Raw genomic sequence first — 117,805 nt, 5'->3', positions numbered from 1 at the left:
TTTTACTATTCTATATTTTTGGGCCCTTTTTTTATTTTTTTTTTGTCCTTTTTTTTCTGCAGTATTGACTGATAATCCATTCTGTAAAACCCATCAAGATCCTCCTGTGATGTTTACGTTTATAATGCATGTAGTCCTACACAGGACAATATAATGGTTATGCTATTAACATATCTAATGTGACGGTACCCAAATTGCACCTATTATGACAGTTTTTTCACCTACGTTTTTTTATGATAAAGACAAAAATTTCATTCTGTGTTTATTTTGTAGCCGTATCCTTCTTTATTATATAGGTACACCAATTTGATTTTTAATCCATATGGAATTATAGAAAAATTGGTCTAAACTGACCTCCAAACCATCAATGATTCTGAAATGAGGAGTACCCAAATTGCATCCATGCTTAAATTCGCACTGTCAAAATTCTAATAACAGAGCTTTTGTTTAATTTCTTCAAATATTTTGAACAATTGGATATTAGTCCATGCTTTCCCTCTTTAATTTTTTTAAATGGATACTTGTAACATATTGTATTTGATCATTTTAAAAAGATGACGTTTTGATGACGTCGCCATGCGACGTTTCAGTACATTTTGCTTTTTCAGTAAACACTTCTCCTGTTGATAAATACTGTGAACGTTTTGTGCATATCTAAATAGTTTTACCTATGTTGAAAGATGTGCATAGTATCAAATCATAAAAATACAAATTGTTTACGGTCTCTAGGAAATCTTGTAAGATTATTTTTACTATTTTGGCTTAATAGGTGCAATTTAGGTACTCGGTGCAATTTGGGTACCGTTACGTTAGCCATTTTTACAAAGTCAATTGGTCATTTTTATCTATTTATCTGTTGTGCATAACGGAGGTCTGAAAATTAGATAGACCTATTAGTCATCAATATCGAAGTCATGGAACAAGGAACAACGCAAAATGAAAATTCATTTTCTTTTTTGAAATCAAAACACTTAAATGTATAACGAAGGCTTATATTCCAGCAAAATATTTGTTTCACGTTCTTTACCCCCCAAAACATAGTTAAAACAATAAAGAGAATTGTGGCATTTAGCTTTTGACACTGATCGTGCTGCTCATTAATTCTAAAAACAATTATCATTTTAAAATGAAAAAAAAAAATCAAAAATCTCATAGGGTTCTATAGTTCACCCCTCCCTTTTGTTCCTCAACGTATCCCTTTATAAACTTCATTGCACAAACAAAATATAATTGAGAATGGAAAACCCTGATTGTACCGCTAGACATGTTAGTCTAGCCTATTGTGGAATTCTTACTACATCTGACTAGAACGGATGAGGACAAATTCAAATTTAAAAGGCGGAAGAAACCCAAACTTTGTTTGGCAGACTTAATAAAACATATTTCAACAAATTGAAAAGTAAAACAACTAGAGGCTCTAAAGAGCCTGTGTCGCTCACCTTGGTCTATGTGAATATTAAACAAAGGAAGCAGATGGATTCATGACAAAATTGTGTTTTGGTGATGGTGATGTGTTTGTACGTCTTACCTTACTGAACATTCTTGCTGCTTACAGTTATCTCTATCTATAATGAACTTGGCCCAGTTGTTTCAGTGGAAAATGTTAGTAAAAATTTACAAATTTTATAAAAATTGTTAAAAATTGACTATAAAGGACAATAACTCCTTAGGGGGTCAATTGACCATTTCAGTCATGTTGACTTATTTGTAAATCTTACTTTGCTGTACATTATTGCTGCTTAAAGTTTATCTCTATCCATAATAATATTCAAGATAATAACCAAAAACAGTAAAATTTCCTTAAAATTACCAATTCAGGGGCAGCAACCCAACAACGGGTTGTCCGATTCATCTGAAAATTTCAGGGCAGATACATTTTGACCTGATAAACAATTTTACTCGGGCAGATAGATCTTGACCAGATAAACAATTTTACCACATCAGATTTGCTCTAAATGCTTTGGTTGTTGAGTTATAAGCCAAAAACTGCATTTGACCCCTATGTTCTATTTTTAGCCATGGCGGCCATCTTGGTTGGTAAGCCAGGTCTCGCCACACATTTTTTAAACTAAATACCCCAAAGATGATTGTGGCCAAGTTTGGATTAATTTGGCCCAGTAGTTTCAGAGGAGAAGATTTTTGTAAAAGATAACTAATCTTTACGAAAAATGGTTAAAAATTGACTATAAAGGTCAATAACTCCTAAAGGGGTCAACTGACCATTTCGGTCATGTTGACTTATTTATAAATCTAACTTTGCTAACCATTATTGCTGTCAACAGTTTATCTCTATCTATAATAATATTCAAGACATTAACCAAAAACAGTAAAATTTCCTTAAAATTACCAATTCAGGAGCAGCAACCCAACAACGGGTTGTCTGATTCATCGGAAAATTTCAGGGCAGATAGATCTTGACCTAATAGACACCTTTACCCCCGTGTCAGATTTGCTCTAAATGCTTTGGTTTTTGAGTTATAAGCCAAAAACTGCATTTTACCCCTATGTTCTATTTTTAGCCATGGCGGCCATCTTGGTTGGTTGGCCAGGTCACGCCACACGTTTTTTAAACGAAATACCCCAAAGATGATTGTGGCCAAGTTTAGATTAATTTGGCCCAGTAGTTTCAGAGGTGAAGATTTTTGTAAAAGATTACTAATCTTTACGAAAAATGGTTAAAAATTGACTATAAAGGTCAATAACTCCTAAAGGGGTCAACTGACCATTTTGGTCATGTTGACTTCTTTGTAAATCTTACTTTACTGAACATTATTGCTGTTTACAGTTTATCTCTTTCTATAATAATATTCAAGATAATAACCAAAAACAGCAAAAATTCCCTAAAATTACCAATGCAAGGGCAGCAACCCAACAACGGGTTGTCTGATTCATCTGAAAATTTTAGGGCAGATAGATCTTGACCTGATTAACAATTTTACCACGTCAGATTTGCTCTAAATGCTTTGGTTTTTGAGTTATAAGGCAAAAACTGCAGTTGACTCCTATGTTCTATTTTTAGCCATGGCGGCCATGTTGGTTGGTTGGCCAGGTCTCGCCACACATTTTTTAGACTTAATACCCCAAAGAAGATTGTGGCCAAGTTTGGATTAATTTGGCCCAGTAGTTTCAGAGGAGAAGATTTTTGTAAAAGTTATAACGACGACGACGGACGACGGACGACGGACGACGGACGACAAGTGATGAGAAAAGCCAGGTGAGCTAAAAAGGAAAATCTTTTTTAAAAATCTTAATTTGTACATAGATCGCAATACAAAACCAAAAGGTTTAATCAAATTGACACCTGAAACACCGGGTGTAAAGTCCAACAGGTTTATTAAATGGTGGGATGATATCTTATTCAGTTACAGAAAAATCGAATTCTTTTTTATTTCCAGGATTACAAAACGCTAACAGTCACCCTGAAATCCTTCGTTATTGAGTTCTGAAAATAAATAAAATCGACCGCCTACTCAAGTTTCATCTTTCATTATTCAATTCTAAGAGGACATACTACCTTTTTTTGCTGATTTGATTTGCTGGATCACATGTTTACTCTTTTTTAAATATGGTATTAGAGAGCTGACGCTTTCATTCTTTGATATAGGCAGACTTTTTCATCACAACAACGGCTCTTTCTTAATTTCTTGTTTGGTAACAATGTCGTCATGGTCTTAGCGATTACCTAATGTTTTAGAAACGTTTCACTTATTTCACTATTGATTTGTCTGTAACTGTCGATAGTAAAGGAGAGTTAAAGTTGAAAAAATCCGAAAGAACAATTGAATAAGATACCATTCCACCATTTAATAAACCTGTTGGACTTTACACCCGGTGTTTCAGGTGTCAATTTGATGAAACCTTTTGGTTTTGTATTGCGATCTATGTACAATTTAAGATTTGAAAAAAAAATTTCCTTTTTGTTTAACTTTTCAATTTGTTGAAATATGTTTTATTAAGTCTGCCAAACAAATTTTGGGTTTCTTCCGCCTTTTAAATTTGAATTCGTTGATTACCACATTAGACCACATGTAACACAGCTGCCATTTCACATTCAAGCTACAACTGAAGAAGAAAAATGAATAACAAGTTAGGTTTCGATTAATGTGTGTTCTTTATACGCTAGTATTCAGACAAAATGAAGGATTTCACATGTGAAAAAGTTATCAACACTCGAAAGGATAACCATCCTCCAACTCACTGTCTAGTTAAGTCACATATGCTAGTTATTGAAATTAACAGTTTTATTTTCAAAGACCAGCACATTTTACAGATTGACGGAGAAAAAAGTAAAATAACACATATACCGAACTTCGAGGAAAATTCAAATCGAAAAGTACCTAAACAGATTGCAAAATCAAGAGCTCAAACACATCGAGCTGATCTGTCATGTTTAGTATAGGCTTTTTCTTATGTAGAAAACGGTGGATTAAACTTAATTGGTGTTAAAGCTAGCTAGACCTCTCACTTGTATGGCAGTCGAATCAAACTCCAATATATTGCGAACGATGTGTGAACAAAACAAACAGAAAAACTGTCAGTTATAAATCACAGTTTATGGCCAAACTCAGTGAAGGACAGTCTGTCAAAATTCCAGTTAATTGACAAGTTCAACAACACTTACCGTTCTATTGATGATATTTTTTCCCGGACATGGACGGGTACTTATATACATGTACATTATTAGCAACAAAACAAGACACTAGGTACATATCTTAGAGTACTGACATATAGTTCATAACCAATGACAATTAATAAAAAATATCATGTATCTAAGACTTTAACTAGTTTTGACCTATTATTTTTTATAAATACTTTCAAAAAATAAGCTCAGCGTTTATCTGTAACTGGTGCTTGAATTATTTTGACTGCATTAATTCAACAAACGTTTATTGTATCACTTTAATGTTACATGTATACAATTGTTAATCTAAATAATATTATGGCGATGAAACGACAAACAAATGTGTGGTTTTCTGTAGAACGTTTATTGTAAATGCATAAACAAACAGACATGTTAAAAATCATAACAGTTTTCATTTTACGCTTCCTGGTGGTACTATGGATTGATGGTACATACATGTTAGTAAGTCAATCATTATTGATGGAAATGAACGAATAAAATAATCGTTTTTAAATGTAGAAAAAGTAGATATAGTAGTTGTTCATCAAATTTCAAGGTCAATGTAATTTAAATTTTCTAGACCATTGGAATGATGGTATTTGATTAATAGAGACAAAGAAAATGTCCTTGAAAATAGCGATAAACAATATTTTTTTCATTTCTTAGACACAAAATTTCTTCTACATGTACATGATGTTTATCACCAAAAGTACATTTTCACCAAATAGTTATGCGTTCTCACAACAAATATGTCTTCATGCATTTATATATTATGTACTTCTTTAGCTTTGACTGTAATACAAGTGAGCGGTTACACTAGCTATAAAACCAGGTTTAATCCGATATTTCCTAAATAAGACAATGCCAGTACCAAGAAAAAATGACAGTTGTTATCCATTCGTTTGATGTGTTTGAGCTTTTAATTTTGCCATTTGACTCAGGACTTTCCCTTTTGCATATTCCTTTGAGTTCGGACATCAAGTTGTTATATTACTTTCTATATCCAATTCATCAAACCTGAACTCAGACAACCTAAGAGAGATCTTACAGTCACACGTGTTTTGGGTATTTAAATACCATTGGCTTTCAAATTTTAAAAAGTTTTCAAAAGTTTGCGTGTTCCTGATGGAAGTAAATCAAGCACCTAGAAAATATCACAATTATAGTGTTATTTTCCATTTTCAAAATAAAGATTAACCATAACCCATGTACTATAAAGTTCACTTCACACCATAATCGTTTTTATATTTCTTTATATTTTTCACATCTTGTTTATTTTGTGAACGAATTTTATAATGCAAAACAAAGTCACCAACTACAACTACTCATACATCATCGATACAATTTACTGCCATTTTCAACATAGAAAAACACACTTTAGAATAGCAATTGAAATGACTTAAATCAATCAAACGACATATAAACAAACATAGAATATACACTATAAAACGTAATTAAGTTGAGAAACAACGTCAGTACCAAAACTCTATACTTCAGGACCATCTGATATAATTTGTAAAGTTGATACGAAATATCTATTTACAGGATCTTGGATCTGCCGATTAACTTTTTTTAGAGACGTTCTTTGAAAATAAGTTGGTTTACAGTAACACTGGTTCACCCAACTTTCTGCTCAGACACTGGTGACATTTTACAAAGTCTGAGGAGCAGCTAAAAGCTCTCAAATACCGAATGCGTTTGGAAATGTGTATCCAATATGTAGGTGAAGTTGATATGTGGTTATTAATGTGAGGGAAATTGATAATTTTAAAATTAAAATAGTATCATTTGAGCAGCTGTATTCTGGTACTGAGATGACCGCAAATTTCAGGATATATTAATGGAATCCAATCAGAAAAGTTTGGATTGTTAATCAAGAGAACATCATCCATATATCTGAATTTTAAATCTGGCTGCTGTCATAACTATTGTTTTTGGATGAAAGTGTCAGAAGGAACTCTGATGCAAAGTCAATGAACCGTGATGAGGGGTTGTAGTCATATCATCTTAAAGAAAATGAGAATTGCAAATGCCAATCGTTTGCTTACCTAATATCATTGACTTTTCATAAGTGGTTCATCTCAAATTGGGCTTATCACAACTATAAGATGTTAATTATGCATACATTTAAAGTCAATAGATCGTGACTGAAGGGCAGACCAAATAATCTCCATACATCTGCATACATGAATATGATTGACATTATATTGAGGTTTTCCCTTAAACTTACCTAATCACAAACTTAAACTCATACACGAAAACTAAGAAGTTTCAAAGTCTACAGACCTTGACTGAGGGATAAGGACTAATGTTCTCCATGAAAGTGAAAAGTACTTATGCTTATACAACTCATTGGCCTACCAAATATGGTTCCCCCAAAGCTTACCTAATAATAATCTTACAGATTGTTGCCTTCACGACGAAAATCATGCCTATGTAAAAAACGTACTTTAAATTAAAAAATAGGAAGTAATCATTATCATATTATGCAATACTAATTTTATTGATGTACCACTAAGTTAACAAAAGAAAACAAGCAAAGATCCGTCAATCATATATACATGAAATCAATTTTAAATTTAGTGTAGGTGAACTGCCTTTTACAATATCAGTGGGTTCCCCAAAAAGAAAAACAAACTAATATCATTTCGTTATTACGTTATACGATTTTCTAATGTTTTTTGTTTTTGTGATGTTAAAACTATATCATATCATTGGGGCTTATATTTCATTGACTTCTATATGTTTAAAACAAAATGTACTATTGCAATATGATACAAATATCCCTGTTGGTAATACACGATCATTACCAAAATACTACAATCTAATGAAAGGAATTGAGTTAAAGAGATAGACTATTGGATATTCTTATTCATTGAAAAGCCACCACGAGCAGGTAAATAAAACTGAATTAGATAAACTAAATGAAACAATTAATACGATATTCCCAATTGATACGATATTCCCGTGCTTGCATTTCCTATCATGATTTTCTTGATAGAGGTTTGCTGCTCACAAGGAAGCTATTAAACCAAGAGTTCCAAATGGTGAAGTTGAAATCATCCCTTCGTAAATTTTACGGACGACATCACGAGTTGGTTGACCGTTATGGAATAACCGTTTCACAAATGATATCGGATATGTTCCTTACGTCGTAACTACAATCCCCTTCCCTTTCATGAATATGACCTACCGAATTAGACTATTTACCGGATTTGTAATCACTTAAGCAACACGACGGGTGCCACATGTGGAGCAGGATCTGCTTACCCTTCCGGAGCACCTGAGATCACCCCTAGTTTTTGGTGGGGTTCGTGTTGTTTATTCTTTAGTTTTCTATGTTGTGTCGTGTGTACTATTGTTTTTCTGTTTGTCTTTTTTTATTTTTAGCCATGGCGTTGTCAGTTTGTTTTAGATTTATGAGTTTGACTGTCCCTTTGGTATCTTTCGTCCCTCTTTTATAATTTAACCCGACCTCATGGCAACTAAAAAAACGATAGAGTGCACACGCATTCCCAATTTGGAACTTTCCATTTATATGTAGCAACATTTTAGCAGCGCCCACATACGGAGTATGTATTTACAAATTGATTTGATATTCCCTGGCTCATATTTCCTATTATAGTTTCCTTGATAGAGGGTAACTGCTCAAAAGGAAACAAAAGTTCCAAATGGTGAAGTTGAAATCTCCCTTCGTAAATTTTACGGACGCCATCACTAGTTGGTTGGCCGTTAGTGATTATCCGTTTCACAGATGATATCGGTTGGGTTCCTTAAGTTATGTCGTAACTACAATTCCGTTCCCTTTTCACAAATGTGACCTACCGAATTAGACAATTTACCGTGTTTGTAATAACATGACCAACACGACGGGTACCACATGTGGAGCAGGATCTGCTTACACTTCCGGAGCACCTGATATCACCCCAAGTTTTTGGGTGGGGTTCGTGTTTCTTAGTCTTTAATTTTCTATGTTGTGTCTTCTGTACTATTATTTGTCTGTTTGTCTTTTCATTTTTTAGCCATGGCGTTGTCAGTTTATTATCTATCTATGAGTTTGACTCTTCCTCTGGTATCTTTCGTCCCTCTTTCATCGAAGCAAAGTAATTCATCCAATGACAAAAACACGAGGTTTAAGCCTTATGAGATATTATTAAAAACTGTTCAATGAATCTGATTTAGTAAGATTGCGAACCAGTCACTATTTGGGCAAAGTAATTAGTCATTCGAAAAAAATGAGATTTTTGAAGAGTGCAAATTTGTTCAAATAGCACAGACATTATGTTATGGACTCCATGTAAGGAGAGCACCTAGACTGAAAGGTCAATCAGGAACTTAGAGAAATGAATACACTTGCAACAGCGAGGCATAACATGACAAAGGGATAATGAAACAGACAATGAAATGGCAAAAACAATTAAAAAAAACACCAAAAATCAAAAGGACAAACACAAAATTGAGATACACGAATCCAAAAAAAATCTGGGGTGATCGTATTTGCTCGGGAAAGTACACAAATCGTGCTACATATGCACAAATAGGCCTTATTTCATATAATAAACCGCCACAAACCCGATGAATGCAACTCCCGAAAAGGGTAATTTTTGTGTTATTTTCAGTTCCTATCACAGGGCCGTTACCACTGATAGTGGACTCTTGGTCCCAAGGGTGCCATCCGCTCAATATTCTGTGCTTCGGAACTGGCATGATTCATAACCTACTTTTACTCAATTTCCTTTTAATATATTTCATATTATTAAGAAACAAAGGTTCAAACTTCCTCATGGTAAAGATGACTTTAAATGAATTTGGCTGTTCTGATTTTGTCACTATTATTCATATAGCTCCCAACGTTCCTATGTTTAAGTACATCCATGGCTTTCAAATGTTTGCAAAAACTGTCAGCAAAACTTTAAAAAAGACAATCTGATGGGTATCATCTTTGCTAACTAATTCAAATTAGTCGCTGGACCGTGACACAGGAGACAGAGCCTCGGAAAAAGTCTTTCTAACTATCATGTTAAGATAGTAATGCAACTTTAAACAAAATACATTCATCGTTCACACGTAGTTCTTATCAAACTGACTAAATTTGAAAACATAAAACTGAAAAATTCATATTAAATCAATGTAAAAAGTAAATTAACAAAACTACTGAACTCCGTGGAAAATTCAAAACGGAAATTTCGTACTAGACCATGGCATAAAAAACAAAGCCTCGAAATAGACATCAAACTGATGTGGTCTTATCAGACCAGTAGTGGTATCGGTTTGAAATTTTGTGGTGTAAACATTTTGTGTTTTTTAAAGGATAAAAACTAGAAGAGGGACGAAAGATACCAGAGGGACAGTCAAACTCATAGATTGAAAATAAACTACCAACGCCATGGCTAAAAATAATAGGACAAACAGACGAATAATAGTATAGAAGACACAACATAGAAAACTACAAACTAAGACCAAACTTGGGGTGATCTCAGGTGCTCTGGAAGGGTAAGCAGATCCTGCTCCACATTATGGTTATCGTAGCATCGTGTTACGAAAAGAGATTTGTTTTTCTTTTTGGGTGTTGTTATTTGCTAGAATAATAAAAATGATGAACAAATCCTGCATCAAGTAATCAAAGACTATTCATCAGTAGAATTATTGCAAACAATTCATATTTTCTACATGCTATAAGTGAAATTGTAAGTTGGAATCGTTTTAAGGATGATCATAATCACTATGAAGCAACTTTCAGAAAGTAAGATAGTGTCACATACTAGTTTTTAGGGATAATTGTTATGTTTGTGTCTGCTGAACTGTTTTATCATGCTCAGCTGGAGCAAACAATTAGAATGAACTGAACTAGTGATCACAAACACCCAGTCTGCATATAACTCAACGGTAAATGACAGAACCAAAATTGAAAGAGAATGTTTTGTATGTTTCACGTCATTCCAAAAAAGATTTTGTAAAAACAATACTTTCGTTATCACTTGTTAACGAAGGAAATCAAAGTTTCAACATAACTAATAAAGGCAACAGAAGTATACCGCTGTTTAATAGTGCAAACTTGAACCAAGGTACACATCAACTATATTAAGCTTTAAACGGTATACGACAGAACAAACAACAGAAACACTGAACTACAATTAAAATAAACGCCAACAAACATAGAAAGGGATTATTTGGTATCAGCTTCCATATTCCTGACTTGGTATAGCTGTTTTCAATTAATGATCCAGTCACTAAAAACTTGTTTTAGTTAACTAAGGACATAATCCGGGAACAGTAATTTTCAAAGTGTTAAAGTAAACTTGATCTGTGATTTATGGTCTATTACAATGTGGTCAAGTTTGAAATCATTTGATTCCTTAGAATTATCATTATCAATCAAAAACCGAAGAATAAATAACACTTTTGAGGTAAGTATGGGTCATAAGTCTTGATCAGTGTTCAGTAAATGCCAAAACCATCAAAATAGAACATGGCTCGTCCATGACAATGTTCTTCTAATTATATAGTTCTACAAAGCTGACAGGAGAACGGAATGACATGATTGTGCATAAATATGTACCCTCCCTCTTTGGTGTGAGTTATAATGAAGTAAGTATTGCACGTTTCCGGGTGCGGAAGTCACTTTTGGCTACATTGAAGACCCACTGGTGGCCTTCATCTGTTGTCTGCTCTTTGGTCAGTATGTTGTCTATTTGACACATTCCCAATTTCCATTCTCAATTTTATTACTGATACCTCTTAATATGTTAGTATAAATTGTGTTAGGAAATACTGTTTCTACTTTTGGACCTAAGATTTACATCATTCATTGATGCACCATTGTAAATAACGGGTGCATGAAATAAAATCCATGTATATATGTATTATGAGATAAGAAGAACTTAAAATGATTCTGTATGGCTCTTTTAAAACATCACTACTTCGTGCTTATCAAAACATTTCTATCAGTCGTTAAAGACAGAAAATTTCTACAGTGAAATAAAAATAAAGTGTTCTTCACTTAATGTAAAACTGGTTACTAGTTTCCCATATTCACCAAGAAACATGGAGACTTGTAGCAAGACAAGCTTTATTCAAGTGCATTAACCATGATTCACCATGTACACTGATTTCTTTTCGTGTTTATGCAGACAGGGTAAAACATATCTTAAATCTACATTCAATATATTGGTGTAAATATAAAATGCACATGATATATAAAGTATGATGTAATGTTATCTAAAGCTTTAAATCATGTAGCCTATTTCCCTTTATACCTAACTGTCAGCATTTGATATGTACCTTAATATAACATTTATCATTCTGCATGTGCCTGTCTCGTCAGGAGCCTGTAATTCGGTGATGTAGTTTGTATATTAAATTTGTATTCCCTTCATTGTTTTTTTACATTATCAGGATTTAGTTTTCTTCCTTGAACTGTTTCACACCTGTCATTTTCTGGCCTATTATCTGTTATAGCTTTATTGATTTTGTTAATTTATTGTTGAAGGCTGTACCGTGACTATAGCTTTTAACTTCGATGTAATTTGGTGTCTGGAGGAAATTTTTCTCATTGGCAATTTTACCACTTCTTCTTATTTTTTAAGTTGCTTGGACATGGTATTCTTCATAACTAGATACAGTTGAATCATTTTACATCAACTAGTATATGAAAATAAAGAGATTTGAAATGATTGCCAATGACACCAACTATCCATCAAAGCTCAAATGAAATTGATATCAGCAATTATAGGCCAACATAGGGATTCAACATTGAGAAATACAAATACTGCATAGTCGGCAGGAAAAGGCCCTGACATGGAAAAGATAATACAATTCAATTTAGAAAACTATGGGCCTAATTTATACAAAAAAAAATTACCAATAAAATGCTTCCTTAAGTGCAGCCTGATAGGAACACAGAGGTCAACCCTGAACAGTTGGGAAAATTTTGGACACAATTTTCAAGCTTGAGACTGTCCGACTTTGGATGATCAAATTTTTTACAAAACATAGGTTTCTGTCACAAAATAAATGTAGTCATATATGTTACAAATCTATTGCGCAATACTGTACAATTAAAGATTTCTTCGTGAAACATAACAAGAATTCGAAATTTGAAAAAAAAAATTAAAAAAAATAGAGGATCTTAAGAGCCTGTGTCGCTCACCTTGGTCTATGTGCATATTAAACAAAGGACACAGATGGATTCATGACAAAATTGTGTTTTGGTGATAGTGATGTGTTTGTAGATCTTACTTTACTGAAGATTCTTGCTTCTTACAATTATCTCAATTTATAATGAACTTGGCCCATTCGTTACAGAGGAAAATATTTTGTTAAAATTAGCAAAAATTTACAAAATTTACAAAATTATTAAAAATTTACTATAAAAGGGCAATAACTCCTTAAGGAATCAACTGACCTTTTTGGTCCTGTTGACTTATTTGTGGATCTTACTTTGCTGAACATTATTGCTGTTTACAGTTTATCTCTATCTATAATAATATTCAAGATAATAACAAAAAAAACAGCAAAATTTCCTAAAATTTTTTTAATTCAGAGGCAGCAACCCAATAACCAGTTGTCAGATTCATCTGAAAATTTCAGGGCAGATAGATCTTGACTTGCAAAACAATTTAACCCCCATGTCTGAATTGCTCTTAATGCTTTGGTTTCAGAGTTATAAGCCAAAATCTACATTTTACCCATATGTTCTATTTTTAGCCATGGTGGCCATCTTGGTTGGTTGGCAGGGTCACTGCACAAATTTTTAAAACTATATACCTCAATGATGATTAAGGCCAAGTATGGTTAAATTTGGACCAGTAGTTTTAGAAGAGAAGATTTTTGTAAAAGATAAGAAAAACTTACGAAAAATTGGTAAAAAATGACTACAAAGGGCAATAACTCCTTAAGGGGTCAACTGACCATTTCAGTCATATTAACTTATTTGTAGATCTTACTTTGCTGAACATTATTGCTGTTTACAGTTTATCTCTTTCTATAATAACCAGTTGTCTGATTTGTCTGAAAATTTCAGGGCATATAGATATTTACCTGATAAACAATTTTACCCTGTGTCAGATTTGCTCTAAATGCTTGGGTTTCAGAGTTATAAGCCAAAATCTTCATTTTACCCCTGTGTTCTATTTTTAGCCATGGCAGCCATCTTGGTTGGTTGGCAGGGTCATGCCACACATTTTTTAAACTAGATACCCCAATGATGATTGTGGCCAAGTTCGGTTTAATTTGGCCCAGCAGTAGTTTTAAAGGAGAAGATTTTTTGTAAAAGCTAACAACGGAAAACAGGACAGACAACGACGGACGCAAAGTGATGAGTAAAGCTCACTTGGCCCTTCGGGTCAGGTGAGCTAAACATATGAATCCCTTAAAAAAAATATTTGGAAAAAAAACCCACCCCCAACTTTTTGAAACCCCCTTGGAGCAATAACCCCAAAACTCAAACCCAGCCTTTCCTTTGTAGTGTGCAACCTTGTAGAAAAAAAATTCAAAGAGATCTGTACACTTAAATCAAGTAATTGTCTGGAAACTAGAAAAATGCTTGTTTTTGGTCCTTTTTTGGCCCCCAATTCCCATGTGTTTAACCCCAAACTCAATCCCAACCTTCCCTTTTTTATATGGAATTTTGTGGTACAATGTCAGACAGATCCATACACTTACAAGTTATTATTTGGAAACTAGAACCAGATGCTCCGTAGGGCACAGCTTTATACGACCACAGAGGTCAAACCCTGAACAGTTGTGGCTAGGATGGACACAACATTCAAACTGGATACAGCTCTGAATTTGGATTGTGATTAAATAGTTGACACAGCATAGTTGGTTTCTGACACAGAACGAATGTGGTTTAATGAACTTAAAATGCTTTTTTTGCTTTGAGCAATTCAATCAATTCACTATGCTGTTGAATATCAATCCTTTGATATTTGAAGAAATTTCCTTTTTCATTTCTGAAATCTGAAATAAGAAAAATTGAACCCCACCAATTTGTTTTCACCTCTCCCTTTCCCTTAATCCAAAAATGATCTCAATTCAAATTTCTAATGGAGTTTTCAAGAATAACTTAACTCATTTAAATACATCATAAAATATAAAATGTCATACAGTCATGATTGAAGTTGATTTGACGACTATTCTGGACAAAGAAAGATAAGTCCAATGCAACATTTTATATTGGCAAATTTCCAATGAAGTTCATTAAACTAAAGTTTTGGGAAAATTCCAATGGAATTTATTAATAAAAATTTTTGCAAATTTCCAATATACATTAAAGAGCAGTTTAGGTGAGCTATTAAATGAGTTTCAATTAACAACCTTACACTGCTTTTAAATTATGTTTTGTACTCAAGGAGGCTCGCGGGTAAAAGATTTTCAGAAAAAAATTAAGCATTAATTTTTCATTACAAATTTTATTTATTACATTTAGTAGTTGTTACTTTATCATATGGTACAAAAATCATTCCAAAAAATCAACTCATGTTGGCCCTAGGTGACTTTAAAAATGTTGATATCATTGAAAAAGCCCCAAATTATCTCCCTTTGGTGCAAAAATGGCATTTTTTGGCATTAAAATTGAAATATCTTTTTTAACTCATTGGTGACCTATATTTTTTATTGTTGTTTAGAATAAGCTGTACATAAACTAAATAATTGTAAAATTTAAGCGATTTCTGTAATTTAGTTCTTTTTTTATTTCGATATAACCGCTATTTCTCCTATTAGTTCAACAGAAAAAAAAGACATTAACAAAAATGTATGCTTCTTTGGAAGGCAGATTGTGAGCGTAAATGAAGAGTGACCCCATTTTTTTATTTCATTTTTCAATAAAGTATAAGATAAAGTTCATTTATAGAAAAATTTAGAGAAATCATTTGATTCAGACCCGCGAGCCCCCTTAAGTAATTGTCCATTAACCTGGAAACCTTTTCCCCCGCTTTTTTGCACCTTATTCCTTAACGGTTTGAGCCATAACTCCCAAAGACAATTTTTAACATCCCTTTGTGGTATTTTAATATCCAAAATCTAAATACATGGTTAGATTCATCATATCAAAGAACCCCAAGAATTCAATTTTTGATGAAATCAAATAAAGTTCAATTTCAGACCCTTTAGACCTCAATGTGGACCAATTTGATTACCGGTCCTAAATATTAAAAATCTAAATACATGGTTAGATTCAGCATATTGAAGAACCCCATATATTCAATTTTTGTTGAAATCAAACAAAGTTTAATTTTGGACCCCAATTTGGACCAACTTAAAACTTTTACTAAAGTTAGAGTATGAAAACCAAATGTCTTCAGGCCCCCTTTTCCTAAACCGTTGGGACCATTATCCCCAAAATCAATCCCAACCAACCTTTTGTGGAATTAAAACCTTTTAAAAAAAATTCATAGAGATCCATTCACTTAAACTAAAGTTATTGTCCAGAAACCAATATATCTTTGGACGACAACGCAGACAAGGAGGACATTATACCATCATACGATCCAAAAAATTTAATTTTTTTTTCGGTTGTATAAAAACAAATATGACAGACATGAACCAAACAACAATATGGCTTGGTTAAACATGTTTGGAGCAGTCAACTTGGTTAAACTGGGACAGTGTTGAAACAGCAAAATAAAAAAACAACCTATGCATGAGAAACAGCAACAAAAAACAACCACTAAATTACAGGTTCCTGGCTTAGGACAGGCACACATTAAATCATCATGCCATTTTGATGAAGTTACAATAATTATATGCCTAGGAGAAAAGGTATCATGATCTTATGTTCTACATATAAAGAATGCCCTACCAGTAAAGACATAGTGTTAAGACAAATTTAATTGATTGGAATATATATTATCTTCTTTCGTGCCAAACAAAATGACTGAACATACAACAAAACACAGAGACAACAATGAACATATAATATATCTCAATTACAAATGAAAGTGAACCAACGCCTGGTGAGTCTGTAGTACGGTAGAGTCCATAAAGTGGATACCCGAGGGTATGCAGGGTCGTTATGATAAAACACATAAAATATAGAGAGTCTTATAACAACAACACTTTAGGGACTGCTGCAGAAATTTATTGATCAACATGTTTCGGTGCCTAGGGTACCGTCATCAGGATAAAAACAATACATAAAATCATGTTGAAGTACAAAATTGGGTGGTTAAAATTTAAATGTCACAATGTTACAATGGTAAGTATCGTTATTAATAGCAACGTACTATAATATATTTGTACTAATTTTAAAAATTAATTCTGAGACAGATGCACCATACACTTAACTTCATTACAAATATAAAATCTATTTGATTGTCTATTTATGCATGTTCTACTGATCTATATATACATACATGTAATTATAAATTAATATAGATTATGTGTATGAATAAATTTACACAAAAAAACAAAGAAATAAATCAAAAACAAGGTTCTTGTATATGTTAAATATTTTCTTATTATTTTTATACATTTGTATTGGATAAATCAGTATTGAATTTCTGAGAAAGACTAGGAACAAGCAGACATGCAGAATTATTCCTATACACTAAATATGTAAATCTTGAAACAAAGGATGAAAAATATGTCAGTTGAAAAACATTGTATATACTACATGGACAAAGAGATCCAAAAATGCTAATTACAATCATGTTTTCTTATTTTTTTAAGTCTAGATATGTTGGGTAAAAGTTTGAGTTCAAATGTTACATATAAAAATATTTGATGCAAAATGGATACCATGTACCATAATAATTATTTGATTGATGTATTTCATATTTTGATTTCGATGCATTTATAACAAAGCATTCTACATCAATTTTGATAAATAAAATAAACAAATAACATACCAGCTAAATAAAAATATTACAGTATAAGTGTCAGTTTAATAACTAATGCCAGAGAGATAACAGATCTTAATTCATAGTGATATTATTTAGTAGGTATTTCAATATGATTTTGATTTTTGAATAAAACAGAATATTCACGTAAAGAAATATGATACTCAGCATCATATGATTTTACATGTATTATTATCATGGTCATAGCTCTCATGTACAATTTGTTTTGGTAAGTAGTAGTCACTTTGATGATGTAATATTTGTTTTTAAAGCTGAGCATTCAGTATGGGTTTTTCTCATTGTTGAAAGCCTAACGGTTGCCTAAAGTTGCTTACATCTACTTGATTTGAACTTTGGTGACTAGTTCTCTCATTGAAAATCATTCCACATCTCCTGATTTTTATATTGGATAATTTCTCCCTCTCTCTCTCTCTCTCTCTCTTCTCTCCGAATATTAAATAAATACAATTAGTCTTTTGTTACGGTAAATTTGAGGTGTTGTTTTTATATAACTATAAAAATTCTCAATTCTCATAGCGAAAAAAGTAGGGAATCATCTTTGATAAAATGTGAAATTCACACAGCATCCATGGCTTGCTTAAAATCACACTAGTGCATAAAATGAAGGATTATAAAGTGTGCTTTCAAGTGAGATACTATTCTGTCAAAAATGCACATAATAAGTGTCTGTTTAAATGAACCTTATTTGATTTTAATAAACAAACTGAAAATAAAAGAGTCAAATTTTCCTTTATGTCAAAAGATGTGTTGAAATGACAGAATAATAAATGTATGTTTTTTAATTTGTAAAAATAGATATTGTAAAAATAACAGATTACATAATTGTATGATTTATAATAAATATACAAAAAACTAAATCATTACTCATATATGCAATAGATATGCTAAAAAAAAATCTTAATGGTTTCATACATTTGTTTATAATTAATCAATATTTAATTTCTGAGACATACAATTGACAAGCACACATAGGTTTTCCTATATATATATATATATACTACATTGTGCTATAATTCTGTAAAGGTCAATCTTCAAACAGAGATTTAAAAATGAAAACTATGGCAGCTGCATAGCAGAAAACATTTTATACATTAGAGGGACAGATACAAATGTTAAATGCTTCATTCCAATTTTATTTTTTTTATTTCTAAGTCTAGTTATGAAACACATACAGATCTCAAAATATTACAATACTTTCTTTTTTGGTAAAATGGTTTTCTGAACAAAACAAACTAGTCAAATTTTCCTCACTTCTCTCTCAACTATAAGAGGCAATAAAATGACATCACACAAGAAAAAACTTTAGTCAAGAGTAGCTAATTTGTTTGTCATTAACCTAAAAAAAATGTGTTGAAATGATGAAAGGATAAATATTCATGTTTAAATTACATGTAAATAACAAAAATTACAGGTACAATTTTAAAATAAATAAACAAAAACAAACTAAATCATCAATCAAATACAAGGAACCAATTTCTTACATTTGTATAAATCAGTAATAAAATTAATGAGATCAGTCCAAAGTGTACATACATTTTTTTAAAGTAAGGCAATTTATAAAGATTTAAGTGTTTTGGTGATAATTTTGAATTAAAGTACATAGTTAACCAAAACAAAGTTATTTATGAATATATATGAAGACAATAATGAGCATTATTTGCAACAGAATTTTGCTTTAGATTAAGAATATATATTTTTTTACTAGAAAATACTTCAATCTTTTTTTTAAATACCCCAAATAAGTCAAAATACGTCCAAATTGAGTTGCAGTTTTTAGCCATCTTTTATTTTCCTATGTAGGTAAATGTTAAAAGTACTCACAAGATATTGAGAATTTTATTTATACGTGAAATTGACAGGTTTTTCATAATGGCTGTGGTTTAAAAGAAATAAATGTGGAAAGTTATCTCTAATATTAAGGGAGACAATTATTTTCAAAATATGTAAAATTTGTTTGATCTAACAAATCTAAAGGAAGAAAATGTACAAGGATCATTTTATGCTTCTCAAAATTTTAAAAACAAAGAATGTGTCCAAAGTACATGCATGTCCCACTCGCACTATCATTTTCGATGTTCAATGGATGGTGAAATTGGGTAAAAAATCATATCATAGGGAACATGTGTACTAAGTGTCAAGTTGATTGGACTTCTACTTCATCAAAAATTACCATGACCAAAAACTTTAACCTGAAACTCCCACTTTCATTTTCTATGTTCAGTGGACGGTGAAATTGGGGTCAAACGTCTACTTTGGCTGTAAAATTAGAAAGATCATGTCATAAGCAACAAGTGTACTAAGTTTCAAGTTGATCGGACTTCAGCTTCATCAAAAACTACCTTGACCAAAAACTTTAACCCAAAGCGTGACAGACAAATGGACGCACGAACGGACGAACAGACAAACGAACGGATGGACACACAGACCAGAAAACATAATGCCCCTCTAATATTGTAGGTGGGGCATAAATGCCATAATATTCAAGTTAATCTAATTTTTAAATGATTGTCCTCTCTACATTATAATACAATTTATTTTGATTTAAATTTTTGGCAAAAGCTTAGGTCAAAAGTGTTTCACTTACATGTATCATAAACTCCCCTATTATGTCAAATAGGTGAAACTCTTCTGACAAATCTGAACTCTAATATCCTTTAGTTAAGGTAAACAAAAAATACAAAACAAAATTATCTTTTTTCTAATTTCTCAAACTGTAAAACTGGCAAAAAAAAATTCAAATTCAGATTTCATTGGTTGAGAACTTCAATAATTAAAATATTATCACAACAGTTTACAAATCTATTAATATCTATATTAAATTTGTCATACACAATATATATCTTTATGTATAGTAATACTATAATCAAAGGAACAATAAATTAGTGCAGTATTTACATTGATGTAAGAATTTGATTAATCACTTAAAATATGTTAAGTTATAAACCTGGAATTTTGATTAATTATACGAATGTAACAAGTCTAAACAAAAGTTGTGTTTTTATTTTTTTCTCAAACCTAAAAAGATATCAACAATTTTTCTAGTCAATTCAAGATAATATGAAGGCCCTTGTGAGCCATAATCTAAGTAGTACAGATCTTCTTCAACTTTTTTCTTCTTAGCTGGTTCAATCTGAGTCCCTTCGTGCCATTCATTGAAAGATGTTATGGATAAAAACTCTGGATATAAGTCACAAGCAAATTTTGCCGCAGACATATAATATGAACCATTATCTCTATTTCGAATATTTTTGGCATTCCATGGTCTTATCCTTGTGTCAATATACCCTGGCCCAATGCTTGGTGTAAAGATTTTATTTCTTTCTTTGGCATATTTCATGATTTCTCTCCAATGGCCCCATGTACTACCATAAGAGAATCTGTCTGTTGCAAAATAGGAATAAAATCCATCAAAGCCTGCTTTTATGAGATCAGATTTGTGTTGTCGTTCAACAAAAAGTCCTATAAATATCCCATCCAAATCTGTATTTCGTACAGTTATAGCACCATTAGATTGGAATATTTGTGCCCAGTTGCCAGGTGGAATGTTATAAGAATCGTAGATATAATATACAGGTAAATGTTTCTTTTTCATTTTGTCATAATGTCTATAGAATGACTCATGGTCTCCATATTTGTCGAGAATATACTTAATATTGTCTCTCCATGTCTCTGGTGACCTGCCTTTATATGGCTCTATATGGAATGCAATCTGTAAAGAAAGGATGATGAGATATTTCACAAATATAACTTTTTACTATGAAAATGCTGTGCAATGACCACACAATTAACCTATTCATCATGAAGAACATTTTTTCTTAACCCTTTCTTCCATGGAAATATTTTTTTTTACATACTTGATTTGCATAGGATTTTTTCAATACAAAAAAATCATCAGGTTTAAAGTATTAATGCATTGCTAAATCAAATATTTCATGAGTGAAATTCCAAAAGGTGCCCCTTTGCTCCATAATAATGGGGAAAAACAAGAGAATTGACATACAATATAATTTGATGGTTGAGGCAACCACAATATCAACATCAATTATAATTTTTCAGCATGAATAAACTTCAGTTCAATATTTTTGTTAATCTTTTTTCCACCATTATAATTTGGCCAGCAAAGTAACCAAACTTAATCAGTTAATACTACATGTACCATATTTGAATGCTAGTGTACGACTAGTTGTACGAGTATAGTTTAAGTATATTTCCACCTGTAACAAAGTTAGAACAAATGGATAAGGGGAGATAAATCCTGTGAATAGCATCACTAATTCTTTAATTAACAAAGCTAAAAATTTTTGATTCTGAAACACCTGAATCATACTAAACAAAAATATGTCCATAGTACATGGATGCCCAATCCGCACTATCATTTTCTATGGTCAATGCACTGTGAAAATGGGTGAAAATCTCTAATTTGACATTAAAATAAGAAAGATTATATCATAAGGACAATTTGAACTAAGTTTCAAGTTGATTGGACTTCAACTTCATCAAAAACTACCTCGACCAAACATTTTAACCTAAAGCGGGACAGACAGATCAACAGACAGACGAGTGAATGCAGGAATGGATGCACATACCAGACAACATAATGCCCATAAATGGGGCATAAAAAAAATATCTTGCTAAGTAGAGAGATAGAAAGAGAGACGTAGAGAATTCCTCATACCATACCTTAATTCTATAAAGAGCTAGAAAGAGAGACATAGAGCGTTCCTCATACCATACCTTAATTCTATAAAGAGCTGAAATATCCAATAATTCTGGTATTAATGAATCTGGTTCCTTGCCCTCATTGTCTGCTTGTGCACTTGGATACCATGATACAACACATACACCTGTTATTATAAGAAGACAATATCACCAGAATGTCAAAACTGCTTATGGTATGGATTAAGGCAACTTTGCAGTAAATCATAATTAACAATTATACTGTCATGTATGGACTTCCCCTTTATTTCAATTTATCTTAATAGTTATTTTTTTTGTTAATACTTTCATTTAATGTTATCATTATCAAAATCCCACACGCAATCAAATCAAATCAACAGGTAACTTCTGAGGTATATAAACACATGAAGTCTCAGTGAAATAACTTGTAACATTGAAAATACATCCGTCACAGTATATCTGTATAAGAAAGACCTACCAACTCCTGCCTTCTGCATCTGAGCCATATGTTTATGAATGACATTAGGATCACTGGAGCTGTATGGTCCTAGTTGAGGGTAGAAATTAGCTCCTATATCATCAGGAGGCACATGTGTTCCTGTCTGGTATTTTTTGGCCTCATCTTTATTCCAGTGTGGTAGATATGGGTGATTCCAGTGATAATATTTCCCATCATGATCTGGATTTCCATACCATGGATAGTAAAATATATGCACATTATAACTCAGTTTGGATTCTACACGAATAATTAAGTTATTATCATTTATATGATTTTCTGTAAAATCTTCTTCCACATTTTGAAAGTTAGAGAGTTTTGAATTGTCTTGTGGTGTTTCATTTATGAGCTGTTTTGACTTTGCATTAATACCAAGAGAATCTGCATATCTGAAACTTAATGAATTCTGAGTTGACTCCTCCCTTGGAAATTTAGAAACTATAAATAGACCAATCAGAATGTACAATACACATGCCAATAGTAAGAAAACAAGAAACTGTTTCCTCCATCTACATGTTAATATTTTCATTGCTTTTGTTGATTTTCAACTAATTCTATCTTCTCTAGGTTGTGTCTTCCAAACATCTGAAAAATAATACAAAATATGAAGTCAAGGTCATAAAATGGTTTAAATAAAGAGGTACATCATAAAGACATGTTACTATACAGATCTGAAGACTTATAGTACAAATTATGAAGATCATGTTACAAAAAATGTATGTTGTCTCTTCACAAAATTATATATCAGGCAACCTCATCAGATGATTATCATTGATAATGTAAATATTTCAGAGTTATTATTTTATCATTTTTCCACCATTTTACTTCAATATTCTTCCTTTTCAGTATCATTGCTCATATTGTGCTAAACATGCTAAACTTGCATGTTCTTTTAACACAGCTAAAAAAAATCATACAATTAATCGATATTTATCCTAAATCTTCTTACTATATAGCAAATGATGGTGAAATGCAGCAAATGTCACATTCTTTCCTTACAAGTTCTGCTATATTTACCAGTCTGTTCTTCATGACATATCTGGGATAAATACTCCAACATCATCTGTAAAAGAAATTCAATTGTAATTATCTTTTCATTTTTTTTTGTTTATTTATTCTTTTCCCGTCCAAACAATTATATAACTAATTTATGTGTTGTTCAGCGTTACAATAATTAAACTTTAGATACGTCTTCTGGATTCTCAACACCTTCTGATACTGCTATTGGATGTCAAGAAAAAAAGGGACCAGTTACCATGATAGTCTTACAGGAAAAAGAAATACATTTTAGTAATGAGGAAAACAATGAGGAAAACAATGCTATTTTTAAACAGCTCCTATTTGTTACAATCAATGGAGTGGTAGAATCTGTTAAGTAAAAAAAAACAGAACAAAATATAAGCATTTCTGAAGATCTTATAGTTTCACATAATTCCATATAATGGTTCGCTGAGCACAGCTTGATATGACCGCAGAGGGCGACACCTTCTGATACTGCTATTGGATGTCAAGAAAAAAGGGACAAGTTACCATGATAGTCTTACAGGGAAAAAAAATACATTTTAGTAATGAGGAAAACAATGCTATTTTTAAACAGCTCCTATTTGTTACAATCAATGGAGTGGTAGAATCTGTAAAGTAAAAAAAAAAACAGAACAAAATACAAAATGAAATATAAGCATTTCTGAAGAAATTATAGTTTCACATTATTCCATATAATGGTTCGCTGAGCACAGCTTGATATGACCGCAGAGGGCGACACCTTCTGATACTGCTATTGGATGTCAAGAAAAAAGGGACAAGTTACCATGATAGTCTTACAGGGAAAAAAACCACATTTTAGTTACGAGGAAAACAATGCTATTTTTAAACAGCTCCTATTTGTTACAATCAATGGAGTGGTAGAATCGGTAAATTCTGAAGAAATTATAGTTTCACAATATTCCATATAAAAGACAATAAAATGGTTCACTGAGTGCAGCCTGATACAACCGCAGAGGGTGAACCCTGACCAGTTGGGGCTTATTTGGACACAATATTCAAGCTAGATACTGTCTGAATTTGGATAATGATAAAATTTTTGACATAATATAGGTTTCTGACACATAAATATGAGGTAAAAAATCTTACATCTTTGTCGTATGGAACCTTATACAAATGTAGTTCAATTTCAGAGAGATCCATAAACTTTAATACAAGTTATGGTCTGGAAACTAGATAAATTATTCTTTTTGACCCTTTTTTGGCCCCTGATTCCTACACTTTTGGGGCAATTAATCCCAAACCTCAATCCAAGCCTTCCCTTTGTTATATAGAACAGTGTGGTACAATGTCAGAGAGATCCATACACTTAAACACAAGTGATTGTCTGGAAACTAGAAAAATGCTTGTTTTTTAATCCCTTTTAGGCCCTTAATTCCTAAACTGTTTGACCCATAACCCCTAAAATGAATCACAACCTTCTACTTGTGGTATTAAACATAGTGATTCAGTTTCAGAGTAATCGAAATACTTGTACACAAGTTTATATCTTGAAACTAGAAAAATGCTTGTTTTGGGCCTCTTTTGAGCCCTTTAATTCCTAAACAGTTTGGACCATCATCACCATAATCACTCCCAACCTTTCTTTTGTGGTATTAATCTTCTTAAAAAATTCCATAGAGATCCATCCAATTAAACTTAAGCTATTGTCCGGACACCAATGTATCTTCGGACGACAATGGCGCAGACGACGACAATAACATCATACCATTATACCATCCCAAAATTGTGGCCGTATAAAAACATATGGCGAGGTTATGGGCATTCTTCAACCACTACTAATCCTCTGAAGTTTTAGAAAGTGTTGCCTTATACGTTACCTTAATCCATTTTTTAGTTACATAAAATTGAGAATGGAAATGGGGAATGTGTCAAAGAGACAACAACCCGACCAAATAAAAAACAACAGCAGAGGGTCACCAACAGGTCTTCAATGTAGCGAGAAATTCCCGCACCCGGAGGCATCCTTCAGCTGGACCCTAAACAAATATATACTAGTCCAGTGATAATGAACGCCATACTAATTTCCAAATTGTACACAAGAAACTAAAATTAAAATAATACAAGACTAACAAAGGCCAGAGGCTCCTGACTTGGGACAGGCGCAAAAATGCGGCGGGGTTAAACATGTTTGTGAGATCTCAACCCTCCCCCTATACCTCTAACCAATGTAGTAAAGTAAACGCATAACAATACGCACATTAAAATTCAGTTCAAGAGAAATCTGAGTCTGATGTCAGAAGATGTAACCAAAGAAAATAAACAAAATGACAATAATACATAAATAACAACAGACTACTAGCAGTTAACTGACATGCCAGCTCCAGACTTCAATTAAACTGACTGAAAGATTATGATTTCATCATATGAACATCAGGCACAATCCTTCCCGTTAGGGGTTTAGTATCATACCATCATAACATATATGAGAAGAACATAACCTGTGTCATGCCAACAACTGTTTTTAGAATAAATGTGTTTAGTTCCGATGCAAAGACCTTATCAGTGACTCAATATTAACGCCAAAATATGCAATCTTTAATGACTTGATAACAGTATCGTAATTATATCCCTTCTTAATAAGCCTATTCAAAGGTTTTGTAAGTTTCTGAGGTGAATACTGACACCTTTGTGCTTTATATATGTATACAAAACTTCTAAACATGTTTCCTATTTTATAAAAATCTTTAAGGTTGCATAACATCAAATCAATATCAAATAAGTCATTGTATAGTAGATCAACTTTTAAACTGAAAATTTAGTAATTACTGTTTATTCAGAAGGTTTTTGCAATGTTTTTATCTTTATTGTGAAAAGGCAAAAGAATAAGTTTTTCAAAAATAAAACTTGCCTTTTGAATATTGATTACATTAATATATATATAACTATATGCAACATTTCCTGAAACTTCAATAATTAATCTGGAATTTCTGGACATTTAACAATCACAGTATTAAACGAGCCAAACAAATTCTAAATTTATAATTTTTGTTGATTTATCATCCTCTACATACTCTAGCAAAGTTAAGTTATTTTATTTCAAAAATCTGTACATATTGTTAAGCATGTTAAATCAGATACCAGTTGACCATAAATTTACATTGTTTTTATTCAATGTCCAGTGGCACATATTTCAACAACATTTTTTAATATTAAACATGATAAAAACAACTTATAAATATATATGTCTCCATGATCACCTGATCACACAAGGAGTGAATGATCATGATGATATTTCATTTATAATTGTGGTTTCTTTTTCATATTTTTTTTATTAAAATAGACCCAAAATATTCTGTTACTTGCAGAATATTTGTGCACACATACACTGATACGTTTAAATGACCCATGTTGGTAACTTCAAAGAAGTAATCTTTGTTAAAATCAGTTCCCTTGTTCCATATATCTATTATTACAGGTATTAGATTCCTATCAGAAGTTCACTAAGTGCCATTCTATATGATTATGTTTTTCTTTCAAAATAAACATGCTTCCAACACCATCTTTTTTGGACACATCATGATTACATTTGCATCATACATGTACATGTAGGTGTTTTAGAGTCAAAAATGTTCCAATCGACTAGTATGCTTTCAAGATTGTGTATGTAAGTTCTATATACACAATTTAAGTATGCATACCAGTCCATTGGTGCATATTTCTGATAAAAAATCATCTATGATATGAGTCACTGTGTCCAAAATGAATTATCATTTATTTAAAGACTTCTTTTCATGTAAATACTACGGTCACTCTAAATCACATCAAATCAAAGTTTTATTTATTGTCGATACACAGTAAACAAAGTAACACAAGCTCTAGTGTCAGCTTTTAAAATCGACATTAAAATAAATTACACACAAGCAAGTAACATGTAAACAAAAAACACATATTAAGACAAACATAAATACAATACAACATGATATTAAAAGCACATACATGACATAAGCAAATAAAATAATACTGTTCCTGCAGATAAAATATAAAATCATAACTAGCTAATTTTAGTATTTATGAAAAAAGGGGATAAAAGCAAAGCTAAGCTCAAATCCCAAAGCACTAATGGCATGAGCTGCCATTCCAGGTCTGTATTAGATTGGAAAATTGAGTAAGAGAATTTTCCTGTCTCATGTGGTTTGGCAGCTCATTCCATAACTGTGCAGCACTGAAAAGAAATGATTTTAACCCATTTTTTGTAGTTTTAACTCTGCTTATTTTATAGTTATTACTCTACTTTAATTGTTGTCAGTTCATTGTTTCAATTGTTCTATACTGAATGTCATAATCTAATGTAAATGTAATATAATATCTATGGCTGTGCATAGCATATTATTCATGATTCACCAATAGTATTTGGACCATGTCATATAGGTTTTTCATAATGTAAACACATTCTATACTATTTATTTAGTTTATACTTGGGCTTTGAAATTTAATTGCAGTGTGCTATATAGACTCTATAATCAAGTGGTGACTGGTGTGGGCCTTTGTTTCTTTGATTTAAACATCTGCTAAATCAATATAGCAAAAAAATGTATAGAATATAATATATATGTCTACTTTTCATCTTATCTCGTCTCCGTTTTATTCATATAAATTGAAGGCAACATTTTTAGGAAAAAAATATCTCATCACATGCCACTTCCTGTGACTGAAAAATAGAAGGCTTATTTTGATTGGCTTCGATATGAAAATAGCCCAATCAAATTAGAGCTTTTAAACTGTAATTGGGAATAAGCTCCTGCGTGTCCGCCATGTTGGAACAAACACGCTAACGTCCTTCTCTGTTTTTGGGCCTATTTCAGCAAAAGAAGAATACCTAGGACAAGAATAAGAAATTTCTAATGACTATGGAGGCTGTCCGTGCTTTTAACAATGAGGTATTATACATAACCTGCAGGATTTTGTTTGACTCATTGTCATTGAATCACCACGTTTTTTCCGTGGTATTAGTGTAAATATATTAGCAAAATTAGCAAAATAATTGTGAATTATTGCTGAATGTTTTGTGGCATTTCGTTGGTGTCGAAAAATCATTGCAATCTATATTTGTTGATTGTCAGGGTTTTGTAGCAAGGTAACAAGACATTTCGGCACACAAGTCCGAAGACACTTCTGCATCCGTTTTGGACAATAGGGCTCTTCACGGTTAGTTCGGCCATATTGGATAGGGGGCAGATTTTCATAATAGAGGTAAAAATGGTGTGGAAAATACGGGAAAACATCATTAAAACAGAGCTGTTGCTTGGAAACACACATAGGATTTCCCACACTTTCATACCATTTCCACCTCCTTCCAAAAAATCTGCCCCCTATCCAATATGGCCGAACTAACCGTGAAGAGCCCTATTCGGGACCAGACATTTCCGACCTCATTTATTTTGTTCAAGAAAATTAAAAGAAATGTTACAGTAATTCTATGATCTGTAGTCAAAATATGCACTACAAGACCTGCATACAAAGGAACAGAAAATTTGACATCAACTGTTGTTGTGTCTTTATGTCCAGTCCCCAAAAAGATATAGAGGAGTAGCATAACAGTGACAGTGTCAACACCAGAGTCTGCACCCGAGGAACTTGTACCTTTTAATCTTTTGGTTACAGAACTGTAAAAGGAATCCTCCAACATTCCGTTACATAGTTAAGATGGTTTCTGAAATTCAAGCTTCAAAGGTACCAAGTTGACAGACCCAGGGCCGTCTTTTTGAAGTACAAGCCACGTATTGTAACAACAGCATACAGGGATCAGGAAGGATGTGCACCTATAGCGCATATTGACAAGAAATGGTGCATACAGTGACAAATGTAAGCACACACGTCACGTGGCGCACGATATTTTTCACTTCGTTTAGATATATCGTCAAATGAATTTCCGATCGTGTTCCGTGCCGCCATGTGTGTATACACAACTGTGTAATGTTCCTCCAATAATAGGAGCACCTATATATTTTTGGGACGTCTCGGGTGTTTCCCTATGATAATAGAACCATCAATTTAACGTCTCGGTGTTTTCCTATTGTAATAATAGAACCATGCGGTCTAACTGATAACCCCGAAAAACGTAATTAACCATCATTCATGATATATATTTTTTATAAACAACTGTAAATTTGTGAAATTTATCTCTGATAATAATCTCATTTAGTTTATTTTTGTAAATTTTCTTCATCAGCCATTAAAATATTTGTACAAAGTACGGATAGGAGTTGGAATTTATCAGAAACGCACCAGCTATGAATGAAGTCATGAAATTAAAATTTATACATCTTTTTGTGAGAAGAATAATATATTTGACGTAAATTGTGCATCTAGAATTGATAAACTTTAACCAATTGAATTTGAACTGTTTCTTTAATGTAGACTCTGGTATGAATTGAACAATATTAAAAAAAAGTAAGATACATAAATGTATCGAATTAATTTAATAATAATAAGAGTGAACACACTGAAATGTCTCGCCTTCTTTACTAATCATTGATATTATGTTGATAGTCCTAAATATAAAGTTTATTACAACTGTCACATAAACTTAAACCAAGAAAACTAAACATTGTAAAATGAACCATGAAAAGGAGGTGAAGGTCAGATGAACCATGCCAGGCAGGCATGTACAGCTAACAATTCTCCCATACAACAAATATAGTTGACCTATAGCTTATAGTTTGAAAAAAACAGACCAAAACACAAAAACTTAACAGTGAGCAATGAACGGTTAAAATGAGGTCAAGGTCAAATAAAACCTGCACCACTGACATATAGATCATGAAATATTTCCATACACCAAATATAGTTAACCTATAGCATTTAGTTTTAGAAAAAAAGACCCAAACTCAAAAAACTTAAATTTGACCACTGAACCATAAAAATGAGGTCACGGTCAGATGACACCTGACAGCTAGACATGTACACCTTTCGATCATTCCATACACCAAATATAGTAGTCCTATTGCATACAGTATAAGAAAAACAGACAAAACACAAAAAAATAACTATAACCACTGAACCATGAAAATGAGGTCAAGGTCAGATGACACCTGCCAGTTGGACATGTACACCTTATTTACAGTCCTTCCATACACCGAATATGCTAGACCTATTGCTTAAAGTATCTGAGATATGGATTTGACCACCAAAACTTAACTTGTTCACTGATCCATGAAATGAAGTCGCGGTCAAGTGAAAAATGTCTGAAGGACATGAGGACCTTGCAAGGTACACACATACCAAATATAGTTATTCTATTATTAACAATCTTAACTTTTTTTCAAGTAGTCACTTAACCATGAAAATGAGGTCAAGGACATTGGACATGTGACTGACGGAAACTTCGTAACATGAGGGATCCATATACAAAGTATGAAGCATGCAGGCCTTCTACCTTCTTAAATATAAGTCTTTTAAGAAGTAAACTAACACTGCTGCTGCCAGCTTAGGATCACTCTCCCTATGTCAAGCTTTCTGCAACAAAAGTTTCAGGCTTGACAAAAACAAAACTTTGTAGTGTCAAAAGCAAACAAACACTTCTCATGTCAAATCTCATTCACTTCATCCATTCAGTTTCAAAAAGGTAAGTCACTTCTCCGCATGGAAAAAGAAATATGCATAGAAGTAGACTAAAAGATGTAAAACATAATTATTTTCTTCTTTTTCAGTTGTCATCTTTGTACGAGACCAGGCCCCCTATATCTAGGGCCAAGATGGCTGCCGTGACAAAGGGTGCAATCAAGGCCATAAAATTTTACAAGCATGTGGTACAGAGTGTGGAGAAATTTGTACAGAAATGTAAACCAGAGTACAAAGTACCTGGACTTTATGTCATTGATTCTATAGTCCGTCAATCAAGGCACCAGTTTGGGTCAGAAAAAGATGTCTTTGCACCAAGATTTACCAAGAATATTTTGCTGACATTCCAAAACTTGCTAAAATGTCCCACAGAAGAAAAGGTATATATGTTTTAATCTTATGAAGACATTGTTAATGGCTTTTGTCAAACAGAATAAAGCAAAATATCAAAAGTAAAATAACAAAATAATCAGAACTGTGTGCTTTAGATGTAATAATTCAACGTAGAACTTTAAATGTAAATGTGGTAAAAGTCTTCTGGGTTTTACAATTATGCAAAACAATGATTGAGTCAGCTATACCGTGTGATAATTTTTTAGGTTCATCATTAGACAACTTTCTGTTATCCAAACACTTAACATTTGACACTTAAAATTATCCAGTTGCTGTGGGGTATTATCAGTGAGCATTAACACACAGTTTCACTTGTTGTGCATTCTTTTACAAGAACCTTGTACCTGTAAATGGTCATGCAAAAAGAAGTATTTTAATTTTTCCTGCACTTGTTGTTGAAGAAGGAATTGCATGATTCCTTTTAATTGTTCATAAATTTTCAAAAATGAATATGAATTGTTTGTTCACATTACAGTTACCGGGTACCCATGTAAAAATCTGCATGCTACATGTTGATATTGTATGATTCTCAATTTCAGAGTAAAATTGTACGTGTATTAAATCTTTGGCAAAAGAATAATGTGTTTATGAGTGAAGTTATACAACCATTGTTAGATTTAACAGCTGATCCAAACAATCCTGAAATGGCCGCCCAGGGTAAGGTTATATAAAAATATGTATGACATTTATTGACACTGTAGGTGCCTAGTTGGTCAAGTGGTCTAAGTGGTTCTTCCATTGTAATAATTAGCCAGTCAACACTGAGGCAGTGGTCTCCCCAGGATTTTTTTAAGGCGCAAAATTCAAGGGCGCGTAACTCTTTTTTTAGAGTGAACTTTTGTGATCTGAAGCAATCAGTCATTAATCCATGACATGCAATATGAATTATAATGCTTTGTATTATGTGTTTGATAATGCAGAGTATTTAATAATGAATTACAAGAATATATATATATATATATGAAATAAATTGATTTTAAACACAAAAGTTATTTATAAGTCAAAATATAAATATTCATCTCTGTACTCTCTGCTCCTTCTAGGGATAATGTTTCAAGATAGTGTTATTTTGTTGGACAGTCTGTTCCTCAATTTTGTCTTTATCCTCTTTAGGGTTGAAAACTCCCTCTCACAATAACTTTTGCTTATACCCCCTTTAACATTTGTAAGCCATGAAAACTCAGTCAGCCACTTGACATTGAAACCAGAAACATGGTGCTTGCTGTTATCACTTGCTAAAACTTAAGCTAGGTTGGGATTAGGAGAAGCAATGACATCTGCTTATACTGACAGTGAAGAGGAAGGTGTATTCCCCTTTTCATTAGAAATCATTAGGCTGAAGAAAAAAACTTCTACTTCCATCATATGCCTTTTGCTCAGAAGTCACCCTTTTGTTATTTGCAGAGAACATGTTCATTCAGAATTAATAAAATCGAATATGGTAAAGATATTTGATCATATTTGGTATACAACTTTTTAAAACAAAAATATGTTAATGAACAGCTGACAAGTTTCCGTAGTTTTACATTACACTTCCGTGTGTATTATTGTTAAAACCTATCTCTGGCAGGTAGATATAAACGAAACTTTGCAAGTTTTTTAAAGTTAAGACCATTGAAATTATCAACTAGTGACATTATATAGAAGCTGCAGCAATTCCGTACCCGTGTTGATTGTCACATATTTCCCGACGAACAGAATTTTACGATCGATGTTCAATGATCATTTTATTTCTAAAAACACGACAGTTTGAGACAATTTACCTTGCAAGTAACATTTTTTCACTTCATATTAAAATAAATCACTTCTCTTTATCTTTAATCAAAGTTTATTTTATTTTTTTCAATTACAAATACTCTCATTCATAATTTTCATCGTAAATATCTTTAGCAATGTGTATTCAAATTTATCACGTGTATTCATCACGTTCATTGGTCGTGTTAAAATAGATTCTTTTTTTCGACCAATGAAAAAATTCGTTATTTAAATGGTCAAGTGATCACACACACAATGCGTAAATACAATGTATTTGCGATCTATTTCTTCAATTTCTGCACTGAAGTTTTTATTTTTTTTAATTTTCTTCTACAAATATCTATCTTCTTGATGATCATGTACGCTATTACATGATAACATAGTCCGATAAGGCTGAGATAAGCGTGGCTCAGGTAAAACTAATTATCAGTTATTGCGCAACACTGACCGACCTCTCAGCGGTGATCAGCAAGTTGACAATTTTAACCTACATTTATAATGAAAATGTGAAAATAACACGCTGCGGGATCAAGTATTAAGGGACAGCGGACAATTAAGACGCTGCGGGATCTTTGAAAATATTATGAAGGCGCTGCGGCACCGCAGCGTCATATCGGCCTGGGGAGAACACTGTCAGAGGTTGTGAGTAAGAAACTAGAGCAGGTGCACTCGACTCCTCCAATAAAAACTGGCCGCTATGAAAATTCTGTAATATAAACGGTATACTTAATGATGTTATTTCCCTGTATTCTTTTTATTCAGGACTTCTTAAGATAATAGTAAATCATGTAAATGATGATGCATTTTCAGATGTACAAAAAAAATATTTTTGGTATATTTTATCTTTTTAGTACAAAGAGCAGCCGAGTATATCGTTAATAAAACTGGAGCAACAACTAAAGCTGCTGGTGCTTCTAACTTAGATACATCAACATCGTCAGAACCTCCATCAGAACAGGAGACAGCTCAAAATATAATGGACACAGCCAATGCACAGTCAACACAGATAGATATGCTGGCCACAGTTAATCAATTACTGCAGCAAACACAGACGGTAATACATAAGTTTGAAAAACATAAGTGTCTGTTCTCGAAAAAAAACATAGATGGTATCTATTCTGGTCATCCAAAACTCCTATAGATAACTTTCAACATATTCTCATTACAAGTATATTCAGGTATCTAGCAAAAAAAGAATAACCCTTCACAACATTGAAAACCTGATTTATGGTAGTTTGGGGGTTCAAACACAGTTCAGTGGGACATAACTTGTTTTCAAGTTACATGCTTTGAAATATTAACACATTATATAGATGATACACGAGAAAAGTATCATGTGAATAGAATGAAAACTAAATGACAGATAATTTAGAATATAATATGAGTTGATTATTCTTTTAATATATATTGATATTGTTACTACATGTACTATAATATAGGGTTATTGCATGAATACTGGGGAATATTGTCCCGAGTAGAATTTTATATTGCACGAGCTTGCGAGTTCTTCACCATTTGGAACTCTTGGTTTAATAGCTTCCTTGTGAGCAGCAACCCTCTATCTAGAAAATCATGATAGGAAATGCAAGCACTGGAATATCGTATCAATTGTGAGATATATACCCCATATGCAGGTGCTGCTGGAATGTTGCTACTTAGAAATGGAAATTTCACAATTGGAAGGCTGAAATCATCTCTTTTGTCGTAAAGTTTTGTTTTCAACCGACCCTAATTTTCAATTTCTAGATGTAAGTCAAGATATGAGGCCGACTTAACTGTATCTGTAGTATCCTTTATCTCTAGCTTGATGGGATAGATGCGTTCCACAGTCACCAAATTTTGAATTATTTAGTGAAAGAACACATATAGAGCAGAAAGTAGAGTTCAAGGATATTGTTAACTTCTTATCTTTCTAAGAAGTTCCTGCATGAAGTCAGACTCATAATAATAAAGAAACAAGTCTGCAAGTAGAGGGGCACAGTTTGTTCCCATTGGAATGCCGACAGCAATAGTATTTGTTAAAAACAGACAATGATTATATTAAATGACTATTTTTTACGTAAATGAAATAAGATTAAAAATTGCAATTGAATTGTGTGTGTTCCTGTCTCAAAAATTTCCTAGTTCATTAGAATTTTAAAACGATTGTTTTCTGCAATTAACAATCCAAGATGGCAAAATATCATGCACATTTTCAGAATAAATCATCTGCCTGTAAAGATAAAACCTTTATTTAGTATGAGATTTTTTTAACTGTGCTGTTCCATTTGAATATACATGGTACCCAAGAAGGCACTTTGAAAATTGGTAACTAGCATTAAAACAATTTAAGAATGATTATTCTCTTACCTTTTCCCTGAACAAAATGGTCTTTTAATCCCAACTCGTGACAAAGATTTCAAAGTGCCTTCCCAGGGTCCCATGTGTGTTTTCTTGGAACAGCCCTTACATACAAACTACTATATTCACACATGTTAATTGGTTGGAGGAAATCTTATACAAGGGAATTTTCCAACTTTTATGCTTTGATGTTCTTAAGACATGGTCTTGGTCTTGTTTTAGGGTAGTACAAGTTTAAGTGCACAACAACAGCAGTTGCAACAGTTACAGTTACTTCAACAACAGTTGATACAACAAACTCAGTTGATGCAGCAGTCAACAGGACAACAACCAGTTATAGATAGCAACCTGTTATCCCACATACAGACCCTTACTAGTCAACTTCTCAACAAGAAACCTCCAGAACCGGGATTTAATAAGGTTGACAAACAGTTTTTACCCCCAAAAAAGATTTTATTGTATATACCAATAGGCATGATAGGAGACATACTTTTTATAAGGCTGTTCTGTTAATACACACATGGTACCCAGGGTTGGCACTTTGAAAATAGAATAACCATCTGTAGAAGTAGTTCTAAGAAATTTTCTTTACAAAGTGGTCATTTACATGATTTACACCACCCTTCAGTAGGGATATGGAACTGCCTTGTATGTTTTTATGGAACCATCATGGGGAGGGGGTTGAAAACAGATGTTCTTTTTGTACTTATGGTATTTTTTTAAGTTAAATGTTTATCAGAACTGAAATCTTAAAAATGAAAAACTACATCATCTTATCATTTGTTTAATGGATCAAAATTAATTATTATTATTGGACTTTTTGTAATTAAAAAAAAAAGATTAAAAAAAAGATATATGATAACATTGTAGATATTATATTGTAGAAGTTACTAGATTTTGACTATGGTGAAAGTGATGAAGAAGATGGACAAGGGTACGTAAACATTTTTTTTATATCAATACATTTGGTGGTAAAGGAATCAAATCTTAAACATGTACTAAATTGATCTTCCTCAACTCTATACAAATACATGTACCTTAGAATCTGAAGAAAAAGGATTAAAGAATTGATTGAACAAAGTCAGAGTTTCAAGATATTTTTGAGATGTGTTTGTCAGTTTGATTGTAAAGTTGTAGTCATATTTATTTAAAGGTGGACTACTGACATACATCTTATTTTCTCCAAATATAACAAGAATATCGACAAACCTTTCCCACCTTCTGTATAACCATTTGAATCTAAACTATGAACAAACTCCAAAAGTAAGAAATTGCTAGTATTATCAGGTCTGACCTCTAGTTAGACTGTTTACAGCAATATTCATGCAACTTCAACACAGACAATGACCAATAGAAAAACAGAATGAGAAAGCAGTTTTCCTCTTTTAGTGATGTTATTTGAGTTATTGATCTTACATCATGTACATTTGAGTTATTCTCTTAACCCTTTCGCCGATGAGTCCCGGTTTACCGGGATTCACGCTTCAGACAGCTGACGATGAGTCCCGTTTTACCGGGATCGGAATACCTCTTTTATATTTCCCGCTTAAAACAGTGCAAACATGAGTTATCTTTCTTTGATGAATACCCGGATGAAACTGTAAACATAGCCCTTCCGTTTGCTGAAAACCGTGTCAAAATCAGACGAAATTTACGGAATTTACGAGAATTTGAAATGAGGGAACATTTTTTTTGAAAGAATATGGAAGAATTGAAGCCAAACTAGTATACTTTTTTGACATAAAATGTCGTTTTATGTACAAAACACTTGGAATGGACATCGTTCAGTGCGAGAAATTTGTACAGCCTCATCAAATTTTTCAAAATTTTGCCGTTTTGGGTTAAAAAATTACGATTTGGGGTTTTAAGGCAGAATTTTTAGAATTTCACCTAGATAATGCCGAAAATGTGAAAATTTGAATATTTTATGAAGAATAAATTATCAAAACATGAACAAAACTGTGAACATGGTGTTAGTGAATGAAATAAATACACAAATAACTACAAACAAGTTTTTATTGACATTTATTATGAAGATCTCCCACTTGAGTAATAGTAGCCAGGGAAGCCATCGTCTCAGAGTAGCCTCTGTCTGGGCAGCAATCGGTGAAAGGGTTAATAAATGAGTACCAAAGACAAAGAAAATGAAACAGTAGTCGATTGCTTTGAAGTGGTTAGATTTAATTTGACATCCCAGTGACAAGTTGTTGTTGATAGTTTCCTACAAATGGTATCCCTGACTTGTATCCACTTGACCAATAATTGAAGCAAGCTTAGAAGCAGTTTTCAACTTTCAGCTATTATTCATTACCAACTACTGTGGATTCATATATTTTAAATGGGTTCCAATTTTCATGGAATTAGGAAACTTGGGATTTCATGGATATTTATTTCGGGTATTGCCAAAGTAGGAATTTACGTCTAGAACAATATGTAATAAGTTGAACATTTATATTTGTGGTTACCTGGAAATTGTATGAAAATTGGTTACCCATAAATAATTATGAATCCAAATTAATACTTTTAACAAAATCCATTATCAAATATCTATGCCCAAGTAATAGAAACTTAACCCAGTTTTAAATCCTGACAAGTGGGAAAAGCAGAGCGCTGAGAAAATAGCTTGGGTATGCACATAGTGGTGAAAAGAATGTCAACGCATTTAAAATATTGTTAATTGTTAAAAGTCATAATTGTGACTAAGAAGATCAACATTTTGATTCCTGTGAAAAGACAAGAGTTGCAGCTTATAAACAGTGATAAAAAGATGGGTTTGTTTTTGATTTTTTTTGGCTTTCTGTGTATCATCTGTCTTTGTGTAGTATCCATTTTGTGGTGACCCTGGTTATGGACTGCCTTTAATGTCTTCCAAATGTCTTACATCTAATTTATTATGCCAAATTCCTAAGTATTGGTTTTCGAATGTTTCAGAGAGCAAAAATGCAAATCACATCATGTACTTAATGATTTATTCCAATTATCAGTTTGTTGATTGTCATTTGTTTGGAAAAAAAACTTTGGCTTCGGAATGAATTAAAAACCTGTTTGTATACAAGGTAGAATGCAACATAATAAATATATACATTCCAATGTTACCAATTACTATAGGTGATACTGCCTTGATATTTACTACTTGAAAAAAAGACTATTATAAAATGGATACTCACAAAGTACATTTGACCACAGAACAATTGTTTATATTGACCAGAAATGACTGTTCCACAGTGAAGTAAACAATGCATCATAAAGCAATTCGCAAATTTAAAAGTGATTTTAACAAACAATTCTTTCCATTCCTTGATAGCATCATTTAGTTGTGCAAACAGTCATTTCTGGTGAAACTGATGATTTTGAAATATGCTATGCAAGTGTTAGTTCAGTCAAGACATATAAAGTGCTGACAATGTAAGGGAAAGTGTCAAACATAGAAAGTGCTGACAATGTGAGGGGTAGTGTCACAACATATAAAGTGCTGACAATATGAGGGAAAAATATCTGGTGACAAGGTTTCTACTCTGATTTAATTTTTATAGCCCACAGAATGTGTTGGACCAAAACCTAATGCATCAGATCCAACAGATGTCCCAAACCATACAGAAAAATGAACTGCTAAATAAGGAAATGAACATGCAGAAACTACTGCAACAACAGGCAGAGTTTGATCAGCAGATTGCTGCATCACAGGTAATACATTTGTTATGTAGATCATGTATAAGGCAAATATTTGAAAAGAAGGATAGGTTATTGGGTAATTTATGAAAGAAATGCAGTGGATTCATTTTATTTGTAATATTTTTCATATTATCAAATCAATTATTCTTATAAGAGTAACTAAAAAACAACTTTTGACATCTATCAAGTCTGTTTTTGACGTGTCACTGTTACCTGGAATGTCAAACTTTAAAGCTGGAATTTAGAAAAATAAATTATTTTTAAACTTTTGAATTATCAAACAATAAATGCCTCTTTTTCAAAACTATTTTTAATAATTTGGAACAAGTCGAAAACTCTTCAAATAATATTAATAAATTTGCATTACTATTATTTCAAAAATAAGCTGTAATTAAATTTTAAGTTGGTAGTCATTATAAGTGTTCAATACATTTTTGTATGTAGAATTTTTAATTAAAATCACTTCTCATCTTTTTAAGAGTTGAATGCCCTTACTTCAATGCATTACCATTAAAACTATCTCAATTCGGACAATTTGTGGAGTTATAGCCAAAATATTTTTTGTTTGTTATTTAAACTAGTTAACAAATAATGATGAATCCAATGCAGACAAATCTGAAATAACCACTGTAAATTCAGAAATAACTGCCATGTTTTTATTAATGCGAAAAAATGCATTATACAGGATTTTTCTGATTATCTCAAAAATAAAATTCCATTTTAGTTCAAATTGACAAAATGGCAATAATGCAAATGCACGCAACAATTTCTGAATTTACAGTAATATTTTTTTCAGTTATTACACTATATTTAAATAGTCATGATAGTTGCTATCTATTAGATTTTCAATACCTTATCAAACAGCTTTTTATGGTTTCTTGATATTTATAATCAGTTCTTACACTGTTAAGAAGAGATTTTTATTCTATTGTCACAGCAGTAATAAGACTGAATGGATTGCGTGCAAGATTTCTTTACTTCACCTGATGAAAGAATTTCCAAATATCAGTAAATATTAGATGATATCATTAATGATACTGTTAAAGGCTGTTTGATAACATTGAATTGGTATTGAGTACTGTGGATTCCTTATAATTCTTTGAATACCAATTTTCATGGATGTTTCTTTGATGAACCTCGAATTCGTGTTTTAAAAAAGTATGAAATAAATATAAAGCTGAAAAGCAAACTTTTACAATATAAAGTTAAGTTTTAACAAAATGACAATTTATCTTCAAGTCTTGAAAATTTGTACCCACAATAATAAATCCACAGTAAATGTATACTTTTTATAACTGAGTCTTTTTGACATTCACTGATATATTTTTAAATTAAATGTGTGAAATTTAACTTTCAATAGACATAGGAATCTAATTATTACATCTGCAAGATGTACATTATTCATACAGCGATTCATTATTTTCAACACATATTAATTTTGAGATAAAAAAAATAAATATGATAATGATCATTATAAAACTTTTGTAGTTCAAGCACACTTCGAAATGAAACAACAGTTCTATTTGAAGAAAAAAACTAAAAAATGAAAAGACTCAGTTATAAATCAAATTGTTATTTATATGATCATGACTTTGAAGTTTCTCTTACAGGTTTTAAAATATAAATTTTGTGGAAATATCAAACTGAAAATTTCTCAACAAATCTGTTAGGCCTGGGTTTTTTATGCCCCACCTACGATAGTAGATGGGCATTATGTTTTCTGGTCTGTGCCTCCGTTCGTTTTTCCGTCCGTGTGTCCGTTCGCTTCAGTTTAAAGTTTTTGGTCAAGGTAGTTTTTGATGAAGTTGAAGTCCAATCAACTTGAAACTTAGTACACATGTTCCCTATGCTATGATCTCTAATTTTAATTCCAAATTAAAGTTTTGACCCCAATTTCACGGACCACTGAACATAGAAAATGATAGTGGAAGTGGGGCATCCGTGTGCTATGGACACATTCTTGTTAATTTGATGTTTTACAGACCTGCCTAGGAAAAAATTGCATTTTGGTTTCTCCTTTTTTGCCTGGTTATCCTACTTTTCATATTCAACAACTTGAAAAAAAAAACTTGGTCCAGCCTATGAAACAAGAAAATTTCAAAATTTCAACTTCTTTATCTTTTTAAAATCAGAAGTCTTAGGACTGGTTCATATTTTGAGTAGGTTTTGATGAAGTTGAAGTCCAATCACCTTGAAACACATATTCCCTCAGCCAAATTAAAGTTTAACCTCAATTTTATGGTCCACTGAGTTGGTGAGCCTATCCCGTTTCAGGTTAAAGTTTTGGTCAAGGTAGTTTTTGATGAAGTTGGAAGTCCAATTAAATTGAAACTTAGTACACATGTTCACTATGATATGATCTGTCTAATTTTAAAACCAAAATGAGTTTTGACCCCAATTTTACTGTCCACTAAACAGAAAATGATTGTGTGGGTGGGGCATCTATGTACTATAGGTACATTCTTTGTTGACTATTATTACATTCCAATGTAACCGTAGCCAGTGCCTATTGAAAATGGAGTTATGTGGTTTTGTGGTCTAGTGGTTAAGACCGATGGCTACAGTGCTGAGGCTCCCAATAAGTTCGATTCCAACTCGGGGCTCTGGGAATTTCAGTACATCAGACAGGTGAATCTCACCCTCCCTACACATCTCTGGAAACCAGAGTGGAGTTTAAACTAGTTAGGGTTCCTTAATTGCCTCAGTAGGTCAATGTTGCTCCCTTCTTTGACCTAGATAAATCTACTGATATCTCCTCAGTGTGTCTGTTCTCCTCAAGTACTTCGGCTTCCTCCACCATGATAACAACTGCCCAGTGTCTTAGCACTCTCTGTTGTGTTGGGTTAGGGATTGTCATTGTAAATACCTTATTATTGTAAATACTTAGTGGCACATCTCCACTAATCTGGATTGGGCCTGAATGTACACAGATTCAAATGGACCTTGCACCCTATGATAGGATCTTTCTATCTAATTTTAATGCTAAATTCGAGTTTTTACTCCAATTTTACAATCCATTAAACATAGAACTTGATAGTGCAAAGTTAGGCATCCATGTTCATGGACATAATATATATAAAATAAGATGTGGTATGATTACCAATGAGACCAAAATGACACAAATTAACAACTTTAGGTCACTGTACAGCTGTCAACAATGAGCAAAGCCCATACAGCATAGTCAGCTATAAAATGACCTGAAATGACAATGTAAAATAATTGGAAAGAGAAAACTAGGGGCTTTATTGAGGTACAAAAATAAACGAAAAACAAATATGTAACACATAAGCAAACGACAACCACTAAATTACAGGCTCCTGACTTTGGACAGGCACATAAATACATAATGTGGCGGGGTTAAACATGTTAGCAGGGTCCCAACCCTCCCCTGACCTGGGACAGTGGTATATCAGTACAACATAAGAACAAACTATAAAAATCAGTTGAAAAAGGCTGAACTCATCATATGGGCAAAAATACAATACAATATTCTTGTTTTCAAATTATTTCTCTGGCTTCTATCTCCATAACCTTTAATCTTTCCCATCTTGCAAAAGATATGAATATGTTAGGTCTGCCTAGAGTTTTTTGGGTGGGTTTGGTGTTGAGGAATTTTCAGTTTGAAATTTTAATTGGCATGCATGATTCTGTAAAATAAAAATGTCATTTTTAAAAACAATATATAAGATTTAATGTTTCTTAGCACCAGAACAAAATTTTTTGTTGTTGATAAAATACCATCTTCAAAAAAAAATATCATATTTTTTGTCTATAACAGAAATCATGTCTAGGAAAAAGAAAAAAATTGATGCTATTGTTAATTAAGGATAGATATAAGGAACAGCTGTTTTATAATGGATTACTTGCTGAAGTCAATAAGTTATTTTGCTGTGGCAAATTGAATTTTTCTGTCTGTGAATTATCACCATGGAGAGAAAGTCAAGATTTGTGTTACTGTTAAATCACTTAATGTCATGGACAAGTATTCAAATAGACTACATTTATCCAATCTAATGGAACATTTTTTTTTAATTTTCACTTTTAATTTTACACAAAATTTTAGGTGGTAGGGGATGGGAATGCTTTAAGTATGCTACAGAGGATGTATCAGTAGTTATATAAAAAAAAAATCTGATCTAAATAATGCATTTTGGCTTGAAATTGAAAAAATGTATTGCATTGAAATACCTACCAACTTGCCTTCACTTTTTTAGTATCAATTAGCAATTTATATTCTGCTTCTGGCAGATTTAAATGCATGGGGGATAGGGGTGGTGGGAGGCACTTACATTAATATAAATGGTGGTCGGTTGTTCATAATTTAGTGCTGTTCCAAAATTTATCTGGTAGGAGGTGTGAGGCACTGAAATTAAATAAATGTTGGTTGAATTTTCCTCAGAATTTTGTAAAAATGATAAATAACTTAAAATAGTATGTTATGGGTGGTTGGACGTCTATAAAGTGACTCTCATGCCCACCATATATTTAAATCTGGGATTAGCCCTTAGAATATTGTAAGGATAAAAAGTAAATAAAAAATTATCTGTTCTTAGAAGATCAGGTCTGAAAAAGGAGTGTCTACCATAAAGCAATAAAAAACTTAAAAAACTCTGTTCTTTTAATCATTTTTTTTAAGAGAGCAGTGTTTAATTTTAAAATACTGTAGATTCATTATTACATGTGGGATACCAATTTTCATGAGTTTAAATTTAACGATGAATTTATATGTTCAGCTAAGTTCACATTTTCTAAAGTCTTGTGCATGAACTGTGGCTAGTTAAATTTAAAAAAAAAAGGTTCCCACCAAAAGAAATGAATCTCCAGTATATGTCAGATGCTAACTTTTTATTTTAAGAATGCCTCTTCATTATATATATAAACTTTGTGTTATTTCATTGTTGTTTGCTTTTCAGGTTTACTAAAATTCTGTGGGCTATATAAAAAATTAAATCAGATAGTACAAATTTGAACATACAACATACATCTGACTCATTGAGGTCGATAACCTTATACCATATCATATCTTCAGTGTTCTCAGAATTTTCAAATAGTGCCATTGAAATTAATGTAGCACTGGCTTTCCAAAAATAATAGCACCTTTGCATTTCATTATAAAATCATCCAAGATATCACCATGGTAGAAAATAAAGAACTTTATGTCTGCGGACCATCAGTATGTTTGCTTCTAAAACTCCTTAGGAAAGAATATACATATCTATTTTGAACATGGGTTTTTTTGGTTAAAAGCATGAGGCTAAAATAGATTTTATTTTCTGTTCAACAATAATTTTAATATGAAGTATTAAAATGAGATCATAAAAACCATTGTTCCTTTAATTTTGAAAAAATTGAAAGACAGGTAGAAAATATTGAAAAAAAATGTCAGCACTGCCACTGAGTAGAAAAATAATCTTCATTTTACTCCTTATGTTATTTGTTTATATTATGATAAATTTATATTGTCAGCACTATTTATGTTTTGACTGAACTTATTTACTAATGTACTAAATGCAATATATGTTCTACGAGGGACAATATTCCCCAATATTCATGCAATAACCCTTTTATTGTATAGCAATATAATATTTGAAAGTAAAAATTGGTTTAAACTGACATTTAAACGTTGATGACGTCACGAATTTTGAAGATTTATTGCACTAGTGCAATATAAGAATTTATTGCACGCTAACTTTTGGTTACGTTCTGTTGGAAATATTATATTGCTATACAATAATAAATATTACTTGATAAGAGCCAAAGGTACCTGTATGATTCACAGATCGTTTGTATAGATCTAGAGTAACAGTAGCAGTCAGAATTAGTATTATCATAGACATAGTTATTGCCGTTTCCCCTATCATTTATCATTTGAAATGATTGGAAATTTCCTTTTGGGTATACTCCCAAGCTAGCAAAGAGTTAACTTAAATAAAGACCTACACATATTTATACAATTCCTCAGTTGGTGTTGATTTGATGATATTAGTCTTTTTATACTTTTTAGTTGTCATTATACTTGATTGGTGTCAAAATTCTTATCAATTATGAAATTGCTTGGTCAGACTTCATAAAATTGTCTGTAAGAAACAACACATACTTTGCCAGTTAGAACAACACTTTCAAAGAATAAATTGTAAATCCATAATTCATTTTGCTCTATGGACAAATGAAGGACCAGTATGAGTTATTATTGTCATTTTTGGTCCCTCTTTGCTCGGTGTTCATCATTTTTTATACGACCGCAAAAAAATTTTGCAGTTGTATATTAGTATGACATCGGTATCGTCGTCGTCTGAAGACTCACAGGTTTTCGCACTATAACTTTATATAAACTGATAGAAATCTATGAAATTAAAATACAAGATTTATGAACACAAAAGGAAGATTAGAATTGATTTTGGGAGTTTTGGTCCCAACAGTTTAGGAATTAGGGTCCCAAATAAGCATTTTTCTTGGTTTTCTCACCATAACTTTAGTATAAGTAAATAGAAATCTATGACAGTTTAGGAATTAGGGGCCCAAAGGGTCCAAAATTAAACTTTGTTTGATTTCATCAAAAATTGAATAATTAGGGTTCTTTGATATGCCGAATTTAACTGTATGTAGATTCTTAATTTTTGGTCCTGTTTTCAAATTGGTCTACATTAAGGTCCAAAGGGTCCAAAATTAAACTAAGTTTGATTTTAACAAAAATTGAATATTGGGGTTCTTTGATATGCTGAATCTAATTTAGTACCTAGATTTTTGATTATGGGCCCAGTTTTCAAGTTGGTCCAAATCAGGGTCCAAAATTAAACTTTGTTTCATTTCAACAAAAATTGAATCCTTGGGGTTCTTTGATATTGTTGAATCTAAACATGTATTAAGATTTTTGCTCATGGGGCCAGTTTTCAAGTTGGTCCAAATCGTGGTTCAAAATTAAACTTTGTTTGATATCAACAAAAATTGAATCCTTGGGATTCTTTGATATGCTGAATCTAAACATGTATTTAGATTTTTGATATTTGGGCCCGAATTGGTCCACATTGAGGTCTAAAGGGTCCAAAATTGAATTTATTAAGTTTAAATTCTTAGACCACATTCATTGTGTGTCAGAAACCTATGTTGTGTCAACTATTTAATCACAATCCAAATTCAGAGCTGTATCAAGCTTGAATGTTGTGTCCATACTTGCCCCAACTGTTCAGGGTTCGAACTCTGCGGTCGTATAAAGTTGTGCCCTGCGGAGCATCTGGTCTTATCTCATCTGAAACTATACGACTCAGTCATAAGGTATTCTTAACTTCATGACATATTTGCTTTTGTCATATTATTATTATTTGAAACTACTTAAGGAAATCTTGCTGTAAAAGGCTGTATCAGAAGGCAAAAGATAGGGTCATTAGTCTTGGTGTGGCAGTTCTTGATTCCAATAGCTCAATTTTGAAAATTCTCCTTTAAAACTTCAAATCAAATCAAATTCTAGTAAAAACAAACGTTACAAAGTAATCTCATTTCATCCTGATCTAAAACATGGCCAGCATCAACAGGCAGTTGATTTTGATCAATTCTGTCAGTCAAACTTTTAAGTTTGAATCTTAGTAACAAGTCTACTGAATACTAGGTGTTTAAATTATTCTTTAAACAATGTTATCCATATTGTGAAAAAGGGCATGTAATAATCTTGGAATCTAGGTCAAAGTTCATTGATTAAACTATGTAAGATTCATGTGTCTTGTCTGCTTCTAACTAGATTGCACCTAATATTGATATTTCTTACCCATTGCCTTTTTTTAATGCATCTATCAAATTGATAACTATTCATATAGATATGTCATGACTTTTACTCGGATTGATATCTCCATGGTAACACCAGAATACATAAGTTCATAACCTTTTAAGAAATTATTTACCATCTACATGTAACTCATTAATAATTGGTAATAAACAGACCCATAATTACTGATAAAATCATCAAATCCTCAGTCAGAAAACCGATTTTTGTGACATTACCAAACACACACTAAAAAAGCTTTAACCCTTTCCTAAGTTATAAAGAAGAAAAAAATAAGTGTAAAATAAAATTAAGATTCACTAATATTTATGAATATAACTTTGGATTAATAGTAAGCATGGTAAGATTTAATTGTAAAATTTAAAGATAATAAGAGGAGTTTCTCCTTATATAGGTTGATATGGACTATAGGAGCTCGGTCCCAGAGCCAAGTCATTTTGGTCATTTGGTGAGTACGCTGATATCTTTTGCTTTTTCAGCAAAAATTTGTTCTTTTTTTTTATTCCTCTGATAGTTTTCTATCCACTTTCTAACACTTTGTTTTAGTGTGTTATATCATGCTATTAGCTTTTCTATTCAATTGCTTTGCATGTAAATAATTGCAAGAGGGATTTTGCATCATTTAAAAAAATCAAAGGTCATGACAGCTTCAACCTTTATTAAAGTCTGCAGCTATAGCATAACTGCTTATGGAAAACATAATATGTATACTGTGAATATACTTATTAATGTTGTTTACCCAACTTTCATGATTTTAGGAAAGATTTTGTCTTGATGGATATTTGATTAGATAGTTTTGCCAAGGTCTGCACGACAGACTACAGAAATATTCATCATCATTCATTGAAAATTTAGTTTCATTGTTTACCTTGACCAATAAAATCCACTAAAAATTGGTCACAAGAATAATAATAAAAAATCTACAGTATATAACAAAGTGACAAGGGTTCTTATTAAAATCAGGAAAGTTTGTTCTATTTACGATAATAAATACTTAAATTTCATTTGAAGCACAAATTTCAGGACTTAGATTTTTACCATTATCTAAGTACTTGGTAGCTTGTGCAAAATTAATAATTTCTTTGAAAGAATAGTAAATAACATAGTTAATTTACAACTTTCTAAGAATTAACAATTAAACAGTTAATTAAAAGCATTATAGAAGTTTTCTATGCTTATTGTGAATTTATATGTTGGTATGCTAAATGAAGGGACATAGAATATTGTGAAACCAACACCTTATAAATTTCATGCATCCTAAGGGCTTTCCTGCATTGACCATGATCAGGAACGCTCAAAGCCAAATATTTGAAAACCAAAAATGTATACTAACTCAACAGTTCAGGAGCTTTAAAAGCCTAAAATTAAAGGTAAAGGCAATAAAAACCTTGGTTATATATATAGTTCTTGGATAATAGATATAAAAAGATGTGGTATGAGTGCCAATGATTAAATGTCCATCCAAATAACAATTTATAAAAGTAAACCATTATAGGTCAATGTACGGCCTTCAACACTGAGCCTTGGCTCACTCTGAAAACAACAAGCTATAAAGGGCCCCAAAATTACTTGATGTGTAAAACCATTCAAACAAGAAAACCAACGGTCTTGGATAAGTATGTTTGCAGTCAAGGCTTTCTATTAAAAAAAAATCATTTAAAATTGGTCAAAAAAGGGACAAATACTATTTTCAAATACTTTTCACAGAAATTAGTGGGTTGTTCAAATCTCCCTCAAACCAACTTTTCAGAAAACTAAAATTATAAAAATGCTCATGTTTCCTATCTAAATCGCGTTGTTTTGATTTAGTTTGATGATAGCTCTGTATACTCTGGCATCTGCTATGAACACATGATTGCCATTTTGAATTAATATTTGATGGTAGCAGTCTGTTCAGTTTAATTGTATCAGAATGAACCTTCAGTAACACATCATTGTTTAACAAAAAATGAATTTCCCTTCATATGGATAAACATTGAATTCAATTTAACTTTTATGAATGTTATTAATTTTAATTTGACTTATTTGAAGCACAAATTTCAGGACTTAGATTTTTACCACTATCTAAGTACTTGGTAGCTTGTGCTAAATTAATACTTATTTAGGAAGAATAGTATATATATAACATAGTTATTGTATAACTTCTTAAAAAGTAACAATTGTGAGACAACCAGCTCCTTGTGCTAATAGTTGATTGTTAATGTATATGTAAGTTTGCTCAAGTGAAGTTGAAATAGTTTGATATATCACATTGTCATTTCACTACTGTATATTTAAAACCTCAAAGTGCATCTCTTTCAACATTCATCATTATTTGATGGAATCAATGATTCAGGAGTAGCATACCATATTTGCGCTGTATCACTAGCCTGTCAACACTTAGGGTTGGAGTTTTGATTTACACAATTGTCAGGTGTGCTAGACATGAATCTTAGTGGACTAGGAGTGTAAGGATCCCAAGGTCAATTGTTCTAATAGGCATACTGGCTTCCTTCTTAAATAAAAACTGACCATCACAAAATAAAACAATAGTGTTGAAAGTTGTGTTAAACACTAATTAATCAATTCATCCATCCATATATGCAATTTTAAGATATGCATGGAGCATTGTTCAGAAGTAACTTCTGCTCTGACAATCAATGTAGAGCAAATGATCAATTTATGAAAGTAAATGGACAGAAGAGGTAGAGGGCAATTAAAAACTTGTTGGGACCTATTTTTTTGGGGGGAGGGGGCGGAGGAGAAAGAAGGTTGTCATGCATGCCTTAAATAAATAGCTTGAAAGTCAAAATAAGTGTTTCAAACTATCATAATAGAGTTAAGGGGATTTTGGTTGCAAATTTCCAGTTTTCAATCTTTTGGTTTTTGAACAGTATTCGTACATACAGAGGCTACAGTATTGTGTATTAAATTAGTTTGTTTAAGCCTATGACAATGTATGAAGGAACATTTGCTGGGATTTTAGTGGTAATAGATCAATTTTATAAGGTGTGTTTTGAAATAAACTGAAAACCTTTGCCAATACATTAATGTCTTGCAAGACATTAATGCAACCTCATTTGTATCTTAGTACTTGGTAGCTTGTGCTAAATTAATAATTTCTTATGAAGAATAGTATACATTATAGTTATTTTACAACTTTTTAAGAAATAACAATTAAAGTATTGAAACAATCCATAAGCCTTGTGTGTTAATTATAGATGTACAAATATGTTAATATGCTTAATTGAAGATATATATATAAGATAAAATTCATGAAATAAATTTCTCTGTTCATTATTCAATGAAGTGTAACTTTCATTTGAAGCACAAATTTCAGGACTTAGATTTTTACCATTATCTTAGTACTTGGTAGCTTGTGCAACATTAATACTTTCTTAGGAAGAAAAGTATATAACATAGTTATTTTACAATTTCTAGAAATAACAATAACAGGATAAATTAAAACAGAAGTACAGTAAGAAATTTTAAAAAGGGATGCTCAACAATAAAATTCTTTAATGCAATAAGTCAAGTGGAAGTGAGGTAGATTAAAAACATGTGGATTCTGCTATGTATTAACAGTTGTCTTAAAATAAATAATAAATGTTGACTATGAAGAAAACAACTCATATAGCTCTTTTTGTGAAATATTTCAGTACAGTATAAAAGGATTATAATCTGAGGAGTGAGTAGGAGATTTCAAATTGATCTCTAAATTTATACCATAGCCACTCAAATAATTAAGAAATAATATCAAAATGTTTTTATTTCACAGCCCCCTCAACCACCACCTCAGATGATGGGAATGCCACCAGAGCCAGGGCAGCCATTTCATTTGATGCACGAACATCAACCCCCGCCTGCTGTACAGGGATACCAGGAAATGGACGAAGTGTCTCAGGATACTGACGACAGGTCACGTGATACTAGTCGGGACAGAGATAGAAAACACAGTAGTCGCAGATCTAAACAATCCAGAGATAGATCAAGGTCAAGGTAGACTTATTCATATGTCGCGTCGAAAATGTTTGGCAATGACCATAAAACCAGTCAATCTTTAACCATAAAAAATATGATCTTTCAACTTCTAATATATATTCAGGATGAAATATAGATGGGTCAGATGAAATCAGAGCATTTAACTGATTGCAAACATTCATTTGTATCTTAGGAAGATAACCAATCTTATTCTTCATACAAGTCTAAAAATAGCTTTGAAGAAAAGTCAACAAATTGTATTGTTCTCAAACTGGGCAAGAAATTCTACTTCCATTATAAAAAATTAATTTATCCGACAGATTTGTTGTCAGAATATTATGTTCATGAATTTATTGTAAGTTAACTTATATTTGAAGCACAAATTTCAGGACTTAGACTTTTACATTTATCTTAGTACTTGGTAGCTTGTGCTAAATTAATACTTTCTCAGGAAGAACAGTATATAACATTTATATTTTGTAACTTCCTGAGAAATAACAACAAGAAATTTTTTAATAGCTGTACCTGAGGGGTATCATTCTTGATGTAAAAAATAAAGGATAATGGCATTGTATATCATGTATATCTGAGGAGTGTGGAAAATCTTGATTTCATTGGCAATGCTTTATATCACTTATTAGGTCAAAAAGTTATAGGGGGACAATGGATTGAAAGAATTCTTGATAGAGTATCTAAATAATTAGATGAAATGCTAAGTTTTTAGCTATATAATAGTTGACAATCTTGAATATGAAAAGTTGGGAATAGAAATTTGTTCCCATTTTTATGCTTAACAAAAAGACCAGCATGCATGCACAAAAGAAGGGTTATGAATTGGTAAACCAAAAGTTGATTTTATTTCATAGGACTTCATTTCCTGACAAGGTGCTTTCTGTCTGTATATGAAAAAAATTTATAAAATATTAACTGATAGGTTTACTTCTAGCTGAGATCATCAGCAGATTTGTGTTCTTTACATTAAATTTATCCAGGTATAAAAAAATAATTTGGTTTTGTCTTATGTATGTGAAGAAGTCAACTTTATATTATATACTTGTAGATGTGACTACATTTGTCAAGAAAGATAAATTTTACTTATTAAATTTTTGTTTTACAGAACACCCAAAAGGAGGCGTCGCTCAAGGTCAAGATCTAGAGATCGTCGCAGGAGATCAAGATCCAGAGATAGACATAGGAGATCTAGGTAGTTATATAAAATTGCTTTACAACCGTATTTGGATAAAGGCTGTTAAATATTTCTTTGTAAGTTATTTAATGTAGGGTAACCTTCATTTGAAGCACAAATTTCAGGACTTAGATTCTTACCATAATCATAGTACTTGGTAGCTTGTGCTAAATTAATACTTTCTTAGGAAGAATAGTATATAACATATTTATATTACAACTTCATAAGAAATATAAAAGTCTTACAAAATTTCTGTTATGTTCTGTTTTATTGTGTATACCCCTGTGAGGGGTATATTTTCATGAAAACATGTACATGTTGGCCTGGCATAACTACAATTGAAACATGAAACCATTAAAACAACACAAGTGAATAAAGGTTTGAAAAAGGCTGAATCCAGGCAAATATGACACCTTTGATCATGTTGATGTTTTTATCTACTGACTGACTTCACTTCATCAGGGCACTGTCAGCGAGCAAAACAGAACTAGCAATTTAAAATTGGTGATTGAAAAGTTGGAAAAGTCCTTCATGTCTTTTTCTGTAATTTCCCATTTATATATCCTTTTATGCATAAATAAATTATCATCATCTTTAACCAGAGGATGAATGTATCTGTTGGTACACCTCCAAGAAATAACACTCAAATTACCAAATTAATTTTATGATTCCTTCGTGCCTCCAACCATAATATTTTGCACCCTTATAATTCAAGACTGTTATACGTACACTTTCTTTTGCTTTTGCAGACTTGAAAAAAATTAGATATGTAGTGTGATTTTACAAGATACTTATAAATTTGTGTTCTGTTTAAAGATATTGGTACTTTATTTATGAGAGATATTGTGTTTCCAGGTCTAGAGACAAAGATCGTGAAAAGCAAAGAGAAAAAGACAGAGAAAGGAGGAAGAAAGGACTGCCTCCAATTAAGGAACAACATATAAGTGGTTAGCTTTAATACATCTTACAATATATAAAATCCCAGTATTGATGCTACTTAGCAAAGTCAAATATACAGTAATGTAATGACTGCTCGCAACTTTTATGCATGTTTACTAGTTGAAAGGAAATGTCATTTTGAAAACTGTATTTTTTAAAGATCTCACAATTTCTATAAAAAATATTAATTTGACAATTCACTAAAAACTGGATCAATAATGGAATTCACATTTTCTTAACATTAATTCATATTCTATTCAGAAGTTAAGAAAATTATATGTTAACTATTTACACAGCAATATTGAGTCTAACAAATTTATAGATAAAGACGAGAATATTTATTAAACAATACTTCTTTACATTTTAGTATGTTCAACTACGTTGTTCATTGGCAAGGTACCAAAAACAACAGCAGAGGAAGAATTGAGGGAAGAAATAGAGAGATATGGAAAAGTAGAATCTATCAATGTAAGATAATTCAAAAGTTTTAGGTTTACAAAAATTAGATAATATGGTGTTGATGAAATTAGAATGAAAAGTCAATGATTCAGAGGATCAGTCCAAATGTTGATGTTGCTGTCCTTGATCTTGATTAAAAGCACAAATTTCAGGACTTAGATTTTTACCATTATCTAGGTACTTGGTAGCTTGTGCTAAATTAATATTTTCTTAGGAAGAACTGTATATAACAAATTTATTTTACAAGTTCCTAAGAAATAACAACATGACAATTAATTTTAAACATTACAGACAGTTACTTCAAAGAATTCCTAACTAAATGATAAAAGTTTGTAATTACAGACTATGCAGACCATTGCATTATTTGAGATATTCTAAATAGGCAAAATACCTTTTATTAGAATAAATATACATTGGATCAACTTTAGTTAGTTAGATAGGTATCATGAGATTTTTTCATAAGTTTGATATTGGCAGAAATTTAATCTGCATCCTAGGGTGTCTCTATAATGACAATTTTATAGCGGAAGCCAACAAATAAAATTGTACCGATTTTGTTTTATAGATGATTCCTCCAAGAGGCTGTGCATTCGTATGTATGACAAGAAGAAAGGATGCTTCTAAAGCATGTGACAGATTGAAAGGTTATAAGTTCATGGGCAGTGAGTTGAGGGTAAGATTTTGTTAACGGCAACATTGTATTACATTCTTGGTAATATTCTTTTTATACGACCGCAAAATTTGAAAAATTTTTCGTCGTATATTGCTATCACGTTGGCGTCGGCGTCGGCGTCGGCGGCGTCTGGCGTCCGAATACTTTTAGTTTTCGCACTCTAACTTTAGTAAAAGTGAATGGAAATCTATGAAATTTTAACACAAGGTTTATGACCACAAAAGGAAGGTTGGTATTGATTTTGGGAGTTTTGGTCTCAACATTTTAGGAATTAGGGGCCAAAAAGGGCCCAAATAAGCATTTTCTTGGTTTTCGCACTATAACTTTAGTTTAAGTGAATAGAAATCTATGAAATTTTGACACAAGGTTTATGACCACAAAAGGAAGGTTGGGATTGATTTTGGGGGTTTTATTTCCAACAGTTTAGGAATTAAGGGCCAAAAAAGGGCCCAAATAAGCATTATTCTTGGTTTTCGCACAATAACTTTAGTATAAGTAAATAGAAATCAATGAAATTTTAGCACAAGGTTTATGACCACAAAAGGAAGGTTGGGATTGATTTTTGGAGTTGAGGTCACAACAGTTTATGAATTAGGGGCCAAAAAGGGGCCCTATTAAGCATTATTTTTGGTTTTTGCACCATAACTTTAGTATAAGTAAATAGAAATCTATGAAATTTAAACACAAGGTTTATGACCATAAAAGGAAGGTTGGGTTTGATTTTGGGAGTTTTGGTCCTAACAGTTTAGGAATAAGGGGCCCAAAGGGACCAAAATTGAACTTTGTGTGATTTCATCAAAAATTGAATAATTGGGGTTCTTTGATATGCCGAATCTAACTATGTATGTAGATTCTTAATTTTTGGTCCCGTTTTCAAATTGGTCTACATTAAGGTCCAAAGGGTCCAAAATTAAACTTAGTTTGATTTTAACAAAAAATGAATCCTTGGGGTTCTTTGATATGCTGAATTTAAAAATGTACTTAGATTTTTAATTATTGGCCTAGTTTTCAAGTTGGTCCAAATGGGGGTCCAAAATTAAACTTTGTTTGATTTCTTCAAAAATTGAATAAATGGGTTCTTTGATATGCCAAATCTAACTGTGTATGTAGATTCTTAATTTTTGGTCCAGTTTTCAAATTGGTCTACATTAAGGTCCAAAGGGTCCAAATTAAACTAAGTTTGATTTTAACAAAAATTAAATTCTTGGGCTTATTTGATATGCTTTATCTAAATATGTACTTTGATTTTTGATTATGGGCCCAGTTTTCAAGTTGGTCCAAATCAGGATTCCATATCAAGTATTGTGCAATAGCAAGAAATTTTCAATTGCACAGTATTGCACAATAGCAAGAAATATCTAATTGCACAATATTGTGCAATAGCAATTAATTTTCAATTGGAGTTATCTTTCTTTGTATAGAATAGTAGTTGATAATATATGTTGGAAATTTGCCAGACATGACTATGATGTCATTTTCTATTTTTATTTGCCAATAACTGTATGTAAATAACTTCATTGGAAATTTGCCAATATAAAATGTTGCTGATGAAGCTTTTTTTCCTTATCTTATCTAAAATGTTTTAGATAATGTATGTTGGAAATTTGCCAGACATGACTATGATGTCATTTTCTATTTTTATTTGCCAATAACTTTATGTAAATAACTTCATTGGAAATTTGCCAATATAAAATGTTGCTGATGAAGTTTTTTTTATTGTTTTATACAATAAACAATGTATATTCACTTTTACTACCAACCAATCTTTACCATTCAGTGATAACAAGCACTTTATTTTACATTTTAATATTTTATGATGTATTTAAAAGAGTAGTTATTGTTGCAAACTCCATTAGAAATTTGAATTGATATCAGTTTTGGAAAAAGGGAAACGGGGATGTGAAAAAAGAGGGGGGGGGGGTTAAATTTTTCTCATTTCAGATTTCATAAATAAAAAGAAAATTTCTTCAAACATTTTTTTGAGAGGATTAATATTCAACAGCATAGTGAATTGCTCAAAGGCAAAAAAAAACTTTTAAGTTCATTAGACCACATTCATTCTGTGTCAGAAACCTATGCTGTGTCAACTATTTAATTTTAGATTTAAATAAGAAGAAATCTTTAATTGATTTGTAAAATCTTGACATTTGTTTTGTGTAAAAAAACCCATGTAATGTCAAAAATTTGATCACAATCCAAATTCAGAGCTGTATCACGCTTGAATGTTTTGTCCATACTTGCCCCAACTGTTCAGGGTTCGACCTCTGCGGTCGTATAAAGCTGCGCCCTGCGGAGCACCTGGTTTTATATTGAAATATAACAGCTAAGCACAATGAATTTTATAAATTTTCCAAAACAATAAGCTTTGTATTGGAGAAAAGATGGCACGCTTAAAAACATTTTCCTGAAATAATGAAAAGTAATATAAGTTATACATGTTATATATCATGTATATACTGTACTTGTACCTTATACCACTTATTGAAAAGTAACCATTCCATTTTTTTTTTAAATAAACTGTCTTTGGATGTGTTAAACTGCAAAGAGAATATTACATATAGAAAGATGTAGGGTAGAGTGAGATGCAGCCTGTTAGAATATAGCATTTTATTTAATCTTTGTGTAATCAGGTAAAAGCTATTCTAAATTAAACACTACTTAGTACTAAAGGAACAACACCTTGTTTTAATGGTATTTTTTTTTAACATTTGTTGAAAGGTTTTACAAATATTGAATGTAAAAAGTGATAAACCATTATTCCTGTAAATTAAGATTTTTTTGGCATCCAATATTGTGAGTTAAATTACAGAGATTTCAGATACTGCTGCCTATATATACATAAATTAAATTTGGGTTGAATTTTTTCCAAACTTATCTTTGCAATAAGAAAAACAAAATGCAAAATTTCTGAAATTAAATTATTTCCAAAAATCATAATTAATCTGAAAGAAGGATATGTTAGTGTTGTATTTCAGATCAAAAGAACAGTTTAGACAATACTTTAAGAAAGAGAAAAGTTGTGGGTTAACATCAATTTGGTAGCAGACTAACAACTTTTAAAAACAAACCAAACTGATCAAATTGTTAATAAATAAAATCTATTGAAACGTCAGACAATGGTTTATAATGGTCTATTCATCAAAATAAGCTTTATTATATTGTGTTTAAACATTCTACTTGTTTTTATCTAAGAAAACTTATAATACAGGACTTATTTTCAGGTTGCATGGGCCCCTGGTATTGGAGTAAAGGAATCAGAATTTAAAGACAGGTGGGATGTAGAACAGGGTGTGACCTATATACCTTGGACACAGATGCCAGAAGAACTATCCAAATTCAAAGATGGTGGTATCATTGATGAGGACTCATTAACAGAAAACTTGAAAGGTAAACGATTGACAATTTACGAATTTGTATAGGAAATAATTATTCCCTAAATGGCCATTACCTTAGCATGCCAAACGGTTATGATATGTTTATGTCCCTGTGATAGGTTTCGTCGGACCTAGATTTCAATTTCATTGTTTTCTGATCAATGTTAATTTTACTCTCTTCAAATAAGGCAAAAGCAGGTCTAGTAACTGCTCTAATTTTTGTGCTATTTTTACATTTCCTGACCGGTGTGAGAAAAATATTTCTACTCACTAGTAAAACATCTGTTCTCGGCAAATGATTGGTTGAAATTTAATTGTGACGTTAAATTTTCTTGTTTTCTTCTGAATTTTCTTATTTTGACGTCATGAAAAAAGGCAACCATGCCTGATGACGTCACATCAAAAGTACACAACTTTTCTCAAATCTTTGAAAAGGAAGGATAAAAATCATTAGAGAAACAGATTCCACCACTGTTACTCGTGTATAACGATATTTCTCTACTCTCAACAGTTAAATTTTAATTATTTAAAAAGCTCGGCAAGCTTCATACTTTAAATATTAGAATTTAACTGTCTCGAGTAGAGAAATATCGTAATACACTTGTTGCAGTTGTGGATTCTATATATCTCATCTTCGTCAGTATGTCCATCCAAAAGAAAACCTTTATCAAGTTCCTGGCTCCTATTGAAGCGAATGATTTAAAATTTGTTCTCACAATGATAATATTCGCTCTGGCATACATGTTACATCAATCAATTGCTTGTTGTGACACAGGTCCAGACCAGGTTTTGTCTGTTTGTGATAACTGTCTATAGTATAATTACATTGATTTTTTTCACTTTCACAAATATTGAGATATTATCTTACATCAATGTTATATTACTTTCATTTCTATAAATAGGTAAACAGATAGGTGGTGAAAAACCTGAGGTTACAGAAGAACCTAAGCCAGTCCCAGGACAAATACCTAATTTACAAGGAGGTCCTCCCCCAATGCCAGGACAACCCATTACAGCACCAGGACATTTCCCTCCAGGGATGCCACCTGGTAAGTAATAATAAGGCCAATATCAGAAAATTTCAACATACTTTGAATGAAGATTTGATACTGTGGAACGGTGAGGTTTTCTAATCTTTTTCACAGTTTTGTACCAACTACCAAAAAAAGGGATATTCTTTGATAATTTTAACAGTATTGATTACATTGATTTTATCCAGCTATAAAATGCTACAATAAAAATCTTAAGCTCTGTCCTTAAATGAGCTCATGATTGTGGAGGAAGAGTATTGAATTGAATCTGGTGTTGTAAGATGCTTAAACGTTTTTGAATGAATCAATATGACTAAAACTGATTTAAGATGATGACACCAAATTGAACTTTAAAATAAACAGTAATTTCAACCTAACTAATGGCTCTCAACAGAAGCAGAATATCAAGAGGCTGAATAAACACACTATACTACACATATTTATTGCTTGGTGTTATACGTACAAGTGAACAATTTTTAAGAATTACAAACTAAAATACTAAGTGGGCTAGGATCAGCAGTTAATTACAACAAAATTTCATCCCACTTTTATAACATAAAAAGAAATTTGATTACTAAAGTCTCTATATGGAAGATTTACATACAAGCAAATTTCAATTAAAATGGTCATCCTCTTTCTTAATCTTAAGTTATGTAATTCTGATAAAAGGATTTTCTTTAATAAAAATGACTTTATGTTTACAGGTATGATGCCTCAAGGTGGTATGATACCACCAATGGGAATGCCACATATGGTTGTACCAGGAAGTATGCCACCTGGTCATATGCCAGGACAACTTCCACCCCATTTGGCAGGACAACTACCACCCGGTATGCAACAACAAATGGGCGTTCCTCCAGGCATGCCACCACCAATGACTGGTCAACCACCTCCTGGAATGATTGCACTTCCTGGTGGAGGTGTGGGGCTAAGACAGGTATATAAAAACTACAAAATTAACAAGGCTATTTAAAAATACCTGATATGAAAACGGGGGGTTCACATAAACCTTTTTTATGAATATTTCAAATGTTAATAAGGCTAAATCAAACTTTGTACTGTACCATGAGACAACTCTTCATCCAAGTCACAATTTATACAAGTAAACCATTATTGGTCAAGGTACATTCTTCAACACAGAGCCTTGGCTCACACCAAACAGCAAGCCATAAATGGCCACAATAAATTACTAGTGTAAAACCATGCAAACGTGAAAACTCAACAGTCTAATCTATATAAAAAAAATGAGAAACACTTATAAACCACATCATCAAACAACAACTAGCAAACCTCACTCAGATTTCTGACTTAGGACAGGTGCAAACAATTGCAGCGGGTTTAAACCTTTTAATGGTACTGAATCTTCACCCTTATCTGAAACAATAGATAAGCACTTTTTATTTTAAAACTCTGTAGTAGTATTTTAATAAGTGAATCTTTTTCAGGTTGGTCCACCAGCTTCCAATGCTGCAGGTTTACAACTTGGACAGAATATTCACAATGTTATGGCTAGTTCAGCTCCTGCTACTATGGTATCTCAACAGCCAATCACAGTTTTCAGACCTGGATTTCAACCACAACCAGGTTTTCCTCAATTCCAGCAATTTCAGCAGTTTAGAATGCAGCCTCCAAACCTCAGCCAGAGACCTCCAATGCATATGCATCCTCCAGGAACACAGCCACCTCAGTTCATTAATACAATGCAACCAGGTCCAAGGGCACTATTAGGTCAAGGACCAGGTCCAAGGCCAATATTCAATCAGAAACCAGACACTGAAAATGAAAACTTTCCAGGCAACAAATGGCCACAAAATAGGGGACCTCCTATTCAAATGGAACAACCAGTATCGAGAGAAGATTCTCCTGTAATGGATGAGAAATCAGAGAAACCAAAGGATGATGAAAATACAGAAATGGAAATGGACCCAGAAGACAAAGAACAATTAATGCAATTTGATCTGCCAATGAGCTTTGGAAGTAATAAAATTAAAAGACAGGAACAAGGAGATTGGGTTCCCCCAGAAGAGAATGATTGGGGTGGTGGCGGAAGAGGTCGTGGTAGAGGTGGGTTTGATAGAGGTCATGGAAACAGAGGTGGTCCAATGGGAGGACCAAGAGGTCCACGACCTCTGATGGATTTTGATAATATAATGGGTGGCAGAGGTGGAAGAGGAGGAGGTTTTGGAGGCCCAAGAAACTTTGGACCAAGAGGACCAAGATTTGACAATCGTTTTCAATATGATCGCAATTTTAGAGGCAGAGGTGGACCCCCTGGATTTAGAGGTCGAGGTGGAAATAACTGGAGACAACCATTTGATGGCCCACCAGGAATGGGAGATGAAGATCAAGGAAGGAACTCTGATTATGAGGAACAGCCTAATGAACCTGGAGAAAAAGATGAGAATGCTCTTCCAACTGAATTTGGTAGTAGTAGACGACGAAGCCGTAGTAGTGATAGACATGAAGGAAGGGGAAGAGATAACTATGACAGGAGAAATCGTGATGAAGGACAAGGTGATAGGAAAGAAGATGAGGAAGAGAAGGAAGGTGAAAAAGATGAAAATGCTCTGCCTTTAGCTTTTGGAAGTACCAAACAAAGAGACAGAGGAAGTAGCAGTGGACGAGACAGAGGGAGAGGTGGCTATGAAGGAAGGGGAAGGGATAGCCATGATAGAAGAAGTCGTGACAAAGATCAAGGTGATTGGGGAGGAGAAGGTGAAGAAGAAGAGGAGGGAGAAAGAGATGAAAATGCACTTCCTTTAGCCTTTGGGAGTACCAAACAAAGAGGTAGAGGTGGTGGCCGTGGACGAGGTAGAGGAAGGGACAATTTTGGAGGACGTAACAGAGATGACAATTGGGGAGGTAATCAACAAGGTGATGAAAACCAAGATGGAGATGAAAATGCACTGCCCACTGAATTTGGAGGTCGTAAGAAATGGGATAGAGGAGGAGGAAGAGATAGTTATGGAGGTAGGGATCGTAGAGGTAGTGATAACGATCGTCGTGATAGAAGAGATGATCGCCACGGTGATGACCGTAGAGGAAGGGATCGTAGTGATAGAGGTGATAGAAGAGACAGGGATAAGGATCGGGATCGTGGGGACCGTGATCGTGATAGAGGTAGGGATAGAGATCACGACAGACGTGATAGGGATAGGGACAGAGATCAGAATGGAAGAAAGTCGCGATGGAGTGATGCTCCAGAAGCACCAAAAATATCTGATAGTGACAATGTTCCTGAAGCAAATGCTCCAGAAACCAATGCTCCTGAAGCAAATGCCTCTGAGCCAGTGGCTGAAGAGTCAAATGTACCAGTTGTAGAACCTCCTCCTATTGTTGATTCTACAAGTGATGAACAAACTAATGGACAAATAGAAACAAGTGAATCTAGTAGTATACCTAACGGGAAGGAGGAAGAAAGTAGTACTGAACCTGTAGAAAAAAATAGTGAACCAAAAACATCGGATCCAGAAAAAGTGCTAGAAGAAGGAGAAATCGAATGATGTTTATTTATTTTATAGTCATGATATGTGTTTCATTTCTTACATTATGACATTTCATTCATTTTTCTACTGTTTTTCACCTGAAGTTATGTTTAGAATTAGATAGATGATTTAAAAATTCACATAGAAAAATGCATTTCATATAAATTGAAAATAGTTTAAAAGATTTTTGAATAGTTTAAAATATGTTTCCTGTCTTGATAGTTTTTTCTAATCATTCAGTTGCATTAAAGAAATAGTTTAAATTCCTTGACAGAATAGCTTCACTCCTGGCATTTCATTTATTTTCACTCAAACATCACATTTTGTTGTTACTGTCAGATATTGTTATTGATGAATAGTGTAATCATTTTTGTGTTTAATTGTAAATTTGGATTTTTTACTCTTGTTTATATCATAAATGGATGCTGAATTTTTATCAAACAAGTGTTCATAATTTTGAGATCATGTTTGTAAACTTTGTGTGAAAGACGTGTATTCTGAATTGCAGCATTCATAGAGAGCTTTGTAATGATGTATGTTAGTTATACTGTAAGGACTGATAATTGGCTTTATACAAGAACTTGGGTTTCTTGCTATTCAGTGTATTATTTAACAGCAAGTTTACCAAAAGTTACCATTTCATGATAAATATCTTCCCATGTCATATTGATACAAGTAAGAATGTAAAATTTGTTTTACTAGAAGATTTTATGTTAAAAGGGCTTTAGCATCTGAGACCTACGTGTATTATCAGTACACCGGATATAGGTACTAAGCAAGCGGGCATGATAGATTTTGACCTTACACGGTAACGAAAATCTTTGTTTTGCTTGATCAATATTCAATGTACATTTCTCAACATTTGAAATTCCTGCTCCCAAATAATTTTTGCATCGATTTTTTCCTAATCATAGAACAAATTTGATATTCTAATAAGAACAATTAACTTGTACAAGCGCAAATAGTTGTGAAAGTCAACACCAACTTTCAATTTCGATACAGTTGTTGAGACATTTACATGTTTTATCTGAAAGAAACCTAATACAGGGCAAAAGTAATAGTCACCAATCATAAACCTACCTGTGATTACTCATTCCTTGAAACATTTTGGGTAATAAACGAGTATAAAAATAATGTTTTTGTGTACGGTGTACAACAACATAACTATGCACCGTACATAAGGATTTATGTGGTCAGCTAAACACCGTACACAACACTTTTTTAGGGATAAAATATCGAACAATAACATATGTATGAAAGATTTCAATGCCAATTATTGAAACAGCTATACTTATTACACACACACATTGACCTTCTATCAGAAAAAGAGTTGCAATGAATATAGAATTATATCGGATGAGACGAGGGCCAACTTTGACAAGTATTTGCACATGCTTTTACAATGTTTTAGTAATTCCTCTTGTTTTAGGAAAATAATGAGACATCTCTAACCATCAACCTACGACCAAATCATTTCTTAAAATAGCAATTATGTTTAGATTGAAGTACACATTGATATTATGTGAGCAAAACAAAGATTTTCGTTACCGTGTAAGATCAAAATCGCTCACGTCAGCTTGGTTAGTACGTATATCCGCTGTACAATGATACACGGTGGAGACCAATAATGTTTTAAATTTAGATTTGAAAAAAGGATTTGTTGAATTAATTGAATGTGTTCTATAAAATTGTGTTTTTTTTTTCACATCCTGATTAATATAAGGAGAATAAATAAGCTACATTTTGAAAACTTTTACTTATTCAAAACAAATTTCAAATATAGATTTATTATAAATTCAAAGTATTAAAATGAAAATATAGTCTTTTAAAAGGGTACTGACAGATTCAGAAAATATCAATGAAAGTATTTTTTCAATAGTTTTCTTAGGAATTGATATCTACCAGTCATGGTGACAGTCAGCATGTTTATAACTTTTAAAAAAATCTAGAAATATTTTTGGTATTAAATGATTCTTGAAAGTTATTTAAGATATAAGAGTTGGTGGTAAATATACCAGATTTTCAATTAAATTCCTTAGTTTTTCAATAGTGTTGGTAACTATTCATAAGATTGTGGAAATTATTTTTACCTATTTATTTGTTAGAATGTACCTAATTCTGGAAAGATCAATTTATGGGTGTTAATTTCATTGTTTGGAGTGTAGAAAATGAGTAAGGCATAGGATTTCACTTGGTTTTCAACATATTTGAGTATTTTTTGTACCAAATAACGAAAAAAGGGTTGTGTAATTATATTATAAATCTAAATTCCTGCGTTTAAAAATAAGTTAAGACATGGCTTAACAATGGCAATCATACAAACAAGATAATAGATAAGGAAAAGGGCTGATGTTTTTCTTTTGTCATTACTGAATATATGATGTATATTATTACAAAATATTTATACAAATATGCTTATATGGCAAAAATAACCATTGTTTTTAACAGAGAGAGAGAGAGTGAAGTTTTTGTCTGTGAGAGTAAATGGTTGTGTGTTTGTGAGTGTGTGTGTGTTTGAAGGATGTCTGTGTGCATATTTAGACATTTTGAAGAAAATAGTAGTGTTCCATATAAATACTTTTGTTAGTATCAGAGAAGCTGAACATTTTACTCAAATTGGAAAGGTTGATAAGAACAGATATTTTTTCAATAATTTAATTTCATTGATCTTAAAAATGATCTAAGGTAGGATATATGAACATTATAATCAGGCTTTTCAAAACAAAAAAAAAGTTAAACTCTATTTTAAGTTTTATGCTTTTAATTCTGAGACATGAAAAATATTTGTATGAAACACTGCATTAACATGATGGGGGGAGGGGCTAAATGTTTTACTTTGACCTTTTTAGTCAAGGATATGTAGCTTGTTTTAACAAGCTACTGAAAATAAATGATAAAGACCAAATACTAACTCTAATTTTTACACCCAAATAACTGATTGGAAACATTGGAAAGTAACTAAAATTACAGTTATATAGTTTTGACCAGTTTGAGGAAAAACCAACATTGTCTTTTTACTAAGGTATATGTATAGTCTTCAGATTGGTAGGGTTGTCATGGGAAAGGCTGTGGTATAGGTGATTTTTAGAAGTTACGAAAGCAGAAGTGAATCCATTTTATTCTTTTTTGGATTTCAGCAGTTATTTTCATGTAGAACATCATTTCAAGGTTGGTTTTAAACATTGTTGGAGATGGAAGTAGTTAATCTCAGTTCCCAGTTAAATTCAATTTAGACACCCTGACCTATCCTGTTAAAGAGTTTTGGTGTAGATTTGTCTTAGACCATAATGGGTTTGGTGGGATTGTGACAATATTGAAACAAATATGACAACTATTAGCATATGTGTGATAACTTCTGAATGGTACAAACAAATATATTTTATTAGCAACCAAGAGCAGAATTGAAAAGAATTCATTTTCCATTTCAACAAAAATATGGATGAAAAGGAATGGTTAAAGTAAAATGGCCTAAAAAATATGACTGAAAGTTTCTTAGACCAAACTGGCATGATGAAAGACCTGATTATATGTGTGGGCCTAAAAAAACTTATTTTCATATCTGTTTTAAAAAACCCATTTATTTTTCATGCTGCAGCTTTTTTAAATATTCCTTGTAATACTCAGCTGTAAACATTCTGCTTCCTTGTCCTCTGTATTTGAAAAGTGTATGTGGTTTGGTTGAAACAACTGAATTATAGTCAATGACCACTATTCATGCGAAATAAGCTTTGTCTATGCAATACATCATTCTGAACATGCATGAAATATTTCCCACTGGATGTTAAGCAACCTACAGTCAATCAATTTATATAACACAAACAACGTTTTATCACCTTATTCGGTTAGATTTGACAGGAACAAGATAAACATTTTATATAGATACATTTTTAATACAGAGCAGGTTGTGATTGAAGACTCCCAACGTCAGTAAATTAATTTAATTTGCTGACCAGCCGAAATATGTCCTCTGAAATACATGAAAGGCCTGAGTAAGGGATAATTACATTTCTACTTGCAGTACCTGTAAATCCGAAATCTTTACTATTGGCTCTGTACAGTTTGAAATTGTACTTTACTTCTAACAGAAGCAAAGACTCCGATGAAACTGAACAAATAACCCATGATAATGCTGTAGTACTTGAAATGCCATCCCAGTTATTTATATATGGTTCAAAAGATCCTACCTAAAAACGTGAAGAAAATGTAAGATTTCATAAGTCCACGAAAAATTTAGAATTGAGGGAATATTTTGCCAGACCTAGTTCGTCCTGTTGCTCTTCTCCACAGCTATCTGTTTGTCAATACCTGATATAGAGAGAATTGACGCAGTAGGAATATAGGTCAATTGTAATCACAACTGCTTACTGTCGGTTGTAACTTGGGTAAATCACCATAATTCATAGAACGAGAAAGGTCGATGCTGTTAAAAGGAAAAGTACTATTGAAATAAAAATGGTCACGATGATGAGGAAAAGGCTACTTATGAAAGACTTTAAATTGTCCTGTCTTGAAAAATATTCTTCATCCTATCAGAATGCCACTGGGTTGAACCGTCTTTTCATGAAACTTGATTTTTTTTAATCAAGAAAAGGCTATTGTATATAAATACGCATCTACGATAGCTCTTCAAACTGGTTAATCGTTGCATCGTAAAAAGATGATGTACCCTGCTTCGTATACAGGACGTCAAAGAATGACTAGATGATTGGCTGCACAATTTTGAAGAAAGTCCGATCAGTCGTTTAACGAATTTAAGGATATAATAGTTCAATTCAGGAAGCCCAATTGAAAAAAGGAATTGCTGGTCATTTTCTACTTTGAAACTTTGAAAAAATAAACTTAGAAGATAAAGATCCAGAAATATTAATCTCTCATAATTGAATAAATGGCGACCGAACTCTACCCTCAAATAATCGGGAATGTTTCCTCCTTTCCGTTTAAATCATTACCGTTTGGTTTCCTTCCTCGAGATATACCGGTAGATGTATAAAGGCTTAAACACTATTAGCAAAGTAACCTGTAAATTTTGAATTGCTATTTATGACCTGATAAAATGAATTATATACGTTAGTTTTAGAATGCAACACCATTATATGAATTCGTCAATTAAAACGTTTGTTAAGCCACCAAACCCTTTATGAATGGTACTGACTTTGGGAGAGCAACACAATCTTTGACGGGAGGCGAAAGGTGACTATTACAAGTAAATTAATTGCCAAGAAATGCGTTTTATTCCAGTTCCGAAGGTAACAAATGGTAACCTTGACATGTTGATGTGGTTTAGCAAAATGACTCACGTGAAATGACTGCTTCGATAGTTCTGCCTTCGGAAGCCGGTGGTCCTTCTAGAGCCAGACAAGACTTGAAACTTGGTCTCTGCTGCGTCTCCACCAATCATGCACACTTGTGAGAGTAGGTCAGACACATTTCAGCACGTGCACTCTTGATTTTATATCATTTTGGACCATATTTTATTGATTATATCGTGTTTTAAAGGTTTTGTGACTTATCTGTAACAGTTTGAGGTTATATAATCCATTTGAATATTTTGTTTCATTAAGTGTTAGCTTTTCTGTTATTGGTAACCAGTATAGTATCATCTTGGTTGTCTTTTCCTTTTTGGTCGAGTTGTCTCTTCCTTTAATTATAAGTTCCCTGTTTTCCATTATTTTATTCTTTCTACTTACTGTGTGGTAAAATAATCTTGTTATCGAATAGATGTGTTCAATGTTATAAATTGGTCCAGCGGGTTTCGGGTTTTATTTCCATTTAATAAAATAAAAACACGAAGATATTATGATAATCAGTCACCAATCCATAGAGACCAACAATATAACCGAATTATAAGTAAATGACTTCACCAACAGATTTTTGATGGTAAGTCAATTGGACGAGTCCAGGTTTAATAGCATATCAATCAGCCTGAATAAGAGTACACATATATCGCCCCTGACGAAAATGCCTTCAATGTGATACAGCCATTTTCTAGCACAGTATATACTAAATATAAACCTTGTAACCAAAGGTAAAATCAGAATACTAATTTGGTAGTGTTCGTCCGCCAGCAGTTGCCATGCAATAGATTATGATCTGTTCCAACACCTGCTTTTCTCTTTTTGATATATTGAGAGTGATGAAAAACTGGACGTCAAGTTCAATATTGACGAAATTCACTTTTACCACAAACGAGTTGATGTCTTTGCTATATTGAAAAATAGAAACTTATGTCGTTTCCATACAATAACTTAATGAGCCGTTTAATCAATACTCTTAAAATTTTGATATGATGATGACCAAATTGCAGTTATGTTTGATATTGACGATTTTCACTTTTCCTGTACATGAGTTATGGTTCTTGTTATATTTGAAAATGGCAACTTCCGAACAATTACTTATGAGCCGTTCAACCAATGTAATTCAAATTTGATATGCTGATGACAAAACGGAGATCAAATTCGATATTGACGATTTTCACTTTTTTATGAGTTATGGCCCTTGCTATATTCGAAAATGACTATGTCGTTTTCTATCATTATCTACCAACCTTTGTTCCAATGATTTTAAAATGATATTTAAAAAATGATGTTCCTGATGACAAAATGGAGGTCAAACGCACCTCTCTTTAGATATTCATAATTTCTTTTTTTTTTTCGGTTAAGGAGTAATGGCCATTGATATACCGAAAAAAATGCACTTTGTCTGTTCCGTTCTATTAACTATAAACAACTCGACTAATGCTATGTTACCGATGAAAAAATAAGAGGTCAAGTTCAATATCGATGATTCTTACTTTTGTAGTGTATTAAGCCAGTATGTTTTTTTGATACATTGGAAAAGGCACTTTATGTCGTTTCAGTGCAATTACTGGAGAACCGTTGAGCTAGCGATTTGAACATTTGAAAATGCAGTCACTAATGATAAAGTGGTAATCGAGTTTGATATTGAACATTTTCTTGTTAGGTCGATCATAGAATGGAAAATGAACACAGAATATGACGTATCAAAAAGCAGTGTTTGCTGTTAATTTGCCTTTTTTTGTAGAATATGTTAAAGTTCTTTGTATTGTTGATCCTATGATAGTTCTGTCCATCGGCGTCAACATTTAGGGACAGTCTGTTAGCGTTATATTGGACATGTTTTTAACTTGATCTATCCTAAATAGAATTCAATGACATTTAGACAGAAACTCATCATGACTAAAAGACAATAGCCAGAGCAAACTGTGTTTGTTTTACAGTATCGTTTAGATAAAGTCACCAATTACATTTTTCAAACCTTCATAAAAAATTTGATAATTTGGGCAGAAGCTTTTTTATGATCAAAAGACATTATCAAGAGTAAAATTAATAATAAAATTGTCTTTTTTTATTCTTCCGTATTTCAGAGACATCTCTGCTATTTCATTGATTAAGAATTACAAAACATTAATACAAACCCGGTTCTGTGAGTCTGTTTATAGCCTGAGATCTTAGTTCACTGTTTGATAGTATTGTCGCGAAGAGGGGGTTTGCCCAGGACCAATGCTATAGTCGGTTAAGTACAAATTTAGCAGGTCGGTTCAACCTTCCATCATGTTGCATCAATAAACTTACGGTTATCGCTAGATTTATAGACATGTATGTTATTGTTTTGTTCTAGGAGTATTTGTGTATTGGTAAAAAAAAAACATTTCTTTTTACCGAATTTACTTTGATAAGATTATTTTTGACGAACTTAGCGGTATTGGTGTCTCTCGCCATCTCGGAATATAAAATAGCAGAACGCAATAGGGCTAGATTTTCAACCAAATCGGCAAATGTTTATGTAGAAATGTAATTAAGAAATTGATTTTTTATTTAAAATGGACACTTGTTAGTGAGTGTTACTTTTATATCTGATACTCTCACAAAAGTGGATTATATTTGCTTATTTTCTAATTTTTTTAAATTAAGCAATTAAGGGGATGTTACACAGAATAGTTTCGGAATCTATAAATGACTTTTTTTTAGTATTCTTTCTACAGTAAACATCCAATGTATTAGGTTTTACTATTGGGTTTACAGATGAATTTGAACGGAATCGTTCAGCCATATTTGTATTTGTAAAATAAAATTATATAACATGCATTGCATTTCTCATGTCTTTGAATGTAAAATAAAGATTGCAATATTATTGTCTTTGCTTTCCAGTTTTAAAATCCGTATAACTATTGTTAATTGTTTACCATTCATACAACTTAAACAAGATTAAACTGCATATAAGCATGAATACATGGTATCCGGGCAGTTTAAAATGCGTATAACCATTGTAAATTGTTTACCACACCGTACAATTGATACAAGACCTAGCTACAAGCATGAATATATGGTATCCAGTTTAAAAATACGTATAACCATATAAATAGTTTACTACACCGTACGAGTGATACAATACTTATAGCTGCAAGCATGAATATATGGTATCCAGTTCAAAAATACGTATAACCAATTGTAAATAGTTTACCACACCGTACAATTGAAACAAGACCTAGCTGCATGCATGAATGTATGGTATCCAGTTTCAAAATGCGTATAACCATTGTAAATAGTTTACCACACCGTACGATTGATACAATACTTATAGCTACAAGCATGAATATATGGTATCCAGTTTTAAAAATACGTATAACCATTGTAAATAGTTTACCACACCGTACAATTGATACAAGACCTAGCTGCATGCATGAATGTATGGTATCCAGTTTAAAAATACGTATAACCATTGTAAATAGTTTACCACACCGTACGATTGATACAATACTTATAGCTACAAGCATGAATATATGGTATCCAGTTTTAAAAATACGTATAACCATTGTAAATAGTTTACCACACCGTACAATTGATACAAGACCTAGCTGCATGCATGAATGTATGGTATCCAGTTTAAAAATACGTATAACCATTGTAAATAGTTTACCACACGGTAAAATTGATACCATACATATAGCTGCATGCATGAATAAATGGTATCCAGTTTAAAAATATGTATAACCATTGTAAATAGTTTATCACACCGTACAATTGATACAAGACCTAGCTGCATGCATGAATGTATGGTATCCAGTTTAAAAATACGTATAACCATTGTAAATAGTTTACCACACCGTACGATTGATACAATACTTATAGCTACAAGCATGAATATATGGTATCCAGTCAAGTTAAAAATACGTATAACCATTGTAAATAGTTTACCACACCGTACGATTGATACAATACTTATAGCTACAAGCATGAATATATGGTATCCAGTCAAGTTAAAAATACGTATAACCATTGTAAATAGTTTACCACACCGTACGATTGATACAATACTTATAGCTACAAGCATAACTATATGGTATCCAGTTTAAAAATACGTATAACCATTGTAAATTGTTTACCTCACGGTAAAATTGATACCATACATATAGCTGCGAGCATGAATATATGGTATCCAGTTTAAAAATACGTATAACTATTATTAAATGTTAACCATTCTTACGATTGAAACAGGATTGAACCCAATCTAATTAAAAACCGATCTCTCATGCTCCCGTTTTCTGATATCCCACGCGACATATCAGAAAACGGGAGCATGAGAGATCGGTTTTTAATTAGATTGGATTGAACCGCAATCATGAATATATGGTATCCAGTTTTATAATACGTATAACCATTGTAAATTGTTTACCGTTCATATAATTGAAAGAAGATGCACATTTAGTATCCAATTTTAAATTACCATTAAATAAAGCTTTATATTTTAGAACGTAGTCGAATTGGATACGTACACCGGCACTTTCCCCTGGAAAAAAGTGCCTGTTGAATCATACCTTATTTGCAGATGCCTTATGTTACGAACTCTCCGCCAGTAGTCAGCACTTTTATGTTGACTTAATTGAGTTATCATTGATATGTTCACAATTGTAAATTAACTGTTAACAAAATTTAGAATTTTTGAAATACTAAGGCTTTTCTACTTCAGGAATAGATTACCCTAGCTGTATTTGGCAAATCGTTTAGGAATTTTTGGTCCTCAATGCTCTTCAACTTCGTACTTTATTTGACCTATTCAACATTTTTTGATTCGAGCGTCACTGGTGAGTCTTTTGTAGATGAAACGCGCGTCTGGCGTATATATGAATTTTCAATCTAGTACTATGATGAGTTTATCTGTCACATGTCCATTGTTCCTTATATAATTTTCATTGTTTAGTAACTGCTTGGTAAAAAAATAATAGTGTTTTTGTTACGGTAAATGACCGTAAATTAATGTTCTCTAATAATGAGTAACAGAATATATATTATTTGGTATATGGGTTTATTAACCAACTAAGTACATTATTGCCAAAAATGACTGGTTATTAAAAATAACATATTTTCTGTAATGGCCCTGTTTTTTCTGTAATGGCCCTGTATTAATGCCCAGCTTGTCTGTATTAAGCCCAGTTAGGGTTTTTAATGAAGTTAATAAAATTAAGCTGTAAAGCGTATAACACCTTTTTGTATTTTATTTTATTTAGTAACCAGCAACAAACATTAAAGAACCATATAAAGGGATCACTGTTCATCCTGTTTTTCAACACATAACTTCTTTCAACTTAATATCTGGGATATTTGGTATATTTAAAGCTTGATCATGGTGAAGTAAAAATATTTTTTTTCTCAAAAAACTGTCATTAAAAGAGTAAGAGAGTACATCAAGTTGGCAGCAACACATACACTTTATTTTCAGTTTGTTAATAAATGTATTAAGAAATGGGTGTTTTTATAATGGCCCTGTTATATGTCCTTGGTCAGTAATGATGGCCTCGGATGTCTGTAAGGGCCCTCGGCGTTGCCTCGGGCCATTACAGACTTCCTCAACCATTATTACAGACCTTGGACATATAACAGGGCCATTATAAAACACCCATTCATTAATACTAAGTCTGTAATGGCCCGAGGCAACATACTTAGTATTAATGAATGGGTGTTTTTATAATGGCCCTGTTATATGTCCAAGGTCTGTAATAATGGTTGAGGAAGTCTGTAATGGCCCGAGGCAACGCCGAGGGCCATTACAGACATCCGAGGCCATTATTACTGACCGGTGACATATAACAAGGCCATTATAAAAACACCCATTTCTTAATACATTTATTAACCAACTGAACAAAAGTGTGTTGCTGCCAACTTGATGTACCCTCTTTGTTTGAAAAAAAAAATTGTACTTCACCATGATAAAGCTTTTAAATGTACCAAATATCCAAGATATTACGTTGAAAGAAGTTATGTGTTGAAAAACAGGATGAACAGTGATTCCTTTATATGGTTCTTTAATGTTGGTTGCTGGTTACTAAATAAAATAAAATACAACCAGATGCTCCGCAGGGCGTTGCTTTATACGACCGCAGAGGTTGAACCCTGAACGGTTGGGGCAAGTATGGACACAACATTCAAGCTGGATTCAGCTCTAAATTTGGATTGTGATTAAATAGTTGACACAGCATAGGTTTCTGACACAGAATGAATGTGTTCTAATGAACTTAAAATTTTTGTTTTCTCTTAGAGCAATTCACTATGCTGTTGAATATTAATCCTCTCAAAAAAATGATTGAAGAAATTTTCTTTTTTATTTATGAAATTTCAAATGAGAAAAATTGAACCCAATTTTTTTAATCACATCCCCCTTTCCCTTATTCCAAAACTAATCTCAATTAAAATTTCTAATGGAGTTTGCAACAATAACTACTCATTTAAATACATCATAAAATATTAAGATGTAAAAAAAACTGCTTGTTATCACTGAATGGTAAAGATTATTTTAATTTATCAGTTGGTAGTAAAAAGTGAATATACATTGTATATTGTATATAACAAAGATTTAAGTTGATTCTGGACAAAGAAAGATAACTCCAATTAAAAAAAAATCTTGCTATTGCACAATATTTTGCAATTAGATATTTCTTGCTTACTATTCTGGACAAAGAAAGATAACTCTAATTAAAAAAAAAATTGCTATTTCACAATATTGTGCAATTAGATATTTCTTGCCATTGCACAATACTGTGCAATTGAAAAGACTTGCTATTGCACAATACTTAATATAATAATTTTAGATCCTGATTTGGACCAACTTGAAAACTGGGCCCATAATAAAAAATCTAAGTACATTTTTGGATTCAGCATATCAAAGAACCCCAAGATTTCAATTTTTGTTAAAATCAGACTAAGTTTAATTTTGGACCCTTTGGACTTAAGTGTAGACCAATTTGAAAACAGGACCAAAAATGAAGAATCTTCATACACAGTTAGATTTGGTATATCAAAGAACCCCATTTATTCAATTTTTGATGAAATCAAACAAAGTTTAATTTTGGACCCCGATTTGGACCAACTTGAAAACTGGGCCAATAATCAAGAATCTAAGTACATTTTTAGATTCAGCATATCAAAGAACCTAACTGATTCATTTTTTGTCAAAATCAAACTAAGTTTAATTTTGGACCCTTTGGACCTTAATGTAGACCAATTTGAAAACGGGACCAAAAGTTAAGAATTTACATACACAGTCATGACAGTTAGATTCGGCATATCAAAGAACCCCAATTATTCAATTTTGATGAAATCAAACAAAGTTTAATTTTGGACCCTTTGGGCCCCTTATTCTGTTGGGACCAAAACTCCCAAAATCAATACCAACCTTCCTTTTATGGTCATAAACCTTGTGTTTAAATTTCATAGATTTCTATTTACTTATACTAACGTTATGGTGCGAAAACCAAGAAAAATGCTTATTTGGGTCCCTTTTTGGCCCCTAATTCCTAAACTGTTGGGACCTAAACTCCCAAAATCAATACCAACCTTCCTTTTGTAGTCATTAACATTGTGTTTAAATTTCATTGATTTCTATTTACTGAAACTAAAGTTATTGTGCGAAAACCAAGAATAATGCTTATTTGGCGCCTAATTCCTAAACTGTTGAAACCAATACTCCCAAAATCAATCCCAACCGTTCTTTTGTGGTCATAAACCTTGTGTCAAAATTTCATAGATTTCTATTAACCTAAACTAAAGTTATAGTGCGAAAACCAAGAAAATGCTTATTTGGGCCCTTTTTGGCCCCTAATTCCTAAAATGTTGGGACCAAAACTCCCAAAATCAATACCAACCTTCCTTTTGTGGTCATAAACCTTGTGTTAAAATTTCATAGATTTCCATTCACTATTACTAAAGTTAGAGTGCGAAAACTAAAAGTATTCGGACGACGACGCCAACGTGATAGCAATATACGACGAAAATTTTTTCAAATTTTGCGGTCGTATAAAAAGGTATTATACTCTTTACAACTTAATTTTATTAACTTTATTAAAAACCCTAACTGGGCTTAATACAGACAAACTAGGCATTAATACAGGGCCATTACAGAAAAACAGGGCCATTACAGAAAAAAACAGGGCCATTACAGAAAATATGTAATTTTTAATAAACAGTCATTTTTGGCTATAATGTACTTAGTTGGTTAATAATACTATATCCTAGCAATTTCTACTGGTCTTTTAGTCGAATTTCACCCGACTTCAAACTTAATTAATGGATCAGCAATCAATGATGAGTTTTTATATTAAATCCGTAAGTCCGTATCTCAGATACCTAGCAATAGATTAAATGTATGAAGAGTATGGAGTTATTGTAATCAGTGGGGGATCCATGGGGGGTGGGGTTCCGGGGGTTGGAACCCTCCCTTTTTTTTTGGCCGATCAATGCATTTGAATGGGAGCCTATAGTTGGAACCCCCCCCTTTTACTCTGGGTTGGGAACCCCCAGTTTATCAAAAGCTATAAGCAATTGAATTTCATTTCTTCATATGTTGTAGGTTTAGAACATACCACCCCCTTCTCGTCCAATGAAAAGTCAGTTTTTCACCTCTAAATTTCATAGTGCATGGTTTTCCATGCACTATTTATATGTTAGACAATACTTGGTCATGTTTTATGAAGATTTAAGCCCAAGGCAAAGCTCCATGGCCATAATTTTCGTGATGTTTAGAATCATAATCTAAGTTTTAACTTATTTGAAAACTGTGGTATTTTAAACTAAGATCATATATCTAAACTACTCATTGGTTAATGTTCATTGTATAATCAGGTTTTTTTCTTCAAAAAAAATTAAAGAACCTTAGTGAGCACGCTCACATACCCCACGTCCCCACATTGTCATTGGAGAAATTAAATAAGTGTAAGAAAAAAAATTTTATAAGAAAAAATATTGAATAATAATTTCCTGTCAATATGCACATCAACATAGTATGTCCTTATTATCTACAAAATTTCATGAAATTCTGTTGTGTGGTTTCAGAGGAGTTGAGATGACAAACTGTTGCAGAAGTACATTGAAGCAAGTAAGTTCAAAGAGATGTAACTCCTAGAAAAAAAATTGAATCGTAATTTCCTGTCGATATGCACATCTACATAGTATGTCCTTATTATCTTAAAAGGTTTCATGAAATTCTGTTGTGTAGTTTCAGAGGAGTTGCAATGACAAACTGTTGCAGTAGTACCTTAAAGCAAATAAGTTCAAAGAGATGTAACTCCTAGAAAAAAAATTGAATCGTAATTTCCTGTCGATATGCACATCTACATAGTATGTCCTTATTATCTACAAATGTTCATGAAATTCTGTTGTGTGGTTTCAGAGGAGTTGAGATGACAAACTGTTGCAGTAGTACAATAAAGTAAATAAGTTCAAAGGGGGGTAACTCCTAGAAAAAAAATTGAATCGTAATTTTCTGTCGATATGCACATCTACATAGTATGTCCTTATTATCTTAAAAGGTTTCATGAAATTCTGTTGTGTAGTTTCAGAGGAGTTGCGATGACAAACTGTTGCAGTAGTACAATAAAGTAAATAAGTTCAAAGGGGGGTAACTCCTAGAAAAAAAATTGAATCGTAATTTCCTGTCGATATGCACATCTACATTGTATGTCCTTATTATCTAAAAAGGTTTCGTGAAATTCTGTTGTGTAGTTTCAGAGGAGTTGCGATGACAAACTGTTGCAGTAGTACATTAAGCAAATACGTTCAAAGGGGCGTAACTCTTATAAAAAAAATTGAATCGCAATTTCCTGTCGATATGCACAACTACATAGTATGTCCTTTTCATCTGAAAAGGTTTCGTGAAATTCTGTTGTGTGGTTTGAGAGGAGTTGCGATGACAAGAAACAGGACTGACGGACGGACGGACTGACGGACGGACGGACTGACGGACGGACGGGTCAAAAACATTATACCCTCCGCAACTTCGTTGCGTGGGGTATAATAAGTATGCTAATAATAAGTGATGTATGGAATGATTGTTAGATGTTTATGTACGTCTGCGTGGTAGGGTTCATATGACCAGAACATATTTTAAAGGATCATTGATAGGTCTATAAGGTACCTGTGAATTTTTGGATCTTGTTTCAAATAATTGTATGAACTTCAAGATTATATATATATGTCACTGTTTGTGGTGTCCTGAATGGAAGATGTCAGTTGTTATTCTGCAGTTTACATGTTGTAATGTATAACATATTATCTATTTATGCGTTTCTCTGTGCTGAGTGTTTCTTGCATGTTTGTATAGTATTTCTTTCACATATTGTTGTCATTTAAGCAATATGTTTTAACACATCCATTTACTAGTAATTAGGTTTGGCTAGCCATAAAACTGGTTCAACAAACGGTTTTTTCTTAATTTCATGTACCAAGTCGGGAATATGGCAGTTGTTATCAAATAGTCCTTTCGATGTATGTTGGCGTTTGTTTTCGGTTGTTTTCCTCTTGTTGTTGAGGTGTTTCCCTTAGTTTTTAATTTTCTCAATCGATTAATGACTTTTAAATAGTGGTGTACTATTTCTAAAAATGCATGTTTTTTTCAATATATCAGTTCAATTAAGGCAAGTAAAGCAGGAGTATAGTTTCTCATATACTATAAAAGACCAGAGGGACATTCAAACTCATTAAAAATTAACTGACAACTCCATGGCTAAAAACGAAAAGGACAAACACAAATAACAGTACACGACACATAAGGAACATATCTGTTATCTGTGAAACTGATATTCCATATAGGTCGACCAACTTGTGATAACTTCTGTAAATTTAAGAAGGGATGATTTCAACTTCACCATTTGAAACTCTTGGTTTAATAGTTTTATAAGCTGAATGTTAATTCTATGTGATGTATTGAATGATTGTAAGATTCTAAGACAGAATTATGTACGTTTGGCAGGGTTTCAATGACCTTGACCTATTTGAAAATATTTTTGATAAGTTTTTGTGGTACTTGTAAAACTTTCTAATCACAGACTTACAACAAACACAATTGTAATCAAGATAGAATTGAGAATGGAAATGGGGAATGTGTCAAAGAGACAACAACCCAACCAAATAAAAAAACAACAGCAGAAGGTCACCAACAGGTCTTCAATAGCCTAGGTAAAGCAGGAGAAGCATTTCATCATGTGCACTCTTGGATAGGAACAGCTAGACCCTAATCTACCACAAAGTCGTCATGGCTTGGATGAAATCATATATTAATATTAAATACTGACAAGTTGTATTCTGTAAGATAAAGGTTATGCCCTTTAAAATGAAACTAGAAACATTTTCTGTTACTATGTAGGTTTTAAATAATTTACACTGATCTTAAAAACAGCTTCAATTAGTTTCAATTTGTGGTTACTGAATACTGTATGTTTCAGTTGGACACCACATATCCTCACACACCTTGTTACTTCACATAAAACAATTTGTATCTGAAGGTCAAATATTATAAGTTGTATCTGAACGTCAAAAAGTAGCTTTACTTGGCTCATACAAACTGGACATCATTCAAATTTTATATTTAGGACTCGGCATTTGAATGCAAATCAATATAACTACTGGGCCAATCATGAGTCATTTCAGTTTGATTACAGAATGTATTAGTAAGAACTTAACATAAACAAGAAATACAACATAAAGCACAAGATGGAATCTTTCCTTTATCATTTCAGTATTATTGTTCAAAAATTCAAAACACCAAGAGTACATACATTATTCACAATAAAACTATAAATGTAAATAATCTGGATAAAAGTGAGGTACTACATGTAGTATCAATCAACATTGAATTTATACTCTTTTTCATCCACAATTTTGTTCATTGTTTTTAAACATTTTCTTTTTTATTGAGAATCAATATTTACAGTGCTTCTATCTGTATATTATTGTTATAATTCAATTGACATATTGTATGAAGGATTTCAATTTTGAAGAAAGTATATTTTCCATAAAGTTTAAAATTAAAAGATATATCATACCACACTCAATATTCTATGGCCATGAACATTCTAAATAGAAATTATTACAGTAATACAGAGACAAGGAATGGCTTCATGTTCTTATGGGCACTTTGTTACATGATTTTAAATAATAATAAAAAAAATCATTTTGCATTGCTACTACATAAAGTATTCATTTGAATGCATTACACCTTTGAAATTCCAATGACACCACAAGCCAGACGACCCCCAGCATTGCCTGTTGTCTTGCTTAGCTCATGGCCACCTTTACCTAAGTCATCTATATCAGCATGGACCTGAAAAGAAATAGAAAATGTGTGTAAGTGTTTAATGTTTTACATATATCAGAAGTGACACCTTCAAATAAGAAAGCATGGATCAATAAGATGGACTTTATTTGTTCCTGTACTTTCACTTATGGTTCATTGCCTGAATATTTTGCATATTTAACATGTTATAATATCATGAGTATTGCTATTTTAATTTCAACATTATTTTGTATTTTACTATTGAATTGATTAAACCTGGAGAGCATAAAAATGAAGTTATGGTATTGTGATAAAATTCAGATTGACATGATTTTATGATGTACTGTTACACCACTGTCACAGCTAAGGGGATGGTTGGTGCCTTCAAACGTCTAGAACCCCACTACATTATTTAGGTGCCTGTCCAAAATAACCTGTAATTCAGAGGTTGTTGTTTGTTGCTTTGTTACATATTTGTTTTTCTTTCTTTATTTTATACATAATTTAGGCCGTTAGTTTTCTTGTTTGAATTGTTTTACATTTGTCATTTCTGGAGCTTTAAGAGCTGATAATGCAAAATGTGCTTTGCTCGTTGTGGAAGACTGTACGAAGACCTGAAGTTGTTAATTTCTGGGTCATTTAGTCTCTTTTAAAGAGTTGTTTCACATCTATCACATCTCCTTACACATAACATATTCAGACAGACCTAGACTTTTTACAATCAATCCATATAGTCCACATGTATGAAAAATTGAGGTCATGCATTAGCAAATGATAATACACATTTTACACAACTTTAAAAATAAAATAAGAAAAGGCAACCTAGGTTGTGTATATGTTATGTTTGTAGAATTAAGCATCCTTATTGATATTGATAAAAAATACATGTTTTTAGTACATGTATCGTTATATTGTGGAATAGCCATAAACATTTTTGACTTATTATCATATTTTTCCTAGGCTGTGTCTGGTTTCTGATATTACTTACTACTACTGTTCTTCCTATGATAGACTGGGGACCAGTCAGGGATAGCTTTGCATCTGTTATTTTAATTTCTGCTTTTCCATCTGCATTTGCTAATACATTTCCCAGATCACCAACATGTCTTTCTTCATCTCCTGGTGCACCATGGGTCTTTCCAAATGGGTTGAAATGTGATCCTGCACTAGTACAACCTAACAGAAACAAAAAAGTTTGTATATTCATAAATGTATAACTTCATGTTCAATGCAATTCTATTTATCTCAAAGTTTCAGGAATTGTTTAAAATGTTCTAATGTGTCTATAGTCTTACCATTTGTGTTGTCTCCAAACTCGTGAACGTGGAAACCATGTTCTCCTGGAGCTAGCCCAGTTAACTCTCCTGTCACTGTCACTGCTGAATCACCATTCTGAAAGGTAATCAATTATCAAATATTAAAACCAGAAGTTAAATACATATGTAAATTAGACAAAAAGTCTTCTCTTCAATATGTTTCCAATTGTATACAAACTTCCTAAAATAGTTGAAGCTCATTTCCTACATCATTTTCATAAAATCTTTATCTGACATCAAACTCAGAAATATTTGTTATTTATGTGATAATTTAAATAGATTTGAATAAATGTAATCTAAGTTTTCAAACAAATTTATGACTTAAACATGAATTTTTGTTTTGTTTTGTGACCTCTAGGTTACAATTTGTCAAAAAAATCAGAGATAATTTGAAAGAGAAAAATATGATCAAAAATTCAAACTGCAATCTTGAAAATTCATGGTTTACAAATGTACACAAAATTTATAAATTCAAAAATAAAAAAATATTAAAAACCAATTCTTCAGAGAACAATTGAAGGTCTTTCCACCTCGATAATAAGAATGCAATTTAAAAAACAGTGAACATTGGAAAATGTCACTCATGGTTCATGTAATTTGTTACTTCAAACTGATATAATAAAAACAATTATAGGTACTTTTTCATAGGAATAGTCTGAAATAGGCTACTTCCGGTTAAAAAACGGTCATTTCCCGTTGACATGGTACATGATGAAATGTCTGCAACCAAATGCAGAAGACTTTATTGTTTTATAATGAACCAGTAAGAATTCTCAGCAAAGGTCAAAGTCTAGAACGTCAAATTGACCTTTGAATTTGACCTCAATTTCAAGGTCATAGGTCAGTGATCTCAAATCAAAAGAGCCCAGGTAAATCACTTGTATGGTTGTGAAGTAATACTAATTTCAAATACATAAGGGGAGAAAACTCCTATAAGGGTTGATCTAAACACTTCCGACTTAAACAGGTTAAAGTTGTGCCCTTTCGTAAACATTTATTTGGCAAACACATCATATCATTAACTGTTAGTTTCTTTTGAATAAAGATATAAACAAGCAAAATTAATTTAGAACATGACCTTGACCTTTGACCCTGACCTAAATTTTCTCCAAACGGAACAAGGACTTCATATCAAAAGACTTTAGGCCTCTACGACTTATAATGTATGAATTTATCCAACATATCACCTATCTTAAATTTTCAAAGAGAGATAACTCCCATAAGATGTCATCCGATCACTCCAGTTAAATTCATCAAACCGTTCTTAAGAGCAGACAAACAATTTGGTGAAAACAGTTTGTTGAAATCTTTAACGGTTCCAGATATAAAGATAACAAGAAAAAGGGGACGTGGGGAGATAACTCCTATAAGAATAAGCGTTCGGTCACACAGGGTGAGTTTTGAAGCCTCAATTACTGTACAACATCATTGGCCAAAAATCAGTTTGATATGTTGTAAACAAAAAAGCATCTCAGACGGCAAAAGAAAAACAAAAATAATCAGAAGAAAAACAAAAGGTCTTTCCACGAAAAGTGGAAAGACCTAAATATCAAATAACTTTTGTCCACATACATGACATACTATTCTACATTCAATGTTAATCACTCTTCTTCAACCATACGGCATAGAATTTTTAAGGTGATCGAAGATATAGAGACAATAGTTTTGATCATTGTTGAACTCTCGTAATATTTAGACTTTTTTATTCTTTGTGTTATTAGTGAGACCTTTAGGAAGAGCTGAGCAGAGTGATACTGTATAGACAGTTGAATTGTAAGAACAATGATAATCATGATAATAGGTGTCTTGAGGGCGAAAACATATGCCAGTCCACTGGTACGCATTCTGTTCTGTTTTAAGCAAAAGTCCACTAAAAACACAGTAGTACTGCTACAAGGTCTATACTCGGAGTAACTCCATCCCAAAAACATCTATGATACAACAGCCCCTCAAATGAGGCATAACCCCTAAATGTAACGACTATCCTTTTAAGTGGGGTTAAAATGGTTAAAATCAAGTGGTGAAAAATATATATTTGTTGCTCTTTATCTGGTGTTGATTCTATGCCAGACTATGGGCTACCCTTGTTCTGTTGTCCCCCAGTGTGTAGTTGAAAGCTGGTTGTATATCCACTAGTTGGTTCTTGATCTTGTAGCAAAGGATGAGTCACTGGTTCATTTATCTTTGCAGAAGGGTATCCCACTCGCGTTGGTCTTTCAGTCCAGTGACACAGCCTGAGGAAGTGTCGGTGTACTAGTTGTATACCAATCGTGCTTTTTTGCACTGTACCCGTTCAAGGTCTTTGATCAAGCTTACTCCATCGATGGTCTGAATGCACCAAAGGCTGTGTTTTTGACTGATGGCTTACACTGGCCAAGGTTCCTGCGGAAAAAACTGAGGGTCCTGGTTGCCTTTTCGGTTAATAATAGTATCTCCCAAGGTACTGGATAAAAACACATTCCCAACCTGATAGTGATACTAGCCCTGTGCTCTAAGTCTGACAACATACATGTTCTATGTTTTGACCTTTGACAAAGAGGTAACTTTTAATAGTCATTTGAAATTTCCTTTCTAGGATAAAGTTTTTTTTACGAAACTCATAGAAAAGGTTGCCGTAAAGGGGGCTATATTACAAAAGGTCAAACTGTAGTCATATGACATGGAAATTATGTTGACCAGCAACATGAGCAACAAATTTTGAAAATTATTTAAAAAAAAATATTACCTGTTGACTGAAAGCGACTGTTCCTGTAACAGCACCATCTCCTTTCAAGACACAAACTGCTTTTATATTAGCTGCCATACCTACAGAGATAAGATTTTCTTATGAACAAGTGACCGGTAAGTGACCGTAAACTGCGAGAAAATGTGGACAAGTGTCGTGTGCAACGGGTGTTGCTAAAACGCAGAAACAGATTACGAAACGGAAAAAAGAAAACATGTAACTGAAATGAAAACATTTTTTTGATTTTTTGTAAAGTTTAGTGGTATTTTAGGTTCTGTGGTAAAAAAACACGCTCCGATTTAACAGCGCGAAGGAGAAACGAAAAATAATAAGAAACGAAAAAACAAAAAGAAAAGAAACGAAGCGAAAAAGAAAACTCAAAAAGAAAAGAAACGAAACGAAACGAAACGAAATAGAAATCACAGACTTTGAGATAAAACAAAATTGTTAAAATTGGGATATGACCTGTATTACAAAATAGTATATTTTTACGAAATACATTATTAATTTTGGCTATTATATATGTAGGACTCTAAAGTGCGATGGTAAAACTGTGTGAATGATCGATCTAGTAAGTCCATTTTCAGTAACAAAGAGGCTGTGAAATGTCTATCATCTCTTCAAGATAAGTATGTTGTTGTTCCTGCGGACAAAGCTTCAAATAATATTGTCTTTGTATGTAAATCGTATTACTACGAGTGTCTTATAAAAGAATTAGGAATAAATGAACACTCAGGTAATCCCACATACAAAAACATATCATTTGACAAGGATGAGATTTTGGCGAATCATAAGTCCTTCATGGCTTCTATGAACATTGCATTGAACAACAAATCGGAGGACTTACCTTGTTTGTATTGGATACCTAAACTTCACAAAATTCCGTACAAACAACGGTACATTGCCGGCTCATCTGCTTGTTCTACTAAAGAATTGTCCATTAGATTGACTAAAATTCTGTCCGCAGTTAAAGAGGGTCTTCAGATATACTGTGAAACTGTTTACTCACGTAGTGGTATTAACCATATGTGGATTCTGAAAAACTCTAAAGAACTTCTGGATAATTTTAAATCTCGGTCTTTTTCTGAAATTAGTTCTATTAAAACTTTTGATTTTTCAACCTTGTATACAACCATTCCCCATGTGAAATTGAAAACCCGTCTAAAAGAAATAATTCACAATGCTTTTCATCATAAAAATGGTAGCATACGCTATAAATTTATCACTTTGGGATACCATAAGGCATATTTTGTTAATAAGGAACAAAAGGGTAAAACATACTACACAGAGGAACAAGTGATCAGTATGCTGGAGTTTCTTATTGACAACATATTTGTTGAATTTGGAGGTAGACTTTTTCAACAAATTGTCGGCATTCCTATGGGAACGAACTGTGCGCCTCTCCTTGCCGACCTCTTCTTATTTTCATATGAATCGGAGTTCCTTCAGACACTTGTCAAAAACAAGAAGATAAAAAAGCCAGGTTATTTAATTTCACTTTCAGATATATTGATGATGTTCTTTCCATTAACAATCCGAACTTTTCTGATTGGATTCCATTAATATACCCACCAGAACTAGAAATTAAAGAGACCACAGACACGGCTTCCTCTGCCTCATTTTTAGACTTATACCTCGAATTTGACATACACAGTCATCTCAGTACCAGAATCTATGACAAACGAGACGATTTTAATTTTGAAATTATCAATTTCCCCCACCTTAGTAGTAATATACCAACTTCACCTGCATATGGAATATACATTTCCCAACTTATTAGGTATTCAAGAGCTTGCAGCTCCTATTCAGACTTTGTAAAACGTTACCAGTGTCTGAGCAGAAAATTGATGAACCAGGGGTATGTCAAAGAACGTCTCGTCCTTTTTCTTAAAAAGTTCATCGGAAGATACCCAGAACTTGTTGATAAATATTCCGTATCAACTTCACAAATAATACAAGATGGTCTTGAAGTATAGATTTTGCGTACTGACGTTTGTTAGCATCTTAATTACGTATTATAGTATTCTTTTATATGTCTGTTTTAGATATTCATTTGAAGTGACTCTGTGGTTACGTAAAACCACATACTTTGAACGGCAAAATTATTTCATTTATTGATATTACTTTTACTTAAGGATCTTGACATACTATGAATGACTAAACTATTTTATAGATAAATTCAGCCGTATTTGACGTGAAACTGTACTTATGTGTCCCGTCATACTTTGAACCACGCCATTATTTTATTTATTATTTTTACTGTAAGTCTGTTTTTTGTTATATCTACTTTACGTGAGTCTGCATTTATGTATGCCGTCATACGACAAAATTATTTTTATGTCTACCTGTGCGAATTTCAAACGCGCAATTTTACACCAGTAATGAAAACCTTCTTTCATTTATGGGTAGACTTTACATAGATAAATTCAGCCGTATAAGAAAAGCAAAATGAGAATGTTAAATTTGATGTATGCCTTTTTGTGCTACTTTGTTACATTTGTTGTTTATGTAGTGATATTAAGATGATAACACAATATTGACTGTTGTATCCCTATTTTTGACATTTTTACTCTTTGAGTATATTTGTTTTGTTCATGCATCGTTGACAATGTAATGGAATTTGATGCGACTGTCATACAAGTGAGAGGTTTAGCTAGCTATAAAACCAGGTTCAATCCACCATTTTCTACATTAGAAAATGCCTGTACCAAGTCAGGAATATGACAGTTGTTATCCATTCGTTTGATGTGTTTGGACTTTTGATTTTGCCTTTTGATTTTTGATTTTCCTTTTTGAATTTTCCTCGGAGTTCAGTATTTTTGTGTTTTTACTTTTTACTCTAAAGTGCGATGGTCACGCTAAAGTGCGATATGGTCTACGCTAAAGTACGATGGTGTATCACGCTAAAGTGCGATGGTTGTTTATTTGCTAAAGTACAATTAAATATCACGCTGATGTGTAATGGATCAAAAGGGTAATTAATGTTAAAGGGCTTAAAACTTTAAGCAACACGGATGTTAATAAATAATCTTTTTGCAAAAGCTAGTATGCTTAGGTTTTATAAAATATGTGATAGACTTTATAATTACCGGTGAGGCTTAAGTGATTGTTTTTAAATCTAGAAGAACGACCACGTAGTCATTGCTAAAGTGTTAATTTAAGTGTGACAAAAATCTATATATCCTCTGTATGATTTTTTTTTAAATTCGGGCCGGTATCAAATATTTTGATAATTGGCGTTTCTTGCCGTTCAAACAGTCTATCACTAATGTGAACATCCCCCCTAAAAGTCGTCATTGTAAATTACAAATTCGAAATTCGTTTATTGTGTGACATTTATTTGTTTAAAAAATTATTAATTTAAATGAGAGGGAAATGCAATGATTACCGAGCTTTCTCCTTTTTCGCATGCGATACGGATTTTGCCATGTATTATTCTGTTTATCATATATTCTAATAAAATCTGCAGAATCATGGGCTATCCATTTTTTTTAAATCGTCCGAAATTATTAAATAATTTAGAAAATAACATTATGATTTTGCTGTATTTTTCCGGCTAACTTTTTTTTATATAGACTTCCTTATTTGCTTAATATCCATCTACATCTACATCTACATAATACTTCTGAACTTCAATATGTTGAAGATTACAAGAAGGCACATACTAGGGAAACAAATTAAAAAGCTAAACATATTTACAATAATTGCAAAAAACATTTTTTTTATTTTTTTTGGTATATAGATAAAAAGATGATTTGGTTTAGCAATACATTTGGTTTTGCACCAGACTTAAAAGCGTCTGGGATACAGGCTACTTGGTATCCACATCGTAATGTCCCCTATATTCTTATTACATTCTCAATATACTTTTAAAGACCATGTATTTTTAAAATGCACCCACTTACGAAACTGGCCCCGTATTCACAAAACTCTCGTAACGTTACGACTGTCGTAAGGTAAGGTCTACGATATCGTATGTTGTAATTTGTATTCACGAAAGAAACTTACGATACGATGTGTTGTAAATATTGTTATATGCTTACGACTGCTCGTAAAAAATCGAGGCAGCGCTGATATGAGAGGAAGCGAACCATTCATCAGACGAACAAGTGTATTTTTCGATAGATCTTATCCATATGAAAGATGAAAGGCCGATGATTTGCTATTAATGGATGCAGATTTTCGTCCGTTCGTCCCGCTTCAGGTTAAAGTTTTTGGTCAAGGTAGTTTTTGATGAAGTTGAAGTCCAATCAACTTGAAACTTAGTACACATGTTTCCTATGATATGATCTTTCTAATTTAAATGCCAAATTAAAGTTTTGACCCCAATTTCACAGTCCACTGAACATGGAAAATGATAGAGCGAGTGGGGTATCCGTGTACTATGGACACATTCTTGTTATACTTACAATTTGTGATGTCTCCAAACTCATAAATGGTAAAACCTTGTTGTTTAGCAGCTATTAAACCAGACAGAGGACTTTACTGGTTTAATAGATGCTAAACAACAAGGTTTTACCATGACTGGTGAATCACTATTCTGAAAGGTAATCAATTATCAAATATTAGAACTAAATACATTTGTAAATGAGACAAAAGTCTTCCTTCTTCTACTTTACACATATTTGCAAATGTTCTAGAATAGTTCATTTTAAAAATTTCTATTAACAAATATAATTGTTGTTTTTTTTTGTTGATAATTCGATAGATCGAGTCAGTTTTTTGTTCGCATACTCCAAAATCAACCAATCAAAATGCTGGATTTCATGTTTCGAGCATGAATTTTGTGCTCCGAGCACTAAGCAAAGTTTTATGACTTCAACCCTAATCATTTGAGCTTTTCAGAAAAGATAACAGATACATATAATATAGGATCGTGTGATCACTTAAACAAAATGAAGAAAGTAAAAAATGTTTACTCAAATGAGAAGGTGTGATAAGGCTCCTTTTTTGGGCTCCAAGATTCGGAAATAATGTTTTATAATATATCTATTAAATAACACCCATCTTATCTACATAGTTAATCTGATTAAAATACAGATCCTTTGTCGAAGCTTTTCCTTAACACTAAGACCATAATTAACGATGATGCTAATTTTTAAAATGATGATCACCAGATAATTAACTTTCTAATCAGAGATCTCAAATAGGGCAAAACTTGTTTGGTAAAATGTAGAATGGAAATGGGGAATGTGTTAAAGAGCCAACAAACCGACCAAAGAGCAGATAACAGCTGAAGACCACCAATGGGTCTTCAACACAGCGAGAAAATCCCGCACTCAGAGGCGTGCTTCACCTGGCCCCTAAAAAAATGGGATATTGAACGTCATATTAAACTCAAAAATATATAATTAAAATCATACAAGACTAACAAAGGCTAGAGGCTCCTGACTTGGGACAGGCGCAGAAATGCGTCGAGGATACCTAAACATGTTTTGTAAGATTGCAACCCTCCCCTTTACCTCTAGCCAATGTAAATATAGAACACACACAGCAATACTCACCGAAAGTCCGATTCCGATGTCAGAATAGGCAACAAAAGGTACTAAATAAAATGACGATGATTAAAAAAATTAACAAAGGACTAGTAGCAGTCACTTACATGCCAGCTCAAAACCTCAATTAAACTGATAGAAAGGTTATGTTTCCATCAAATTAATGGATCCAGGGGGGCCTGGGGGGCCCGCACCTCCCCCCCTTTTGTGGGAAAAATTTGGTTAATTATATAGGGAATCATTGAAGCATGACTGGAGCGGCCCCCCTTAGGTCAGTCAGCGGGGCCCCCCTTAGGAAAAGTTCTGGATCCGCCACTGTCATCATAAAATTTATGAGGAGAAAATAACCCGTAACATGCCAACAACTGGTTTTAAAATAAATGTGTTTATTTCCGATGCTAAGACCCTATAAGTGATTCAATATCAAAGCCAAAATCTGTTTTGTTAGCTTTTAGGTGAATGTCGACATCTTTGTGCTTTGTAAAGTATATAACCATAAAAGATTGGATGTGAAATACCTAATCGTATAAGTTGTACATGCATGTTGATATTTACAAATGATGTGTTTGTACCGATGATAAAATTTATTATGTTCTTTTTCACGGGTTCAACCGAACATAAAGCATTTCTTTTCTATACAAGGCTTAAATACACAAACACAAATATTCTATGTGATGTAGGTTTGCAGCATCCAGTCATTTAATAATAAATTCGGAACATAATAACAACATGTGAACAAAAAATTTAGAATGGCAGGTGTTACGCAAAAAACAGTCCTTATCACATTCTCTTCACTATAGAAGTATGATCAACAGCCTGCACAATCTACAAAATACAATTACAAAAATTAGAAACAATTCACAACTACATGTAAATGATTGTAAACATGAAATTGAATAAATACTGTAACTTTGGACAGTGTACATGTGTGTCTGTTGAATTGTAATATACTTCTATAAGAAATAGCTTATACGTGTGAAAGACAGTACCTATAGAACAAAAATTGTTTTAAAAACAAGAACAAAAAATTAAAGAAAAGTCAAACAGACCTTAACAACAATTGAATTAAACGTCTAGACTGATTGAATGCAAACCGTCGAATGATTTAAATTCCCGCTTAGTATGCACGGGTGGATTCACCCGTGCAAATTACTACGCATAACGGTATTCGTTAAGCCTTATAACGAAAAGAAATTTATTTATGTTCTTTTTCACGGGTTCAACCGAACATAAAGCATTTCTTTTCTATACAAGGCTTAAATACACAAACACAAATATTCTATGTGATGTAGGTTTGCAGCATCCAGTCGAGACAAAAGGCGAAAGAGTGCATATCAGATGCCAAGGTTTTTAGAGACAGAAAGTCTTTTATCAATACTGTCTTTCACATATCCGTCTTTAGCATTTTCGGATCGCCAACGGCCGTGAACTTTGAAAAGCCTATCTGAAACCCCGTTGTTAGCGGCTTGAGTAGCGCCTCCGCTTCGTAAACTATGCAAACCAAATTGCTTTTTGTCTAACCCTATTGCGCACAAAGCTTCAAGAAGAATTTCCCTGGCTCTAGTATAAGATAAAGGCTTATTTAATTTACTCAATTCTAAAGTATCTTTTTTGGACTGCAAACAACGAAAAATGTACTCCGAAGAATTAATCTTAAGACTAGCTAAATTACAATAATGTTTTAAAAATTTAACAGGACAAGTCGGCATATCTGTACTTGCTATCATAACTATACTACCTTGTCTATAAATATCGGTCTTGCTATTGTGAACTATAATTTCAACGTGTGTATTATGAAAACTGATATCACTCATTCTTATAAGCGACAGTTCTTTGTATCTAAAAAATCCCGCATAAGCCAAAGATAACATACATAGTAACCTACAGTTAGACAAGTTAGAAATATCATGATACAGGTTGAATAATTTAACAATTATATCCGCTGTGATTGGTTCCTTCTTTTGTATGGGTTTCGCCAAAATTCTTTTTCCCCCTTCTAAGACAATGTTTGACAGTGAACTGCAACAAGGGTTTGGATATAAAAACAGTTCGTGATACCACTTAATTGCGTAAAAGTTAGAATTAAGTACGGACACTGAACAAGCTGATTGTATTAACTCTGTGAGATACAAGGAAACTGTAGATACATCCGCTGGCAAAAACTTTAAATTGAACTTTCTGCACCAAATTTTGAATTTATTAAAATATAAATCGTATTTCTTGTTTGTGGAATCTGATTTACTCTTTTTAGCCATATCCATAACTGCAAAAGCGATATTATGTAACCCAGGTTTGCGCGAGAGTTTGTAGATATCTTTCCATTCCTTACTCAAAGAGATCTGCAAAAGAAATGGAAAGATATGCAATATCCTTTCAAGGACAGAAAATCACGGCCAGGTCCGTGACACAAGCGGCCAGGTCCGCATATTCAACACATGCACACTGTACAATCTACAGTTACAGTATCATTAAAACAAAAAGCGGCAAGGTCCGCATAAAGAATTTTTTTCTCAAAATTCATTCATACATTTTTGGCATCAAGTTTCAATACAAGCACATTTGAAATAAACCTGCTTTCGTTGAAAACAGAATTCTCAACAGACCCCCTGTTGAAAAAATTAGAAGGGGTTTCATACTCAACAAAGTCTTGCACTAAACTAACAAACTTGCCAGTGTCAACCGACACCAGCATCGGCCAGAAAACTGCCGATTTCCACTTAGGGATAACCAATGTACCTCTAGCTTTACATAATTGAATATGATTTACAGTGTGAGCTATTAAAGATACAGGTGGCACGAGCCAATTATTATCGCTTGACCAATCAAACGTGAACGCATCAATTCCTTTTGTTAAAGGATCAAAGAACTTTGAATTATACCTTGGGAGTTTAGTATTGTTACTGTTAGCAAATCGATCTATGCTAAAAGGTCCCCATATTTTATTAAAATAATAAAAAATTCTGTCCGACACCGACCAATCGTCAAAATCAAATATTTTACTATATTGATCCGCGGTAGTATTCAAAGTTCTTGGTATCCACTCAATTTTCAAACACACCGAGTTTTCTATACAAAAATAAAAAATCTCCATAGCTAGATTGTGCAAATCCTGTTTCATACTGCCAACTTCAGATATGTGAGCTACGTTTTGGTTATCAGTGAATAATTTTACAAATTTATTTTTAAAATGATCCGGAAAGCTTTTCAAAGTCAAAATCACTGCCTTTAGCTCTCTCCAAGTTGAACTTTTGAGCTTTTCTTCGTTTGTCCACATCTGATGCGCAATTTGATCAGAAAAATTCACAATGTAACCGGCGCCCGCATAAGAACTTGCATCAGTATAAGCTAACCTCTCGGGAAGTCTCTGTATTGGTGCTAACACGCAATTAGGTAAAGATTTTAGTGAATAATGCCAAAATTCTAACTCTTTAATAGACATAAGATCTAATTTTATTCTAGAGTCCCAAGAGGATCGCTCGTTTACTAAGTGATGTAAATGTCTTGTCATAATTCTACATATATTACCTAATGCAGGTGATAAAGCAATGATTTTACCAATAACCCCTGCAACTTTCCTTGCAGTCGTATTACAAGGATTTACAAGTGATAAAGCAATATAATTCAAAATATTCAACATTTTCTGTTCGGGTACACTTAAAATACCTCTATGTAAATCCCATACAAAACCAAGCCAGTCTAAACTTTTTTGTGGCTTCCACACACTTTTTTCATAATTTGGCAAAAACCCAGCTGACAATACTTCTTTTGATACTTTTAAACATAATTTTTCAGTATCTTCAAATCCAAGTCCATCATCTAGATATACAATTATTTTGAATCCTTTACTCCGCCAATATTTTACTAGAGGGCGTACCATTTTTGTGAAAATATAACAAGCTGAGCTCAAGCCAAAAGGTAAAGCTGTAAACGTGTAATATTTAATTTTATCGTCACTTTTCCATGAAAACCCAAGAAACTTTTGCGATTCAACATGCATATCTATATGATGGTACCCATGTCTTAAATCAAACTTAAATGCAAAATGTTTATTTGCTGCATACATTTTAGCCTCTTTTACACCCTCATATTTAAATTTAGACAACACTTCATATTGATTCACATGTCTAAGGTCAAGAATCAACCTTTCCTTGCCAGTCGAGTTGACCGACACCGATAAAGGATTAACAACAAAAGGGGGAGTGCTAACTACCTTAGCGACTCCCGTGCATACCAAATCTGCAATTGCACGTTTAACAAAATCTTTGTGTTCAAAAGCAGATCTATTGTTATTCAAAAATACAGAAGTAGGTGTATCGGTAAATTTCAAAAAATAGCCAGATTCAAGTATAGGTAAAACTAAATTTTTTAAACTATCAGCCAATAAAAGTTTTTCTTTCCAAAATTGTAAGCTATTATATAATCGACCTTTTACATTATAAACTTGTACTGACTCATTCTCATACTCGTATGTGTCTAAACATAAATTAAAGTCAATCAAAGATAATACCTCATTTGGAACTGCTGATGTTGTTAGACTTGTGACTTTTTTCTGGACAGTTAGACGACCAGTGTCCTGTGGCACCACAGTAGTAGCAGGTGTCCTGGGGAGACGGTCCTTTCCTTGCTCTGAAGTTTGAGGTACTGGATCTTTGACCATTATATCTTGGTGTTGTTTGTGAACCATTGTTGTAGCTTCTTGCTTCAGGTGTTTCGCTAAAGCCACGAAAAAGTTTATCAGCTGCAAATTTCTTTGATGTGTCTTTGGGTGCGACTGCCTTTCTTTTACGAACTGCCCTGGTTTCGGCCTGTCGTAGACGGCGCTCATCATCAGAGTTATCAGCAAGAGGGTTACCTTCATACTCGCTAACGGTGTCCCAACCATGTTTGTCACCAATTTTAACAGTTTTGTTACGAGCAGCAATATCTTGTTGAACTTTTTCAATAGTTTGTAAGGCAAAGTCACGATTATCTGAAGAAATGGCGGCTTTCAAAATATCAATGTCCTTTGACACTTGGTCATTAAATTCACACTGCTTTCTATTGCTAATAAATTTGAACTTAAAGTCAGGCTTACTTGTAGGTTGGTTTAAGGCTGGAATTTTAGCTTCAAAGACTGTGAAGATCTCCTTTTTCTGTTTCTCCAATGCGCTGTCTAAATGCTTGGAAAACAACGAGAATGCATCAGCTGTTGGGTTGCTTGTAGGATTATCAGTTTCACTCCTATGATGAATTCTTGCAGATGAACGTTCAGGAGAACTTTGGATTTCTTCGTCAGACATGAAGGAGAAGAAAGTCAAACAGACCTTAACAACAATTGAATTAAACGTCTAGACTGATTGAATGCAAACCGTCGAATGATTTAAATTCCCGCTTAGTATGCACGGGTGGATTCACCCGTGCAAATTACTACGCATAACGGTATTTGTTAAGCCTTATAACGAAAAGAAATTTATGTAAATGTTTTGACTTGTTTGTGATATCAAAACCCCTGGTGAAATAATTTTCAGTAATATATAGATTTCTTTCGTTAAAATCTAACACATTGTTACAAAAACAAGCAAATCGAACAAGTTGAGACATATAAACACCATAAGATGGTGACAAGGGAACGTCACCATCTAAACAAGAGGCTCTCAAGAGCCTGAATCGCTCACCTTGATTTAAGAGGAGAAGATTTCTGAATGTTAGCAAACTTGATGAACAAATTTTGTAAAATGGTCTTAAAAGGGCAATAACTCCTTGAGGGGTCAGTTGACAATTTTGTTCCTAGAAATGTTTTGTACATCTTATTTTGCTGAACATTATTGTTGTTTTCAGTTTATATCTATCTATGCAAAATTTCCCCAAAACTACCAATTTAGTGGCAGCAATCCAACAAGGGTTGTTCGATTCGTCTGAAAATTTCAATGCTGATAGATCTTGACCAATTAAACAATTCTACCCCATGTCAGATTTGTATTTATAGCTTTAGCTTTTGAGATATAAGCAAAAAACTGCATTTGACCCCTATGTTCTATTTTAAGCCATGATGGCCATGTTTGTAAATGGATCAAAACTTCGGATACAATTTATTAACTAGATACCCTAAGGAACATTTAGTAAGAGTTTGAAGGTAGTTTCAGAGGAGAAGATTTTTGAAATAGTTTACGACGACAGACGACAGACGCCAAGTGCTGGCATATGCTCACATGGGGCCCTTCTGGCCCCGGTGAGCTAAAAATGAATGACTAACAATTGGGAAAATCATTTCTTTTATCATAATTTTTTGTATTTAGCGTCCCGTTAATCATCAAGGAAATGGCAGTGTTCAATGTTGGTATTGTCTTCATTTAAAGTTGATTCAACAGGATAAATCTCTCAAGTGTAAATATTGATGTCGTAACTATTGAGAGCCAATATATTATCCAAATATCTAAAAGTATTGTTATTTTTTTATGTATCAGATGTCGTTTCGATGTGTTTTTACTGATTTCAGTCATAAATTGTAACTCATAATAATACAGAAACAGGTCGCAATAAGTGGTGCACTGTTAGTCGCCATTGGAATTCCAATAACTACGATATATAGAATCTCCAAAGAGAACAAAAGGTTATCTAGTAAAAATTCAAGGGCAGTTATAATATCAAAGCAGGTCCAATTGACATAGTTCCATTGTTTATTGTAACAAAAAAAATACATAAAAGAATATATATATTCGCATTTTGACTTGTTAAATGCCCATTTTATTAGGAGTGTTATTTTTTTCTTAATAAGAATATGAGGCAAAGTGGTATATAGATTAAAAATCTAAACTGTGAACAGATTTAAAATCACCAATATAAGCATGGAATTTATAAAGTACTTCTAACGAGTTTCGACACTATAAAAGTAATTTATTCTACTTTTTTCAAAGGCCTTATTTGAACAATTTGTTAACAGGTTTTTGATTGTATCAAGTGTACAAGTAAGTTGAATAGACAAGTAAGATGAATAGACAATTTAGTAGTTGAACAATGGCTTGAAGACGAAATACATCTATATTTTGTAAGGTGTTTTGTACAGCTTCGGAAGCCAGTGCCTAATTAAAACTTTCATTGTATTTGGTTCTGCTAAAAGTTTATGTTTGTTACAAATGTTAGATAGTTTACAAATGAAAATGTGTCTGTCTTTAATTATTTAGGGAAAAATGTTTTAAATATTAGACGAATCTTTACTTAGTTAATAAACGTAATAACGTATACAATGTATATGACTTATAAAAGAATAAAAAAAACATAATATATGTAAGTTAAATATTCCATACATGAATTTCATTTCAATGTGAAAATGTTTTACAAAATTTACAAAAGTTGGAACACCCCCTTTTTTTTTGGGACGATCAATGCATTTGAATGGGGACATGTAATTGGAACCCCCCCTTTTTGTCCTGGGTTAGGACCCCCCCCCCTTTTTTAAATGGCTGGATCCGCCCCTGAAAATATATGTAAAGGTAAGAAGACCAGAAACACTTCCAAAATAAAAGTGAATATAGCTTCAGTCACTTTATGATTGAATTCAATTAATCAACGTATTAATGCCCTTGTCATTTAAAATATTGTTTACCAAATCGAGGACGCCGTGTCTGCGCACTTGTATCTTCACGTGACACGTTCTTAAAGCAGGAAACGGGGCAATTTTGGGTCTTTAGTTTTCTATGATGTTTTTTGTGAACTGCTGTTTGTCTCTCTTGTTCATTATCATGTCATTGTCAGTTTGTTTTAGTTTTATGAGTTTGAATATCATTGTACCTTTCGCCTGCCTCCCTTTCAAGCATTCTGTATGATACAACTTCGGAGACATGTAGCATACTTTCTCATTTCTTGAAGTCGATTTTTTGCAAGATCGACGTCACAAGTGAATTTGCTGAAAGTTTTTTTTTTTTATTACTCTAAGCTATGTCTTGATATACAATGTGACATATTTAGTGTATCTTTAAGAAAATTAAACTTGCTGCGTTTAAAGAAGTACATTATATTAACGGATAATAATTACAAATTGTTTAGTCTGTCTAAGGAAAGTTTAAAGAGTGTGTCACATTTTATGCAAAATTGTTGCACATACTCCGTGCAATTAAAAAAATTCGAGATACCTAACACTACGGAGAGATATTTCTGTAAAATCAGCTCAACGTTTTAATCACATTGTATTGTTAAGGAAATATTAAGCTTCTCAATGATCAAAGTTAATGTTTGTTAAACTGCTGTATATCCAATGATTTTTTTCCGAGAAAATTTATCGTCCCCTTCCGACAGACTTATCATCGTTTCCTCAAGACCATACTCGCAAATGGTGTCAAGGGAGAGCCGAAAATTCAGTCCCATTAATTTTCATCCCGGAACGGGAATCGAACCAGGAACCTTTGTGTTAGCAGTCCGAAAATCAGCACTACATAAAGATAGTATATTTATATGTCACGGTTTCGCTCTCAGACCTTATTAATTCTAATTATCTAACCAAAGTGAGTTTCATCCATAAAATTAATCGAACAAAGTAAATACAAGAAATATACAATATTATATTTAAAATTTTCAAATCATGTATATGCAAGGAAGGGCTATAATACTATACAAGATATGCATCGTGCTATCAGAGTGTTGACAAACAAAAAATGGTAAATTACCTTTTGAGTGAAAAAGACTGTTCCCTTTATGTAAGTTCCCTCCACGACACATACGGCTTTTAACATATAACTTTCTCACCTATAATGAAAAGATTTTCTTACAAACTAGTGACCAGCAAATCTAGATAAATTATGCGATTGATGTATAAAATGGAAATCATCATGTAATGCAAGTAAATGTAAAACTTTCGTCAAAATAATAAATAGTCTAGATAGGTAAGAAAGATAATTATGTCCAAGTTAAACATCCAGTAACTGAAGAAAAGGACTTGCATGGGATTAATTACAGAGGAGCCGGATTAAGTTTGAAAAACACATTTCTAATGGTGGGAATAAAGGTCAGAGAGATTTTAGCATTGACCCTTATTTCTTTCAACTATTTGGAAAAATATCGTATTAATCGATAGTACGTCCGTTGTTGGAACATTCCAATCATAGCGTGGTCTCCATATATAAAAATTGTAACGATTCAGCGCCGTGCTACCAAACAGGTACCATGCATGAAGAAACTTAAGCTATGTAGAAATATTGAAAACCTCCTACCAACACTACAGAAGAGGTCGTTAGAAATGGTCCAAGTGTATAGAGCTTTGCATGGGTACGATGATATTAATTTGCAAAATATGTTTAAGTTGTCTACAAATTCTACTAGACTGAGCTCATCCTTTGGAATTTAATCAATAAAGGGTACATAGTATTAGTTAATTAGACGAGGCTGATAAAGAACGTTTTCAACATTAAAATGTATGCGAGAAAACGTGGATAAGTGCTAAGTGCAACGAGTGTTGCCAAAAGGCGGGAAAGGAACGGCACAGAATTATTTCTTTTCGTTCCGTATTTCGTTTCCGTCGTTTAGCAACACCCGAATGATAGACACTCTAAGAACTAAGAAACGTCATGCGATACTGTGAAACATTTTTAAAAGATAATTCAATTCAATTCAATTCAAAGTTTTATTGCCATATAAACTTTACAGTTTGTGACATATAACAACATCAAAAACAAATAAAGACAATAACTAATTAACTCAATATATATACACAAATTCAGGTAAATATTAAGGGGTCCCCTGTCCTCAGTTCCATTGACTTTTTTTATAAAGGATCCTAGTTTATTCACTTGTGTCGGTGTTGATGGGTTAAGTATATATATAACTTTGTCATTGTCAGTGAGATTAGCAAATGAATTACTTTCTCTGTTAATGCAATTAAAACATGTAAATCTAATATTTGAATTATGAGAACAATTTATTAAGAAATGTTTCTCATCATCTAGTACTTTGCATTTTTTGCAAAGTCTCTCTTCGCGAGGAATTTTAAAATGCCTTCCTTTTTCAATTAATAATGAATGGTCACTGATTCTAAGTTTTGTAATTAATTTTCTAAATTCAAAGTTTGGGTTAGAGAGGTAAGGTTTGATCAATAGATTTGGCTCAAGTCCTTCATAAAAATTTAATTTACTTTTATCATCAATAGATTTCAACTTATCCATCAACAGGTTGTTGTAGTATGAGTTTATTTGGGGTTTAATATAGCTTTTAATATTTTTTAATTGATAATGTGTAAACAAGAAGAGCGCAATGAGTGGCTGTCGTTGTTTATTATTTTGAACATAAACCAGGCCGTTAGCTTTCTTCTTCTTCTTTTCGGTCAACAAGGCTTCAATACTGAAGAATAATTGTTGTTGTTTAAATTGTTTTATATTTCTCATTTATGTGCCTTTTATAGCTAACTATGAGTTATGGGTATTACTCATGATAGTCAAAGCCGTACGGCGATCTTAAGTTGGTCATTTTGGTGTAATTTGGTCTCTTGTGGACATTTGCAACAATACCACATCTGCTTATTTTCATAATCAATATAACAGTAAGTCGATGTGGTAAGATTACCAATGAGTCAACTCTCCAGCAATTCGTTTTTCTACCGTGAAATTGCGTAAAACATTTTTTTTTGCTTTGCATCACACTGGATCGTGTCTTCTACAGTAAATGTTTATCGATGTGATATGAAATCTTTTCAATATCAGAATGTTGGGTAGTTTTATCTTTTTGGTGCGGTACTGTTCCTGAAAGTTCTATGCGCTTGTGTTTATGTTTGATAATGAATCGTAACAACAGACTGATTAAATTATGCTTTAAATGCATTATTTATTTTATCCAATGTTCTTTTTTTTATATACAACTGATCAAGATTTGAAAAGGGGGAGGGTTGGGATGTCAGGGAACATATAGGACCTCTACATCTACATCGTTGGATTGCAACAGATCTAACTACCATTAATTAATTCAGGCTTGAATTATTTTCTTCGGGTAGGAAATAATGTTTTAACATTTAGGGGGCATAAAGCCTATACATGCTTAGACTTTTAAAGTAACACTGATATTTCCTTGTTCCTCATTGAAAATAATTGTTACAACTCACATTTTGAACCGGTTCCATCAACTTAACTACTCTTTGTTCTTCTAGTTTACGTCATTTGTCTACAGTGCTTCATTTTTCATTTTCAACCCGCAGAATTATAATATTGCTAATCTAAATTTTTAACAGCAAACTTCATTTAGCGCGAAAATGTATGCTTTGTTGACGTCACGATGCATGGAACTAAACATGGCTGCATCCAGGTAAGCAATGAGTATTGTTCTGCCTTCAAATGAATCCAACCTTAAAAGAGTTTCTTCGAAACGTTTCGCACCTTCGAAATCTTTTCAAGACGCTAAAGAAAAACTCGGGCCTATATATTTTAGTTCGAAACTGGTAGAATGCCCTCAAAATGCCATTGAATTGTCAAAACTATTACAAAAGTATGAACAGATCGACAAAAAAGCCTTTCGTTCAAAAGAAGAAAACAGGCGTCAACAACGAACATTAGTACACAATTTGGAATCCAGATATTCGTTTACTGGGAGGAATTCTGTACAGGTTCAAAAAGTGACCGATGTAAAATTACCACCAGCAGGATTTCGTTATCATGCAGACGGAACAGCAAAATTACATCGGGTTCCAATAGCTACTAGTTTTGAAGCTGGACAAGCAGTTTCATCTGATGATTCTTCTAGTAATCTTTCCGATGATTTCATTGGTCGTAAATCATTATTGTGGTCTTTATATACAGATGGAAGTGATGACAACACATCAGACGGAGATGAGACCAAACAAGATAGAATAAACGAAGGTAAAAATTTGTTAAAAGTTAGTGACAAATTGATATCACAAATTGAAGAAGAACTGAAACTGAATAATGCAGACATACGACGACGTACGGGGCAAAAAAATATGAAAGTGGAGAGTAAGCAACTTAATGTATCATTTCAAACGTCGCCAGCAAAATTGTCTTTTGGAAACATTAACAATAAAACATCTGGATTCGGTTTAGAAAGAAAATATTCTGCATCAAAAGCAAGTTGTACATCTTGTCAATCAAAACTGAAACACAATAGCGAAGATTTTAAAACTTTGCAGTATAGACTGTCAAGAAAAACTAGTGCGCCAACTAATCCATGGAAGATTGCAACCCAAGCCAAATCATTAGAAAACAGATATTATTCCCTAACATCTTTTAAATCGCCGCAACCTCTAAGAGCGTCTTCGGATAATTTATTTAGAAAAACTTCGAACTCTTTGAAACATTTAAAGCACGCAAGTGAAAAATCAGTGTTAAAAAAAGAGAGTGACGAACTTTCGTCTTCAAAACGTCGCCCCTCCTCACCCAAACCAAAGCCCAGTAGAAAGACTTATTCTGCGGTACCAGTGAAGTCTGTAAAGAGCATACCTATTGTTGGACGATGTAGTAGTGCTGACATCATCAAACAAAGACAGGTAAGTTTTATATTCAGTATTGTAAGCGTATTTCTCTGAAAATAGAATATTGTTGGATTATTTTCCTTACATGTCATATTTGATTTCATTAAAAGACATTTTTTTGACAATATTAACAACCCAGGTTACCTCAACTTTTTATCTTTACCCACTAGGCCCGTTGAAGAGGGGCGTAAAGGGGGTATCTACACGGAAGAACGCGAAATAAAATTGCCATTTCACATCAAAGGAACAATTAAAAAATTCTTGCACGTTGATCTTTTTACTGATTTCACGAAACACGGTGAATAACGAACCTTTTTCACGGCTGCACATGAAATAAAAATGGCAAAACACGTAGCACGAAAATAACCCTTTACCACCCTCGTTGAAGACTTTCTGTTTTCCGAATAAGCCTGATGAAGTCATTTCTGTTTTATTCACTATAGGCATGATAATGATTTTTTTTATTCACTAGGCCTTATGAAGACTTGCATTTTCTTTTTATTTCGGATGAAGATTATTGTTCAGTCTTTTAGGCGAGTGACTTATTTCAAAAAGACGCTTAGTTAACAACTTTAATGCACCCAACTAACACACAGCTGTATTATATATCATTCGAAAGCTAATAATCTGAACTTTCTGTTTTGCCCGGTCGTAAAAAAAATCGTATGGTGCATTTTCTGTTAAATCAAGGTCAAATGTCATGAATAAACATTCCAATTTTTTGCGATTACTAAACAAAAAGCCATTTTCTAATTCTTGTACCAAATTTTTTTACAAAAGATCATATGAACTTTATGAAACATGATACATTATTTCCAACTCAAACAAAACATAAGAGGTTATAAGCGCAATATTTCCCGAAAAATTGAAATTAATCACAAATCCTAAAAAAAAATGAAAAATTGTTCCAAAAGCAAAATACATCTTGGGGAATCGATATTTGAATGCTAGAAAAATAGATAAATGTATATGTTTTAGGTCAAGGAATATTTGTTTTGTAATTTTAAGATGCAATTATTAATTATTGTTCATAGAACAGCCTTGTATTGAAGTCTTCGCAGTTGCCCAAAAATCTGCCATCTTCAAATAGTGATCATTTTGTTATTCTATGTTAAGATAGCACACCGCTTATTGTCAATATCAGGGAGGAGAATGATTTTTCCATAATAAAAGAAGGGGCATTTGAAGTTCGAAAAGAATATATACGAGCTAATTGTGGTAAAAACATATTTTTTACGAAGTCAAACTTATTTACATTTTGCAATCATGTTTAAATGCAAACATGACTTTGCGACTAAATCGTAGGCAACATTGAAATAATTAACCTAGTAAAGAAACGCTTGCTTGTCCAAAGCGGGATGTAAAGGAACTAAATAGAATGCTGCTGCTTCTTATTTAGTTTAAAATCGTGTTAGTCATATGAAATGTGTTTAGAAGTTTAATCGCTTTAATTGTTTGAATAAAAGATGCTTTGATCATTTTCAACATAAGCTTTTAAAATACAAATGCAGGTCATTGTGTATGTAAAACACTATAAGCAGTTGTGAAATAAAAAAATGAAAAAGTTGAATACCCTTCCTGACCCCATAAGATCATTCGCTGTTTTAGACAGTGATCGTTTTCATGATGTGCTGTGTTTTGTGGACTGTTGTTCGTCTCTTGGACTTTAATTTAATTTTGTTCATTGTTTTAATTAAGTTTATTTGATTCATGGTTTGAGATGTTGATTGTCCCTTTGGTATTATTTTACTTTAAAGACATTAACTTTCAGTAATGAAAATCTGCAAAAAACGAACAAGACAAGCAACAGTATACAAAACACAACATATAAAACTACAGTTTGACTAACACAAACCCTCCCCCCCCCAAAAAAAAAAAATAATAAAATATTTGGGGTGAACTCAGGGGCTCCCAAAGGGTAAGCAGATCATGTTCCACATGTGACACCCGTCTTGTGGCTATGTAATTCCTAACTCGGTGCCAAGCCTTATTCGGTAGGTGACAATCAAGGCAGAGATGACGGTATTTTGGTTACGTCGATTGGAACTTATCAGTCGTCATCTGTCGAAACAGATATTTCATAATTGTAAACCAACTCGTGGTGGCGTCCATAAAATGTTCAAAGGGATAATTTCAATTTTGCATTTGAACTCATTATTCGTACCACCATTTTTCTTCAAATGTCCTGTACCAAGTCAGGCATATGGCAGTTGGTATCCATTAATCTGTTTCTTTGTATGTTGGCGTTTGTTTTTGTCGCAGTTCAGTGTTTCTGTTATATCGTTGTGTTCCTCTTATAGTTGATGCATTTTCCTTGGTTTTGGTTTGTGACCCGGATTTGTTTCAGTTACTAGTAAATCGATTGATGACTATTGAATAGCGGTAAACTATAGTTGCCTTTATTTGATATCTTCATTGTGAGCAGTTATTCACTATCAAGAAAATCGTGAAAGTAAATGCAAGCTCTGAAATATTGGATCAACTTGGAGATATATACTCCACAAGAAGATTCCGCGAAATCGCGTTACAATTGGGCAAGTGTTTAAATAAAAAGGTTTATTTAATTTCGCGGGCAGTACGTCGACTGAGCATGCAAAGACAAATTAAGGAAATACAAAACCCTACATTTATACGTCATATCATAAATATTTCGGACTTGTTATTGTTTCAGAGGATTTTCAATGAAATCAGTCTCCTCCTTTAGTAGTATAGATATGCAGCCGTTGCTATAATATTGCTACATAGAAATAAAAACTTTATAATTTGTTAGTAAGGAGTGTTTTTATGGGTTGATTTATGCTCTTCTCTTTTGTCGTAAAACTTGTTTTCAACCAACCCTCATCGTCGATTTCAAGATACGTGATAGAGTTAACTATATCTGTTGAGTCTTTTATTTTCAATTTCAATGGAAAATACGATTCCAACATTGTCACAAATTTGGCACTATTCAGTGAGATGACATCATCTATATAGTGGAAAAATAAGTTTCAAGATAATGGTAGCTTCTTTTCAGTCGTCATCAGAAACTCTTGCATGAAGTCATCCTCGTATGAACAATGAACTCGTCATTCAAGCTATTCAGGAAGTCTAGTTGTAACTAGAATCGTTGCGTAATAATGGATTTTTTTTTCTTCAAAATTATTCTTATTTGATGAATTAATGCATTTAAACAATGAACAACACAATTTAAGCAATCAAGAAGTCATGTTTTATAATGTTTTTACTGGTTTTTTAAATCTTTGAAATTTCTATTCAGTGAGATGACATCATCTATATAGTGGAAAAATAAGTTTCAAGATAATGGTAGCTTCTTTTCAGTCGTCATCAGAAACTCTTGCATGAAGTCATCCTCGTATGAACAATGAACTCGTCATTCAAGCTATTCAGGAAGTCTAGTTGTAACTAGAATCGTTGCGTAATAATGGATTTTTTTTTCTTCAAAATTATTCTTATTTGATGAATTAATGCATTTAAACAATGAACAACACAATTTAAGCAATCAAGAAGTCATGTTTTATAATGTTTTTACTGGTTTTTTAAATCTTTGAAATTTAAATTTTCATCAATTTATTTTCTATTTATGTTTGTCTAAATCTTTAATTTCTTTTTTATGGTTCACATTAAATAAATAAAAGGTCTTTTCACTACATCAATATTTCTAATAATGCTACAAATCAAACAATTAGAAAAGTCGAAAGATGTTTATTTCAGTCTGGTAGTTAAAATGCAGATTGCAATCTCTTAGTTTCGCCCCCTTTATTTCAAGCAATAGTATGATTTGCGCACATATTTTTTTACTTAAAATTTTTAGATTCTTAAGAATTTGTTGAATTAATCTTATATTGACAACATACAATGTTCAAATAGGAAGAAATGCTTAAAAGCTGTTTTTTACGCAGATGGCGGTATTTTGGGCAACTGTATGAGTTGTTATGATATGCTGTTTGATTAGAGAATCATTAGAAGTAAGCATAATTTTAGGAAATTTATGATGTCAAACACTTCTTTGATAGTCATTACAGGGTTTTACTTAATTTTAAGTGATTAGCAGTTGCATCAGATAGAAAAATTTGGGTTTTCACACATTTTGTTAACTTTTACTCGAATTTCAGGAAACATGTGCTGTCTAGCAAAAAAAACGCTTTAGATATTTAAAAAAACATATGATTAACGACTGTTAATCTCTCTGCTAAAATTTTAAATTGTTTGCATATGTGAATTTAGTGTATAAAAGTCATATTATGCAATCAAGTTGAAATCTTAGAAAATATGTACTTATTCGTCCTTGGCCTTTGATCTTGATTTGACGGAAATTGCACCGTACGATTTTTTTACGACCGGGCAAAACAGATAGTACAGATGTGTAGCTTTCAAATGATATATCATTTTGCCGTGTGTTAGGTAGGTGCATTAAAAATTTAATTTTATGGTTAAAGTCACTCGCCTATTACTCGTTAGGTCTTATTCAGAGTTTTCGGTTTCATTTACTAGGATGAGTTTCGTTTTTTCAACTTTGCCTGATCAAGTCTTTTCGGGTTTTCCCAGTAGGCTTAATGAATATTTTTCGGTTCTACCCACTAAAACACTTTGGGGGTTTTACCCACTTTTGCCCGATGAAACCTGATTTCGGTTTAACCCACTGTCCCCGATGATTTCTGTTTAACTCGCTAGTCATTATGTTTTGTTCACTAATCCAGACGAAGATTTTCCCGGTTAACTCCCTAGACCTAATGAAAACCATAAGATTTAACCCACTTTCGGTTTTTCGAACTACGCACGATGAAGACCTTGAATCTGGTTTTTTTTCTAACTCGACCCTAGGAAGAAATTTCGGGTTTATCCACTTGGCCAAAAAAAGGCATTTTGGTTTTATTCACTTGGCCAGTCAAAAGACATTTTGGTTTAATCCACTTTTCCGAAAACAAATCCGAATTAGACGTTTATTTATGCGTTTGAAACGGACAAAAATACAGGAATATGTACGAATAAACTCACAGGAAACAATGAAGGAAAATTGCTTTAAAAAAATGAACAATACAACGATGTATGCAAATTTATAAGGAGAAACACTCTGTTGGCCCTTTTGGTCAGGCAAGTTAAAAACATCAATACAAAGAAAACCACTTTTTTTCTCGATGAATGCTATAGCAAAATCCCATGATCTATATCCAAATTGGAATAAAGAAGTATGAATTAATTCAAAATTTTATATAATGTTTTGTAGAAAGAAGAAAATGCTGATTTGGAGGCAAAGGTTGGAGACTTTCTGAAAAGACTAAAAAGTAGGACAGAAAGTTCAGTACCGGAAGTATTCTTCTGATACCGGAAGTATTCTTCTGATTCAACTTATGTAATAAAATGATAAGTAACAAGAGGCGTGTAGTTTTTAATTCCCAACACTATTAAATTCACTCGAAATGTAGATAGAAAGTCAAAGTTATCATAGTTTTTTTCAAGTCTTATTGATATATATATAGATTCTACCACTGCAGCGAGTGTAATACGATATTTATCCACTCGAGACAGTTACATTTTTACTGTCGAGAGTGGATAAATATCGTATTACACGAGATTTGGTGGTGGAATCTGTTTCTCAAATGATTTTCTAACATCATGCACGCAAACTTATTCCTTTTTTTCGAATGATCTGCAAAAAGATGTGTTCTTTCTATGTGACGTCATCAGGCATGGTCGCCTTTTTTCATGCCGTCACAATAGGAAATTCAGAGGAAAGCAAGAAAATTCGACGTCATAATCGGATTTTAAACCAATGAAGTACTGAGATCAAACGAACTACACGTTGATTTTTTTTTTTATACAATGGGTGCAGAAAGGGATAAATTGACGAAGAATTAGAGAAACAACTTTTATTTCATGATTTCCCATATCGAAAAGAACAATTTAAATTTGATTTGTTCATGATGGTCAGTATTATAAAGATAATTACACCTTAAGCAAAACCAAAAGAACAATCAAACCGACACGCTTTGTAGACTTTGAGAGCACAAACATAGTGAACAACTCAGTTAAAAACAACTCAAAGGCAATTGAAACTACAAACTGTAAAACTGAGCAATTTAAAAACTCATTCTTTGTCAAGACTGTGATTCACTGGAACCAACTGGAAGAAGAAATAGTGTGCGCCAAATCAGTTGAGAGCTTCAAAACAGCTCTACAACGCCGACAATAGTCTCTCTCTCTTGGAGACGAGGACCGTCGAGTAAAAGCCAGTATTGGTACCTTCGACGTAACGATACAGATACAGATGTGAGAATCCCATACCTGTCAACTGTCACTATTTGTGGTGGATTCCCCCATGGAGGCTCCCAAATTGAAATTTTGAAAGAGCAATTTTGTCCATAATTTTAAAGAAAACAATTAATTTTATAATGACATGAGGCTTATAAAAGTATGAAGAAGCCAAAAAAACTAAATTAAAATGTATTTGAAGGCCCCCTTGAAAGTTTTTTAGGACTATATGACAGCCATCTTGCACACAAAACCCCGATGGGCATTTTGAAAAGATGGCAGGTATGGAATCCTCGGTTTTGATTGGTTGATATGCAGTGGTTTTTTTCCACCAATTTACTGTTACCAAATGAATATCGTTCATTTTTTAACGCCGCGGGGGTATATGCAAAAAGGATATGCCATTTTTACCCTCTCTGTCGTGGTATTTGCCAAAAAAAATACTCTATCCGACTGGACGCTTGTAACGTCATAATCATCAATGCGTTTTTAAACGTTAACATTCGGTGTAATCAGATATAGCATGTTTTTGATGGGTATTTGCGAAAAATACCAGTCTTGAAAATGAATTTCCCTCGCCTTACGGCTCGTAAAATTTAATATTCTCTCGACTAATATTTTTCGCAAATACTCCTCCTTAAAATTTTATCAAATATAAAAAAGAACTTGAGATGTCGTATGAATAGACCAAATGACACAGAAATTAACAACTATAGTTTACCGTACGGCCTTCAACAATGAGCAAAGCCATTACCGCATAGCTATTAAAGGCTCCGCAATGACAAATGTAAAACAATTCAAACGAGAAAACTAACGGTCGAAATTATGTACAAAAAATGAACGAAAAACAAATATTTAACACATCAACAAACGTTTACCACTGAATTACTGGCTTCTGACATGGGACAGGCACCTACATACAGAATGAGGCGGGGTTAAACATGTTAGCTGGATCCCAACCCCACGCCCCTGACCGGTTGTAACAGTACAACAGTACAACATAAGAACGCACTATAATCAGTTGAAAAAGGCTTACCTCATCAGATGGATACAAATAGAAATACTACACAGAGAGAAAAGATCATTTAAGAGCATTTTTATTGAGCCTAGTTCCTTGTTATGCAAATGCATTCTTTGTAACATTGAGGTTTGTAAACAAACAAACCTATATCTATATATGAACTGTCATGTATGATGAATGAAACTGTCGGCACAAGGAATTATTGAAGCATCTCCCATAGAACAGAAGTACTTTAGGGAAATCAAACCTTTTTATTTACATTTAAAGTTAAAACCAACCATTTTCAACCAGATAGCCAAATAAAAGATGCACATTGGAATATACCAAACATTGCTACTTGCATTATGATGCTTGGTTGTTTTGTAACACTTTTTCAACCATCTGTACTTCCTAATGCAGAGTCCAGTGGGTAACTAGTCATTCATTGGTTGAAAAAGTGTTACAAAACAACCAAGCATCATAATGCAGGTGGCAATGTTTTGGTATATCCCAATGTGCATCTTTAGATATTAAAACTAAATCATGCTCTCTAATATTTCAAAGAAATCGAGAAAGTGTAACGCGGACCGCGAAGAGGGCCCTAAATTTAACTGGTACGAATTAAGAAATATCCACATTACCGCTTGCTCAACATGGAAGTGGGTTAATCGGAGACTTTATTTGTACAAGTACAAATAAAGCAAAAAATTATTTGTGTACCTGTTATTTGTACAATACAAGGCTGACTGCAGGATAAAATAGAAAATATATTCCTTTATCACTATATATATGTCATATATCTCCTACGATTTCTAATAAAACTGATTGGTTAAAACCGCGTGGGGCCTGTATATTTCGAGCTTTATAACTCTCATCCCGGTATGAAATTTACTGACCCGATATCGTATTAGGTCACTAGCACAAAAAATAATAAAGTCCATAAAGTAGATTAACAACTCCGAGGGGACGGTCATTTAATATTCTCAGGAATGGGGGAATAATTTTGCGAATTGCCTATCCATTTTCACCTGTTGCTCCCGTGCAAATTTTTCATCTTTTTACTTTTGTACACAACTGTTTGCTCCTCTTAACTTGTTATGTGGATAAAATATTAATGAATGCATTATTGTTGTGATATAAAAATGGTCGAAGCTGTAATCTGGCAATTATTAATATTAAAACAACTTTAAGAAATTAACCAACGAATGATAAAAGTTGAACAACAAAAATGATGATTATTTTAGAACCTGCCTTTGAGTTTCGGAGATCTACAAACAGTACGTAACTTACAAGTAACCATAATACATATAGATATCTACAAACAGTACATAACTTACAAGTATCCAAAAGACATCCGGAGATCTACAAACAGTACATAACTTACATGTAACCAAAAGACATCCGGAGATCTACAAACAGTACACAACTTACAAGTAACCAAAAAACATCCGGAGATTTACAAACATTAATTTACGTAACTTACAAGTAACAAAAAGACATATAGAGGTCTACTAACAGTACACAACTTACAAGTAACCAAATAACATCCGGAGTCCGAGATCTACAAACATAACGTACTTTACAAGTAACCAAAAGATATATAGAGGTCTACTAACAGTTCACAACTTACAAGTTGTGTATTGTTTGTAGATCTCTAGACGACTACAAACAATACACAACTTACAATGTCGTGCAAAATACATTACAAAAACATCACGTTTACAGGAAAGACCTTTCAATTGTTTAACAAGCAATTGAGATACTAGTTTTGTTATAACATTTGTTCGATGAACGGTTGAAGTCCACATGAAACATGGGAACATGGGGACTTTTTTTAATAGCAAACATGAGATAATCTCTTTGGGTCACTCTTTGGGTCATGATTCCTATGGGGACACATACCAAGTGTATATAATAAAACACAAAATTTACACGAGGTGATGATATAAATTTCATGATAAATGTTGATAACCACATTTAAACCAGATGTAAAAAAGATGATCAGCAAATTAAAATCTTGAAGAGAACTTGGGTAGAAATCTAATATATAAACTTTAAAAAAATGGTTGTTTGTTTGTTATTTCTTATTTTATTCTGCTTCTAGACTTTTCCTTATTTTATATGTTAACAGTTTTAGTTTCTACAGTATGAGCTTGCCTCACTTAATTCCATATGCTTGTATACTAGACTAATCCTTGTATGAGGCAATAGTGTATGTATTAAAACTATTGTATGTCATATTGCCTTTAACAAACAATAATCAAAAGTATAAAGAGATGTAAAAAGATGTGCTTTGAGGGCTAATGAGACAACTCTCCCTCCAAGTCACAATTTATAAAAGTAAACCATTATAGGTCAAAGAACAGTCTCCAACAAGGCTCCCTTGGCTCACACCGAACAGCAAGCTATAAAGAGCCCAACACATTACTAGTGTAAAACCATTTGTAACGGGAAAACCAACGGTCTAAATGAAAGATAACAGAGGTCAAAAATTAAAAAGACAAACAGACAAATAACAGTACACAAGAAACAATATAGAAAACTAAAGACTGACCAACACGAATCCCATTCAAAACTGGGGATGATCTCAGGTGCTCTGGAAAGGTAAGCAGATCCTGCTCCACATGTGGCACCCCTCGTGTTGCTCATGTTATTACAAACCCGGTAAATAGTATAATTCGGTAGGTCACATTCATGAAAGGGAAGGGGATTATAGTTAGAATATATACGACATAAAGAACATATCCGATATCATCTGTGAAACGATTGTTCCATAAAAGTCAACCAACTCGTGATGGCGTCCGCAAAATTTACGAAGGGATGATTTCAAGTTCAACATTTAAAACTCTTGGTTTAATAGCCTCTTTGTGAACAGTAACCCTCTATCAAGGAAATCATGATAGGAAATACAAGCGCGGGAATATCGTATCAATTGGGAGATATATACTCCGTATGCAGGCGCTGCTGGAATGTTGCTTCATAGACATGGAAAATTTACAATTGGGAAACTGAAATAATCTCGTTTGTCGTAAAATTTTGTCAATTTCTAGATGTAAGTCAATATATCATTATGAGGCAAACTTAACTGTATCTGTTGTATCGCTTATCTCTAGTTCGATGGGTTCAACATAGGCACCAAATTTTGAATTATTTAGTGAGAGAACACCATCTATATAGCGGAAAATAAAGTTAAAGGATATTGCGAACTTCTTATTTTTCATCCTAAGAAGTTCCTGTATTAAGTCAACTTCATAATAATAAAGAAACAAGTCGACAAAAAGAGGGGCACAATTGGTTCTCATTGGAATGTAGACAGTCTGTTGAAAAAACGTCCTCCACACGTAACCAATATGTTGTCAATCAAGAAATCAAGCATCTTGATAATGTCTGTTTCAGAGATTTTTTTGTTTGAATCAGTGTGATCTTTTACAAAATAGGATTTATCCCTCCCTAAGACAAGATACTTGTTGGCCATTCTTTTTTATGAAACAAAGCAATACCAACTCTCAATTTGTCTTTTTGTTAAAAATAGGGAATACTTGTGTAAAGTGTAGAAAAGTCAAATGTTTTAATGCCATTGCAAGATGAAAGAGTCTTAGATTGTATATACTCTAAGATCATTTTTTTTAGTATCCACATCTGATTCACGCCACCTCTAGAATAGGCAGTTTCTAATCTATATAAAAAGCGAGAAACGACAATCACCTATGAACCACATCAACCAACTACTGAACATTAGATTCCTGACTTAGGACAGGTGCAAACAATTGCAGCGGGTTTAAACATTTTCATAGTACCAAACCTTCACTCTGATCTGAAACAATACTGTTACATCACAAAATAGAAAGACAAACTATAAAATATCAACTTAAATGACTTAACCCAATCAAAAGACATATTAACACAAGTGAACATACACTAAACTAATAAATTTGATTTATGATACAATGTTAATACAAAATCAATAAAATAAAGGATGAATGATTTAAGTAGCAGTTTATCCCGCTGTGAAAAGTTAATCAATTTCAGAAAATCAACAGTAACGTTGAAAAAAAAATCCGCCAATTCATCATCTTTTATTTTCATTTTCATCAGTACTATTATTCACAGGTAAATCAAAATAATTGTGTTGTAAGGTATACAGTTTAAGGTAGATCATAAGTAAATCTTTTTTGAGACAGAATTTTCTTATACTTAGCCAGAATGAAGATTTTAATATGCTCTTTTCAAAAATATAATAAAAAGTAGGGGTCACCGTGCTATTTTTCAAGCTATGAGTCGTTGAAAATTGCCTAAATTTGGTTAGATTGTTCATGGACAAACACAATTGTGTGCATAAAAAATAATCTATAAGATAGAATTTTGAAATAAATGGTGGAAAGATAGGTTTTGTAATATGTTTTAAAAAAATGAAAAGAAAAAATGGTGTCACCGAACTTGTTTTCTTGCTACAAGTAAAAAGAAAAAAATTCCCTATCTGTCCAGTATAATTTTTTTTACTAAAAGAGTTATCTTCCCGGAAATGGCTCATTTGAAAAAAAATGATTCAAAAAGCAAAATAAAATGATATTTGGTTAATTATTTTGAATTATACAATAAATTGACAAGTTTTCTTTTATTTATTATTAAACAGTCTAACTATCAAATTGCAAATCTGTCCAAATTTGCAGATTTAGGCAAATAACTAGACCGATTTTTAATGTGATTGTTCAATCTAAAATGGCGGTATACAATAAATCTCTCTCCCCCCCCCCCCCCCCCCCTCTTAAGGTCGTTAAAAACTTCCATATATATGTCGTATACATGTTGTGATTTTGTACAGGTTATAACATGTACAAAAATATTGTACATGTTATAACTGGTATGATGCAAAAATACAAGTTATAACATGTACAAAAGTACCTCATACATGTTATAACCTGTACAAAATATTGCTTAAAAATGGTTTTAACTTGTACAAATTTGAAAAACAAAGATATATTTTTTATTATTGCAACAGATGTTATTAACTTCAATAATATTTTCCTCATTTTTTTATTATTTATTCATGTTGGTGTGTTTTGTCCTTTTTTGATACAGTTAATGTTTAGTGGTCGGTAGTACAAAGCATTCCTAAATAAAAGCAACAGTAGTATACCGCTGTTCATAAGATATATATTTTAGGAGTTAGGCCTTGTTTTATGATATTCTTATGACTATCTATTGACATATCTCAGACCTCGTCTCAAAGCTGTTTACTAGGATGATCTTTGCAAAGATATACCTCAGGGTGTCATTGTATCGGTTATGTATAATAACTCCTCTCCTGTAGTCCTAACTTTTGACCAACTGTAAGAGATGTTCTTATATAGGAATACTGGGTACATAATCAAAAATCTGAAAACGTGTTTAGATTCAAAGCATATCAAAGAACCCAAATAAATCATTTTTTGTTAAAATCAAACGAAGATAAATTTTGGACCCTTTCGACCTTAATGTAGACCAATTGAAAAATGGACCAAAATAATAAATCTACAAACACAGTTAGATTTAGCATATCAAACGAACCCGATATATTAAATTTTTGTTGGAATCATAGAAAGTTTTATGTTGGACCCCAATTTGGACCAACTTGAAAACTGGGTCCATAATCAAAAATCTAAATACATGTTTAGATTCAGCATATCAAAAAATCCCAAAATGCCTAATAAAAAAAATTGAAAATATTATTGAGGTTAATAACATCTGTTGCAATAATAGAAATATATCTGTATTTTCTAAATTTGTACAAGTTAAAACTATTTTTAAGCAATATTTTGTACAGGTTATAACATGTACGAGGTACTTTTGTACACGTTATAACTTGTATTTTTGCATTATACAAGTTATACCATGTACAAAAATTTTGTACATGTTATAACCTGTACAAAATTGCAACTTGTACACGACATATATATATACCTTAGGAAGTAGACCTCGGTTAAGGGAGATCACTCTTAACTATTTTCATAAATAGATTATAAGCTTCTAGGTTACATTGATTGTTTCCAATCTCTTTCAGGTAAAAGCTTAAAACACGATGATTAAACTTGACTTTTACAAACGCATATTAAGTTAATTTAAGAGTTATCTTCTTGAACCAAGGTTCATCCCCTTAAAAGGAGAAAGGATTTTTCTTACCAAAATAATTTTGATGCTCAGAGTACGAAGAAGTGAAAATATACAGTAATACCAAACACTTATCAAAGCTGGTATATACAGCAGATATAACCCTGAAAAAGTAAACATTAAATAACAAAAAGCATTACAAATAATATCAACAGGCCAAATTAACAAGAAAGTACGATTTAAGAGTACTCGCAGTTACTAACAGCCACTTAAAGCCAAAAACAATTAATTATAAAAAAATTTAATTCATGCATCAGAGAGACTAAAATCAACTAAAACACATCCCAAGGATTTAGTGTTTTAACGTCATGGACATTCAAAGAAGACCTTTTTACAAACGATGATTGTATTCATATAGATCTGATACTATACAGTTGCTCTTTTCACAAAAATACTCGCAAGTCGTAAACATTTCAGTTAACTTACAATCAATTTTCATCGATTTTTTTGTGAAAAGAGTCGCTGTAGACGTGTCTTATTAATACGAACACTGACAGATAAAGCTAGGGTACATTTCAATTTGACAGCGACACAACAACGAAAAGCATCAGAAATCATATACATATATACATATATACTTATTGACCATAATCCAATTGAATTCATTAAGTCATATAGGAAATCACAAAAACAAAAACTTTGACTTTCATCCCCTTTTATTTCATCTTCACTTGTAGCTTCAGAAGAGATAAATCCTGTTCATGTGATAAGATTAAGAAAAGAAGCAGATCAGATTATCTACCTTGTGAGTCTCATAGGATTAACACTTGATGTTTACAGGTGACTAGTCCGTTTTCTGAAAACCTCAGTATAGATTATATATATATATAGAGAACCTTTTATAATATGTAGGTTAAAGAGCTTTTCTTTACATTATGTTTTCAGAAAATTGACTATAATGATTTTTATTGACTCGGATTACACACGATTAAACAGTAAATATTCGTTTCATCCTTAATTATGCAAGGTTAATTATTTCAGCTATAACTAGGCTAGGATATCAATTTATAAACTCCTCAGCCTTCGAAATTCTAGTAGTCGTCTTTTAGTGTCATTTATTTTAATTGATATATCCTTCATCGGCTGTAATCTATTATCATTATCTTAATGCCCGCGTCACACTGTCCCGATTTTTACGCCGATGGCAACACGATTATGGAAATTTTCAAAATCGGGACTGATCGTATCCGGATCGTGCTATTCGTAGTGCCGTCTTTAACCATCGTAGAACCATCGGCCACTTTTTCTAGCCTTCGGGGACAACTTCGGGAAGGGTTCTTAATTTTTTAACATGTTAAAAAATCCCCGAAGGTGCGTCCGATGTTGAGGGTTCGTATTGAGTTCGTATCACCATCCCTCACCATCGTAATGTCACCGGGAATGCATCTTTGAACATCGTATTGCATTCCTATTTCCATCGTTTCCATCAGGCAGATTTGACATTAAGATGTCTACACGAATTGATCACGAAGCTACCCGAAGGTCTCACGATGGCAACACGACTTCGCGAAGACCTCGTAATCCAGTCGTATTGCCATCGAATAAAAGTACGAAGGCAACAAGATGGAACTACGATGGCAATAAATCCAGCTAAATGTAAGTTAATTTTCGCGCTAAAATAGATTTAAAGAGCCATGCGCGATATGCACTGGTCAGTCTAATACGACAGTTTTATATCTATTTTTCTTTTGGTCTTGTACTTTCCTGCTAGACTCATACCCCTCCCTCCTCCTCTTCCTCTCCCTCTCCCTGATTTTGGTGGCATTATATGCAGAGACTCAGAGTCAGGTTTACCCTTCAAGCCCACGGTCTTCCGTCTTATGATTAAACCAGAAATTAAATGTACAATATAATATATATTCAATTTTGATGAAACAATTTAAAACTCGTGCTGCCTTCAGCATATAATTTAAATGCATCGTAAGCTGTACTCGACGTCTTTTAGACATCGTATGGCCATTGCGCCATCATCGTAATCCATCGTGTAGGCTTCGGCTGAGATATGAAGCTTAAATATCCGTCTTCGGTTAACCTTCGTATGTCCATCTTTTGCTATCGTATATAATTTCGGCACCATCGTACAGACTTCGTTATTTATCGTACTTGCTTCGGTCACTTTTTGGTATTTTGAAGATAACGAGATCGGGACCAACTTCGTACGAACTTACAATTTTCGCATTCGGGTGTCCATCGTATATAAAAATCGGGACACTGTGACGCGGGCACAAGGGAACGACCATTTAACTTTTTGATGGGTTATGTTGGTTTTTTTAAAATATTCAGATCCCCAATTTGACTAAAAAAAATATTCTGGTCAAGCAAATGACAAAAAAAAATATTCGAATGTAAACTCCCCCCCATACCTTAAAGTGTTAAATTCTTAAAAATAAATCTGATTGATTTGGGTCAAAAAACTGATAATATTTGTTTTCGATTTGCATTTTGGTAAAGAAAAAAAACCAACATAACCCCCCCCCCCCCCCTTTTAAAACAAAAAGGTTAAATGGTTGATCCCTAAACAACGAGCACATGTATCATGAATATCGACCAATGATAACAGTATTAAACTAATA

At 32.7% G+C, this 117,805-nt stretch overlaps 6 protein-coding genes and 1 long non-coding RNA gene across 13 annotated transcripts; 2 read left to right on the top strand and 5 right to left on the bottom strand.

Annotated features, from left to right (window-relative positions):
- Positions 1-16,687: 16,687 nt before the first annotated feature.
- On the bottom strand, positions 16,688-23,646 carry LOC139490607 (glycoprotein endo-alpha-1,2-mannosidase-like). Its single transcript, XM_071277495.1, has 4 exons — positions 23,607-23,646; positions 22,640-23,242; positions 22,219-22,328; positions 16,688-21,193 (listed from the first exon to the last, which is right to left on the bottom strand). The coding sequence occupies exons 2-4, from the start codon at positions 23,184-23,186 to the stop codon at positions 20,483-20,485; spliced, it is 1,368 nt and encodes a 455-aa protein (XP_071133596.1). The 5' UTR covers positions 23,187-23,242; positions 23,607-23,646; the 3' UTR covers positions 16,688-20,482.
- A 4,770-nt stretch (positions 23,647-28,416) lies between these two features.
- On the top strand, positions 28,417-65,207 carry LOC139490599 (SR-related and CTD-associated factor 4-like). Of its 7 annotated transcripts, none has more exons than XM_071277478.1 (17): positions 28,417-28,578; positions 31,351-31,641; positions 32,194-32,311; positions 34,261-34,463; positions 35,972-36,169; positions 36,634-36,683; positions 39,283-39,433; positions 47,590-47,643; positions 50,953-51,167; positions 52,273-52,359; positions 53,197-53,288; positions 53,648-53,748; positions 54,305-54,412; positions 57,634-57,799; positions 58,689-58,835; positions 59,522-59,754; positions 60,263-65,207. In XM_071277478.1, exons 1-17 carry the CDS (start codon positions 28,543-28,545, stop codon positions 62,318-62,320), a joined length of 4,308 nt encoding a protein of 1,435 aa, XP_071133579.1. In that variant the 5' UTR covers positions 28,417-28,542; the 3' UTR covers positions 62,321-65,207. The 7 variants fall into 7 exon arrangements, with proteins under 7 accessions (XP_071133579.1, XP_071133578.1, XP_071133581.1 ...); XM_071277477.1 differs by having other exon boundaries at positions 50,953-51,173; XM_071277480.1 differs by lacking the exon at positions 47,590-47,643.
- Positions 65,208-79,230: 14,023 nt separating this feature from the next.
- Positions 79,231-84,079, bottom strand: LOC139490605 (superoxide dismutase [Cu-Zn]-like). Its single transcript, XM_071277493.1, has 4 exons — positions 83,903-84,079; positions 81,157-81,253; positions 80,850-81,037; positions 79,231-79,909 (listed from the first exon to the last, which is right to left on the bottom strand). The coding sequence occupies exons 1-4, from the start codon at positions 83,978-83,980 to the stop codon at positions 79,799-79,801; spliced, it is 474 nt and encodes a 157-aa protein (XP_071133594.1). The 5' UTR covers positions 83,981-84,079; the 3' UTR covers positions 79,231-79,798.
- A 4,276-nt stretch (positions 84,080-88,355) lies between these two features.
- On the bottom strand, positions 88,356-100,594 carry LOC139490606 (uncharacterized). The gene is made up of 3 exons (XR_011656368.1): positions 100,457-100,594; positions 98,037-98,115; positions 88,356-88,442 (listed from the first exon to the last, which is right to left on the bottom strand). It is a non-coding gene; the product is annotated as an uncharacterized lncRNA (long non-coding RNA).
- On the bottom strand, positions 90,110-94,773 carry LOC139490603 (uncharacterized). The gene is made up of 2 exons (XM_071277491.1): positions 93,905-94,773; positions 90,110-90,222 (listed from the first exon to the last, which is right to left on the bottom strand). Exon 1 carries the CDS (start codon positions 94,674-94,676, stop codon positions 93,906-93,908), a length of 771 nt encoding a protein of 256 aa, XP_071133592.1. The 5' UTR covers positions 94,677-94,773; the 3' UTR covers positions 90,110-90,222; position 93,905.
- LOC139490602 (integrase/recombinase xerD homolog) lies at positions 90,621-91,772 on the bottom strand. The gene has a single exon (XM_071277490.1). The coding sequence runs from the start codon at positions 91,656-91,658 to the stop codon at positions 90,732-90,734; it is 927 nt and encodes a 308-aa protein (XP_071133591.1). The 5' UTR covers positions 91,659-91,772; the 3' UTR covers positions 90,621-90,731.
- Positions 100,595-100,605: 11 nt separating the features above from the next.
- On the top strand, positions 100,606-107,210 carry LOC139490601 (uncharacterized). The gene is made up of 2 exons (XM_071277489.1): positions 100,606-101,851; positions 107,061-107,210. Exons 1-2 carry the CDS (start codon positions 100,664-100,666, stop codon positions 107,154-107,156), a joined length of 1,284 nt encoding a protein of 427 aa, XP_071133590.1. The 5' UTR covers positions 100,606-100,663; the 3' UTR covers positions 107,157-107,210.
- The last annotated feature ends 10,595 nt before the right edge of the window (positions 107,211-117,805 follow it).

Source organism: Mytilus edulis, chromosome 10 (genome assembly GCF_963676685.1).
Source record: "Mytilus edulis chromosome 10, xbMytEdul2.2, whole genome shotgun sequence".
NCBI lineage: Eukaryota > Metazoa > Mollusca > Bivalvia > Mytilida > Mytilidae > Mytilus > Mytilus edulis.
Note: the sequence above shows the minus strand (reverse complement) of the source record. Positions and strands in the feature narration are given on the sequence as shown.

What these genes read in the sequence shown, in the direction of transcription:
- LOC139490602 (XM_071277490.1), bottom strand. Translation starts at nt 91,658, where the DNA reads ATGGATATGGCTAAAAAGAGTAAATCAGATTCCACAAACAAGAAATAC.
- LOC139490605 (XM_071277493.1), bottom strand. Translation starts at nt 83,980, where the DNA reads ATGGCAGCTAATATAAAAGCAGTTTGTGTCTTGAAAGGAGATGGTGCT. An exon ending in CAGTCGCTTTCAGTCAACAG is followed by an intron (nt 81,254 to 83,902) that starts GTAATATTTTTT and finishes ATTACCTTTCAG; the next exon opens with AATGGTGATTCAGCAGTGAC. An exon ending in GTTTGGAGACAACACAAATG is followed by an intron (nt 81,038 to 81,156) that starts GTAAGACTATAG and finishes TGTTTCTGTTAG; the next exon opens with GTTGTACTAGTGCAGGATCA.
- LOC139490599 (XM_071277477.1), top strand. Translation starts at nt 28,543, where the DNA reads ATGACTATGGAGGCTGTCCGTGCTTTTAACAATGAG. An exon ending in TCCTGAAATGGCCGCCCAGG is followed by an intron (nt 32,312 to 34,260) that starts GTAAGGTTATAT and finishes TTATCTTTTTAG; the next exon opens with TACAAAGAGCAGCCGAGTAT. An exon ending in TCATGGGCAGTGAGTTGAGG is followed by an intron (nt 54,413 to 57,633) that starts GTAAGATTTTGT and finishes ACTTATTTTCAG; the next exon opens with GTTGCATGGGCCCCTGGTAT.
- LOC139490603 (XM_071277491.1), bottom strand. Translation starts at nt 94,676, where the DNA reads ATGTCTGACGAAGAAATCCAAAGTTCTCCTGAACGTTCATCTGCAAGA.
- LOC139490601 (XM_071277489.1), top strand. Translation starts at nt 100,664, where the DNA reads ATGAGTATTGTTCTGCCTTCAAATGAATCCAACCTTAAAAGAGTTTCT. An exon ending in ACATCATCAAACAAAGACAG is followed by an intron (nt 101,852 to 107,060) that starts GTAAGTTTTATA and finishes AATGTTTTGTAG; the next exon opens with AAAGAAGAAAATGCTGATTT.
- LOC139490607 (XM_071277495.1), bottom strand. Translation starts at nt 23,186, where the DNA reads ATGAAAATATTAACATGTAGATGGAGGAAACAGTTTCTTGTTTTCTTA. An exon ending in GATGCAGAAGGCAGGAGTTG is followed by an intron (nt 22,329 to 22,639) that starts GTAGGTCTTTCT and finishes TTATAATAACAG; the next exon opens with GTGTATGTGTTGTATCATGG. An exon ending in CAGCTCTTTATAGAATTAAG is followed by an intron (nt 21,194 to 22,218) that starts GTATGGTATGAG and finishes CTTTCTTTACAG; the next exon opens with ATTGCATTCCATATAGAGCC.